This window comes from Lampetra planeri, chromosome 59 (genome assembly GCF_965212315.1).
Source record: "Lampetra planeri chromosome 59, kcLamPlan1.2.h2, whole genome shotgun sequence".
Lineage (NCBI taxonomy): Eukaryota > Metazoa > Chordata > Hyperoartia > Petromyzontiformes > Petromyzontidae > Lampetra > Lampetra planeri.
This window is the reverse complement of record NC_136165.1, coordinates 560,336-693,874: the sequence shown is the minus strand read 5'-3', so window position 1 is coordinate 693,874 and position 133,539 is coordinate 560,336. Positions and strand designations below refer to the sequence as shown.

Genomic DNA, 133,539 nt, shown 5'->3' with positions numbered 1-133,539 from the left:
ACGCCGTCCTTATCAGGACCGCGCAGGCTCGAGCCAGTGGTGTGGTACCAGGGCCAGAGCCAGTGCTGGTCTGGACTCTGGGTACCGGGCCCGACTGACCAGTGTCGGGCCAAGATAGCCTCCCCTAGCCCATTAGTGGAGGGCTCAGAGGCAGGCTAGGGTTAGCTAAAGAGGTGTGTCCTCAGATAGACGGGTGAGGGGGCCGATACCCCCTCAAATGTGTATGTCACAACGTTGGTGTTGAATAAACAAGTGTGCCTCCAACTCCGGTGTGAACGAGTCATAAGCGTTACTACATCTGGCGTCAGAAGTGAAACAAGGTACGAACATGGATACACGCCGGACGACTCGAGTCGGGGGACCAGAGGCAGAAGACACCACTGCAGTCGGAGGACCCGAGACGGCTGAAGATGCCATCGACCAGCCGGGGCTGGGCGCATCCACGCCACAGCAGCTGGAGGAAGGGGAGCCGTCGATGGAGGGGCTGAGGCAGGCGCACGCGAAGCTGGCCGAGCTGCTGTACGCCGCAGCCGCCATGCTCGACACCATCACGCAGCTGGGGGCTGCGGGACCGCCACCAGGCAACGGCAGCCGACGACCACAGCGCCTTCCCGCCATTTCCACGTAGCAACATTTTGAAACTCCCGCCATCGCCGCAGCTGCTGTTGAGGGTGTGGCCGCTCTAAGCATCGCGTCCAACGGCGGGAGTACAGTACCTGCCGCGTCACCACCAACGGGCGGAACGTCACCACGGGTGCGACCGGCGATGCCATCGCTGGTTCGTGCCGACGCTGAGTTGAGTGAGGCGGACGAGGGAGTGCGTTCTTCCTCTGCAGCCGCTGCCTTACATCAGCGGCTACCTCCACTCAAGGAATTTGTGGGCGAGGATGGCGACTGGGGCGGCTTCCAGCGGCGCTTCCTCGCTCACCAGGAGATGGCACAGTGGACAGACGCCGAGGCTCTCCGCGCGCTGCCAGCACTTCTCGACAGCGACGCCCTCGCCACTCTAACATCGGCTCCGAAGGAGAGGCGCTCCACGCTGCGGAAGGCGATGCAGGTGCTGTCGGCGGTATATGGTCCACCATCGGACTGTCGCCAACTCTTTTACGATCGCCAGCGGGGGACGAAGGAGTCGCCCCTGGCGTACCGCACAAGCCTCCTGGCACTGGCGAAGGAGGCCTTTCCACGAATGGACGACGAGGGTGTCGACGCCATGGTGACAGAGAAGATACTTTTGCTGGCGGACGACTTAGACATCGTCATTGTCGCACAGGACGATGCAGAGATGTGCTCCCTCCAAGCGGCCTGTCTTCTCCACGCAAACCTGTCCTCTCAACGACGGAAGGCCAGCAAGGCGGCGAGCGGGCGTGCCGTCGCTGCGGCCACCCTCCCGGCGGAAGAGGTTTGCGCCATCGACCATCGACGGCAGCATGGAGCGGGAGTACGGGAGGACCGGGCCGGTTCAAGCCGTCTACAACATCCATCGTCGTCACCAGCGCTTCCACGCTGTTACAACTGCGGCATCCGGGGCCACGTCGCCTCGGGGTGCCGCTCTCCTGGGCAGCGCAGGACGACACCTCAACGGGACGCCGGCCCTCGTCACAAGCTCCACCATCATAATCCGGCGAGTCGCGGCACCCCTCATGCTTGGCCCACGCACACGCCCGTCACACACTCAAACACCGCAGCGAAGGGGGGGCCAATATCGCGTACCATGGCACCAACACGCACCGCTCTGGGTACTCAGATTGAACCCAGCCAGTGGTCCGTGTTGGCCCATCGGGTTGTAGCCGCGTCGTCAGGGTCGTCGGCCGTTGTGGGTCACATCGATGGGGTCGAGGTGCGCATCCTGGTCGATACAGGAGCATCGGCGACCATTATTTCGGAGTTGATTTATAACATTCTCCCTGCCCAAAGCCGTCCTTTGATGCCTGTTAACGTGCCATTCTTTGCTGCTAACGGGGGTTCACTTGGCATCATCGGACAAATTCGTGCCCAAATTTGTGTCGGGGATATTAAATTGTCTGGGCCGATTTTTGTTTCCTCCTCGCTGGCGGTTCCGTGCCTGCTGGGGACGGACTTCCTGGCCAAAATGCCGATTAGGATATTAATCGACCAGGGATGCATTGAGCTCCCATCGGGCCGACGCATGGCGTTTCTGCCATCCCCCGCTACGAGCCGGACGGCGTTCGCGACGGTGCCGGCGTTCGTAGATAGAACGGTGCGCGTTCCTCCGGGGGCGCAAATGTTGATTCCTTTGAAACTTCGGCGGCCCTTCGCTAAGGGCATTGGGGCTCAAGGGGTTCTGTTGGGACCGTCTAGGGCCGGGGTCAGTGGACCTAATTTACTCCCGGCCCAGACCATAGTGAGAGGGGAAGGAGAACCCTTCATCGCGGTCCTCAATGTGGGCTCGCAGACGGTGGTGGTCCCACAGGGGACCGTGCTTGCTCACGCAACGCCGGTGCCCTGTGAGGAACCCGTCGCGAGTCATGTCGGCGCTGTCCCTGCACCGCGTCCACATTCGGACAGCGAGGAAGGGTGGCTCGAGGCGCTTTGTGCGGGATCGACGGACCTGTCAAATTTAGAGCGTCAACGTCTTAAGACACTACTGAGGGAATTTTCCGACGTTTTCAGTCGGGATAAATACGATTTGGGCTGCACTCATCTGCTGCGTCACCATATTGATACGGGTGACAGCGCGCCAATACGCCAGAATCCTTTTCGGTTGAGTCCCGCCGAAAAGGACCATGTCAAATCGGCTGTTGATGACATGCTAGCCGCCGACATCATTTCTCCCTCCAACAGCCCTTGGGGAGCGCCGATCGTCCTGGTTAAGAAGCAGGACGGTTCGTTGCGGTTTTGCGTTGACTTTCGGCGCCTTAATAAAATTACGGTTGCCGACGCATACCCGCTCCCACGGATGGACGAATCGCTTGACGCCTTGGCGGGAGCGCGATTCTTCTCCACATTGGACTTACTTTCGGGATTCTGGCAGCTTCCTCTGGACGATGATTCAAAGCCTAAAACTGCTTTCCGTACTCCGCACGGCCTGTTTCAATTCAACCGGTTGCCGATGGGCTTACACTCAGCGCCGGCAACTTTCCAGCGGTTGATGGAATTGGTTCTGGCTGGATTGCAATGGGAGTCGTGCCTGATTTATTTGGATGACGTCATTGTCTTTGGCAAAACTTTTGATGAACATCTCCAGAGGTTGCGGGCGGTTTTCCTAAAGATGCGGGCTGCTAATTTGAAATTTAAGCCCCAAAAATGCCATTTGTTACGCGAGTCGGTGCGTTATTTGGGGCACATCGTGGGGCGCTCAGGTATTTCTACCGATCCCGCCAAAACGCAGTGTGTAAGCTCCTGGCCGACTCCCACCTCAGTGGGAGAGGTTAGGAGTTTTATTGGGTTTGCGTCGTATTATAGACGCTTCGTCGCTAATTTTGCGACTATAGCAAAACCCCTACACGCTTTAACATCAAAAGGGGTTCGGTTCTGCTGGGGTCAGGAGGAGGAAGCTGCTTTTTGCTCCCTTCAGGACGCTTTTGCAAACGCTCCTCCCCTGATTTACCCTGATTTTTCAAAACCATTCTTGCTCGACACCGATGCGAGCAACACGGGTATTGGGGGCGTGCTCTCCCAGGTGGTTGACGGCGTGGAACGTGTGGTTGCGTACGGCAGTCGGGTGTTGTCTCCAGCGGAGCAACGATATTGTGTCACCCGTAGGGAACTGTTGGCAATTGTCCATTTCATCCAACAGTATCGCCCATATCTGTACGGTCGGCATTTCACCGTCCGCACAGATCATGCGGCACTGCAGTACGCCCTGAGGGTTCAACAGCCATCGGGACAATTGTCCCGATGGTTGGAGGTCCTCCAGGATTACGATTTCCAAACCACATACCGTAAGGGCGTTCGCCACACCAACGCGGACGCTCTGTCGCGCTTGCCAACCACCTCCGAGTGTGCATGCCTCCTGGGGTCTGGACGTTGCAGACCTCCAGGGGACACGTCGGTTCCTGTCTTGGCGGCCGCCAACGACGACGATACAGTAGTTACTAATTCGATCGAACAACAGGGCAAAGATTCCCTGTTGGGGTTGCCCGTCATTGAATGGGGGCGCCTCCAGATGGAGGATGTCTCCCTCCTCGGGTGGCGACGTCGCGTTGGCGGTGCGGCGGGGGGAAAAAGAGGGCGTTCCGACGCATGGGAAATGTGCCAAGGCCTGCTGATGCATTTGGACGGGAAGTCGCGTCGACATCGGGTGGTGGTCCCTACTGGGTTGCGGAGCAGGGTGGTATGGGCCGCTCATGAGCGCCTCCTACACCTGGGGACCCAAAAGACTCTCGCCTTGCTGCAACTTGATTTTTATTGGCCTGGCATGACGAGGGATGTTGGGGATTTGTTGGGATCATGCCCTCAATGTGCACAACGCAAACCGCCGGCACGGGAGTCTAACCCGCCCTTGCAATCGATCAAAGTGTCCAGGATAAACGAGCTGGTCGCTCTGGACATTTTGGGACCATTCCCCGCCACCCCCAGGGGGAATAGATATTTGTTGACTGGTGTCGAGTATTTTACACGCTGGCCTATGGCCTGGCCTCTGGCCAACCAGTCGGCAGCAGCCATCGTGGAGGCCTTTGTTCAGGGTTATGTCCTGGACAAAGGTGCTCCGGAGAGGCTGCTGACCGACCAGGGCAGAATTTTTTCCGGTAAACTACTCAGACAAGTCTGTGATCTCCTCGGCACAAAGAAAATTCGGACCTCCCCATATCACCCACAAACTGACGGGATGGTCGAACGGTTGCATCGCACCATCACGTCCATGTTATCACAACAAGTTTCGGACTCACAAACGGATTGGGACCTACAAATTCAGGGGGTCTTGGCGGCGTACCGGATGGCACCCCATGCAGCTACGGGGTTTTCTCCCTTTTACCTCATGTACGGCCGAGAACCACACCCGCCTGTTCGTGCCCAGTTGCAGATCCCCGTGCCGCAGGGAAAAACTAATCTGGCTGACCACGTTAAATTTAATCTGGACAAATTGACCGAGGCACGGGATGCTGCAATGCAAAACTCCTTCTGACCTCCATCAGAAGGCGAATGAGCGCCTCAGATTGCGTCGAGCGCACATGCTGCAGTGGAAGCCGGGGGACAAGGCATGGCTGCACTGCCCCCAGGTGCCACTGGCAACCTCCTCTAAACTGGTGCGGCCGTGGCGGGGCCCTGTGGAAGTGGTGAAGGTGTTACGACCGCAGTGCGTGCGCATCAAGTGGGGGAAGCGGCGATGGTTCGTGCACCCCTCTAGGTTAAAACCCTTCGCTGCGGTACGCAATCCCACTTCACACGCGCGTGGCCAAACATGTGGGGGGTCGGCCGACTCGCTGGGTCCGTCTCCGTCGCTCTCACCTAATGCCTTGCCGGCTGTGCCACCTTCAGGTGCATCAGGAGTGACGGGCTCACGCCCGATCACCCCTCCTGCGGATACCGAGGGTCACGCGGAGTCGGATGAATGCTCACCCCAAGACGGACAATTGCCACCTGATGGTCCGCCACGCGCGGGTACCCCATGTGAGGGGCCCGCTGCAAGGACGCGCGCTAAAATGCGCAAACTGTTGTGAGGCCGGAAACTGTGTACATAGCTGTTGTGTTCATTGGGTGTTGTGTGGGTGGTGTGTTCCCCGCTCCTCGGATGTACATATGTTGGCTTCACCGTGTGTTGTGTGTGCGTGGTGGGTTCCCTGCTGATTGTATATAGGCTGTTTTTTTACGGAATTCGTATTTATTCGGGGGGGGTGCGACGGGTTGTTTCTCATCTTGCTGTTGCGTTCTTGTTCTGGTTCCTGTTATTGTTCAAAAATAGTGAGGCACACGCGCGGTCAGGGGGTGAAGGCACCTTTATTGTCAAATTTTTGTATGTTGGCAGCCGGGACGGCTGCATGCTATGCGGGGGGGAGTGATGTAGGGGTGTTAGAGAGAGAGCCCGTCATGCATGGCAGCCTATGGTAAACAAACACAGTAGGCGGGGCTACATGAGTGCACGAGCAGGTGCCCTCTGCGACGTCCGCGCCAGACACCCTGGGGGGTCGATTCGGTCGTTATGATCCCCCGGGGCCCCACCCCTCAGGGAGGGGTTGGGTATAAAAGGGGAATGTATCGAAGGGCTCGGGAGTGATGTTGAGCTAAAGAAGAGAAGACGGAAGACGTCTTAGATAGAGCCCTGGACTCCCGCTGGTACGCCGTCCTTATCAGGACCGCGCAGGCTCGAGCCAGTGGCGTGGTACCAGGGCCAGAGCCAGTGCTGGTCTGGACTCTGGGTACCGGGCCCGACTGACCAGTGTCGGGCCAAGATAGCCTCCCCTAGCCCATTAGTGGAGGGCTCAGAGGCAGGCTAGGGTTAGCTAAAGAGGTGTGTCCTCAGATAGACGGGTGAGGGGGCCGATACCCCCTCAAATGTGTATGTCACAACGTTGGTGTTGAATAAACAAGTGTGCCTCCAACTCCGGTGTGAACGAGTCATAAGCGTTACTACATCTGGCGTCAGAAGTGAAACAAGGTACGAACATGGATACACGCCGGACGACTCGAGTCGGGGGACCAGAGGCAGAAGACACCACTGCAGTCGGAGGGCCCGAGACGGCTGAAGATGCCATCGACCAGCCGGGGCTGGGCGCATCCACGCCACAGCAGCTGGAGGAAGGGGAGCCGTCGATGGAGGGGCTGAGGCAGGCGCACGCGAAGCTGGCCGAGCTGCTGTACGCCGCAGCCGCCATGCTCGACACCATCACGCAGCTGGGGGCTGCGGGACCGCCACCAGGCAACGGCAGCCGACGACCACAGCGCCTTCCCGCCATTTCCACGGAGCAACATTTTGAAACTCCCGCCATCGCCGCAGCTGCTGTTGAGGGTGTGGCCGCTCTAAGCATCGCGTCCAACGGCGGGAGTACAGTACCTGCCGCGTCACCACCAACGGGCGGAACGTCACCACGGGTGCGACCGGCGATGCCATCGCTGGTTCGTGCCGACGCTGAGTTGAGTGAGGCGGACGAGGGAGTGCGTTCTTCCTCTGCAGCCGCTGCCTTACATCAGCGGCTACCTCCACTCAAGGAATTTGTGGGCGAGGATGGCGACTGGGGCGGCTTCCAGCGGCGCTTCCTCGCTCACCAGGAGATGGCACAGTGGACAGACGCCGAGGCTCTCCGCGCGCTGCCAGCACTTCTCGACAGCGACGCCCTCGCCACTCTAACATCGGCTCCGAAGGAGAGGCGCTCCACGCTGCGGAAGGCGATGCAGGTGCTGTCGGCGGTATATGGTCCACCATCGGACTGTCGCCAACTCTTTTACGATCGCCAGCGGGGGACGAAGGAGTCGCCCCTGGCGTACCGCACAAGCCTCCTGGCGGACGACTTAGACATCGTCATTGTCGCACAGGACGATGCAGAGATGTGCTCCCTCCAAGCGGCCCGTCTTCTCCACGCAAACCTGTCCTCTCAACGACGGAAGGCCAGCAAGGCGGCGAGCGGGCGTGCCGTCGCTGCGGCCACCCTCCCGGCGGAAGAGGTTTGCGCCATCGACCATCGACGGCAGCATGGAGCGGGAGTACGGGAGGACCGGGCCGGTTCAAGCCGTCTACAACATCCATCGTCGTCACCAGCGCTTCCACGCTGTTACAACTGCGGCATCCGGGGCCACGTCGCCTCGGGGTGCCGCTCTCCTGGGCAGCGCAGGACGACACCTCAACGGGACGCCGGCCCTCGTCACAAGCTCCACCATCATAATCCGGCGAGTCGCGGCACCCCTCATGCTTGGCCCACGCACACGCCCGTCACACACTCAAACACCGCAGCGAAGGGGGGGCCAATATCGCGTACCATGGCACCAACACGCACCGCTCTGGGTACTCAGATTGAACCCAGCCAGTGGTCCGTGTTGGCCCATCGGGTTGTAGCCGCGTCGTCAGGGTCGTCGGCCGTTGTGGGTCACATCGATGGGGTCGAGGTGCGCATCCTGGTCGATACAGGAGCATCGGCGACCATTATTTCGGAGTTGATTTATAACATTCTCCCTGCCCAAAGCCGTCCTTTGATGCCTGTTAACGTGCCATTCTTTGCTGCTAACGGGGGTTCACTTGGCATCATCGGACAAATTCGTGCCCAAATTTGTGTCGGGGATATTAAATTGTCTGGGCCGATTTTTGTTTCCTCCTCGCTGGCGGTTCCGTGCCTGCTGGGGACAGACTTCCTGGCCAAAATGCCGATTAGGATATTAATCGACCAGGGATGCATTGAGCTCCCATCGGGCCGACGCATGGCGTTTCTGCCATCCCCCGCTACGAGCCGGACGGCGTTCGCGACGGTGCCGGCGTTCGTAGATAGAACGGTGCGCGTTCCTCCGGGGGCGCAAATGTTGATTCCTTTGAAACTTCGGCGGCCCTTCGCTAAGGGCATTGGGGCTCAAGGGGTTCTGTTGGGACCGTCTAGGGCCGGGGTCAGTGGACCTAATTTACTCCCGGCCCAGACCATAGTGAGAGGGGAAGGAGAACCCTTCATCGCGGTCCTCAATGTGGGCTCGCAGACGGTGGTGGTCCCACAGGGGACCGTGCTTGCTCACGCAACGCCGGTGCCCTGTGAGGAACCCGTCGCGAGTCATGTCGGCGCTGTCCCTGCACCGCGTCCACATTCGGACAGCGAGGAAGGGTGGCTCGAGGCGCTTTGTGCGGGATCGACGGACCTGTCAAATTTAGAGCGTCAACGTCTTAAGACACTACTGAGGGAATTTTCCGACGTTTTCAGTCGGGATAAATACGATTTGGGCTGCACTCATCTGCTGCGTCACCATATTGATACGGGTGACAGCGCGCCAATACGCCAGAATCCTTTTCGGTTGAGTCCCGCCGAAAAGGACCATGTCAAATCGGCTGTTGATGACATGCTAGCCGCCGACATCATTTCTCCCTCCAACAGCCCTTGGGGAGCGCCGATCGTCCTGGTTAAGAAGCAGGACGGTTCGTTGCGGTTTTGCGTTGACTTTCGGCGCCTTAATAAAATTACGGTTGCCGACGCATACCCGCTCCCACGGATGGACGAATCGCTTGACGCCTTGGCGGGAGCGCGATTCTTCTCCACATTGGACTTACTTTCGGGATTCTGGCAGCTTCCTCTGGACGATGATTCAAAGCCTAAAACTGCTTTCCGTACTCCGCACGGCCTGTTTCAATTCAACCGGTTGCCGATGGGCTTACACTCAGCGCCGGCAACTTTCCAGCGGTTGATGGAATTGGTTCTGGCTGGATTGCAATGGGAGTCGTGCCTGATTTATTTGGATGACGTCATTGTCTTTGGCAAAACTTTTGATGAACATCTCCAGAGGTTGCGGGCGGTTTTCCTAAAGATGCGGGCTGCTAATTTGAAATTTAAGCCCCAAAAATGCCATTTGTTACGCGAGTCGGTGCGTTATTTGGGGCACATCGTGGGGCGCTCAGGTATTTCTACCGATCCCGCCAAAACGCAGTGTGTAAGCTCCTGGCCGACTCCCACCTCAGTGGGAGAGGTTAGGAGTTTTATTGGGTTTGCGTCGTATTATAGACGCTTCGTCGCTAATTTTGCGACTATAGCAAAACCCCTACACGCTTTAACATCAAAAGGGGTTCGGTTCTGCTGGGGTCAGGAGGAGGAAGCTGCTTTTTGCTCCCTTCAGGACGCTTTTGCAAACGCTCCTCCCCTGATTTACCCTGATTTTTCAAAACCATTCTTGCTCGACACCGATGCGAGCAACACGGGTATTGGGGGCGTGCTCTCCCAGGTGGTTGACGGCGTGGAACGTGTGGTTGCGTACGGCAGTCGGGTGTTGTCTCCAGCGGAGCAACGATATTGTGTCACCCGTAGGGAACTGTTGGCAATTGTCCATTTCATCCAACAGTATCGCCCATATCTGTACGGTCGGCATTTCACCGTCCGCACAGATCATGCGGCACTGCAGTACGCCCTGAGGGTTCAACAGCCATCGGGACAATTGTCCCGATGGTTGGAGGTCCTCCAGGATTACGATTTCCAAACCACATACCGTAAGGGCGTTCGCCACACCAACGCGGACGCTCTGTCGCGCTTGCCAACCACCTCCGAGTGTGTATGCCTCCTGGGGTCTGGACGTTGCAGACCTCCAGGGGACACGTCGGTTCCTGTCTTGGCGGCCGCCAACGACGACGATACAGTAGTTACTAATTCGATCGAACAACAGGGCAAAGATTCCCTGTTGGGGTTGCCCGTCATTGAATGGGGGCGCCTCCAGATGGAGGATGTCTCCCTCCTCGGGTGGCGACGTCGCGTTGGCGGTGCGGCGGGGGGAAAAAGAGGGCGTTCCGACGCATGGGAAATGTGCCAAGGCCTGCTGATGCATTTGGACGGGAAGTCGCGTCGACATCGGGTGGTGGTCCCTACTGGGTTGCGGAGCAGGGTGGTATGGGCCGCTCATGAGCGCCTCCTACACCTGGGGACCCAAAAGACTCTCGCCTTGCTGCAACTTGATTTTTATTGGCCTGGCATGACGAGGGATGTTGGGGATTTGTTGGGATCATGCCCTCAATGTGCACAATGCAAACCGCCGGCACGGGAGTCTAACCCGCCCTTGCAATCGATCAAAGTGTCCAGGATAAACGAGCTGGTCGCTCTGGACATTTTGGGACCATTCCCCGCCACCCCCAGGGGGAATAGATATTTGTTGACTGGTGTCGAGTATTTTACACGCTGGCCTATGGCCTGGCCTCTGGCCAACCAGTCGGCAGCAGCCATCGTGGAGGCCTTTGTTCAGGGTTATGTCCTGGACAAAGGTGCTCCGGAGAGGCTGCTGACCGACCAGGGCAGAATTTTTTCCGGTAAACTACTCAGACAAGTCTGTGATCTCCTCGGCACAAAGAAAATTCGGACCTCCCCATATCACTCACAAACTGACGGGATGGTCGAACGGTTGCATCGCACCATCACGTCCATGTTATCACAACAAGTTTCGGACTCACAAACGGATTGGGACCTACAAATTCAGGGGGTCTTGGCGGCGTACCGGATGGCACCCCATGCAGCTACGGGGTTTTCTCCCTTTTACCTCATGTACGGCCGAGAACCACACCCGCCTGTTCGTGCCCAGTTGCAGATCCCCGTGCCGCAGGGAAAAACTAATCTGGCTGACCACGTTAAATTTAATCTGGACAAATTGACCGAGGCACGGGATGCTGCAATGCAAAACTCCTTCTGACCTCCATCAGAAGGCGAATGAGCGCCTCAGATTGCGTCGAGCGCACATGCTGCAGTGGAAGCCGGGGGACAAGGCATGGCTGCACTGCCCCCAGGTGCCACTGGCAACCTCCTCTAAACTGGTGCGGCCGTGGCGGGGCCCTGTGGAAGTGGTGAAGGTGTTACGACCGCAGTGCGTGCGCATCAAGTGGGGGAAGCGGCGATGGTTCGTGCACCCCTCTAGGTTAAAACCCTTCGCTGCGGTACGCAATCCCACTTCACACGCGCGTGGCCAAACATGTGGGGGGTCGGCCGACTCGCTGGGTCCGTCTCCGTCGCTCTCACCTAATGCCTTGCCGGCTGTGCCACCTTCAGGTGCATCAGGAGTGACGGGCTCACGCCCGATCACCCCTCCTGCGGATACCGAGGGTCACGCGGAGTCGGATGAATGCTCACCCCAAGACGGACAATTGCCACCTGATGGTCCGCCACGCGCGGGTACCCCATGTGAGGGGCCCGCTGCAAGGACGCGCGCTAAAATGCGCAAACTGTTGTGAGGCCGGAAACTGTGTACATAGCTGTTGTGTTCATTGGGTGTTGTGTGGGTGGTGTGTTCCCCGCTCCTCGGATGTACATATGTTGGCTTCACCGTGTGTTGTGTGTGCGTGGTGGGTTCCCTGCTGATTGTATATAGGCTGTTTTTTTACGGAATTCGTATTTATTCGGGGGGGGTGCGACGGGTTGTTTCTCATCTTGCTGTTGCGTTCTTGTTCTGGTTCCTGTTATTGTTCAAAAATAGTGAGGCACACGCGCGGTCAGGGGGTGAAGGCACCTTTATTGTCAAATTTTTGTATGTTGGCAGCCGGGACGGCTGCATGCTATGCGGGGGGGAGTGATGTAGGGGTGTTAGAGAGAGAGCCCGTCATGCATGGCAGCCTATGGTAAACAAACACAGTAGGCGGGGCTACATGAGTGCACGAGCAGGTGCCCTCTGCGACGTCCGCGCCAGACACCCTGGGGGGTCGATTCGGTCGTTATGATCCCCCGGGGCCCCACCCCTCAGGGAGGGGTTGGGTATAAAAGGGGAATGTATCGAAGGGCTCGGGAGTGATGTTGAGCTAAAGAAGAGAAGACGGAAGACGTCTTAGATAGAGCCCTGGACTCCCGCTGGTACGCCGTCCTTATCAGGACCGCGCAGGCTCGAGCCAGTGGCGTGGTACCAGGGCCAGAGCCAGTGCTGGTCTGGACTCTGGGTACCGGGCCCGACTGACCAGTGTCGGGCCAAGATAGCCTCCCCTAGCCCATTAGTGGAGGGCTCAGAGGCAGGCTAGGGTTAGCTAAAGAGGTGTGTCCTCAGATAGACGGGTGAGGGGGCCGATACCCCCTCAAATGTGTATGTCACAACGTTGGTGTTGAATAAACAAGTGTGCCTCCAACTCCGGTGTGAACGAGTCATAAGCGTTACTACACACACACAGCAGCAACGTCGCCCTCTACTGCAAAAATCATCAGGACCTCAATAACATCCCTCGCCATCGTTTGACATCACGCCGCAAGCCCTTTCGGACCCATGCGCTGAACCTTCCACAATGCGAATTCAACCCCCGATGAAGCCCGGAGAGCCAAATGGAGTTCTGAAGAACTCACAAAAAACTCGGCCATGTTGTGAATGGCCCAACGCAGAAGATTCCTGGGTTTGATCTTCCACAAAGCTGCTCATGGTCCACACTAAACCGCATCCACTGCACAAACCATGGCAGCAGGAGATGCAGATACCGACGCACAAATGGGAAATTAAAAACTATCCAGTAGTGGTGGTGCGACTGTGAGTCATCAAGAGCAGCCTGCAGTACAACGTGGAACGGCGCAATTCCCCGATCCACAAATACGAAGGAGGCATCACAGCGATGATGATGATGCACTACTGGCTCCTGATGTGGATTTCTGCGGGTTAACCACGACCTGAATGTGACATTGTAAGTAGCTGGCTCTGCATCTACCATCGGCAGCCGTACGAAAGAAAAAAAACGCCAGAACTTGGCAGGACCCTCCTGAGAAAAGAGTCTTAAGACTCAGCGAGGCTTTTCTGAGTGAAGAAACAACAATAATAACAAATTACCTTTTCTAAATGGCCAAGCCAGTTAACAACACAGCATCGCAAATCAGAATCTTTATTTATACTGGGGGAATCCGATGAGCTGTAATGCTCTTTTTTCACAAATGTCCATTAAGGGCACGGTAAAGAACGTCCCAACAACAAACAGTACAAAAGCATGATAGTTGTGCAAAGAGAGGTAAACAACTCACCCAAGCACATGCAAATGAAACTAATCCATCCACATCCTACCGGACAAAGCCCACTGACAAAATGGCAACATCGCCTCCGTTGTCCCGTGTCGGTGCATACGCTTCACACGCGATCATTCAGCTCGTTGACTTACCCAGGTGGGGAAAAAAACCTCACCGACTCTCAGGGCTCAGTTGTTCAGGAGACTCCGGTCCAAGTTCTGGCAGTACGGGGGGGCGATGTTGCTTCTATGACCCCTAATGACGTATTTACGATTACATGGGGGGGTTGCTATCGGAGAAAACCTCAGGACCCGGAGGAACCCCGTGCAGAACATGGATAGAGAAACAATTGTGGTGCCACAGCGACGGGGCCGCTCTGCCGAGCCAGGGAGCCGCCCGGCTTCCCCCACCGCACTGCCCCCCATCACCCCCCCCACATAAGCACACACCCGCACGCATTCCCCCCCCCCCCCCCCATAGAGCTGGAAGGGAAGGTCACCTGACCGACCGGTTTTTATCCGAGAAACCCTTATCGGGATTAACTCTCACGGTTTCCGGCGATCAGAGAATTGGATGACCTCCCCCGTGCTACGTGGCACCGCGGCGCTGCGGCCGGCCTTAATATGGTGTGGTCGCGGCGTGGGGCATTCGGCCACCGCGGTTGAGGCGCATTTCCCCCCACACACGCGAGTATCGACGGGGCAGGCAGAGGGAATAAGCATTGTGATGGAGGAGCATCATTAGAAAACACGCAGCGCATCTGAACGGCATAATCAGGCACCCCCGCACAGGCAGCGGAGGGACAGCGTAATTACGCTCGGGCACGCAGGCACCATTATTAGGGGAGTTAAAGGATAAGGCTATTAGTATGAATAACCTGGAGAGCGGGGTCACGCGGGCAGCCGTGCACAAATTCCCACGGCGCACCTTTGTAATGGACGCCGCCGCATGAACCTCGATGATGGGGTCCTGCGTGAGAAAGGGATTAATTAGGATTTACGCCGCTCACTGATTAGCGGATCAAAAGCGCCCGGAACCGCCGTGCGCGGGCTCGAGGTGCACGAGCCCATTGTTCAGCGCAGCATCCCTTTGAGGTAGGGAGAATAAATAGGGGGGGCGCAAGGGGGAAGGGGCTCTCTTCTCTCCAGGCCAGCGGACCAGCAGCAGCTCCAGCCAGCGACCCGGACGTCCGTGCGACGTATCGAGGTACGCTGTTAGCGCAGAGAGCAGCGATCCTCTGCGGGCGCCAAACAGTGAGTGGGGAGGTGGAGTAGGATAATAGCCGATAAATAGGGAATAGGTACCGGTTTAGTGGAATAGGCCAGCCTCGTCGACTCACTGATTCAACATTAGTTACCAGGTAATAAATCACTAATAGCGAAGCGTGGTCTCGCGTGATCTTGTCGTGCAGTGTGAGCGTGTGGGTGCGCGTGTGTACGCAGTGATTCTGTAGTGCTGCGGCTCGCCTCGGGGGAGCGCTGCGCAGAGCGGTGCGCGTGTGTTCACTACGTATATGATACAGGTGTGCGATCACAACGTGAGTGCTCCGTGGTGAGTGGGTGCCGCGGGGAGCTGTGTGCGTGAGTGCGCGTACGTTCGCTACGTGTATGATACAGGTGTGCGATCACAACGTGAGTGCTCCGTGGTGAGTGGGGGCCGCACAGGGCTGTAGACGGGCGCACGCTCGCAGCGTGCGAGAGCTGTACGTAGAGGCGTAAAGAGGGGGAGTATGGCGTTTGATTGATGATGCCGTGCGCACGTATGCTTGCGGCGTGGGAGCGCTGCGTGAAGCCGTATGGGTAGGGGCGTCGCGTTCGAAGGCCGGCGAAACCCTAGCGGGTATTAGGGAGGTGGGGTAACATAAACGGGATAGAGGATGATGGCGGGAGAGACCCCGGGGGCCAACGGCCCCCACACAATCTCCACATGCAGAGAAAGGCGCCCGAGTGGCAGAGTTGAAGGGTTCGAGCACTGCGCTACGAACCCGGCGACCCGAGTTCGATTCCCGCTCACGGCCACCAACACAAGTGACGATTATCTGAACTGGTCCTCGGCCTCCCCTAGGTCGACTCAGCCTTATATGAGTACCTGGTGCGGTGCGTAAACATCGCCACTAGAAAGACAAAGGCGGCCGTGCGTGGTGCTGGCCACCCACCCCCTCGTGTGCTGTTCCGGCCTTCATAAATGCTCCCTAACAGCGCTTGCCCCAATAGTATGTTAAGGCTATACGGGTGATCTTTGTATTTGTCAACATGTATGACTTGGGCCTGTGATCGATCTATCCCGCTTCGAAGCACGTGCACTTGAAGGAAGCCTTGAACTGGGGAGGCGCCCAGGGATGGTTGCGTTGTGTGAGTGACTGGAGCTTCAGGATATTGCCGCCCGTCGGAAGAGCACCTGGTGAGAGAGTTGTGATGATCGCTATGGCGATGAGAAGAGACCGTAGCAGCAGGAGCAGCAGCTGAAAACCATGTGGCGTGCGAAGGGGTTGTGGAAGATGTGAGAGCTTGAGGGATGATTTGCAGGAGTTCGCGGCACTGCTGATGAGACCCAGAGAAGGCGAAACCTTTCACGTTATTATTCACATATTTTTGCTGCTGGTTAATAGAATGTGGCAGGAAACCATTTGCTTCAGAAAGCAGCTGTGCTCATGCAGTTGATTGACCTGAATGCTGTTCCACTCTGGCCAGAGATGAAAGGAATTCCTGTCGTGATTATTTCTTTATTTGCCACAGAGGTGGCTGATGGAGACTTCACCATTCCCGCCCCCACCCACCGACCTTAGGCCTACACTTCGAGTCATATGACTTACAAAAAATGTTAGCATTCATCATAAACTAAACTATTTTATTTTACAAGTGTAATGACGCCGATACAGGTTCTTGCTTTACTAAGAGCTTTTATTGTGAACATCAGCACTATTCCGAGGCCCGGGCTTCGGTTCTTGATGCTCGAACTTCGTCTTATCTCCAAGCCGGCTCCCTTCCCCTCGTGCTAGCCAACCTCGTGCTAGCCAACTGCAAATTGCCTCGAGCCCCCTTTCTCGAAGGTCCGCTCACCCCGCTCCCTTCGCCAAACCCCGTCCTCCAACGGTTGTCGCCTGTTACCCCGAGCATCTACCCTCGTTTCCACGCCTTTTACTTTTGAATTTGTCCTCCAATCAGTTTAATTCTCTGACCCTAACCAATCCTCTTTGATGCCCCCCATGCACCAATCAGAGACCTTGACACACTTTGAACGCGAACCATATCAGGTAAGTGCTTTGTTGTTTTCGGTCTTTACATAAGGCAAGGCCCCACTGGGCTGCTCCGTAGCTCTTTGTCAGAAGTGACCCGGCTATCACAAATGATAGCTCGACGAAGTGGCTTGTCATCACGTGGAAATGTAAAGCAGACAAATACTCTAAATACGTAATGTTGATTCTACATGTGTAGAAAAAAACCGGAGGACCCGAAGAAAAATCCACGCGACCACGGAGAGATAGACATACAAACTCCAAATATGCAGGCGTTAGGGTCGGGATCGAACCCCTGACCTCCTGTAGAAAAGGCGAGGTAGTTAACATCTTGCAAACATTGTTCATCATCATTAGCAACAATGAACAATTCACGGCTAACTTCAGTGGCGAGTGATATTCGAACTGGTCCTGCCCTCTCTACTTCACCAACCCGCACTGACCAGACCAGCGCGGGGAAGTATGGTCAAATAACCCCAATGGCCGACACGAAGTCGAGAGGCCTTCATTCATCAGTAGGTTGCACGTGACCGATGATAATGGTGATGAATGTTAATTAAACAACAACTTTGTCGTCAGTGAATGGGTGGATGAGTGGGTGGGTGGATGAGTGAGTGGGTGGGTGGGCAAGTTGGTGGAGAGTGGGCGGGGTAGTGATTGAGTAAACAGTGAGTGGTGTGTGGGTTAGTGATTGCATGGGTGAGTGGGTGAGTGAGTGGTTACGTGGAGTGGGTGGGTTTGTTGGACAGGAGACTATAACGTCTCCTGGCCAAGCTCCATTTGGCGAAGCCAGGAGACTGAACCCTGATCCTTGGGGTTCCTCCAGAGACAGCAAATAACCACTGCGAGTAGCTACGTGGAATGTTCAAGTGCTCATTCTGTCGAGAGGCTACTATTCTTCTGTCGGGAGCTGAATCAGTACTGCCTTAATATAGGGGGTCCAGTGGACTGGTTGTGGCTCCAGTCATCATGAGGGATAGACAATCCTCCACTTGGGGCAGGAAACTACTAAACAACAGGGAGTTACTATTCTTTTGAACAATAATGAAGGGGGCATGGGAGTGAAATCCTTACAACATTATGGATGCACGCCGGGTCCAAGCACAAATATCTGCTGAACTATATAGTGGCAGAAAAGCGGATGCGGGCCCATGTTCTTGACACCAGGACCTACCGTGGAGCTGATCTGCCCAATGATCATCGGTTTATCATCCCTAAGATGCGCCTGCCATTCTTCCACTGTGGTGGTGGGTGTCCATATAAGACCCCATTTAATCCCATAATAGTCTGGTCTCAGCTAGCTAATGAAATTTACAAGCAGAACGTCATCATCGCTTTCAGCTGGGTTTGGCATCCCCACAACTCTTTAATGCTATCTAAATTAAATTGCAAAAACTATCACCATCCTTAAGGGAAAAAAACGGTGATCCAATCTCCAAGAATATGTCTGCATGTTTGCTGAACATTTCTGTGATGTCTTGGGGGAGGATAAAGCACTCAGCCCAGATAACATCATGGGGCAATTATTATTTGGTTCTTTCGGTTAAGTCACGTCTAAAGATAAAATAATAAATTAAATTAAATAATAGAATACGACGTTTCGATTGCAACACAAGCAATCATCATCAGGTATAATGAAATAGCGACATAAAATCTAACCAGAAAACTATAGACAGACATATTAGCAGACAGATATCACCAAGATACATAGAGAGAGCAACACAGGTAACAGAGAGAGGTGGTCGTCTCTGTGGGATGGCCTTAAATAGACAGAGGAGGGCGGACGCAGAGAGAGGGAGGGGGGTTAGAGAAAAAATTAGCATATCAATGAGTGGTCAACAGACGTGGTGCTACAACTACGATGACACGGTAAGCAAGCCTGAAAATCAGGAGAAAGACACACTAAAATTAAATAACCTAGCAAAATATCGAAATGTAATGTAATACAACACAGAGGGTCATTACATATTTTGCTAGGTTATTTAATTTTAGTGTGTCTTTCTCCTGATTTTCAGGCTTGCTTGCCGTGTCATCGTAGTTGTAGCACCACGTCTGTTGACCACTCATTGATATGCTAATTTTTTCTCTAACCCCCCTCCCTCTCTCTGCGTCCGCCCTCCTCTGTCTATTTAAGGCCATCCCACAGAGACGACCACCTCTCTCTGTTACCTGTGTTGCTCTCTCTATGTATCTTGGTGATATCTGTCTGCTAATATGTCTGTCTATAGTTTTCTGGTTAGATTTTATGTCGCTATTTCATTATACCTGATGATGATTGCTTGTGTTGCAATCGAAACGTCGTATTCTATTATTTAATTTATTATTTTATCTTTAGACGTGACTTAACCGAAAGAACCAAATAATAATTCCTGCAGTCACGAAAGTTCTAAAATTAAGATCATGGGGCAAAGTGGAGATGATCTTGCAGGCGCTGCAGTGCCTCAAATATTGGCAGAAGTATAATGAGGTGTCACCTGTTGAGGGAGAGTGGTTATATCTGGTCTTGAGACCAGATACAGCCACTGGGCAGGAATGGCCTCCCAAGCGAACTGCTGAGGGAGAGTGGCGTTTGTGTGCAAACTGCCCTATATGACAACTGTCTAATCTTAACTGTCTGGACCACAGGAGGGGTTCTGCAGGATAGGATGCCCTAGTGGTTTCCCTTTAAAAGGGGGGGGGGAGATCACACTGATTGCAACAATTACTGGGGTATCTCCCTCCTTAGTCTCAAGACTTATTCAACATTGTCTTGCTAGACATGCTGAGGAGAAGCTTGCGGAGCTTAAATTAGGTTTCAGACTGGGCGGTCCTGCAGGAACACTTTTCTCTATCCATATGCTACAGCAGAGGTGTGGGGAATATCAACATGACTTACATCTCTTGCTTTATTCTCTGGTCAAAGCCATCAACAGACCAGCGCTCTGAGTTATTCTTCGTGCTTTTGGAGTCCCTGACTCTCTGCTCACAATCATTAAGGACCTTCATGATGGTGAGCGGGTCAGTAGGGGCCCAGGTGGTGCATCGGCCAGTCATTTCAGTCAGTAAACCCATGACACTTGGGTCTGTTCTGTGACCTCCTGTCGGGGGGCCTTTGGCACTTCACGTGGCCTCAAAGTGCACCTAGCCTGGCACAGGCGCGATGGTGATGCCATCGCCACTTAGGGGTGAATAGCGGGTATTGTTGCGTGCGGGTGGGTGAGTGGATAAGTGGGTGGGTGAGAAAGTGGTGAAAGGGTGAGTGGATAAGTGGGTGGGTGAGTAAGCGCGTGAATGACGGGTTTGCGTCATGGCCCAGAGAGAGAGGGCGGATACAGGGCGCGGTGTCGTGCCTGGAGTGTCTGGTGTGTCCGATATGTCGACTGTGCCTGGTGTAGCTGCTTGTGCCTGGTGTAGCTGCTTGTGCCTGGTGTGTCTGGGGTGCCCGGTTGTGCCTGCTGTGCCTGGTTGTGCCTGGTGTGTCTGGTTGTGTGTAGTGTCTGGTTGTGTGTAGTGTCTGGTGTGTCTGCTGTGTCTGGTTGTGCGTAGTGTGTCTGGTGTGCCTGGTTGTGTGGGCTACACGGGTTTTTTGGTCTTTGGTGTGTGTGGGAGGGATGAGGCGAAGGGGGGAGGTAAAGGGATGGAGAGGAAGAGAGCGAGAGATTGATCATGGTGATGATGATGGTGGTAGTGGTGGTGATAATTTGTCTTGTTGGTTCTTTCGGTAAAGTCACGTAGAAGGGAAGTAAAAGAGAAAGATGTTGTCAAGGCGCTCTTCTTCCCCCCTCCAACCCAGCTTAAATATACGCTCCAAGCTTGGTGGTGTTTCATTCTTCACCTGAGGACGGCTGCTTGCGTTGTGGCCGAAACGTCGTGAGAATTATTTTATTATGTTTTATTTTTATTATTTTATTACTTCCCTTCTACGTGACTTTACCGAAAGAACCAAGACGATGAATCCCTGCAGTCACGAAAGCTTTACATCGTGATAATTTGTGTTACCCTCAGCGGGGTCCCTCTCAAAGAAGCTGTGTCGGCACATTTTTTAAAAGCATCGTTTCTGTTTTGAAGCCGAGATTCGGACGAGGAGAAGCTGGCGGTGACGACCCAGAACGCCACGTGGCCTCAACCATCCACCCACTCCTACCGCCATCACCGCACCCTATCACGACACGACCCATCAACCTAAAACTATTTCATTATTTTAATATTTTACCAGGTAAGGCCCTCTGAAAAATATCTACATAGCTCAGAGGCGACATGGACTCACTTGATAGCTCAACGAAGTGGCTTGTCATTTGGAAATGTATCGCAGGCAAACACGAAATGCCACCACGGAGAGAGAGAGACACCGCAAACTCCAAATATACGGCAGCAGGCGTCAGGATCGGACCCACGACCTCCTGTATATCAGGCGAGATAGTAAACATCTCATAGCCACCGTGATGATGATAGAGAGAGAGACACCGCAAACTCCAAATATACAGCAGCAGGCGTCAGGATCGGGATCGAACCCACGACCTCCTGTATACCAGGCGAGATAGTAAACATCTCATAGCCAGTTTAACACGTAGGATTCATCGACAAATATCATCCATCAGAGTTTTTTGGGGTTAGATCGTGTAAATATATAAATGTGTCGTTAAAACCCGCCACCACCCGACACAGCCAACTAGTAAGGGTTGTCAGCACGTTCTGTTTACGTGACAACTCTTACTAGTTGGCTGTGTCGGGTGGTGGCGGGTTTTAACGACACATTTATAGATTTCGCGATCTGACCAAGGCCGTAGCCATGGAGTCAACATTGGGGAGAACCAAATCTTCCAGGGGGTGTGGGGGTCCCAACCCAGAGAAAAAAAAATCGAAATTTGAAAACTAATTTCGTGCCATTTCCTGCGTAAAATATTTTTAAAAATGCACTAACACATGGGATGGATTTTTTTTTACAATAATGTCTAATAATGTATTGTACTACATTGCTCTGTTTTTTTCTCTTTTTACCTTTTCTTGTTTCATTGTATGTAATGGCAGAGATTAGGGATTAATAAAGTACAACCAAAACCACAATTATACAAACAGAAATCTATTTTATAGTAATATATTGGGGGGGACATTTTGAGCATATTTTAATATTTATATTATAACTAGCTTTAGCTTTACTCCCCGGCTTCGCCCGGGACTTGGATTCACCACATCAGTTACTCGTTTGAGGCTGAGTCGACCTAGGGGAGGCCCAGGACCGGGTAAAATAATCGTCGGGTTCGTAGCGCAATGCTCGAACTGCTTCCCGCAGACCGGGACCCCCCTCACGGCTGGAGACCCCTCTCACGGACCCCTCTCACGGACCCCTCTCAGGGACGGGGACCCCCCTCACAGCTGGAGACCCCTCTCACGGACCCCTCTCAGGGACCCCCCTCACGGACGGGGACCCCCCTCACGCATGGGGACCCCTCTCACGGACCGTTCTCATGGGGACCCCTCTCACGGACCGTTCTCCTCTCAGGGACGGGGACCCCTCTGAGGGACGGGAACCCCCTCTCACGGATCCCTCTGAGGGACCCCTCTCAGGGACGGGGACCCCCTCTCACGGACCCCTCTGAGGGACAGGGACCCCTCTGAGGGATGAGGATCCCTCTCAGAGACCTCTCTCAGGGACCCCTCTCAGGGACCCCTCTCGGGTACCAGGACCCCCCCCCCCTCACGGATGGGAACCCCTCTGAGGGACAGGGACCCCCCTCTGAGGGACGGGGACCCCTCTGAGGGATGAGGATCCCTCTCAGGGACCCCTCTCAGGGACCCCTCTCTGGGACCCCTTCTCAGGGACCCCTCTCAGGGACCCCTCTCGGGTACCAGGACCCCCCCCCCCTCATGGATGGACCCCCCTCTGAGGGACTGGGACACCCCTCTGAGGGACGGGGACCCCCCTCTGAGGGACGGGGACCCCCCTCTGAGGGACGGGGACCCCCCTCTGAGGGACGGGGACCCCCCTCTGAGGGACGGGGACCCTCCTCTGAGGGACGGGGACCCTCCTCTGAGGGACGGGGACCCCCCTCTGAGGGACGGGGACCCCCCTCCGGCCAGCAAGCGGCGTCCGCCGCGGGGTTGTCGCTGCGCGCGCCTCGCCAGCAGGAGGCGCCCTCCTCCTCCCCCAGGGCCGCACCACAACTTTCCCCAACTCCTCGTCAAAGTTCCTCACCAAAGTTCCTCACCGCTCCGTCACGAGCCGGCCTCCCCGTCAAGGTGGCTCCGTCTCCCCCGGGGGACGTCCCCAGCCCCTCGCCTCTCTCTGGCCAGGAGCAGCCGTCTCCCGCGGCCAGAGAGACTCCCTGAAGCCGCCACACCGCGGGTAGGCCGCGAAGCCTACGGTCTCGCCTAGGAGGGCTGCCGGGGACATGCCGCCTCTCCCGGGTTGGCCCGGGTCGGTCTGGCCGTCTAACTTTGTGCAATGTGACTCGTACCGTACAAACTTTGATCAAACTCGAATTGTCCGCGTTCGCAGCAAATAATCACGGCGATGCTCCCTGCGTGGTTTAGATCTTAACGCCTCTTGTTGGGGTTTTAATTCCGATTTGTGTGATGCGGGCTCAGCGGGAAGGAATTAGTTTAAGGAGTTAAAACCGAACTTCACAGCTCCCAACACCGCGGAGACGGAACATCGAAAGCGCGGATCGCGTGGATTGTCACATCGCACGATCGTGAGGGATCGCGGCGGCTAGGGGGGAGACTTCCATCCAGCAGTGGATGAATCGTGACCGGTGGCGATGGCATGAAGAGGCTGTGGTGGTTTCGTGCAGACCCGGGCGGTGTCCTCGCTGCCAGGAGCTCCGACATGGACGAGCAGGAGCTGCAGCTCAAGGTGAGGAGAGGTGAGTGACTGAACGCCTCACCTGGTGAGGCGAGGCCTGTGTCTCTCTCACACGGTGGCAGGGCGATTCGCGCTTAACAACTGGATTTTAAGCTACCACGGAAGGTCCACTGAGCTATGTAGCTCTTTATCAGAAGCGACAAGGCCACAAATGATCAACAAAGTGGGCTTATCATCATGTGGACATTTATAGCAGCACAATACTCGACATGTGGAGGGAAGACCCGGAGAAGAATCCACGCGACCACGGGGAAAGAGACACGCAAACTCCACAAATCCAGCAGCAGGCGTGTCAGGGTCGGGGTTGAAGCCACGACCTCCTCCATACCAGGCGAGGAAGTTAACACCTCGTCAGAGCTCACTAACGTCAATTGCCGAGACTGTTGTGTGGCGGTAACGCAGTGGTCGTGTCGGAGCGGGGGTCGTCAACATGTCAAAGAGGAAGAGACATTTTGTTTGTTTTTGTCTCTGACCAAAATAGTTTTAGAGCGGCATCGCACGCGGAGCCACTTGCACACACAAACACAGCAGGGATATAGCAAGACAACAACAACAACTCACGTTCTGACTTTGTCTCCCCTATTCTTTAACAATGCAGTGTGACTGCTGTACATGTTATTGTCACAAAGACATTTCATAGTGACCGCATTCCCTATCATGTTTAAGGAATTGTTTATTATCTTTACGTTAAATTATGTTTAAGAGTCACAAGGGGGCAGCCAAAGAGCCTCAAGGGGGCAGCCAAAGAGTCGCCAGGGGGCAGCCAAAGAGTCACAAGGGGGCAGCCAAAGAGCCTCAAGGGGGCAGCCAAAGAGTCTCAAGGGGGCAGCCAAAGAGTCTCAAGGGGGCAGCCAAAGAGCCACAAGGGGGCAGCCAAAGAGCCACAAGGGGGCAGCCAAAGAGTCTCAAGGGGGCAGCCAAAGAGTCTCAAGGGGGCAGCCAAAGAGTCTCAAGGGGGCAGCCAAAGAGTCTCAAGGGGGCAGCCAAAGAGTCACAAGGGGCAGCCAAAGAGCCTCAAGGGGGCAGCCAAAGAGCCACAAGGGGGCAGCCAAAGAGCCTCAAGGGGGCAGCCAAAGAGCCTCAAGGGGGCAGCCAAAGAGTCACAAGGGGGCAGCCAAAGAGCCACAAGGGGGCAGCCAAAGAGCCACAAGGGGGCAGCCAAAGAGCCACAAGGGGGCAGCCAAAGAGCCACAAGGGGGCAGCCAAAGAGTCACAAGGGGGCAGCCAAAGAGTCACAAGGGGGCAGCCAAAGAGTCACAAGGGGGCACCCGTCCCCTTATACCTGAACTGCACCGAACCCCTCACTCCCCTAAAGCCTCACCCTAAAAGCTAAAGCAGGAGGTTTCACTTCATGTTCCACGTGCTGTGCATGGATGGCGTGGTGTGAAACTGAGCATCGTTGCTATTGGCGCAAGTTATAGATGCAGCAGGGCGCCACTTTACGTGTAGATGCACCACAAGGAACATCTGTGATGGCACCAAAACCTCGTTTATGATCGATACACCTTTGATGTCCCTCGCGGTGTAGGAATGGTGGACAGGACCTCTCGGTTTGATGGTCAAACCCATATTTGAATTTTCAGTGCTGGAATCTACCCAAATTTAGTGCAGAACCAAATTTAACGTGGTGGTTTTATGTGTGTGCAGCCACACCCAAAACCATCATGTGGTGCCAGTTTAGCGCCTGACATCTGAACCACCTGTCCAACTCCTGTCTTCCCGTGTGACCCTGAGGGTACGTGTTTGTGTGCGTGCGCGACCTCTGTAGTGTAGCGGTTAGCACGCTGCACTCCAAACCCTGCGACCAGAGTTTTGATTCCCACTCACGGCCACCACCACTGACGAATATCTGAACTGGTCCTGGGCCTCCCCTATGTTCACTCGGCCTCAAATGAGTACATGGAGCAGTGTGTAAATATCACCACCGAGGAGCCAAAGGCGGTCGGGCATGGTATTGGACACCCACCCCGAAGTGTACCGTGCCGGCCTTAATAGGTGCTCGCTAACACCACTTGCCCCAACAGTCTGTTAATCTTATACGGGGGATCTTTGTCTTTGTAGTGTCGGAGCGCTGGACGGACAGCATGTGGGTGCTGGCCAACGAGCCCTCCGTGGGGCTGTTCCGCGTGCAGGAGCACATCCTCCGCTCTCTGCCCGAACTGGCCGAGCACAAGGTGCGTGCGCGGGCACCAGGGCCACTGCGATGTGGTGACGCTCCGATACGTCGAAGGGTATCAGAGCAGCGATAATCCCTACATCCGTTTTTCTCGCCATATCGTGGTTATCACGACTCATCTTGTTTTTCTTATACAACAAAACTCGCTGATGATAGTTGGAGAGGAACGACTATCGTCCGGTTAGCGCGTGCGATCTCACCGAGCTGGGCAGTGGCTACATCGCTTGGCGAGCACGGTGGAGGCATCCCCACCGCCGCCGCCCGGCTCGATTAGTGGCAGTCTTCACGGCGACAGACATGCGTCATCATCGTCCATCTCGCACCACAGCCACAGGCCGCGTTGCCGCACAGTAATCCCTCGCCACCCAAGCCGTCCTTGCTGGACGCAGGAGGAGGCCCTGGCCGCTCCGCTACCTCTTTTGAGCAGGGTCCAGTCTCGGCGCCTGGGATCAAACCCGGAGGAGGGTCGTCCACAAGGGATTGGTTCCTTGAGATCCACTCCTCACCCCATAATGACTGCTGCTTTCCGTTTAGTGCAAAGCATTTTCTGGAGTAATTTATGGTATGGCAAGTACATATCACCATCATCTTTGTAGTTCCCTGCATTGTTTAATTATTTTTGTGTAACTGACAGAATGTGCATAATCAGTTGTAAAGTTGTAATATTATAATACTTATGTTACTTTAACTGCGGTTGGAAAACTTATGTATTCTGTAGTCATACGAGATGTGCAGTAATGCACAAAAACCTCATGGCAAATATGACTACAAATGATGGGAAACTAATATCGCTATAATATTCATTTTCATATCGTATCATGAAAAATTATCCCGCAACTCTCACTCTGAAAACCTCTCAGACGAACTTCCTGAACGTGGAGGAGAAGAGCAACGGCATCGTGTACGATGTGGAGTACGCGTGTGGGTAAGCTATTGCTGCCGCCACTACCACCATCACCACCATCACCACCACCACTACGACCGCCGCCACCACCAACGCCGCCACCACCAACGCCGCCACCACCACGACTATCACTGCCAACACCACTACTAGCACCACAACAACACCACGCCCGCCACCAACACCACTACCACTAACACCACCACCACCGCTACCACCACCGCCAACACTGAAAGGTGTGAAGCGGCCTTCATCCAGCCAGTGGATTGACAAAGGGTTTTAAATTATCAGTGTCCAATGAGACCAATAGAGATTTGGGATTCAAAACAACATTAACAGCAAACATTCAAATCTAAGTGCAACAGTCTGTGAAAGGTTACAACCGGGGAGGGGGGGGGCAACCTTTGTATTTATCTTTGTCTCCCTCGCCTCCCCCCCCCCAGCGCCCTGTCCAGCATCGCGAGTAGCAGCTTTTGTTTCTCCAGTGTGGAGGGCCTCCTCCAAAAGGCCATCGACTTGAAGGAGCAGCTCAACTCGACGCAGTTGGCCAGGTGATGATTTACAGACGGAAAAAGACGGCGGAATAATAGCAATACAGGCGGTCTCCGCTTGACAACGGTCCGATTTACGACGATCTACATTCATGCCATTTATATCAGAATGTTTATTTATACTGGAGGAATCCCATGAGCTGTAAAGCTCTTTTTCACAGATGTCCAGTAGATAGGCATGGGGTAAGAACATTACAACAACAAACAATACAAGCACATGATAGTTGTGTAAAGTACAAGAAAGGTAAACATCACCCAAACACATACACATTAAACTAAACCATCCCCATCCCATCAGGCAAAGCCCACCGAGGTATTAACTTATTTTTCAGAGGCGACCTGGCCGCAAATGTTTTCTGACCAAAGTGGCTTATCATTTGGACATTTATAGCAGCAAAATAATGTAAATAATCTCAAAGTATGTTTATAAATGTGGAGGGAAAAACTGGAGGGCCCGGAGAAAAAATCCACGTTACCACGGGGAGAGAGACGCAGTGCAGGCGGGGACCGCCTGCACTCTCTTTAGTTTCATATAGCAGCGACGCCTTTCATGCAAATTGCATCTCACGACAGCTGAAGAGCTGAAAGGCAGCAGCAAGGTGGCGAGGAGCTGGCACTACCAACAGTTGCCCAAGCTCTGCAGTCCTCTATATATTAAGATGTTTTTCAGCCAATTAATGAGTGCTTTATACATTTGTGAGAACCCAGAGAAAAGTCACACAACGGGGGAGGGGGGAGAGACACTTTCTAATGTGACTGCACACGGGAGGGAGTTTCACAACATCGGTGTGATCCACCAGCCCTCGCTGCTAGCCATTAGAGCGCTGGATTACAGGCCGTGTGCAATAGAGGTGACGTATTGAGCAATTCAGACCATCTCCCTGTGTACTCTGAGGAAGGAACATCGCCGATTTTCTATTTTCTTTTAAGGCCACGAAGTGTTATTGGCTAATGTGTTGAGTTTCTGGTTGTACATCTCTATGTTGAACGTCTTTCGCACCGTACGTAGCCAACCGTGCTATTCGAAAGTGTGGGGGAAGGACAACAAACTAAACACAAAAAGATATTTCCAAGAATGAGTTTTCAATCTAGACGATGATTTAAAAGTGCCATAGCTCTCAGTGGCTTCCTAATATTGGAAGGAAGAGCATTCCAATTGTGCACCACTGCCAACACAGCAGCAGCAGCATCACCACCTGATGATCTATTTTAACGTAATTCACGTTGACCGCTAAGAAGAGCGAGTGGGCCTGGGCAGCAGCGCCTAGAGGAGGGAATCGCGCCCCAGAGGACGTCCACTGCGGAGACGGAGTGGTAGATTCGGTTCGTGTGCCAGAACCAGTTGGATCGCTACAGGACTGTGAGAGATGGCAACAACTTGGTGATGGCCATCTCTCGCAGTGGAGTGGTCATGGCTGATGATGGTGTTGATGGATTATTTTATTATTGTGCTGTTTACCCAGGAAATCCTCACAGAGCTGAAACTCTTTTGAATTATTTGCAGCTAATTATTCAGCATTGGGATGTGTGGCCAATACCAATTGCACTGCGTGCTTGTTTTTAGTCTGGGAGGAAACTGGAGAACACGAAGGAAAACCATGCAGATCAGGGGCAGAACTTACAAACTCCAAAGACAAAGATCCACCGAAAAGCCTTAGCAGACTGTTGGGGCAAGTGCTGTTAGCGAGCACCTATGAAGGCCGGCACGGCACACGAGGAGGTGGGTGGCCAACACCACACCAGGCCGCCTTTGTAGAACCTACAAACTCCACAACACACTTGCTTACACTCATTCACTCTCGCTTATACTCATTCACTCTCGTTCTGCAGAACAGGTGGATAACATACAAACCACTTACACACTGAAAGGTGTCTGAATCGGGAATTGAACCCAGGCCCTTCTTGCTGTGTGCCACGAGTGCTGCTACTGCGCTGTTAACCCTGAACGACCAATGGCGCTCGTTGTTGTCGCGTGTCTTGTGTTGTCTTGCAGCCCCCCGCAGCGCAGCTCCGTGCTGCGGCCGGCGTCCGTGAGCGTGAGCAACAGCCCCCCAGATTTCCCCACCGCCCCCCATGAATCGGCGGACGCTGGCGGCGCCACGGCGCCGGTGGAGCCCTGCAGGGACGTGATGGGGGCCCCCTCGGCGTAGCTCACGCCGGCGCTCTGGCTCCACGCTCCGCGCTCCGCGTGGTGGCACGGGCCCTACTTCAACAGGACTTTGAACGGGACTTGCGCCGGGCAGTGGAGCGTAGACGTGGGAGCGTAATGCAGTTCAGCGATGGACTTCCCCGCGCCGTCCTCCACTGAACACGATGCCAACGTGACGGCGGTCGTCGCTATAATTTCAGCGATGCCGGTCCTGGCTCAACGAGTCCCAATTCGGCGTAACTTTGTACCCGTGGCCACAGCACGGGAAAGGGAGTGGAGTCAGGGATGTGAACGCACGGGAAAGAGAAAGGAACGGAAGAGGGAAAAGGATTGCAAAGGAGCGGAGGAACGGGAGCGGAGGAACGGGAGCGGAGAGGTCATTGAAGGGAGAAGCTACATAAGGGCCTCAACGCTGCTGCGCAGGAGCGGCGTCTGTTTTCACAGCGGGCCGGGAGTGGGGGATGGCCACACAAGTCACGTAATGTACGGGAGGCTTAAGCTGATTCCGATAGAGAGATGGGGAGATATATCGAGAGGTGAATAAGAAAAACTAAGCACGTTGCCTGGATTCCGTAGCACTTACAAATGCGCACTCGTCCTCCGGAAGTCTTGATTAGTGATGCCGACGTTAAGTTTTTGAGCCACTCATCAAGATGTCACGGGGAGGCGAGGAACTCACTGCGTGTGTAATGTCAGTGCCTGGATCAGTGATGGTTTTTTGTATCGCGCTGGGCATTGTCACCCCCAAGCTGTGAGCAACTGTTTGATCAATTTAGCCTTTTTTTATTGAGGGCAAGGCACAGATAGCAATACAACTAACATGCAACACGCATCTCAGCCGCACAGAAACAGTGGGGCACGTGCCTTTATAGAGATCCCCGTCATAGATCTCTCCCGAGTCTGTCGATGGAGTTCCTTTGTGGATATATCGTCTCTATGCGAGCCCATGGCTGTCCGTGAGCGGTGGTGCAGCAGTTAGCACACTGCGCTATGAACCTGGCGACCCGAGTTCAATTATATCGCTCACGGCCACAAACACCAGTGACGAATATCTGAACTGTTCCTGGGCCTCCCCTAGGTCGACTCAGCCTCAAAAGAGTACCTGGTGCGATGTTATAAACATTGGCACTGGGGAGACAAAGGCGGTCGGGCTTACCGGCCTTTATGGGTGCTCGCTAACAGCACTTGCCCTAACAGTCTGTTAAGGCTATACGGGGGATCTGTCTGGTGTCCCTGTGTGGATATCGGTCTGTATGTTACACTTCTTTCGTACCGTACATAGCCAACCGTGATAATTGGAGGCGAGTCTATGGTTATCCGTGTGTGTATGAGGTCCCTGTGAGGATATATGGCCTCTATGCAAGTCAATGACTCTTTGTGAGAGTGTGTGGATATATGGTCAGTCTGAATCTCTGTGGGTATATGGGGCTCTGAGACACATTTATACTTTTATGAAGAGAAGAAGAGCCAGGCATAGGCAGAGGAGAATGATAAGCCTGAACTTGATTAGGGGCAAGGAGTCTACAGCATGGAAGGATGGAGGGTCAGAGGGGAATGGGAATTCCAGACGGCCGGAGGCAGCAGAGGAGAAAGGGCGACCCCTAGCGTCTAGGCCGTGGTGTTTTTGTCTAATCAGTCAAAGGCAAGCTGTGCATCGGGGAATGATCAACATTTTTGTTAAATAAACGACTTTGAGTTCCGATCGCAACGCGGACCGCGTTTCTCCGGAGCGCCCACGAGGACTGTCGTTGCCAGTCCGTCTGCGCTGGTGGCTTGCGAGAATTTCACACGGCCGCCGTATACAGCGAAGCACGTACAATATCCCCTCCCCTTGGGCCTCTACACCGTTTTGGTTATTTTGCTATACTTCACGATAGTCAGTGCGAGTTGCTGAATCCATTGATATTGGAGCGCCGGACAGTAATAGGTTTTAGCTGCACTGCCATTATGCTGCCCACCAAATAGAACAGCTCCATAGCCTCCTATTACAACCTGGCATGCAAAGCAGTCGCCCATCCAAGCAGTATCCAGACTCAAATCTGCTTCGCTTGTGAGCACCTGACGGCAATGGGCACATTCATGGCGATTTTGTCTCGGGCTTAATTCAGGACGGTGAAGTGAGTGACGTGGTGATGAGGACCCACACATCTTCACATGCCCAGTGAGCACCAGGAAGCCGCATGCAACGGGCGATGTAAACTTGCACATGGGAACCACTAAATCCCGACAAAATCCATTAATAAATTCATTGATGAATGACACTCCATCAGAACGTTACTCCAATGAGAAGTGACCCGATCCCGTGAGGTTGAGGATTGGAATTTCTGGGCGGTGGTTTGGCACGACAACAGGTAGTCGCCGCTGCCATTCTGGAGGGGGCAGGGCCGGATTATGGTTCTTGACGGCCTTCATAACGTTCTCCAGTTGGTACTGCTGCTTACTACCACCGCAGCTGTCGTTCCGCTTGTGTCACGCGGTACGTCGTCCAGCCGCTGGACAGATGTCGCTACTGCTGACATCAGCTAAGATCAAATAGTGGTGGTGACATCACCACGACGCTTGTCAGGTCACCGGACAAACCCAGGTGCAATGCGTTGACCGTCTGAGATGACTGGCCGATGCACCACCTGTGCCCCCCATGGTGCCAACTTGCTACGTTTTAACTCGTTGTGAGCATCACTCCTCTGCCCTCTGTTGCTGGAGGGCGACTGCCTCCCAAATACCCACAGCGCCCTTCACGAGCCTCCACAGGCCAACCTTGACATCGCTGGTCCCAGTCATTGGCAAGTCCACTCAGCTCCACATCCTCTCGTGCTACATCACTTCAGCTTTTCTCTCGCCCGTGCCATGCCCATTTAGCCCCCTCTATCCAGCCAAACAAAAGTTGTTTGGGCATGCGTGCTTCAGCCATCACAGCCTTGCCTGCCAGAACTCACCGATGTGTTCAGATCTTTCAAGGATTTGTGAGCTCACAAAATTCAGCCTGGTTAAACCCAGGATGGATCGTCGGCAGGCCGTCCTGAATGTTTCTAACCGGCATAGATGTTCCATTAGGGGGGGGTCCACGTTTTGCAAGCATAACACACGCAGTCACAAGCTCCAGCCCCAATGTAATCACCAGGAAGTGCACAATATGCCTTTATTAACAAATTTAATTTAAAATAGCATTTAAAATCCAGTAGACAAAGCCGTTCACATTTTCGGCAGCTCCAAGAATCAGACGCCACTCGCGGAACTGTGCCTGTGTTGCGCAGTTGTCGGAAACCAGGAACGAGGGGAACGCCAGAACGACGGACTTCGGGCGGCGATGGGCACCCACCCAGCAACGCCGGTGTGCGTCACGCACCGCCAGAGCGATGTTGTAGTCAGCATCGTGTATGTGAGTCACACTCTGGTCCACGACTCCCCTGTGGGTATCGTGGCGGTGCAGTCACACATCGAGTCCCTCTTGAGTTAAATGTCGGGAAGGGGACACACAATTCCGCCCCTTCCGATAAATGTCAGGTCATCAGATCCGTGAACTAGTTAAGTCTTGCGAGACTTATGTATAGCCAATTGCCATGCTTGGTCTTCCTCAGTGCACTGCAGTCTCTAGTCACGCTACTCGCGGGTGGACGGAGTTATCATCGCGCTGTCATCGTAGATTAAACAGAAATGCACTTAAGTCGACATGTTTGCTTCACTCATTTTGACGCTAACAAAACGCTCGCCGTACCAACTTCAATCCCGTGCCGTTGCTCAGCCGAACCGGCAACCCGACAACACCGAGGGCAGCGCGAGTGCAAGCAATCGAGGCGCCAGTACTCGCCCACGTCGCCGGGCTGGGCCCTGCTTCAGCCAGGCCCCTAGTGGCGGTAATAGAAAGCCGCGGCTGTGGTGAATGTGGCTGGGCGCGGACCTGGTCAATAATCTGTCAGCACCCAGCCCGGCGACGTAGGCGAGCGCTGGCGACGCAACACGTCTCGGTTGGCAGCAACTACACAGATGAAGCCGGAGTGGTTTAGCGGAAGTACCTACGACACTGCATTTAATTAACCCTCTTGCAGTCTTTATCCTGGGCAATAAGTCCCCAATACGAACTAACCACCACTACAAGTCCAGTGCAGCTTTTAAGACGGCGGTATAGCGACAGCCGGTTTCTTATCATATTCTTCACGTTCGATCACTCGACCAACCTGGGTAACACGAGAATAGTTGGGGATAAAAATGCTTCTCACCTGCGCCCACATTGGCTTGGTGACGTCATCGGCGTCGCTTGTAGGGGATTTTTGGGGGCGGCCACCAATTTTCAAGGGGCTCGGGTGATGGACCACAATTAAAGTGGTTGCTTACCATTTTGAATCGACGAATTGGCTAACTGATAAAGCGTCCCAGCTCCTGCACCCCCCCCCCCCTCCCCGTATATGACGTGCCCACACCTTTCTCAGAGTTGTGTAGATGATCGTGATTCGGTGTCAGCGATTGCGATTCAAGAATTGATTCTTAATCTTCTAACAAATGTTTGTGTCTCAGCAGATGGCTGGCGGGGTCACGTGAACAGATCTCACACGGCGTGCCCGAATCGCAGAAGATAGCAGATCGTTGCACGTGCGACGCGGGGCACGCATCGCGATTTGAGAACAGATTCTCCGCAGCCATGTGGCGCGCATCGCGCTTCTAATAGCCACGCGGTCTGCGCAGAGCAACGGCGTACAATGCACACCGAACTGTAAATAATGTACGCTCTTACTGTCACCATCGCGAGCTGAAGAATTGATCCTAGCCGATGAGTCAAAGGGCAGTCACGTAACGCCGCGCGCAATGAAAATGATAAGACCGTATGCAGGGATTTGGCGACTCCCGTGCAGAAATTCTATACAAACACGCCCTTCCTTACAAAATCTATATGGAACGCTTCATGGTTATTGCTCCGAGCCACACATGTGGTGCATTCAGGGATGGAATTTTACCATTCATTGCAAACGGGTTCAAGGACTTCAAAACAAACCCCACCAGGACAACCACCGACAAAACATTGGTTCATGAAAACCTAAAAAGTTCTAGTTTCTATAATCAGTTTTCTTTACATACAAAACAATTGTATAATTAACAGTCAGCAAATTACAATAGAAATAATTGCAGACAGGGCATCCCGGAAACGCTGCACCAGGACCGCTCACCGGAACTCGGGTCGTGACACTAATTTCGGCAAAATCTGTGGTCGCAGATGGTGCCAAAACATCACGATGGGGGCATTTGTACCGTGCGTTGCACCGGGGGGGACAGGGATGTCGCAGTGGCGGTATGGCTCGGCCCGATTACCCCCCCCCCCCCGCCGTCGCACGCGTTTACCCACAGCCCCGTGCTCCCAGCCCAGTGACAACCCTCTCACCAGGCCCGGTGGCCAGGTTTCCCCGACACACGCCCGTAGCCATGCCAACAAAGTACCGCATAGGGAGGCTGTGGCAGCGTGGGGAGACACCTCTAAGCGATACCATGACATTGCATTTGCCCGCGCGACAGCCCCGGCAGTCCCTATCACGGTGGCGCCGAGGCGCTTGGCGACCAGGATCTGGTTGGCTGAATGGACGGACGGATCAGCCCACGCCTCCGCCCCTACCCGACTGCGCTGGGAATACGAGCACTCTGGCCGAAAGCAGCGAAAGGGTTCGGAGCCTCCAGTCGGCAAACGTGAGCGGGCGGGCAGGAGGGTTTGCCAGCCAGGTTTTACTTTCGCCACCACTGCATGGCTCTCGGGCACCGGTGAGGACACTAGGAGGTGGAGGAGGTGGTACGAGGGGGTCAGGGGTCAAGGTTCGGGATCAGGGCTTGTGGCCGGCTCGGTGGGGCCGTCTCCCTCGGCCGGCGCAGGCTGCTCGGTCTCCATCACCTGCAGCTCCTCGCGGTCGATCATGGTCGGGTCGATGGCGGCGTAGGGCGTCACGTGGAACTGCCGCAGGTGGATCTGGTTGACGCGCGGAGGTCGACCGGCAACAGTCAGTTCAGTTCACGTAGTCGCCAACAGGAAGGTTCTCACATCAAATATCACGATTCACAACTGATTTTTGTGGTAGGCCACGCAATGACATGGTAAGGTTTGTGTCACAAAGACTCGCCACCACCTGACACAGCCAAACAAATTAAGTAGCCATGTGAACAAGGGTTTAACGCGACGCATTACGATCGTTTCAGCTTGCCCACCGGCGAGTTCAAGAACGATTCCTAAAGCCAGATGTAGCAATTGGATACGTCTCAAATGAAACTACGTCAGAATGATGGGTGGTGGAGGGTCTTAACGACACAAATTTGGCTCGATCATTTTATGTGGCCTAACCCAAAGATCGATTATGAATTAGTCAACCAACCTATAGTCAACTACCACGGGCAACACAGTGGATAACAAGAATCGATCAATACACAACTTGCTAATCCACTCTATTAGCATGCAGGCAACCCCCAGCCAATCAGCATAGTTGCACAATCAACGAGCTCGGTTAAATAATACGCGGTCAACGATCACACAGCCAACCAACATGGTGTCAACCGGAAGCACTGGCGGAGCCAGTGGGGGGGGTGGCACATGCCCCCCCAATGATCCGATCGAAATCCCTAATTTCGATCGGATCATTGAGGTTGATTAGTAATAAATCGGCATTTTGCGACCCCCACTGCCACTGTGTAGCATATTATGTGCCAGGGACTCTATGAGATGATAAGACAATAGTCTCAGTCCATAATTGGCAATAAGTAACGGCAAAGCGGTTATTAGCGACTCACAGAATTGTGCGCAGTTGCGTATACAGTACACGACTTCCCTGAAGGCATTCACCTTCAGCGAGCGCGATGCCGATCACACGGTTCGAATTCGACTCTCGATCGATGGCTGTGCCATCGCCGTACACGCGTCGAATAACAAGCAAGGGACAAGTGCTTATTTACAACTCCTATAATTTTCCATTGCTGGAGGGGTTGCCCCCCCCCCCCTACCTGAAGATCCTGGCTTCGCCACTGACCACAAGTCAACCAAAACAGTCAATCACCACAAATTAAAGAAAGGTGGACGTCTCATTTCTATCCAAATTACAAATTGCCACGCGACACCAAAGTAAAACGCCACTTCACGCTGGCGATTGCCGACGTCTTTCACTGTCACCGCGGATGTCAGCACTTTGAATCGCGATTGAATGTAGGGGGGGGGGGGGGAGATGTTCGAAAGCAAAACCCCCGTATGCAACGCGTCCGGAACGTACGCTTAAAATGACTCTCATTCATTTCCACCCTGTCACCGGCGACAAACCACCCGACCCCCGGCACATGACCCGGCCCACCTGGATGTGCAGGATGACCTCGGCACAGCGGCACAAGTAGGGGAAGTTGCCGCCCGTTTTGAGGTGTGCTCGCTTGGCTGTAGGGTACAGCTTGTACATGTCCTCCTTCGCCGAGGAGGTCAGCGCGCTCTCGTCAAATACCTACGGGGGGGGGGGGGGGGGGGGGTCAGGGTTCATCACGTCAATCGAATTGCCAAAGCAAAGGGCTCGTCAAGCCAAGCTGGTGGTGCCGGGTTGCGCCGGCGTGGCTGGCAATTGTGTGGGACCATGGCGGATGCGGCGAGGTAGCCTTTGCCGTTTGAACGGCAGGGCCGCCCCGACGCTGGAGTTCACGTTGTGCACGACGAAATTAGTGGCCCAAATATTCCGTCAATGTAGAGTTTTTATTTGACTTTAGTTCACGATGACCATGATGAGTCGATGAAAAATAATCCCACGTGACGATGACTACTGCCCACCAAAGACAAAAGCGCGATGACGACTGTAACAAAGCAAAACGAACGAGTCTGAACGAAGATACACACCAAGATGATCCATTAGCTTTATTAGAAAGTGGTCGATTCGTACATCGGGTCGGATACTGGCACGCACCCGTGGGTGACCCGCAATATGTGTTGGAACCAAGTGGATTTGCGGCTCGCCGTTTGAAATCGGAGCCAGGTTGAGACGTGAAGATGACACGATGAACGTGACCTAAGCCCCATAACACACAAGCTTGTTCCAACCTGCCTTGCACGTGACTCGTGGGTATCTGATCTGAAGGGGGACTCTATAGACAGCGGTTCAATGAAAGAGACTGGACGGAATGCATGGAGATGTGATATTAGGATTGTGGCAATATCACGTTTTCTGACACAATATTCTTACCCATGTTAGTTTTATAATTTTTTCACGATACATATTAAAATGTTCATGATAGGCAATACGATATGAATGCTTACCATGATACCCACGGGACGTAAATCTTTTTACGAATTTTCCCTGTTTAAGAAAGAAATTGTGTTGAAATCTGCGGCAGTGCACCAGGAGTACTCATGCCTGGCTCCGCTACCAGGGGAGAGTGGCCCAGGCTGATCCTGTTTCCACAGATTATTTTTTTCCTGTTTAAACAAAAGTTTGTTTCACATTTTTTTCATTATCTGCATCTCTATCAATCTGCACCTGACCTGCCCTGGAGCTGCATGCTTCCCGTGCACCAGTGTGGCCAACCAATAACAATAGTCAAGGCCTTCACATTCCGCCTATCACGTGACGCCATGTCTCACGATGACGAGCCGCCGGGACTGGCAGACACCAGGGCAGTCACGTGGGCATTGCCCCGTGGTTGTCATTGGATTTATTTATTTTTACACTTTACACAGTCGTTGAAACACACGGCCACAAAGGAACGAATTGTCAAATGGCAACAATGTCGGAAAGATTGAGGACTCACGTCCATTAGCGTGATGGCCACGTCCTTCAGCTTCTGCGGCTCCACGTATGACTTCTGGCAGTTGAGGGTGAGACGAGAGGCGAGCTCGGCCTGGCTCAGGCTCTCTATCTGCACCGCACGTGTATGCAATATGCGTTTAATTCAACATAACTTCATCTCATACAGCATTCAAACATAATGATCACCATGGCAAAGCGCTTCACAAGGTGACACTCATCCAAGAGGGAGGTCCAGCGTTTAACGACTGAGGTTACAGTAATAATATGAACACCAAAATGCAGCCATCTATAACCTAGTGTGATTTAATCTTTATTTGAAGCTTTCGTGACGGCAGGAATGCATACTCTTTGGTTCTTTCAGTAAAGTCACGTATTTTATTTCTACCTACATGACTTTACCGAAAGAACTAAAGAGTATAGTGTCATTTACACAAGGAAAATAAGCAAATACCTGGAGAGGTTTCCTAAAATAATTTTTGATTTAAGTAATAACAAGCAACCAATCCGTAACATCAACCACACAGACGCAACACGCATACAACATATGCAAATATAATACGTACGTATACGTACCATACAGTCGAGGATGCCACTCAACATCCAAGTTTGTTATTTTCAAGGTCACCCCTCATCCTGACCCTATTCATTCACTTTTAAACTAAAAACACTAAGCTGAGACAATCCTTCGGTTGCTTGACGGAGCTGAACATTGCATCAGAGCCAATGCAGTCAAGAGTAGCGGCACAAGAGCAGAACAGGAGAAAAGGGCATCCTGAGCCACTTGTAAATATGAACGGAGTAGAATGAGATTCCCAGCCGTTGACTTTTATACCAAAGGTAACAACATTGAGAGAAGGGTGAGATCTAGAAAAAGTGAATCCTCCGTTTTCCAAATGAATAGTGAGTGGCACCCTAATACATAAACACCCATACATAAATAACATACGCAACACATATATATACAGAACACATCAACCACACATATACACATCAACTACACATGCAAATCAACCACACACAGACACATTTACTATACATACTCATCAACCACACATATACGCAACACATGGGGCCGTGATGTGGCCTCGTGGTATAAATTTCCATGATGATAAGCCACAACACGTTGAGCTATCATTTGTGGCCAGGTCGCTTCTGAAAAAGAGCTGCATAGCTCAGTGGGCCTTAGCTAGTAAAATACAGCACATTCAGCGCTTGTTGCAGATGTTCTGCGGGTGTAATATCCGTAATGATATTACTTCTAGATTTGAAGCTTTCGTGACTGCAAGGATTCACTCTTAGGTTTTTTCGGTAAAGTCACGTAGGTAAAAAATAATAATAAATAAATAAATTGGTAGAAATTGTAATAGAAATAAAATTAAAAATCACGACGTTTCGGAGGCAACACAAGCTACCTTCATCAGGTGTAAAAAGGCAATAACTGTAGTGAGAGTTATTTGTGATGGGACATTATTACACCTGATGAAGGAAGCTTGTGTTGCCTCTGAAACGTCGTGATTTATTATTTTATTTCTATTATTATTTCGATGATCAATATTATTTAATTATTTTCCCCTACGTGACTTTACCGAAAAAATCTAAGAGAATGATATTACTATCTGCCGCCTGCCTCACACTGGTCATTAGAAAAAAAATGACACCGCGTATTACGGTAAGTCCCCGCATGTATGCCACACTTGCGCTGCCTCACTGTAACGGCGCCTCGATTCACGAAGTCATCTGGGCAGCGTACGTAACGACACGGCGCTACGCCACGACACCACGCCACGGCACCCCGAGCGGGTGCTCCAGCCTCAGCGCTGGTGACGTCGCCGTAGTAACCAACTCCTCAACTACGTCTTCACCAAAATACGGGGAGTGGCCTCGAAATGCAATCTTCTGTATTATAACATTGTTTATTTAAAGTAGTTATACAACTTTTTGGGTTATCTTTAGTTCTTTTATTTTTTTTGGTACTTATTTAGATATTTTAGTTTCCTGTAAATTTCGACCAAAAAAATTACACCCAGGAACATAAACCTAAATTTATACCATTAAGTAAATGGTAGTAAAGATAGGCTTCTGTTTACGTTGTTACAACTTATGTCGCGTTTTCCAGAAACGCCCATCCCCAATGCAAATATAGGACCTGACTCAATTGAAATCTACACAATGGCAATCATTACCCTGACAAAAAATCCTGATACTCAGTGATGCTTTCCTGGGTAAACTAGTGGAATGATAATTGACTCGAAGCAGCCGTTATTGATTTGCTGCACAAAAACAGAGCGGCGAATCGATAAAGTCTCCGTGACACTCGGCAGTGTAACCTTCCTCAATCCTCGGCGAAGTCAGAGTGATTCCTGCTCACTGGAGCTCATCTCGTATTCACAGCCCTATAGAGCCAGTAGTGGAGAATCCACATTCCTATGACGGGGGCAAGGGCATACAAAATGATGTATGTGGTATGGAGGGCCATTGCCCAACAAGTAGCCTATTCTATATTTTCATTTCAGAGCCACTATTAATGACGAGCGTGTTGAGTTTTATCTCCCATCTAAAGGGCAACCACAGTTGACTTGCTCAGAAAAGTGGTACTTTTATTTTATCGACCCTGGGGGGATGATGGGCTGAGTGTCGACTGCCTAGCCTCTCCTCTGTGTCTTGCTCCTTCGTGAGACACATAGCACACCCAAACCAAGGTGAACTCGATTAAAAGGCCGTATTAAACCAAAAGGTTTTAAAGTGGAACTTGACGAGTGGACATCTACTGGACATGTGTGAAAACTATTGGACATGTGTGAAAAAGAGGCTTGATAGCTCATCGGATTCCTCCAGTATAAATAAACATTCTGACTCTGTGGGGCGGACGAGGGCCTGGCCGGGTGCGGAGCGACTGTGAGGAGGCGTGGGGGGCCCACCCTGTCCACCATGAAGTCAATGGCGTCCGCCATCTGGCCGTCCACGCGTCCCGCAGCAAAATTGGACATCACCAGCTTCTTCAGCGCAAACGCCGGCATGAGCCAGAAACTGTGAAGACAGCGCCGGCAAAAACAGAGCAGGGGGATAGGACCACAGTGGTCCGGGCATTAAATAAGTAATATTTAAAAAAAAAAATTTAAACACGCTTTTATGAAATGTACTAGTAATGGCAGAACTCCACGACTCCAGGAAGTGGCCCTGAAGCTTGCCACAACGTAAGGGACCGTGGCCAATAACAGCCAACGTCAGTTGACCATGGACAATTAGACCCATGCCAAAACATAACATATATATTTTTACACATTCTTTTTTATATTTTTTATGATAGAATATAGTTTTGTCTTCAGTATGATGTAAGTATACCAAGTTTGCAGTCGATACCACATTGAGAAGTGGGTTAAGATTGAGTTACAAGATTTGAGGATACAACAACGACAACAACAACAGCCAGAGTGAGTTAAAAGAAAGTGTGTACAAACACCTGTCACAGGTTTCCCCGGCTCGAGCCTAACGGCCACCCCAGTTAATAAGGCGGGTACGTTAGCCAAAAATACTCCGTAGCATCTGTCCGAATCTGGACATTAAAGATCCCTGCTTCACTGCATCGCGCGCTCTCGGATGCACTTCTGCAGCCATCTGGAACGCTCTTCCTTCTGATATTAGGAAGTCACTGGAGCTATGCGCTTTTAAATCTAGATTGAAAACTAATTTCTTTAGAACTGATTTTTGTGTTTAGTTTGTTGTCCTTTCCCCGCACCTCCGATTAGCTCAACATGCATACATCCCGAGACGTTATTTGCAAAAACAGCAGTTGGCCATGTCCTGGCGATATGGTCCAAATATTACAAAATTATAATAATTATCCGCAGATTACTTAGCTGGGAATAATCAGAGCAACATCACCCCCTACTGACAGACTGATGCCCACTTGCCGGCCAGTCTTGGGTACACCTTGTGATAGCGTAGGGATGGTTGCCACCTGGGGTCCTCTTGGCCAGCCTGCCACAGGTGATTGTCCAGCCGAGCAACAGTGTTTGAGATAAGACGCGACGATGCACGACGCTTTAAAATGCTGCGGCATTCTCATCCTAACGAGGTGGGGGGGCACAGACTGCCCGAGTGGGCATCGTCACCGTGGCGATGGTGCTCTCACCTCGTGGAGGTCCAGTGCTGCCGGAAGATGGAGGTGTCGCTGAAGGCGTTGCACAGGATGAGCGAATGCACGCGGGGGGATTTGCTCGTGTGCTCGGTGAACTTCTGAGCCAGGAACCCTCCGAGCGACGCTCCGAATAAGTGCACCTGCAGCAACGTACGGTAAGCACACACATCCCCGCGTGAACCAGAGACCCCCAACCTCTGAGTTACATCGGTCGGACTCACGGGCAATGTCAGTCACGAGTGGCAAAGCGAGCATTTTGACGACAATCTGCTACAGTGTGTTGTAACGCCCAACCAGGATGACCGATGGCGACCGGGGGCGGTGACGCGGCCCAACAGTAGCATGCTCGCCGCTTCTCACAGAGGTTAAAAATTCGAACCCAGCGGCTACCCTGATTGATACTGCGCCCTGTATCAACATTAACAATACTACGCGCCATCTGCATCGCAGTGGACATTCAAGATCGTGTGACTTCATTTGCAAGAGGAGGCCATTGTGTGTTTGGTGTCAGTCCATTTTTCTAAATCTGAAAAAACTGCGCCTACAAATTACTTTGAATCAACACAGCAGCAGCAATCATCGCCACCCTACTGCGAAAACTTGGCAGGACCCTCCTGAAAGGGTCATGAGACTCAGTGAGGCTTTCCTGGGTAAACAAGTGTCATAATAACGGGAAGGTAAGGAGACAAGGTGGTCAGGTGGCAACGCACCTTGTCCAGCTGTAGGCTGTCCAGCAGCTTACGTAAGCCCTCGCAGAACTCTTCCACGTTCCAATAGACCGGGTACTGAAGCTACACAAGACACACAAAACAGCGGTCACACAGTGTCCATAAAGCTCCCGTGCACAGCAGGGATGATTAGTCGAGTAGAGTATGATGATTGTGATGATGGTAAAGTTTATAAGATGATGAGTGGTGATGATGCGACTCGAACTAAGATCACAGTTCAGTAACCCTGCCTGCTGATGATGGCAATGATGATGTGATGATGTGATGATGTGATGATGTGATGCTCACCGATATGATGTGGTATGGTGATAATTCCTTTTTATATGGCGTTGTTCATGCAAAACTGCATCTCACAACGCTGTACAAGACAACAGCAAAACATATCTGGTCTAACACCGTTTTGAGACTAGGCTCAAAAGAAAGCTATCTCTGGTGTGGACCAATCAGTTTCAAAGACAATGCATATGTAGTAGGTTCAATGAGACGTAGACGATGTAGTCGGAGGCACACTTATTTATTATAACGTTACACTCAGCACAGGCCAATGTATACAACACTTGAAGGGGTAACGGCCCTTCACCCGTCTAACAGGGAGACCCCACTAACACTAGCCCGGCTAGCCTGCTCCCAGGTCCTCCACTCGAGAGCTAGGGGAGACTAGCTGATCCAGCTCTGGCCAAGCTGGGATCACGGCACCCTTAGCCACCAGACCGGCTCTTACAAGAGCATCGGCTCTGGGCTCTCGGGGCCACGCCACTGGCTTGCCCTGGTCGGTCCTTAGAAGGACAGCGATCCAGGGGAGTCCCAGGGCCTATCTAGCCGGTCTTCGCTCTTCACTGGTTAAGCTGAATACTGAACCCCGAGCCCACCGGCTCACCGCCTTATATAGCAACTCCCCCACCGAGGGGTGGGGCTGTGGGGGATCACAGCGCCGTTACAGCCCCACAGGCTAAACGATGCGGACGTGGATGTAAGCATCCTTCCGCGTGCGGGCATAACCACCCCTTGTGTGTTTGTTCGCCCTCCCGTAACACCCCTACACATATATTATCAGAGTATGTTTTGTTTTTCATTCTGACCACAAGTATTGTGGTTAATGCAGACATGATTCCTTGTAAAAGGTTTTAGTTTGGTGTTTTAACATCTTTACACCTATTTTGTTGCCAGAAAAAAGGGGAAAACCTATTCTCATATTTTGGTACTGGCAAAGGAGGTCCCATGATGATCACACAAATGTTGCCAAATTCCCTTCTCGTGGGTTTGAAGGAGGTGCAATACCCTGGCGTTGCCAGGAAAATGCAGGACAGCAAATGTGGACTCAGATCTGTCCCATCTGTATTTGGATAGAGTGATGCTCATTAATTGGTGGAAATAATATGAATAATATAGAGGACTGGAGATATTGGGAGGGAAATTCGCACTGGCTCACTATGTGGCTACCTTTCCCGTGGTTCCTCGTCGCGCCACTCAATTCTCTCTCTCTCTTCAAGAGTGAGCGAGCATCGCGTGGCACGTTACAAGGAAAATAAATTATGAATAAATACGTGACGATACGACATGGTGCCCCTGCACCGATGATGGTAATAATGATGACGGTAAGTGATGGTAATTATGATGGTTATGATGATGGTAATAGTGAATGATGATGATGGGGATGAAGATGTGACGACGCTCACCGAGATCACGCGGTAGCCCTGGCCGCTGAGCGCCTGCATCTGCTGGAAGTAGACGTCGGCCGTGCCGCTCACCGGCGGCAGCATGACGATGGGGCAGCGCACGTGCCGCGGGCCGGCCTCGTACAGCGACCACACCTTCGTGTCGTCCTCGTCCACTATCACCTGCACACCAAAGTCAAAGAACCCCCTTATAGCCTGTAACAAACCGTTAGGGCAAGTTCTGTTAGTGAACAGCACCTATGAAAGTCGTCTGGGCACACGAAGGGAGTGGGTGGCCAGCACCACACCCAGCCGCCTCTGTCTCTCCCTAGTCGCGATGTTTACACACCCCACCAGGTACTCGTTTGAGGCCGAGTCAACCTAGGGGAGGCCCAGGACAGGTTCAGATAATCGTCACTGGTGTTGGCCGTGAGCGGGAATCGAACTTGGGTCGCCGGGTTTGTAGCGCAGCGCACGTACCACTACACTACCGCTCCCCACTTGCACACCACGCCACGAAGCACACGCTGCAAGACCACCATAGGGCAGCCGCACGGTGACCACACCGGCATGCCAACCACGCATTCAACCGCAAGAGGTGCTCCGATGATGATATGTTAACTCCCTCGCCTGGTATGCAGGAGCTTGCAGATTCGATCCCGACCCTGATGCCTGCTGTATATTTGGAGTTTGCATGTTCTCCCCGTGGTCACGTGGATATTTCTCTGGGCCCCCTGGTTTTTCCCTCCACATTTAGAAACATGCATTTAGGGTATTTGGCTGCCATTCAAAAAGCACATGTGATAAGTTACTTCACGGAGCTATCATTTGTGGCCAGGTCGCTTCTGAAAAAGAGCTATATAGCAGCTCAGTGGCCTTACCAGGTAAAATAAATAGTTAACTTTAGTATAGTAGTAACTATACCCCAAGCACAAGGCAAAGTGCATCCCAACCACGCGGTAACCACATGGTAAACTACAAGTTAACCACACGTGCCACAATCACGCTCGCAGGTGATGAGCGAGTGGTAAGTGGAGACAATTGGCACTCATCAGTGGCACCCATGACCTTTGTGGTTATGTGAGGGATGACAATGGTGATGATTACCGTTCGTGGATGAAGGAATTTCAATCAATGAATCATCGCCCGGCAGTTACACGGATTCACAAGACTCGGTGTGACTGCACGCGGTGTCAAACTCGTGACCCTTCAACGCCAAGGCCGCATTGCAGCCCCCCCCCCCCGCCTGCTCAGCATTCCGCGTGGTGGCACATGACTGATACAACTCTCACTCTCTAAATCTCTCACCCTTCTCTCTCCCGTGTCTCATTCCCCCTTCTCTCTCTCAATTATTTTCTCTCTCACTTTCTCTTTCCCTCCCGCTCTACTTCCTCTTTTTAAACTTGTTGAGTTGCTCTCTGCACAGTAGTGCACGCTCTCCGCTAATTGAGCATGCCCTGGCGTCCTCGACAGAAACTCAATACTCAACTCATAATTCAGGAAAACCTTATTTCTTATTCAGGACTGACTAGAACTCTCACATTCCTTTGACACTTCTTTGCTTAACCTAGGACTGTACACACTGTGCGCTCAGAACCACATGAAAGACAAGACGTGGCTCGGTGTGTTGTACTTAGAAACAGTGTTGAGCCATCTCGAGTGGGGCTAAGATGCTTGCAGTGATTAATAAATGTTGTTTGCGGGCCATTTCCAAGTAGTAGGCATCATATGGCCATAGGCCATGTGAAATAAAGTCCGGATCTTCCTCACCCTGCTAGTGGCCATGACCAGGGGTCAGCAACCTGCGGCTTGGGAGCCGCACGCGGCTCTTTCAGGACTGTTCCGTGACGTTATTTATTAAGGACCACCGTCTCGTGTTCACACGCATTACGGCTCTTGAAATAGTTTTGTACCGAATAAAAAAAAAACGGCTCTTCTTATTTTGGTTGCCGACTCCTGGCCATGACCCTCTGCGTCAATTTCTGGTCCCACCCTATCTAAGCAAAACTGTAGCGCTACCCATTTACTTAAATGGCTACACTCGGTGAATTGTGAATATCAACCGAGTCCTCGCAGTCACCTCTTACACTGAACAAACGGGGGTCCCTTACATGCTCCCCTCTTTGTTAGACGGATCCCCCCCACCCAACCTGTTTCAGATATTCAAGTAGTCGGATGTTTCACCGACGATTTATTTGAATACTGAAGGTAAAAGGCACAGCCCTGCAATTGTCTTGCTCATGCCTCCACTGGCAAAAGGGCCTCTGCTAGAGGGAGCGCTAAACAGCACGTCTAGATGTAATTTTGGCCTACTCTTTCCAAGCTGGGCAGAGGTCTCGGAAGCGGTGGCAGTACCGACACAAATCAACTTTGATGAAGCCATTTACGCTGTATGGTAGGGGGTGCGAGGGAGTGAGAGGTGATTTCAGAGACTTGGCCATTGATTCAACTTCTTTCATACGGCGGAGGTAGATGCAGAGCAACAACTACAATTTTGCATTCAGGCGGTCGAGCCACCAGACAACCGCGTCAGGGATCTTCCAACTTACCGTTGTTTCAACCGCGGTATCGGGAGGTCAATGGTCAATCCTACTGAACACAAACCGTGAATGTGAACCCACCCGCTTGAGTGACACGGAGCTCCGGAACCAGTTGTACTCGGGCGAGTGCTTGATTGTACCCATGGCTCGGCGCTCTTTCCTTGCCCAGCTGTGGAATGGCACGAGGGTGATACAATAAAATCGCTTGTGTCAACACAGCAGCAAACATAGCGCCCAGCGCAGCACGCACACACACGTAGCTTCCATAATGCATCGGTCAGGGCAGAGTGCAATCACACACACACACACAGTGGGTCCTTCTCTAGAGCTGCCGCGTTCTCAGGCCCCGTGGGCCTGAGATGTTCCCTGTAACCAAGATAAAATTGGCGCTTCCAGTTGTTTTTACTTAGAGAAGCGGTGTCAGCAATTTTTCACTGCGAGATAAATTTTGCTACGAGGCTATGATTGGTTGGGGCCAGGAGGGGTCGACACTCTACCGGTTGCGTTAAAATAATTTGTCATGCTGCGTTGGCGTTAGTGCACAAACTGAACACATCTGTCAATAACACTGACCTGAAGAAGAATACGATCTATAATATACTTTTTGGGCATTGGCTCTTCTTCATAGCAGAGTGATATAGGGGATGAGAAAGACTGAGTGTTTTCATAACGCAAGTTGGACATAACGCGATTGATGCATTAGGGAACACTTTTTATGCGGATGTGAATTGGATCTAACGCGATCGAGTGGGCAGAACTACGTTGCGCGAGTAGGAATAAGCGGTTGTACGGCTACCTTGGTGTAGCATCACACAAGGCGTTAGGATGCTGGTGGACACTTCTAGATGCTACTCACGCCGCTCAGTCTATGCTCAGCCTACGTACGCATCTCACATGTTATCGCGGACTGTGCTTTACCCTATATTTTATATTATTTATTACAACGCGATTATTCCATAATGCGGTGTTCTTCAAGAACACAACTAGTACCACGGCGTTATAGCAGAACAGACTGTATAACAATTAAGCCCAAAGCAATCTGTGCAAAAACCACCAAAATTTGTGAATCAATGTTCAGCATGGGTTTTTGTGCAAGACTTGCCTTCCCATAAAATGTAAGGGAAAAAAAAGTTTTTTAACTTATTCTTTATTTTATTGAATATTTTTTTCTCTTATGGTATTCATTGTGCACGTTTGCATTTCATTCCTTGCACGGTTGCAATCCACTTTGCTCAGTCTGTGTTAGCCACTGAGGTCATGACGGGTTTCATATGCCCCCTGTACCATTCCCCGTTCTGCTGTAATATGGACTGGTGCCTACCTTGTTGAGGGTGATGTTGACACATAAAATATCGATCAATTAATTTCAATTGGGAGACCTCTACTTTTGTAACCTGGCGACTGGGTTCCTCAGGTGGCGGGCCTGGTGCAGTCGCACTACCTGCACACTCACTCGCTACCCCACTGCTTCTTCCTTGTGTCCACGGTGAGGAGAGGTACTGGCTGGGGATCAGGATTGGGATCGCCAGGACCCAGCCTGTTGTGGGGATCAAAGTTGAGCTCCGGAGCCAGAGAGGCTTGCGTTTAAAGCTGTGGCATTGATCCACAACATTCACAATGAAGCGGAACTCCATTCTGTCTCTACAACCTCTAAGGCTTTCAATAGCAATATTATTATCACAAGCAGCATATTAAACAAGCAAACTCTGGACTGGTTTCAGCCTTCTGTGTCTCATCATCAAATGCGGCTGGGTTCTGATGTTATTGGCAAGAGCACTCCGAGAAATAAAACGGTACACAAACTCACTAAGCATTGCCATTATGGATAAAATCGTATAGAGTGCAGTAGATTCATTTATATATGTATCTCCACATAATTAAAGCATGTTTCGCCCATCACTCTATTGGCTTTCCAGACCAACAACATTGACCAACAAAATGCAGATCCACTGTTGAGTTTGCAAAACATTACGACAAATATAACTTAGTCCTTTGTCCAACCACTGCTGCATAATTCCCCACGCCGAACAATTTACAAGTTTTGAGAGTGAGTGATCCAGCCAGCGACGAGCAGCTCACAGCAAGAGCCCTCTTGGAAGAAGGGCAAAGAGCACGAAAGTTGAGCAACGACAAGGCGAAGCCCTGAAGGAAGGGTGGGAGAGGCAACACTGAATGCCAGCGCGAAACTGGCAGCTGCCCGCCAAAGGAGAGAGAACGGAGCAATGAAAGAGCCTGAGGCAGCGCAGCCCTGAAGGAGGGCGGGAGAGGCACCAGCGGGTGCCAGTGTGAAGCTGGCCGCTGCATGCAAAGGCCAAGAGCATGGAGAGAGCAAGGAGAGAGCACGGAGCAGGGGAATGAGCCTGACCAGCCGCCCGTGAAGAATAGGAGAGCGCCGGCGAGAGCGCCGTGGGTTCGACCCACACACACACCGACAAGCCCCAGCTGGTAACCAAGACAAGAGTGAGGAACGGCGACCAGCGGACGAGCTGCGAGCACTATCTGACGACGGAATCATTGCGCACCGCCGACGGCGAGCATCGCGCCAACTCAACCAGCAGTGGAGAGAGCTGCAACGCCAAGAGGAAGAGTGTTGGCGCAGGCAAAAGCACCGTGTGTTTAATACACACACACATATACCGTCCTAGCGGCCCTGCTGGGAACCCGAGGTATTTTCAGCACAAGGAACGCCGTATCGCGTAAGCCGCCAAGTCAACAAGTGGCAAAGAAGACACACAACACGCATATCGGGACTAATAAGATTGTTCTAAAAAGTTATCTTTGTGTTTCAAGAAGGTCTGCCATTCCAAGGTGGTGTGTTAAATATCAGCTGATCGTGAAAAGCATTGCTGCACGTTGAGTTACATGAATACGATTGTTTAGAAGTATTTTAGTCATTCGTTTTCGTTAATTGCATAATCTTATCAATGAATTGAGGTCAACTTTTGCTTTTGGGACATGTTTCTTTATTACTGTTCGTATGAATATTGTCACATTCATTTTTAAGGAATTTTTCCCATCGCCGTGTATGCTCGCTTTACTCTGAGGAATTAACCGATTGTTCTGTTACCCAGTTAACAAATGTAACCATTGAGGGTTATTTGTACGGATAAATGAGTAGGACATCTCGAGGAGAACTGTGTTGACAATTCCGAGCATAAGTGTTTGCTTGTTAGAATGTTTTAGAGATTAAAGTTGCTAAACAGAGAAGAGTCTGAGTGGTGCCTTCCTAAGTTCATGCATAATAATCTTAATTATAAGAACTGTATCCTGTGGAGAGATCTGAATTTTGAGACCTGACAAAAACACCAAAACATAGTCAGTAAAAGTTAAAGCGAGAATCATTGTATTATCCTGATTGATAATGCAACCCTAGACAATGATGCAGAGCCTCAATTATCATAATTACATACATTAGCATAATCACATACACTTGCATAGCTTGATACAATTACACCTTCCTAAATAACATCAAATAATTTGCATAATTACATAATTTGACATAATTTCGGAAAATTACACTTTTTTATTTCAATTGAATTTTTTATAATTTTACAAGACCCAATAGAGTGGTACCTCGGTATACGTTGTTAATTCGTTCCAGAAGGTAGGACTTATACCGAAAATGACGGAAACCAAACTAAGTTTTCCCATAAGAAATAAAAAGAAAGGAAATAATCCGTTCCAGAGTATAAGAAATTATATTTTATATGGCATATTATACATTAATGGGGTTGTATAAAATAATTTACACTACTTATTACTAAAATGCATACATAAATTAAAATAAATGCATAAATAAATTTAAATAAATTGAAATTCGCAAAAGAATTAACGTTAAAATGACAAAAAAAACTCGTGAAAATTCCCAGAGAGTTATAGCAAGGGTTGTGCACTGAACGAGATCTACTTGACAGGCAGACTGAGGAGCGGCGCTTTGTTTTCAGTCGTGAACGGGGTATACGCGGGTACGCGGTGACTCATCCCGACCCATACAAGTTCTAGCAAGTGCGTCGTATCCCAAGACATTTTTTTCTCGTCAAAACACGACGTATACTAAATTCAACGTATTCCAAAGCAGTCGTATACCGAGGTACCACTGTATATACAACACCCTCACGCACAAGCGCTGTGCAGGTTTGGGCTTCTGATGAGATCTGACGAGATTTTGGGCACATTCCCAAGTGATTCGGCCATTTGTAAACACGCTTTGGTGTTCACGATTTCTTTACCTGACCATTACAACCAAGTCAAACGTGGTATAGTTTATAAAAAAAAATACTCCCCAGTTATACTGTACTTAGGAATAGTGGGGTTTGTTTTTATGATGTTCTGTTATCTCAGCTGACACCAAAGAGTGAAACATCTATGTTCCGTTGTAAAAAATACCTTTAGGATCGTATACTGTCCTAGATATATTAAGTAGATGCGTTCCTGGAGCTTAGTATATTAAAACGTATATCTAATAATTTATACAATCGTACCATTTCATACGATAAACACTTCATAACTTACCATTAATATTGGAAACAAAGAAAATGTCTACTTAAACTATATTTTATACTAAACACTTATAATAAACTGACGTAAATAAAAGGTGTACTGAATCTATATTTATGTTAATTGTATTATTATTTATATAGTACTGTATATCGATACATGTATTATGTATGCATTTCAGTGTATATATTTTCCTTATTTTGTTTAGCTTTCTGTAAATTAATGGCAATACAGAAACTTCGCTTTTCGCATATACGCCTATCGAGGGACTATTACTCTATGCCTTGATCGAGCAGTGGAGTTTATTTTTTTAACACTTGTACAAGTTTATTTGCCCCCAACTATGCTGCAGTAAAAGGTGTCGCGTTGTGCGACTGCGGTTCAAGCGCCACGCAAAATCATCAACGCTGTTTACTGCAATAACATTTATACACATCTCGCAATTGCTCAAGGGCCCTTGGTATATCTGCTCCAACCTGTTCTCCCTTGCCTTGCGCAGTCAACATCAATGCCATGGGGTGAGAATGAGCAACGCCTCACAACACAGCCACCCTCAACGACTGCATTAAGCCGCGCTCGAGAGGCGAGACGCCGAGGCAGACTAGGCCGGAGCCACGGCCTCGCCTAGAACCGCTGCGGGACACGAGCCCACTTCCCGCCCGCTAGCCTTGGCAACCCATCGGGAGCCGCGCCCGACGCTCGCGAAACTCTTGGAGAGTTTGGAAGTTTGTGGCCAGACTTGGTCTCGCCGGCCACGCGGCGCGATGGACTCACGCGTGTGGCCGCCCTCCCTCCCTCGAAGACGCCGGGGGACGAAGCGCGGCTCGCTGAAGCGACGGCCCCAGAGGCCGGGAGGAGGAGAAACTTTCCTCGCGAGCTGCCCCCAACACGGAACACGGCGGGCGGGCGGGCGGGTGACGTCACCGTGGAGGCACGTGACGCGCCAGCGGCCTCTGCCGGAATGAGAAGACGGTGCTTGGAGAGTGAGGGGTGTAAAATAACCACGGACACCTCTTCTTCTGCTTCTGGAAGAATCTTCCGGAAGATGAATCGGGTCTCGTGAGTGGGACCCCCCCCGGGGTCAGATTATTTATTTATTTATACCGCAGGAGGAGGAATCCGATGAGCTATAAAGCTCTTTTTCACACACGTCCAGTAGGGTACGGGGTCAGAACGTTAACAAACGATACAAAAACACGATAGGAGTGCAAAGTATAGGAAAGGTAAATTTAGACTTATAACTTTCGTGACTGCAGGAATTCATATTCTTGTTTTTTTCGGTAAAGTGACGTAGATAGAAAACTAAAAATCTATATTAAAAGCAAAAAACCAACGACGTTTTGATCGCAACACAAGCGGTCCTCTTCAGGTGGAAGAAGACCGCTTTTGTGGAAAGAAGACCGCTTGTGTTGCGATCGAAACGTCGTGGGGTTTGGTGGGGGCTGACGTCCCCCTCCCCCCTCCTCCGCCCCTCCACCCTCCTCCGCCCCTCCCCCCTCCTCCGCCCCTCCCCCCTCCTCCGCCCCTCCCCCCTCCTCCGCCCCTTCTCGCCGGGCTGAGCCGATCGCGTGACCGACCTCCCCGCACGAGCGCCCTCTCTGAGGGACACGGCTCGTGGCTGGCTCCCCACCGCCCGGAGTTACCCCACACACTCCCACGTACACCACCACCACTCATGCGGAGGTGGCTGCGTGCACGCGCGTGGGGCCGGCTTTAATCCGCTGTGCAGACACAGCACACGGGCACAGGCAGCGGGCAAAACGACGGCCGTATTGATGACAATTTACACGCGCCCCACCGTTGATGCGATCGTCGCTACGTAAACACACGCTAGCGTCAGCGATCGTTTATGATTGAATACACGCGCGCTTCACACGCCCACACGTACTCGCACCACACATACGCTCTCCCCACACACAGAAATCACGCTGTGTCGGTGCTCTGTGATAAAGTTTATTAATGACGCGTCTATAGCAAGCCCTGGGCGGTCCGGAGTAAATACCCAACGAGCAGGGCCTAGCCTATCCCTATTCAATCCCTGAGTGTACTCTCCCCCTACTTCTCACCTCACAGACGTACTCACGGGGTCATACGGACGTGATGGGAGTCGGAGGGACGAGGTCTCTGCCTGGGGTCGAGTTGTAGCAGCGCTCGTCAGCGTCGCTCGGACGCTGCGAGCGGCTGGGAGTCAGCCTGGGTAGCTCAACCGCTCGAGGAGGACTGACTACATTTTTTATCTTCCCTCCCTTTGTCCCCTACGAATCCAAAAATCCAGGGTCATGTGGTGTTACCCTGCACGGCCAATCGGGCGCCTACCTTTCGATTTTAAACCGATGCCCCGCCCTTACCTGGAACGATATCCTCCGGTGCGCCTTCACCCATTGTTTACGCACCCGCCCTCCCCACCCCCGCCCCAACCGGTTTGGTCGGCGTGGCCGTCCCATGGAATACACAACTTCAGTCGGTCCAGGAATTTCCCTCCCATGTCACTGGGTGTTTGCCCCCGAGACCCTATCTCCCTGTGCTGTGAGTGTTCTCATTGCGGTTTGCTCGGTGAGCTTCGTCGTGCTCATACAATGCTAAGCTAATTCACGTGGGCCGCAATGCAATTCGGCCTGGGGGGGGGGGGTCGGCCAATCTCCTGGCACTGGGAAACCTTTGGACATCCTCGCTAGGAGTCCCTCGAGTAAAAACCCATGGTACCAGGTGACTCCCTACGAGACACTACGTGGGTGCGTGTGTGTGTTTAGTGGGGGTGTGCGTGCATTCGTGTGGAGGGGTGCAAGGGGATAGCAGCGCCGGCAGAGTTGCTCCGTTGTTGTGGCACCACAGTTTTTGTTTTAATTTTGATTTGTTGTTTTTTTATCTACGTGACTTTACCGAAAGAAGCAAGAATATGTAGCGCAAGGGTAAACAAATCACTTCAAAATATATACCAATAAAACTAAACAATGTTTTGTTATCTTTCCAAGTAAAGCCCACTGAGGTATTAACTTACTTTTCAGAAGCAACCTGGCTATCACAAATGACAGGAGGACGGTGGCGGTCGCTGCCTCCAGTCGGCCCGGCTGTTCGTGAATTCTAAAACACCGTGGTCGTCAAGGAAAATACATGTGTAGAGTAATAGCGCTAGCTACTGACAGAAAGTGGTACTGACAGCGTATGGCAGTACACACGTCAGCAGGTGACAGTATACACGGGGGGAAAGAGAACTAAGGGAAAAGCTCAGGAAGGGGTCCATCTGGAAGCCCCAAGAACCTGCTAGTAGGTTCCAGGAGGGGGGCGTGGCCAGGGCAGAGCAAGGCCACGCCGGGAGCACAAGAGGGAGTATAAGAGGGAGCCCTGAGTGGGAGCTCGGGCTGTTGCTGAAAGTGGAGTTGAGCGTCGCACTCTCCATCACGGGGGGACGACCTGTCATCCCTGAAGGTATACAGGTGTAGTGACATAAGAAGGGAGGGGCTGCTGGGGGCTCTGGGACCCTGGGCGGGCCAGGCGCTTAAGCCTCTTGGCGCCGGGCGCTGGGTTCCCAGGCGGGTCAGACGCTTAAGCCTCTTGGCGCCAGGCATTGGGTTCCCAGGCGCTTAAGCCCCTTGGCGCCGCCAAAGGGGGGGCTGTGTGTGCTCTGTGGGATATCTGGGGGCGCACACGGCCCCACCCCTCGTTGGGGACTAGGCATAAAAGGGGAGCTCCCTGGACGATCAGGGGCAGTTGTAGCTCAAGACCCAAGACCCAAGACCCGCCATGTGAGGACCCTGGGATGCTGTGAGAGCCAGTGGTGGGACTCTGGAACTCCCGACTCTACGACCTTGTGAGCGCGAGTTCCAGAGCGTAGCCAGAGTAGAGTATCTAGGCTGTGTACCTAGGCTGTGTACCTAGGTGGTAACAGAGTATCAGGACTGTTGGTGTGTTGGACTGTTGGAGTGCTGTTGCATTGTAATAAAGAAGTTACCTCTACAAGTGTCTCCGGAACCCGTTACACAGGCACACCTTTACTTGAAGCTGCTTGTGCAGGGGATCCTGCAGATCTGGAGGGGCCTGCACCGCAGGAGCCAGAGTGGGCCTGCATTTCATTCGTCTGGGACCCACGCGGGAGGGAAGTCAAGGGACGGCAGCCAGAGCGGGAGTTGCAAGAGAGGGACCCCCTTCCAGCACGGAGGTCTGCGACCGCCTGTTTCAAGTGCAGTCAGCCGGGCCACAGCGCCAGGGGATACCGGAACAGCGCCGGATCTTCCACCTCGCCTTCAACGTCCTCCACCCTGCCGACATCCGCTTCCTCCGCCTGACAGGCATGTCGCGACACATCAGACACTTGGCCGCAACCATCACCTAACGCATTTCGGCTGTTGCGCATGTCGGATTCACACGTCGCCATCCTTCATCTTGTTTTTGGCGTACAGGCGGCGGACTACGGGGACGGATGGGTAGTCATGTTGTGTAGAGTAGTGGAGTAGATTGACGCACCGTGTTGTGGCGGCTGTGGCGGGTTCGTCTGCGGTGGTTGGGTTTATCCAGGGGATTGAGGTAAGGGTTCTGGTCAATACGGAAGCGTCCTCAGATAGATGACTCTTTGGATGCGTTGTCGGGTGCGCGGTTATTTTCAGCGCTCGATTTGTTGTCAGGGTTCTGGCAGCTGCCCCTGGATGAGGAATTTAGGCCTAAGACCGCATTCCGAACACCCCAAGGGTTATTCCATTTTAACTGCCTCCCCATGGGGCTGCATTTGGCTTCATCCACGTTTCAAAAGCTGATCGAATTGGTCTTGGCAGTTCTCCAATGGGACTCGTGCCTCATTTACCTGGACGCCGTCAATGTGTTCGGACATATGTTCGAGGAGCATTTGCGCCGATTGCGGTCGGTGTTTGTTAAAGTGTGGGCAGCCAATCTCAAATTCAAACCGCAAAAGTGCCATCTTTTGCAAACATCTAGCCATGTGTTGTTCCCAACAGAATAGCGCTCCTGTGTGACACGCAGGGACCTGTTGGCCATGGTTCATTTTGTCCAACAGTATAGGCCATGGCTTCATAGACGGAACTTTGTTGTGTGCACGGGCCACGTGGCCCTCCAATACTCCCTGCATATTGATCAGCCTTCTGGCCAGCTGTCTCGCTGGCTGGAAACACTGCAGGAATAGTCGTTCACTGTTATCTACAGGAAGGGTGTGTGGCACTGCAACGCAGATGCGCTGTTCCGCCTGACACCGAGTGACCAGTGTGCGTGTTCTATGGGTGCGGGCCGGTGTAAGCCATCTGCGGCTGGATCGCCTCAAGTTATGGCGGTGTCCGGCGACGCAGCACCAGCCGCGTTGGCTGCGCCTAGTGATGGCACGCTGGGTCTCACGCATGCTGAGTAGGGACGGCTTCAGACGTAGGACGTCTCATTGTTAAATTTGCGGTGCCGTGTTGAGACAAGAGGCAGTAAAACTGTCCCAGCAGGGGTCTCCCTATGTCACAGTCAACTGATGTGGACGGCCCCACCTAGTCCGAGTCCCCGACGGGAACCGGGGCTACAACCTCGGGCACCGACGTGGCTGCGGGCTTACAACGCAGGGAGCCGTGACCACAGGCGCACATAATGGGAGCTGGCAACAGGGGCAACGCATCGGCATTAGTGTGTCTCAGCCCTTTGTGTTGCACCACTCGATATGAATATACCTGCAGTCGTTCAAGCCACCGAGCCATCTGATCAATCGACTGGTCAATACGAAGCGAATACTGTAATGCCGCATGATCCGTCTAAACAGTAAACTCGTGGCCATACAGATAGGGGAAAAACTGTTGCACAAAGTGGGCAATGGCGAACAGCTCGCAACGGGTAACGCAATATTGCTGTTCAGCCGGTGAAAATACGTGACTCCCTGAGGCTAACATGTCCTCTCTACTCTCCTGAACCTGGGAAAGAACAGCCCCAACCCCCACATCGCTAGCATCCGTATCCAACACAAAGGGAAGCAAAACCTCGGGGTAAGCTAGGGGCAGCACTTCTAGGACTCATCCTATAGGCGTTCTGCCTTATGGGTAGCTCATAACCTGTATCGATGTCGTGTTCCATCAGCGTAGTGCGGCCTACATTGTAGGGATCCTTGCTGAACACAAGGGTCCCTACTCCCCTGACAGATCGGTGTTCTGTGCCAGGATCTCGTTTACCCAAGACACATCTTCTGTGCCAACCGATAGTACACCCAAATCCATGTTATTAACACCCTGCACATCGGAACATGAAACCGTAGGACTGACATGTGCAAATAACGTCCCATCCTTTACCATTGTGGGGGTGTCCACCGTGTTAAGAACTTGTAAAAACAGCGGCTGATTGCTCCACACAAGCGTGTTCGCTGCTGCCAAACAATGGCGACTGGCCACCGATGGCACCATGGACACTTCAAGCAGTGGATCTGACCGGGAAGTGATGAGCAGAGTGCGATATTGCAAAGGCACCAAGACCTGAGCACCCGGCAGGATTGAGACCGTGGTGTGCACAGGTGCCTGAACCCACAGAACTTGCTTTCCCCCTCCGTCCAGACGAAAAAAGTACAACCGCCTCTCCGATGGAGTTTCTACACAGTCTTCCTTCGTCAGGATGCGCAGGGGGATGCGGCTCAGAAAATGCCTGCCCAGCAAACAGGGAACCATGAGCATACTGGAGACCAGTACCGGTCCCCGTGTCTTCAGCACTTCGATGCAGACTGGCACTACCACTTGCCCAATAATCCCCATACTTCCCCTATTCGCATGTATGTCCCTTTGGTAACAAGTCAAAGATGTACAGGGATGTGATGGTGGCTGATGCACCCATGTAGACCAACACACGTGTAGACGTGTTACGGGAGGACAAACAAATACACAAGGGGTGGTTACGCCCGCACGCGTAAGGGTGCCTACTTCCACGTCCGCATCGGTTAGCCCTGTGGGGCTGTAACGGCGCTGTGATCCCCCACGGCCCCACCCCTCGGTGGGGGAGTTGCTATATAAGGCGGTGAGCCGGTGGGCTCGGGGTTCAGTATTCAGCTTAACCAGTGAAGAGCGAAGACCGGCTAGATAGGCCCTGGGACTCCCCTGGATCGCTGTCCTTCTAAGGACCGACCAGGGCAAGCCAGCGGCGCGGCCCTGAGAGCCCAGAGCCGATGCTCTTGTAAGAGCCGGTCTGGTTGGCTAAGGGTGCCGAGATCCTAGCTTGGCCAGAGCTGGATCAGCTAGCCTCCCCTAGCTCTCGAGTGGAGGACCTGGGAGCAGGCTAGCCGGGCTAGTGTTAGTAGGGTCTCCCTGTTAGACGGGTGAAGGGGCCGTTACCCCTTCAAGTGTTGTATACATTGGCCTGTGTTGAGTGTAAAGTTATAATAAATAAGTGTGCCTCCGACTACGTCGTCTACGTCTCCTTGAACTCACTACACACGCAAGCTAACCCCTGCGACCGAACCTACCAAGATCGATTTCCCAGCCATGTCCGCCACTACCCTTCTGTTACTGCTTCAAGCAGCTGATACATCCTCCGATCTCTGGATGATGGTCTGCTGCGAGTCTGCTCCACCGGGTTGGTGGACGAAGATGCCCTTGTCGGTGGGACAGCTGCCTCGGACCCTGTCGATGAGCTGGGGGACGAATCCCGACTCGGCGGGTCCGTCTCTGAGCACTGCTTGTCCCCGGCACCGAGTATCTACTGCTTGGGTCTCCTCTCGTGGGAACTTGCATCGGCTCAGTCAAAATATTCCACCATTGCCACCAAATAAAAAGAAGACTTGGACAGGTGTACTTGAACTGTTTTATTCTCTTGTCACCGTTTGTACACCACAGCAGCACTCATCATCAAACTAACCTCGTTCCCACGTTTTCCAGTCCCTTTTAAACCCCTTCTCCACCAATCACCTTTCTCAAATGTCCCGCTCTTTTCCAATCTGCTCTCCGGATCAATCCGATCAGCGTGTCAACCACTCACCCACTGGATTGCGTGTCGTGCACGTCAGTGCTCACACCCTGATCTCTATAAACCGCCCGAGCATGCTGTGAGTGACCCCTGACCTCCAACCCTTCACTGGTGCATCCCCTGTGTGCGTGATTGGTGTGTGTGGCGTGTGTGATGTCGAGTGTAGAAGGCATGGGTGTTGTTTTGTGTGGTGCGAGTGTGTGAGAATGGGTGAGCCATTCTCTACACTGTCATTACTGCCATTCATAAAATCTTGGATGCGGCAGAATTCTTATGAGCTGCACGGTGACAAGACCAAAATCCACCTTGTTGGCACTCCCCATCAGCTGAGAATAATTGTATTATTCTGCCTGGTGATCAAAGGCCAGAACGTCTGCCCGACACGTGAGATTAGACATCCCAGGGTGCTGTTTGAGCAGTCTCTCTTCTTTGAGGTCACACGTGTTAATATAAAACTATTAAAACATTCTTTTATTTTACCAGGTAAGGCCCAATGAGCGAGGTAGATTTGTTTCAGAAGCGACCTATCACAAATGATAGCGCAATGAAGTTGCTTATCACGTGCAAATGTATAGCAACCAAATACTCTAAACGCATGTTCATAAATGTGGAGGGAAAAACCGGAGGACCCGGAGAAAAATCCACATGACCAAGGGGAGAGAGAGAGACATGCAAACTCCAAATATACAGCAGGCGTCACGGTTGGGATCGTAAATAGGCTGTTGTGGGGATACAATGGATGTTCACGCAGTGCGTGAACATACTTGTCATCACTGTGTACTCTTTATAACTGAATGCCACATTCTGCCATAACATTTCCACTGCTGAATTTACCGTTACGCAATGAATGGGAAATATAAAATCAAATCAAAATTCGAATATAAAATGGTATATAATACCGCATTTTGCCAAAGAGGATATTCACATTTACAAACCCACAGCCAACCAACAACTGCTCATGAATCCCATCTATAAGTTATGTGGGCTCTCGCGTTCACTTATCTTTTGGAGTCTCATTATTCGCACTTTGTGTATTTTATATAAACATCTCACTCTGAAAGATCTGGTTCATGGTATTCCATTTGGCGTTTCCTGAAGTAACATTTTCCCGAATCTAACATTCAACTTTGCTGGTTGCTTGACCAATCACAGTTTCTAATGTCTTAGTGCCTTCGGATTAAGTTGTTGGATTTCAAAGAGAACTCCATTACATTTGCTCTACATGCTGCACAACGGGTTGCAATTTGTTTGTACCATCATCATACGGTTACTGCCCACAGCACAGCAAAATGAAATTCTTACATTCAGATTGTTTAAAACAAGAAAGCAAAAATTGTGAAGCCACACCAGGATGACGCTTAGACATGTTATATTATTAAGGTAGCATATTTAAATGGTTATACTCTCAAAGCATATGTGACGTTACATGAATCAAAACAGAATTTGTGATCGTAATTATTGGCACCAATATGAAAATTAAAGAAATTCGTAGCCTGTTCATTTTTTAATTTCCGACAATGTGGGGGGGGGGTAGTGCCAGCACCACGCCCGACCATCTCCCCAGCGAAAATGTTTTTAAACCCCGCAACAGGCACTCATTTAAGGCAGAGTCCACCAAACAAAAGACAAAGATTCCCTGTATAGCCTTACAAGACTGTTGGGGCAAATGCTGTTAGCAGGCATCTATGAAAGCCGGCACGGCACACGAGGTGGGTGGGCCAGCACCACGCTTGGCCGCCTTTGTCTCACTAGCGGCAATTTTTACACACCACATCAGGTACTCATTTGAGTCTGAGTTGCCATAGGGGAGGCCCAGGACCAGTTCAGATAATCGTCACTGGTGTTGGTCTTAGCGGGAATCAAACTCGAGTTGCCGGGTATGTAGTGCGGAGAGTTAACCGCTACACTAACGCTCCCCTTTATCTTACTGCACAGACAGAGATATATGCACGTCGTAAGTGGGATCGCAGGCAAGATGAAGGATTTTTTTTTATTAACGAGAAATAAGAACAGGGAGCACGGTACAGGAGGAAGTGGACTTTATTTGTCATATAGGCTTTGAGTAGAGAAACCGGCACAGATGTAAATATAGCAGAGGAGAATTTCTCAACCCAGCACTTGAATTGGGAAACTGAGTGAATGTAGTGGACAGCTTGAGCCAGTTCATATGAATGTATTGTCGGTACACCGGTTGTGCGCAGTGCAAAAAAACAGACATTTTATGCAAAAAAATATTTTCCCGCGATTCGCAAACCCCGTTCAAAAAATATTGCGGGCGTGGCGGTGATGCGTCAAAATCAGTTCTCGTGATGTCGAAGCAGTTGGAAGACGAATGTTATGAGCGGCTAAACACGAAGCTTCACAGTCTGTTGTCGAATAGCACCCAGCCTGGGGACGATTGGCTCCATATGCCAAAAGGTGGCGAAATGGACACGTGATGTGTCGCCCAGAACCTTCTAGTAGGATCTAGAAGGGGGCGTGACCGAGGGCGGAGCCAGGCCACGCTCAGGGGCATAAAAGGGAGGTCCCGGGAGCCGATCGAGGCTGTCTTCTGGAATTAACCTGTCATGCGACGTCTCTTTGGTCTTCGATCCTCGGTCTTCAGTCCTCGCTTTTTACGCTCGGCATCGTGGGTTAGGCAGTGTGTTACTGACTGACCCGGTTATGTAGTTACCCCGTTGTGGTCTAGTTAACCAGTGTACGTTTATGTAGTTACCCTGTTGGGGTCGATAAATAAACGTATTGCCTCCAAGTTCAAGTGTATCGGTCACCAGTTACCATTAAATAACGCTTACGCTTTTTTTGGAGGCTACTTTTCTTAATTTCTCCATTCTCTTGTCCATCACACTCATCTTGAAACAGGAGGATTTCTCCACAACTCTGGCTGTCGCCTAAGGCTGGTTGTAATTACCGGCGAAACGTTGTGCATGTTATGGGTTACTCTCCAACACACTAGTGTGCCGAACTAGTAACGAATTGGCATGTTTAGTTTTGGGTATAAACCTTACTAATTGGGTGTCGGGTGGTAATGGGTTGAACGACATTCATATTTACGGGATCTAACCCGAAAAACCTCTCATGGATTTTGGTCGCGAAAACCTACGACATGTTAAACTCTCATCTCTCTCTCGCTCCCTGCATCACAGCTCTTTTGTGCCGGTCACTTACACAGGACTCGTGGGATTCCCCCATGCAGCGAAGACAATGTACTGCACTAAACTGTATCCACCGTGCGTACGGTGACACCACGGTTAGTTGTGGTTTATCTACACCGTACGATTGTGGAACCGAGAGCTCGCCACTGTCGGTTGTGACAAGGCACAGGCCATGAGTGACAATGCCCGGAGGAGCAACGACAGCAGCAGTGATTCACTCGGCTACCCCAGAAGAACATCGACCACTGACTTCTCACACCTCACCGTAGAACTGTGATCAACTGTTTGAACCATTGTGCGCAAGTTGTGTACCCTGGTTCTTCGGGAATGACTTATACAAATCGTCCTTTGCACTCAAATGATACAAAAAAACGAATGTATTTTTCTTCTGACAATCTACGGTTTTATTACAAAAATCAACGTTACAAAAACGCGCGTACGCCACTGCTTACAATTCGAGAGAATAAAAAAAGAAACCACAGAAGTGTCTCGCGAAAACGCGTCACACGTGTCTTTCACGCGACTGCACGAATCAAAATGGCCCACGAGCAAGGGGAAGGTTGTTGTTTGGTATCACTTGGAGTGGAATCTTGCAACCAGCGTGCACCATGGGCAATGTCGACCATGGGAAGTGTCCAACGTGGGCCTTGACGCCATGACCAGAAGGCTTAACGTACACGTGTCTGTTTCATACACACACACTTCCCGTTCACTCATATTCCGTATGTGTTTGATGTAAAAAAGGCTTAACGCTCGTTCTTTGATTTACAGCCAAGCCAGTGACCGAAATGCCACATTACTATGGCGGGGGGGGGGGGTGATTGTATTCATAAGATAAACCAGTTTTGACTGCCTCCGTAAAGTCGTATTGGTTTTATTGATCCCGGAGGGATGATGGACCAAGTCAACCCCGAAATAGGAATTGAGCTCAAAACCTTCCAATTGCGAGCCGATTGCTCTGCCGCAGGGCCACCCGTCCGGTGAGACAAACGGATGAACTGTGGCAAACAGAAACATCTGCGTGAGGCTTTCAGAATACGTAAAGTTTTTGGAGAAACCTGTCTGGTAAAGCGGGTTTATTGTAATCTTAAACCTTCAGGCACTGCGTCTGCAACAGTGGCTTTGGAAGCACAGCCATAACATATTTGATCACCAACAACAATACTTACATTGTGACTGAAAAGCAGCACTATATATAGTAATTAAACAATATCGTCTCTCTGTGTGGAAGGCAGAACGTTGAGACTTACAGCATTGCATAAAGAATGCTATTGCTTAGTAATGCCCTTGCTTGGATCTCAGAAAACCTCATTGAGCCTCGGACACTGCTTTTCACGAGGGTCCTGCTTGCTACACGAGAACGTTTGGCCAATTTCAAAACCAATAGGTTTTGAAAAACGCCAAAGTTTCATATCTTAACAAGCAAAGAGGTAGGGATCCTGTCTATGGCTAAAAGACTGCATCATCAGCAGCATCAGCGGCCCCTGCTGGATGAATGCCTCACCAAGTCACCACCACCACTACTCACGATTCTGGAATGAAAGTCAACCTAGCATCTGAACATGAGTTAATTTCATTGCTCCAGCTCCTTAGTGGCCATGCTCTCGGAGGCATTCTATTCCTTAGCTAAAAGGAGTCAATGTTAAAGTTCTAAAATAATATCTCATTCACGAATTAATTCAGCCCATCATCTCTGCATGACTGATAAAATATGTACCACTTTGGGTTTTATCAAGTGGTACTAATTTTGTTGATTAGTACGGTTGATTACATACGGTGCAAAAGAAGTTCAATATATAAAAAACGTGTTGGCTGTTCCATAAAAATATGGAATTACCACCCCTGGGAATGGCTGTCACCCTATGCTCGTTATATAGAGTTTAAAAATTAAAAACACAGTTTGCTATTAATAGCAGAAAAAGTAACAAAACCACTCCGGCTGAGTTTGATTTTTGTATAAAAAGTGCCAATAATGCAAATATCTTGCAGTAAAAATATAATAACGATGATACAGCGCTAGAAGAGGTGAACAATGGCTTCCCATCGGTGATGAGAAACACTATGAACGCGAACAGCGAGACAAAACAAAACTATGCATGGGAAATTAAAGTGACTTTACTCATACTTCCCATCTGCAATTTAAGATTCATCGGAAAGGTAAATTAGGTATATAATTAAATGTATACCTAGGGTGTGCACATACACATCAGCAACATCTCACCAATGTAACATCTACAGCATCTCTTTGGAACAAAAACTTTCAGTGTTCTGTACAAATTTCTACAACAGTCCATGGACTGAAAAAAATGGCGGCCATTATTGCGTAGAACGCGTGCAACCAGCCAATCACGTGCCAGCATGTCGTCACGTGAGGTCTGACGACCAATCACAACGCGAGGCTGTGCAGCGCCAAGCTATAAGACTTCTGACATTACATCTGGAGCAAGGCTGGAAAACCTATTCCTTATCCAGGACCAAATAGGACTTTCAAATAGCTTTGGTGGGCAACCACACAGGTGTTTCACTTATGTCACCGCAGGAGGACCTTGCAGCGACAAAGGTGGCCCGAGTGCGGTGAAATTAAAAGCAGTGTGCTGTTATAAGCTCAAAATATTGCCCTCTAGTACCCGACTAGTGTGATTAAGATGCTTGCAGCAAAGGATAAATAATGCCGTTGCAAATTGGCAGGCCTTACGGTGGCGGGCCACGTGAAATGAAGTCACGGGCCACATTCAGACCGGAAGCTGTCGATTCGGCACTCCTGCATTACCAACCTCTTGATCCACGGCTAACTAACTTGACGTTTCAATTTGATTCAGAATCCTCTCCCTGCCCCCCCCACCCCCCACTGCACCGTAACTAACTTGCGGTGGGACCAGAGGTTAGCGCACCGCGCTATGAACCCTGCCAGCATAACATCCATTCCCGGCTAGCGATCAACATCATAGCGATGAGTAACATTTGACCAATTATGCTCCACCGCCCACTCCCCATATCCCCGGCATCTGCCATCCCCACCTGCGCTTACCAGCATGGTAAAGCGTGATCAGATATCTTTCTCCCGATGAAAATACAGCCTTGAAAGAAAGTCATCGGTCGACTGATTTCAGCAATCATGAAAGTGGCAGTGTAGATGTGGGTAGGCCCGTTCCCAGCAGCAGACTGACAAAGGGCCGCAACTTTGTACGAATAATTTCATGGTTTTATTCAGAGGCTGAAAGCACAGTCTGTCGATCATGTCTTTCATTTGTGGTATTCAGTTGTTCCCCAGTCGAGACCAGCAGTGAGCTTTGCCCCTATCGCTCGTATAAACATATTGCAGTCATCTCTACAGGAACGCAGTTGCCTGTAGACATGGTTTATGATAGACTTGAGCTATGCACTTTTAAATGAAGATTGAAAACTAATTTCTTTAAAACTGCTTTTTTGTGTCTAGTTTGTTGTCCATTCCCCCGCACCTCCGATTAGCAGTTGGCTACATACGCGGCGAAAGAAGTTCAACATACATACAGTACATACTGCCCATAGACTAACACTACACAGACTGAAACCATCAACTCGCTACACTTGAGAAGCCCGTTTAATCACAGGCGGACGAAACCCGCATTAGAAATCTGGCTCTCAGTGATGCCGCCTCCACACTCTGACCTCTGACGAGCCACCCAGTGACCTCTTCGTTTGGGCGACAGCTCACCCAGGTCTCAATGGAGCCGCCACTGGCAAGGCAAGCAGCCACCCTTCAATGACATCGAGTCCACCTTGAACAGGGGACCCGAAACACCATGGAAGGATATCTCCGGAAATGGGTGGCTCAAACCCCCCACAATTCCATCTCAATAACAGCAACGTAAAAGTGTCCCTTTATGTGTCCCTTCACGGCAACGCCATGCAACCCGACCCCACTCCGACCTGTCTGTGCAGGAGTGATGCTGGACAGCATGCCAAGCCTTCCCCGACCACCTGAAGAAGGAAGCCAGATAATGGCAATTACAAGTTGTGGAGCATCAGCTATCGGTGGTCCAGACATCGGCGATGGTCCTAGAGTACTCCCGGAGCCGAGTTATGTGCAGCACCGGTGTGAACCAGGAGTAGTCACAAGCAGCTTGTGAAATGGTAGTTGTTGCTCTGCATCTATAGGAGCTATGCAAAAGAAGACTTGTTGTCCCAACTGAGCACTGCGATGCAGTGCCTCACTGGAACACCATCAAGTCGACCCCGACACCCTGGCTGCCCATGTTGACGCACACTGCTCCTCACAGCACCCATTCGCCACGACGCTGCAATGGTCCGGGAAGCCGAGCAAATCGTGGGAAAAAGTGAGTCTCCCCATCCACTACGGGGGTCTCAAAAATGTCCCTCACCGGCACCACCACGCTTGACGTCATGGCGAACGCTTTTGGACCCAAGCAATTATCTTTCAACGATGCAACTTCAACCCCTGACGATTCTTGGAATCGCAAACTCCTCGTGAAATACTCGACGCAAAAGATATCTGGCTTCGATCTTCCATACATCTTATGGGCATAACGCTAAACCGCATCCACACAAACCATGGCAGCAGCCAATACGAATGCTTGATGCACAAATGGAAAAGTAAACACTCTCCGATGTGCGACTGCGTTCACCCAGAACAAACAATGGAACATACGACTCAATGCCTGATTCACAAATATGAAGATGTCATCACAGCGATAAACCACTCCGCCTCTCCTGATGCAATGATTTGGCTCAACCACCTCAATGTAAAGTTACAGCTCTAGATTAACAAAAATGTTTTTTTCATTTAACCAGGTAAAGCCCACTGAGCTATATAGGTCTTGTTCAGAAGTGACCTGGCCACAAATTATCGCTAAAAGAAGTGGCTTATCATGTAGAAATGTATAGCAGCCAAATACTCTTAACGCAAGTTTATAAATGTGGAGGGAAAATCGGAGGACCTGGAGAAAAATCCACGTGACCACGGGGAGAACATGAAAACTCAACATATACCGGCGTCAGGGTCGGGATCGAATCCACAAACTCCTGGAAACCAGGCAAGGAAGCTAACATCTCGCTACTGCGGCACCAACATCAGCCGTACGAAGAGAATGAAAATCTCTTCATCATCAAATTAAAGCATGACTAACATTTGGTATTCACGGTAGTCTTACAGTGCACGACTATCACACAGTCGCTGTCATTCACAGACAGGTATAGTCTGCCATCGTGTCCCAGTTGGGGGTCATGTTGATATGCATTTACATCAAATTGAGTCATTTGTGGCGTCAATTTGTTAATTTTGGCAAATTTGTACTACGACGCCAGCACACATGACCTACTCTTTGTCAAATAACATCACAGGAACTTGAGCGTCCGCTGTCGGGCAGGCAGCGTGTATCAATGGTGAATACTCCCCAGCAGTATTAACCAGGGCAATAGCTGGTTCTCGAACTGTGAACTTCTGCAAAAAGCAGCAAAAGCTATACCACTCAGGCCATTCAACCTACATTGCTTGAAATGGCCACTCACCGCATTGTTCCCGCTGCGAGGCAGCGTTAAATGATTGCTCGAAAGGCGATAAAAAGTCTACGCAAGTTACAGCAGTGAAATAACTTGAGCAGCTGATATGAATTCTACTTGTTAATATGAATTATAAATGTGAGGAGATGAACGACTGTGGACGGTCCCAGACGAGCCATCTCCAAGAAGAATGAGAAGTTTGATGAACAATAATAAACAATAATAATAAATGAGGTGAAGAGCCCCCCCCCCCCCCCCCTTTCAGAAGAGGAGGAAGGAAACAAGAGAGCATCAGCGTGGTGACAACGTAGCGATACAGCATCGAACAGAAAGATCGTTTACAAGAGAACGCGTGAGGCGCTGATTGGGCATGGAGAAGCCCTCGTGTGCCTCATAGAAAAAAAAAAACTCGCTCACCACCTCGCTCACCTGCCCAGTCGCGCATCAATCTTGCCATTTGCTTGCCCATTCTGGGGCCAAATAGGACTTTCAAAAAGCTTTAATGCAGGTAACCACACGTGACCATACGCACACCTCAGCCGCAGCCGTCACCGCAAGAGGCCTCGCGCCTTGTTTGTTTGCTCATGATCCCGCTCTCTCAGCAACCCTTCCAGTTTACTGGGCCATCTTCCCTTCAAAGTGCCCACCCAATCACTCGCTCGCCCCGCCAGCCCTTTACTCGCCCAGTTACCAGAGTAATAATCAATTTAAAAAAATAACTTTTAGAAAAATAAATGAACAAAAACGAGTAAACAAGCGTGTAAGGACAGCTGAAATGGCAACTGTGCCAAATTTGTCCTAAAAGAGCAGAAACAATAGCATACAACGTTTCGATTGCAACACAAGCAATCATCAGGTACAAATAAAGAGAAAACAAGTCTAGTAAACTCGGAAATATAATGCAATACAACACAGAGTCGGCTAACATAACAGTCAACACCCTACCTGGTTGATTAGGTTCTTCCAGAGATTGCTAAATTTGAGAGAGAGACAAAACACAGACACGGAGACACATAGACAGACACATAAGCAGAGAGATAACACAGAGTCACACAGAGAGAGACACACACATAGGCACACAGAGAAACAACGCCTCTGTGTCAAGGCCTTAAATAAATAGAGAGGGGGGTAAAGAGAGAGATGGGTTAGAGAAATCAGCATGTCAATGAGAGATTTGGAGCTTTTGTGACTGCAGGGAATAAGAGCAACAACAGGAGGACACACAGGAGAGAGAGAGAAAACACACTTAATCAAATAAACTTAGTAAAATTTGGAAATGTAATGCAATGCAACACAGAGTGTCGGTCAACACACAATTAACGCATAGCCTGGTTGATTACATTCTTCCAAAGATTGCTAAATCAGAAGTTAAGTGTGACATTTTGAGAGAGAGACAAGAGACAGAGACACAAAGACCGACACACAAGCAGAGAGAGACAACACAGAGACACACACACACAGAGAGAGAGAAACCAAACTGCAGGAAATACTAGAGAGACAACAAGAGACATACAAAGACTTTGTCGAAAGAACCAAAGAGTCATTCCTCCAGTCACGAAAGCTCCACATCAAGTTTGAACCACCTCTATGGGGAGGTTTTAAGTTTGTTTTCTCTCTCTATCTCTGTGTGTCTCTGTGTTGTCTCTCTCTGCTTGTGTGTCTGTCTTTGTGTCTCCGTGTCTGTGTCTTGTCTCTCTCTCAAATTTAGCAATCTTTGGAAGAACGTAATCAACCAGGTAGGGTGTTGACTGTTATGTTAGCTGACTCTGTGTTGTATCGCATTATATTTCTAAGTTCACTAGGTTTGTTTTCTCTTTCATTTGTACCTGATGATGATTGCTTGTGCTGCAATCGAAACATCGTATGCTATTAATTTATTTTTTCTTTCCACGTGACTTTACCGAAAGAACCAAAGAGTAATTCCTGCAGTCACGAAAGCTCCAAATCAAGTTTGAGCAGAAACAAATGAACACGGATGCGAGCCAATGAATGGATGAATGCAATTAACAAACAGGTGAAAAGTAGAGCGAATGAGTGAACAGGCGACTGAAAGAGGGAACAAATCGGGCGAGCCGGGCAGACGGCAGGCAGGCGGGCGATTGAGAGGGCGGGCGATTGAGAGGGCGGGCGATTGAGAGGGCGGGCGAGGGTCCAGCTCACGCAAAGTGTTTCTTGCTGAGGGAGGAGAGCTCGCGCTGAAGGTCGGAAAAGCGAGGCCGCTGCTTGGGCTCGTACTGCCAGCAGCGCAGCATGAGTTGGTGAACCTCCCGTGGGCATTTCTCTGGGGCCTCCAGCCGGTAGCCTGGAAACAAGAGACAAAGATCCCCACCCCTCATGTAACCTTCAACATTGCTGGGGCAATTATTCTTTGGTTCTTTCGGTTAAGTCACGTCGAGTACCAATTAAGGTCTGCACTGCACATTGAGAGGTGGGGTGGGGGGTGTAGCAGGCCCCCATGCCCTTCCACCTTTGATTCTCGTCCAGGCTTGTAAGGCAAAACGGGGTATTTTTTGCTTTTGTCTATTAAGTACACATCTGTTTGCCCAATTCAGTTCGAATATGTGCATCCTTCTAGCCTTGAAGGGGTGCTCGCTAACAACACTTTCCGAAACATCTTGTGTACGTCACGTGGAGGCATCGTTGCAAATTTATGTGCATAAGCGTGGGCTCGGCACGCAAGCGGTGTTGCAGAGGTTAGCACACTGCCCAACCAACTTGGCAACCCGCGAGTTCGATCGCCACTCGTGGTCAAAATCAGCAACAAATATACAAACTGATCCTGGGCCTACCCCTAGTTTTACTCGGTCTTATACGAGTACCTGGTGGGGGGCATGTAAATATCGGCACAGGGGAGACGAAGGCGGCCACGCCACCTCGTGCGATGCCCTGAAACGTTTCTCGCTCACTGCACTTGTGCCAGCAGTCCGTTTAAGGCTACACGGAGTGTGTGGTGTGTGTGTGGTGTGCCCGGCACTCACCACGCTCCACCTGCTCGCGAGCCTCTTGGTTAGTCATGCCGGGGTAGGGCATGCTGCCCAGGCTGAACGTCTCCCACAGCAGCACGCCGAAACTCCACACGTCGCTACACGTGGAGAATGTGCCTGCACAGTGGTGGGTGGGGACACAGCGGTGAAACACCCGCCGGGTGGCAGTGCTGCTTGTGGACCCGTAACCCAGCGATGCGGGAAGGCGGCGAGGGTAGGTGGATCACACACATTCGTTAAACTCCTTCCCCTTACCCATATGCGTTGAGGTCGCTATCTCTTAGCTTGCCAGGGGTGCTGCAGTACAGCAAGTGGGTTAATTTCCATTTCAAGCAGTGACGTGCGGTGAGGTCAATGGCTGGGGAGGCACTGGCTCGTGTCAGAGCCAGATTCACACACTGAGGGGGGCGTGTCCTCAACGAGGGGGCGTGTCCTCACTAAGGGGGGCGTGTTAGACACGTCCCCTTCAGTGAGGCAGATGTGATAGCGGCCTCCCCTGAAGTTTTTTCATTGCAGTTTCATGATGAGACCAGCGAGCCTAAATATCTTTATACACATACGTGAAATAAGTTACCTGGAGTATGGAAGGCGAGGACATGACATGAAGGGGTCTACAAACATTACATTGGTGACATACTGAGATAGTAACAGGCACGCGCTTATTGCCCGCGCTCCATCCAGTTACTGAGGGGTTGCGCAATCATAGGGGAGGCTGAGCTCGTCGCTGCCTCACCTCTCGTCTCTTCCTGTATTTGTAGCGGAGCTCCGCAAATTTGGCGATTTTGACTATAAAAATGATTGGAATCGTTCAGAAATGACATTTATAACACAGATCAGTGGAAAAATCTTAATATTTATTTTATTTGATTATTCTTTTTTTTTACTTTTTCTAACATCTATTTTCATTAGAGTATGACAGGTGAGGCTCTGCCACCCCTGCTTCCCCTGACCGCACGTCCCTGATTTCAAGGGGATTGAGTTACTCCCCTCTCTTCTTGGTTCTTTCGGTAAAGTCACGTAGAAGGGAAGTAAGACGGCTGCTTGCGTTGTAGCCGAAACGTCGTGAGAATTATTTTATTTTATTATGTTTTATTTGTATTATTTTATTACTTCCTTTCTACATGACTTTACCGAAAGAACCAAGAAGATGAATCCCTGCAGTCACGAAAGCTTTAAATCGAAAAATACTCCCCTCTCGTTTGTATGTATGTGTAATGACCGAAAAATTACCCCAAGCCAATATGCAGCCACAATATGCAGCATAATGGCTGCATATCATGGCTTACGTATTAAACAGCCTAATGGCTATTTGAAAATATAAAATAAACAAAGGTCTGCGATTGGAAGAAAGAGGCCTCCATGGTGATTGGTCGGAACGCAGACTCTTCTAGGGATTGGAGGAATAAGGGTTGAGCGAGAAAACGGAAAAAGAGAAAGGATCCGTTTAGAGGGCAAGGGCAGGGATTGGCTAAAGGTAAAAAACAAGACAAGAAGGTTCGAGACAGGGGGCTAAGGAATATAAAATGGGAGAGCACGAGGAGTGGAGACTTTCGGAGGAAGATACAAGTTGGAAGACAAGCACGAAGCCTAGGGTGCTCCTTTATTACGGAAGTATTCAAATAAAAGTGGCTCATTTTACTACTTCGCCATCAGTCATTACATATGTATGTTAAACTTATTTCACATTGCACGTAGCCAACTGTGCTAACCGGAGGTGTGGGGGAAGGACAAGAAAATAAATATAAAAAGCGGTTCTAAAGAAATGCGTTTTCAATCAAGATTTAAAGACGCATGGCTCCAGTGGCTTCCTAATATCGGAAGAGCGTTTCAGACGGCCGCGGAAACGTGCATCTAAAAGCGGTCGATGACTTTCACCAGGTGCTGTGGTTTCTTCCCACATGTATAAATACTCATTCATGGAGTTGGCCAAACATCTCAACATAAAACCACAGAAATTGGCCAATTGTTGGTGCCGGTTCTAGCTGCCTTCCCAAGCACCTGTTTGTGGTTTTGGCCCATCTTTGTGTTTCCCTCTCTCTGCTACCTGCCCAATCCCCTCCGTCAGCTCATTCTCTCTCTCTGCTCCGTCAGTTCATTCCCTCTCTCTGCTGGCTGCCCAATCCAGATGTTCTTCCTCTCCCTTGTGGTGGTGGAGGAGCACCGTGCTTCAGTGACATGGAGATCTATGCAGGGTCACCAAAGGTCAACGACAATAAGCCAACGATAAACTGCACGCATTGAGTAACAGAAGGGGAAACCACCTGAACTACTTCTCCCAATGTCAAAAAATGTATTTAAAATCTTTCCAACAAATATTTAAAAAGATAATATTCATTATCTTTTTAAATATATATTTTATATATTAATTATTCTTTAGGACAGCCTTCCTTGGTTGCTGTTCTGAGTGAGAGGCTGTTTACCAGCAATCCTGCTCATTTACCCAGGATGGACTCACCAAGTCTCAAGATCCTTTTATCAGGAAGCTCCTTGCCAAGGTTTTGCAGTCGCAGTAGCAGTGCTTACGTTAACCCCAACTGAGGAATCTGCAGGTGATGCTTCAGCATCGGGATGTGTTTGGCCAATATCACTTTTGTTTTCGTAACGAGAGGATACCGGAGAATCAGGAGAAACCGACGCAGTAACAGGGGCAGAACATACCAACTCCACGCAGAGAGGTGACCGAGTCAGGAATTGAAACCCAGGAGCCCTTGCTGTGAGACACAAGCGTTGTCACACCGTCACCCCCGGTGGTGGCAGTTGTGCCGAGCACTTGACAACGATGAACCCGCAAAATGTTTCCGTTGTTCCCCCACCCCCCACGTCCCCCGCCCCCCCTCCCCCAAAGGGTACCGAAGTTGAGGGCCTCGGGTGCCGTCCACTTGATGGGGACCTGCCGTAGGCTCCCGGAGGCCGAGTAGACCCCGTCCTCCTCCTCGCGCGACATGCCGAAGTCGCTGATCTTCAGTGACATCGCATCGCCCACCAGGCAGTTCCGCGCCGCCAGGTCACTGCACGCACATGGGGGCACGCACATAGAGACACGGGCATCTCCTCCCACCCTCCACACCACTGCGTGGTCATGTATGTATGTATGTTGAACTTCTTTCACACCATACGTAGCCAACCGTGCTAATTGGAGGTGCGGTGCTGAGTCTATGGGCAGTGTTGAGTCTATGGGCAGTGTTGAGTCTATGAACAGTGTTGAGTCTATGGGCAGTGCTGAGTCTATGGGCAGTGTTGAGTCTATGGGCAGTGTTGAGTCTATGAACAGTGTTGAGTCTATGGGCAGTGCTGAGTCTATGGGCAGTGTTGAGTCTATGGACAGTTCTGAGGCTATGGGCAGTGTTGAGTCTATGGGCAATGATGAGTCTATGGGCAGTGTTGAGTCTATAGGCAGTGTTGAGTCTATGGGTAGTGCTGAGTCTATGGGACAGTGCTGAGTCTATGGGCAGTGCTGAGTCTGTGGGCAGTGTTGAGTCTATGGGGCAGTGTTGAGTCGATGGGCAGTGCTGAGTCTATGGGGCAGTGTTGAGTCTATGGGCAGTGTTGAGTCTATGGGGCAGTGCTGAGTCTATGGGCAATGCGGAGTCTATGGGCAGTGTTGAGTCTATGGGCAGTGCTGAGTCTATGGGCAGTGTTGAGTCTATGAGCAGTGTTGAGTCTATGAGTAGTGTTGAGTCTATGGGCAGTGCTGAGTCTATGGGCAGTGTTGAGTCTATGAGCAGTGTTGAGTCTATGAGCAGTGTTGAGTCTATGGGCAGTGCTGAGTCTATGGGCAGTGTTGAGTCTATGAGCAGTATGTATGTTGAACTTATTTCACACCGTACGTAGACAACCGCGCTAATCGATCTGTGGAAGGACAACAAATTAAGTACAAAAAGCGGGGAACGGTGTCCCGACCTGGGGTCTGGGAGTCCGCGCGCTCGTACACCAGAGTCTGTTCTGGGTGGTTGTGCTGGGCGCTGGCGTCTCTTTCGTGAGGCAACGTTGATTTTACGTTTATTACGCAGAGTAACAAACGTACGTCAGAAAAATCCTTCCGTCCTTCCGCACACGGTGACCCACAGCCTTCCCCCTCCACTTGACGGCGATGGCAGGCGGACTCATATTCAACTGTAGAGTCGTAATTTCTGAAGTGTCATTAAAAAGTGTAAATATAAAATTGTGCTTAGTTTGATTAAGCGTGAACTAAATGTCTTAGGTGTTTACTTACGTGTCAATGTAATACAAGTTATATTTGCCAATTAGTTAGTTATAGGAAGGCCTCGCTTTTAGAAATGACCCCATAGAACGACAATTCGCTATCGCGCTCTTTGTCCTGGGGAACCAAGTGAGAGCACGGAACCTCTTGGGCAGGCACTGAGCGCTCAGAGCCACGCGGCAGCACTCGCGAGTTTATAAACAACACACCCCCGCCACCCACCGACATTTTAACTCCCTCCGCCTTGGTCTCTCCCGACGTTTTTTTGGGGTGTTTTTTTATGAGCACTTTAGAGCCGTAATGTATGGGAAAAGGCCTGCAAGCGTTAGTGCTGGAAATGTGACCAAAGAGTAAAAAGAGAATCATCAGAATCTTTATTTATACTGGATAAATCCAATGAGCTATGAAGCTCTTTGTCACAGATGTCCAGTAGGGGCAGGTCAGAAAGTTACAACAACAAATACAAAAAATGATAGGAGTGCAATGTATAGGAAAGGTAAGGAAATCACTAAAAATAAATACATACAATGCAAGTGATGAGGCCGGTTGAGGCAGTGAGCATCAGTTGGATGCACTCGTGAGTAAAGTACACAATAATTACTGATCTTATAATAAATAAACATTATGTTTATTCGTAAAGTAATGTTTACCATCTGTATGATATATCATTCGCGCTATTACCAATACCCCCAATGAAGCTCTCATATACTGCTCGCACGTCAGAAATAACACTGTCGGGAACGCAACCCCATATATACAATGGTATAATGATCCCTTTGAGCGCCGATTCGATTAGTGCTCACTTCTCCAAGAAGGAGTCTTGTGCGTTAAATGAGATCGAAGTGTATTTGGGGTGCTGTGCACGCTGGCAGGGGTACGCTTGATAGGTCTGGTAAAGGGAACACAACAAGCAGAAGGTTGGCAACCACAGTTCTAGACCGGAATCTGAGAGAGTCTCAAGACAACTGACCGACAGACCTATTGTTAGGTCTATGGTTTACGACGGTCCAATTTACAACAATCCACAATTACGACATTCACAATGCTACCATGGATCGATTTACAATGCATAAACTTGATTTACGATGCAGAAACTTGATTTACGACGCAGAAACTTGATTTACGACGCAGAAAATTGATTGAGGAAGCATCTTCCGTCATGACGCCGAATGCATTTGGGCAGTCTGTGACTTGGAGTGGAGGTGTCCATGCTTACCCAAATGACAACCCCAGGGTTAAAAACGCGGCAGTCAAAGCAGCACTGAAGGACCAACACAAAGCATGAAAAATCCAGAGACCCCACTGAAATCAGGAGGGCCAAATACGCAGTCCGAAAAGCCATCAAGGCGGGCAAGAGATAACACAGAGACAAGTTGGAGGCCCCACACTGTGACTACAACTCTCGGAGCCTGTGGCGTGGATTACAGTCCATCATGTTATTCTTTTACAATCTACGTGACTTTACCGAAAGAACCATAGAATACAAAGGGATAAGAAGCTGCAAGGCGATCAACAACGCCTCCCTCCCCGACCAGCTCAACACCTTCTACGGACGGTTCGCGGCAAGCACAGCAACCACTGCCACCGCCACCTCCACAGTCCCCACCCCCGCCTCCCCCTACGTCCCCCACCTCCGCCTACCCCCCATCACACCGACCACAGCTGTCCTGCAGGCGTCCTTAGGCTCAACAGAGGCGAGGTGGCACAGATCCTCCGGCAGGTTGGCACACACAAGGCAGCCGGCCCAGACGGGATACCGGGACGTGTCCTCAGGGCACGTGCACCCCAGCTGGCCCCTGTGTTAATAGACATCTTCAACCTTTCCCTCGCCCAGGCTGTCGTTCCAAAATGCCTCAAGACGTCTACTATCATTCCGGTCCCCAAAAAGGCCAAAATTACGTGACTTAATATCCACAGACCCACGGACGACGCTATTGCAATTACATTGCATAAGGCACTGTCCCACGTGGAGGTGAAGGAGGGTAACTATGTGAGAATGCTGTTTATCGATGACAGCTCAGCATACAATACCAGTGCCCTCCATCCTAATCTCCAAACTGGAGGCATTGGGTGTGAACACCACCCTCTGCAGTTGGGTGCTGGACTTTCCAACGGGAAGACCTCAGGCGGTAAAGATTGGCAATAACATCTCATCTTACCTCACCGTCAACATAGGTGCCCCCCAAGGATGTGTGCTTAGCCCCCTCCTGTACTCCATCTACACTATCGACTGTACAGCCAGGTACAGCTCCAACACCATCATCAAGTTCGCCGACGACACGACAGTGGTGAGCCCGATCACCAACAACGACACCACGGCTTACGTGGATGAGGTGACGGCACTCTCGACGTGGTGTCAAGAGAACAACCTTGAGTCCAATGTCGACAAAACCAAGGAGCTGATTCTGGACTTTAGGAAGAGGGGTAAGGACGTGCCACTAACCATCAACGGGGCCTCAGTGGAGCGGGTCACCAGCTTCAGGTTCCTCGGAGTTCACATCTCAGAGGACCTGAAATGGCCCCGGCATGTGGATACACTCGTGAAAAAGTCCCAGCAGCCCCTTGATAACCTCAGAAGGCTGAGGATATTTGGCATATCCGCACCCGTTCTCAGGAACTTTTACAGGTGCACCATTGAGAGCATCTTGACTGGCTGCATCACCACCTGGTACGGTAACTGCACCGAACGGGACCGGCAGAGGCTTCAGAGGGTGATGTGGTCCGCCCATCGGATCACAGGTGGCGTGCTGCCCACCCTGAGAGACCGATACACCAAGAGGTGCATCGCGAAGGCCCAAAACATCATCGCCGATATTCCAGCCACCCGGGCCATGGCCTTTTCATCAGGAAACAATCCAAGAGGAAGTCCAGGATTGCGGCTACCACCAACCGCCTCAGGGACAGCTTCTATCCCCAGGCCATCCGGATGCTCAACTGAGCAGAGCCTCGCGCAATATCTGCCCAAGCCCCACCAACCCTGATTTTGCTCCCCACTACCCCCATTCACACCCCCTCTCCCCCCACCGACTACACGAGACATTAACCAAACAAGAACATTTTGCATAACAAGATCATTTATAAAGCTCACCTGCAGGGGACCCTATTTCTGCTATGCACATGTCACTTTTATCATCTGCACATCGATTATACTTAGTTTTTAATAATTTTATTTAAAATTTTAAATATTGTTGCTGCTGTTTACATAGTTGTTGTTAATTTCCACAAGCTGAGAGCGACACGGGAACAAAGAATCTCACTGCCATGTACCTCATGCATGCATGGGTAATGTGATCAATAAAGCTGACTGGTGTTTTATATTCTCCAGTGTTTGTGTATTTTTTCACCTCTCTAATCCTGTTAAATATGGCCGATGAAAGGAAAACACATTGGCAAGTGATGTTTCCACTGTTTCTACTGTCTATGGGAAAACAGGGTCCCGGTTTACGACAATCCGATTTACGATGGGGTTCCTAGGTTTCCCATTGTGTCATGAAAGTGGCGAGCGCCTTTAGTGTGTGATGAGGCACACAAAAACGGGCGGATCTCAGGAATGCTGTTTACAGGGCCGCTACGATTTCACACATTCGGGAAAATGGTTTTGTGCAGTGTCAAGCGAATCGTCGAATCTAGTTTCTGAATTTGGTTGTGAGAATTGTGGGGTGGGACGTTGGGTAGGAGGAATTATGAGGGGGGGAGGGGGGCCGTACCGATGTATGCAGTTCTTCCCCTCCAGGTATGTCATGCCAGCTGCCGCCTGCTCCATCATCTTCACGAGCTGCTGCTGTGTGAGGACACGTGAAGTGTCCTTCCGCAGGAATGACAGGAAGTCACCACCTGCTCACGCAAAGAGACAAAGGACAAATATCCTCTATGTATAGCCTTTTCCGGACTGTTTGGGGCAAGTGCCGTTCGCAAACGCCGATGAAGGCCAGCACAGCACATTCTGGAGTGGTGTAGCCTGCAGTATGCTCAGCCGCCTTAGTTTACACACCGCACCGTGGACTCTTTTAAGGTTTAGTCAACCGAGGAGAGGGGCAAGGACTGGCTCAGATATTAGTCATCGATGCGAGCTGGAATTGAACTCCGGTCGCCAGGTTCGTTGTGCGATGCGCTAACGACTGCGCCACCGCTCCCCCACGCACACCCCTCATATAGCCTTTTCAGTCTGCTGGGGTAAGTCTTCTTCTTTAGTATAGCCGCTGATGTAGATACCCAGCAACAAATTACAATTTCACATTCATCTGGTCAAGCCAGACAACCGTGTCAGGAGCCAGCGGAGTGTATCATCGCTGTGATGTCTCCTTCGTATTTGTGGATCGGGCACTGCGTCGTTATACGTTGTACGGTCTTTTCTGGATGACCACCGGTCGCATACTGGAGAGTTATACATTTTTAATTTGTGCATCAGGTGTCCGCATTTGCTGCCATGGTTTGCGCAGTGGGCGTGGTTTAGGGTGGACCATGAACTTCGTGGCAGATCAACCCAGGGATCTTCTGCGTTGGGTCTTTCACAGCCAAGTCAATGTTTGTTTGTGAGAGCTGGAATAAGTGCTGCTAGGCCAGTATGGTGCACTGGCGGTGGAATTAACAAAAGTGAATAAGTGATTGAGCGTATGAACAAGAGTGAATGAATGGGATAGAGTGAGCACAATAATAAAAGTGAGCGAATTAACTCGAGTGAATGAGTTGCGCAACTGAGTGAGGAGCGAATGAGGGGGGGGAACCTTGCACAAGCTCCATGACGATGTAGACGGGGTGTTTCTGCGTGCACACTCCGATGAGGCGGACGATGTTGGGGTGGTCGTACTGCTTGAGAATCCTGCGACGCAAAACGACAAGCGACATCAACCAACGTGCCGCCTGCCCAGGGGATGTGGCGCCCACTGAAGGTGCCCCCGGTGGCTAGGAGATGTTAACTACCTCGCCTGGTATGCAGGAGGTCGTGGGTTTGATCCCGACCCTGACGTCTGCTATATAATTGGAGTTCTCCAACGTAGTCACGTAGATTTTTCTCTTGGTCTTCTCCGGTTTTCCCCTCCACATTTAGAATCAACATGCGTTGAGTATTTCACCGCTATACATTTTCAAATGAGGATAAGCCACTTAGTGGAGCTATCATTTGTAGCCAGGTCCCTTCTGAAAAAGAGCTAAATAGCTCAGTGGGCCTTACCTGCTAAAAGAAAAATTGTTAAGTTCAGTTTATAGTTTATAATGGTCGACGCTGCCGAGATCCTGGGTGCAATCTCTGGGTTCCCGCTGTTCGTGGTTAAACCTGCTTCTGAGCGGAGACCAAAACCCATGGTGGCCCTCTCACGTCACACCAATTGAAATTTGTAGTTTTATCAAGCGGGAGCGGAATAAGGAGCGATAAACAGCTTGGCTTATAAGCCCCTTTAGCCGCATGTAGGTGACTTTTTTTCTCTTCGGCTTTTTCTGTGCTTCCCCCTCCTCTGTTTTTCCCTTCCCCCCCCCCCCACTAACACTGACTTACCCTTAGCATGCTGGCTGTTATTCTTCTCCTCCCCCTCCCTGTTTCCCCTCCCCATTTAAATCTTCATCTTTCCCACTTGCGCGAGACCCCCCCTTGGCTGGGGCAGTGGGGGCCCCTATTCCCCTTCCTTCTCCTGTCACGTGCTTCCGTCGAGCCGGAATGGATGCCCGCTGATACATACATAAACTAATTTCTTGAGAACTGCTTCTTGTTTTTCGTTTGTTGTCCTTCCCCCGCACCTCTGGTTGGCTACGTAAGGTGCGAAAGCAGTTCAACATACATACATTTTGTATCCTGTTGTTGGAACTTTACATTGTGGTATGTCGGGCTCTAATGTCGTTGTAATAAGGTGAAAAAAACTGAACAAATCGATCTGTAGTTTTATTGACGTGAGATAAACACTCCCGCACACTTGGACCACGAGATCCAAATCAACTTGGGCTGCACGCACAGCGAGACAGGCTCATGGGCAACCAACGAGATTGACGATGGGTCAGCAAAGGCCGTGCGCATCTCAGTCTGGCCGCAGACTCAATATGTTACACTGGGCGCGCGTCGGGGCCGCCCCCGTTGGGTGCCCCCCGTGGCTACGCTGGACGCACTTCAGTCCAGCACCAACATACGTGCAACCCCCTCGCTGCCAGTGGGCGTCGAGGTCGCCAACCTCCCGGCTTGCCAGGGTCTCATGGCAGCACAGCGAGTTAATTAATAATAATAAAATGTATGTACGGGGTTAAGTGTTACTCCCTCCCTCGCATGCGTGGGTTGTCTCCTGGTACTCTGCCGTGGTGGCGAAATATTATCTGTCCCGCCTGGCATGCAGGAGGTCATGGGTTCAATCCTGAAACCGACGCCTGTTTATTTAGGATTTGCATGTTCTGCCCGTGGTCGTGTGGCCTCCAGTTTTCCCCTCAACATTTAGACTCAACATTACAAGAGTATTTGGTGCAACAAAATTTCCACATTATGATGATAAGTCACTTAGTTGGGCTATCATTTGTGGCCAGGTCATTTCTGAAAAAGAGCTATATAGCTCAGTGAGCCTTACCTGGTAAAAAAAGAATAGTTTAGTTTAGTTTACTCCGGCCTACTACCACGTGTACAAAACACTTACATGGTATAAGAGTTGGCCAAACACAACAATGTAGGGCCACAGAGTTTTGGCAATTATTGGCACCGGTTCCGGCTGCATTCTCGATTGTCTACGGTTTACTGCGCACCTCTGGATTGAATGAAACCAACATGCGGCGTAACGCATTGGCACAATGCTACGAGTGGCAAAAACACACACACGAGGCGTTACGAGCGAGCAATGCCTCTCATGTGGGTGCGCTCCCACCACCCACCGGGCTTCCATGAGAAACTTGTGTTTCATGTCCGTGGGCAGGTTGTCCCGGCATGTCTTCACGGCAACGCTCACGTTCTCCGGCTTGAGCAGGCCCTTGTAAACCTCCCCGAAGTTTCCCTGACACAGACGGAGGAACGACAGCGCTGGGGGGCGTCAGCCGTTGGTGCCCTTCCTGTTGAAGGCGCTCGATGCAAGAGCACGAGACAGTGGTACCTGCGACGTGAAACCATGGCTATCCACGGTGTCGCTTGTTCTGCAATGGAGGCCACACGGCAACTCGATAGCCACGATTACGAACACAGAGCTCACCTATTCCCTATCGCCCATTCTCTTCCTCCTTCCCTCCCCTCGCTCATCCACTCCTTCTCTTCTCTCCCCTACCCTTTCATAACACCTCTATCGCTGTCACTCATTCCTTAGCCCATGCACGCCCCTGGTATCTGAATCATTCAATTATGTTACCATTTTTTTTACTATGTTACGCAGTGCGATGTTCATGTGTGTGACTGCGGTGCGATGTTCACGCGTAAGACTGCTATCACATAGCCATAGGCATGATTCAAACTTAGCTCGGTGGGTTAATCACGCGGTACACTCATCACTGCGCCAGCTATCTTCAACACCATCCCCATCACCCCTCCTCCAACACGAACACAGACGTACAGACACAAACGCATAGACACACACACAACACCGATCCACTCACCCGTCCAAGCTTCTCCTGGAGGACAATGTCGTCATGATTTAAAATCCATTTGTCCTGCAAAGAAGTCAAAGTAACACATACATAAATATATATCATATTTATATGGCGTCCTTCACACACACACACACATTGCATCTCAACACGCTGTAGAATTTGTCAGAGGCACGGAGAAACCACAGGCGAGTAGCAAAGTAGCCATAACCAGCACAAACAATTGCCTAAGCTCTGTAGTCCTATATTAAGAGGATTTTCCCCCATTCCAATCCCCATACAGATGGAAATTAACCCGGCTTGCTGTACTGGCACGATACCACTGGCAATCCAGGACATGGCGACCTCGATGCCTACTAACGTGAGAATGACCCACAAATGCTCCGTCTCCACAGTGCTGCATTACAGGCCGCATACAGCAGTAACCACCTAGGTTTGAATCCGGGTTTCTCACGCTCTTGAGTAGTGAGCTGAGGCTGTCGGCAGGCTTACCAACTGGCGGTGGACAGTCAAGTCAATTAATTTTTGGTTAACACGCAATGCCTTTCTGGCACAAATCTGCCCATCCAAAGCGCACAGCCTGATGTCCAATTAATACCCATAGTACAATAGGCTCTGCCACGTACAAATTAGCACAATACGTAACGAAACAAATACAGTCCTATATCGGTAGGACCTCTTCGTTCATCAAAAACTCTGAACATCTCGTAAATGTAATTAAAGATATTAAGCTTAATCCTAATGATATTCTCGTAAGTTTTGATGTGACCTCTCTGTTCACGAGGGTTCCGGTCAACGAGTCCATTAAATTACTCGACACTCTGGTAACGAACAAAGGTTTAGCCAAATATATCCCAAGACTAGCTGAACACTGTCTAAAGAACAGCTACTTCTTGTGGCAAGGTGACTTCTATAAACAAAAGGAAGGAGCAGCAATGGGCTCTCCTTTGTCTCCTGTGATAGCGAATTTGTACATGGAAGATTTTGAAACAAACGCAAAATAGCTTCAAGCACACTAAAACCATCTGCTTGGTTTAGATATGTGGAAGACACATTGGTGGTCTGGCCACACGGCAAAGATACACTGAACGCATTTCTACATCATCTCAACTTGCAAAACCCATCCATCCAGTTCACCATGGAAGTGAAAGCTGACAGAACTCTACCATTTCTGGATATTCTGCTCGGAAGGGGTCGAAATGGTAAAATAACACACGGTGTTTACTGAAAGAAAACGCATACTGATGGCTATCTGAATGCAGAGTCACACCATCACCCCGCACATAAATCTGCAATTATCAAGACGCTCATTCATCGAGCTAAGAAAGTGTCAGATGGTGACAGTCTGAGAAGTGAAATTCAACATGTTAAAGAAGCGCTGCAAATGAACGGTTACAATGATGTACAAATCAACAGGGAATTGAATATTCATATTCTTAGGTTTTTTCGGTAAGTGTTTTACCTACGTGACTTTACCGAAAAAACCTAAGAATATGAATCGTTGCAGTCACGAAAGCTTCAAATCTAGGGAATTGAATACCAAAACCAAATCAAATAACAAGAGCATTGAAACTGCCCAAGTAGTTAAAACGATCAAAATACTGTACATTGCGGGAGTAACTGATAAACTAGCCAGATGTTTGGAAAAACAAAACATCAGTCAGATTTAGCACGGTACGTAAGATCCAGAATTTAATATCTGGTAAACAAGACGAATGATCAGCATAAGACTAAAAGAACATCAGAGAAATATTAAATTCTCCCAAATGCAACTATCAGCAGTAGCAGAACACGCGTGCCAACAAGGACACTCAAATGATTTTGATAATGTTGAAGTTTTGAGCAAAACTAGCTACTACTGGCCAAGACTAATTAGAGAATCTATCGAAATTGAAAGAAATCAAAATAACTTTAACCCTTCGGATAGCTACCGTCTAAGTGCTGCGTGGAAGCGAATCATAAAATCATATATTATTTAAATGCATGCCTACAAAGGGCAGCGTACTTCAATCGGGATTACCGTTGGTAGGGTTATTTTAATAAACACAATAGACAGGAAGGACAAGTTCAAAGGGCTCGCATAAGGCACATGCATAGTGTACGTTGACTCAGTAATCCCCCCCCCCACATTGTGCAAGAGCGCAGAAGGGTGGTCAACACATCTACGCCTCTACATAAGGAACGAAACAGGTGGACTTCTCCACAAATCTGGCTGTCGCCTGATGAAGCTAGTTGTAATTACTGGTGAAACGTCGTACTCAGTTTGTAAATGTTGTGGCTTGACTCTCCAACACACCGATGTGCTGTTCTAGTGACGAATTGGCCACGTTCTGTTTACGTGACAACCCTTACTAGTTGGCTGTGTCCGGTGGTGCCGGGTTTAACGACACATTTATATATTTACACGATCTAACCCAAAAACCTCTTATGGATGACAATGGAGATAACGATGATGCTGGTGATCAGGATAATGATGGTGACAACAAAGAAGACAACCAGTGTAATGTTTGTATAATGACAATGACGACGATGATGACGACGATGACGCTTTGCCGTACCTTGCCGACGGGCCGCACGAGCACGACACGGGACTTCTTTGTGACCACCTGCTTTGAGGAAACGTGGTGCTCGATGAGCTGCACGATGGAAGCGTAGCCGTCGCCCTCAAACTTGAACAGGTTCTGCGCCGAGACAACACCACAAGCACACGCGCAAGAGGAAGCCGTTGGGCAAACCGAATTGGTCGCACGTTGACACAAACCCCGTTGTCCACAGTAGAAGAAGGACTCAAGTGACAACCTGCTCGGCAAATTTACAGCGACGTGCGACTCATCGTCGCGTGACACGTCTGCGAACTCGCAATTGGTAGTTACGATCCTGATGTGGGTAGGGCTTGGAGTTAACCAGCAAGAGGGCTGGGGACAGGGGGGTGCTCTGCTGTAAAGGGAGTCTACCTATGGCCTTGATTGTGCGACTGCTCGCTCAGATGTGGGCAAAGTAATTTGGGGGGACGAGTAGGCGACGTGACTTCCGAGAGCAATTTGGATGTGAAACTGATCGCTCAGGAACGGACGTGCGTCTAGGACGTTGTTCTAAGAGGTGGTCCGGTGGCTCAGAGGTCAGAGAAGTCGAGCCGGCACCGCTGGGACCCTGGGTTTGAGTCCGGGTTCCTACCAAATGTGATTTAAAGTGTAGTAGGTTGATGGTCTCAGCCCAGTCACCAATGACGAGAAGAAGAAAAACATCACATAAAATTAGTTTTTGCATTTAAATTGACATTTCAGAATTTTAAATATCCGTTTGACTCTCGGTGACAAGGCGGATGGGAAATTGCTATTGTGTGTGGAACAGAGGTCACAGTAATATCCTCTTCCAATTTGTAAATGGCGAGAAAAGCCCATCGTAACAGAATAGGAGTGCAGTTTGGACAACAACGCGTCTCCAACAAGATGCACAAAGGTGTATAATGCTCAAAGCCTTTGTGCATTGTGCAAAAACCATCAGCAGTTCATGAAGAAGTGCATTGTGGTCCTCGTCCGAGGTCACCATGAAACTAAATTTGAGTAAAAGCGACCGACTGACAGCAGCAGTGATGCAGAGATAACCAAATGTGGACCACTGTCATCCTTATTAGGACTCATCAGCCACCAATACTCACTGGTGCTGTTATTATTATATATCAGAGCTATATAGTTCAGTGGACATTACCTCGTAAAATGAAAAAAAAAAATGTATTACACTGGTTTAAGCAGGAACGTATCACCGAGTCTCAAGACTCTCTCTTTCAGGAGGGTCCTGCCAAGTTTTCACAGTAAGCCGGGGGGGGGGGGAGGGGCGGGATGGTGCTTACGTGCAATCCTGAGGCATTGGGATGTTTTGCCAGCAGCGGTCAACATTGCTCTCGGCTCCAAAGCCCACGCACCTCCGCCCCCAAACTCACGTCGGTATTCTGTATGATGAAGTGGCGGCACTGGCCCCCCGCCATGGCGGAGAGCACGTACTCGCCCGGCTTGCCGTGGCTCTCGCGCACCAGGAAGTCCCCCTCGGAGCTCACCAGCCGCTGGGCCTCCTGCCGCGGGATGGCACCGTGGAACCACTCCTGCGCATCCAGCGGGCGCGTCGGCACCGCCTGCGGGGTTACAGGCACAGCCCCCTGCAATCAACTCGCTCGCTCATTGCCTCGTGCCACCGCTGGTTTTTCGGCCTTCCCTTCCACACCGGTTAAAGGCGGGAGTACCCACGCTTTACTCTACCGTACGCGACCTGCCCAATCATAAGACATAAGACCCATTAACCACTGCCTGGTGGGACAGAGGCCGGGGGATTTAAGAAACGTGCACAAACGTTTCAACTGCTATGCTCTTTGGTTCTTTCAGTAAAGTCACGTAGGAAAATAATAATAGATCAACTGCTGTGCCGGGAGTTGAAGCCATCGGCCTCGGCATTGCAGGTCCTCCTCCACCCGCTCACTCCTCCCCCTTCTTGTCCCTCCTCCGACTGTCAATCTACTGCTAGATGAGGGCAACCCCATGCACTAAAAACTATTTTTATTTTACCAGGTAAGGCCAACTGAGCTGCTATATAGCTCTTGTTCCAGAAGTAACGTGGCCATCACAAATGATAGCTCAACGAAGTGGCTTCTCATCACCTGGAAATGTATTGCAGCCAAACAATCTAAATGCGCGATGTTGATTCTAAATATGGATGGAAGAACCCGAGCACCTGCAGAAATGTCCACGCTACCATACGAAGATAGACTTGCAAACCTCAAATACACAGGCGTCAGGGTCAAGATCGAACCCACGACCTCTTGCATACCAGGCAAGGTAGTTAACATTTCGTGACCATGGAACCATATTTAATATCCTTCCCTCCTTTTAATTTTTACTCCTCTCATGCCCAATTTCATCCCCCGACTCTGCTCTGCCCATCTTGTTCACTCCACTGCTGGATGAAGGCCTTCCCCACGCCGTATCGGTCGTAAGGGTTATCTGACAACACATTCATTACGTCAATATGGACTGAAGGGGAGTGGGAGATGGGGGGGGACTCAGGACCCGTTCAGATATCACTCGCAACTAATGTTAGCTGTGGCCGGGAATCATAGAACTATGGGGCGACACGTTCACAGAGCCGCGTGCCAACCACTGCCTTACTTGGTTCCAATTAAAGTTGCGTGACGTACGCATCACAACAAGAGTCGCGTTCAGAGAAGCGATAGAGACTTTTAATGGAGTGCTGTGACGAGCCAATTACGAACGAAACAGTCATCGGTTACCTTGTTTGTGGGCGACGGCTGCAGGGAGGAGGAGGAGATAGAGAGAGAAGCGGCCATCAATTGAGGCATTGCAGAACAAAGCACAGCCACAGACACCACTCGAGAATTTGCTGCGTCAGTTTGTTTCGTTGTGAGAGCTTTAAATCCCTTTGGCCAGGGTGATGAAGAGTGTGTTACCATGTCAAAAGAATTCCACGCGTTCAGTTTATGACCAGGTTTCCCTGTAGCTCCGGGTAAATAACAGCATTGGGCGATGTAAAGTTTTGCTGCCCTGCACGAGCTTGCATTTAGTGTAAAAAAATTCGGCTTGACTTGATTTATATAATTTGTATTACTTATTTATAGAATTTTCGTGACTTTCTTGCCTTTTCTCTATTTTTCACTCTGATTGTTTGTTTTCTATTGTTTGTTGTTGCTGTAACTTGCCGACCCACCCCTACTGGCCATCTGTGGAAAAAAGAGCTTCATAGCTCATCGGATTTATCCAGTCGAATTAAAGATTCTGAAAATAACCAGATATCTTACACGTGGTGTGGGTCATGCGTAAGTCGATCGTAACCGATAATAGATAACATAATTAATAACACAAACCATAATTAATTAAATCTTGACTTAAAAGCTTTCGTGACTGCAAGAATTCATATTTGCCAAGACAAAGGTACTCTGCAAACCCACTGGCTATCAGCAAAGATTCGTTGATAAAGCCATCCAGATATATAAACACAGACACAATTTCAACCGAGAAGATGGGTACAAACTGAGCAATGAAGGACGTTAATCACCAGTTTAGGTCATAACTGGCTGTGATGTTCCTATCCTACCTACCTATGTTAGCAGTTATTTTGGACTCCCCGAGTTACATTCACTAACACAGCCAACCTTTAGGTGTGTTAGTAAATGGCGGCTTGCCACTGCGTCGTCCGGGCCCTAGCCGAGCTTGGCCACCCGCCGAGCTTACATTTACATTTACAAGCAAGTTTCTCTCTCCTACTCACTCTCTCCTACTCGCTTCTACATTAACATTAGCTGCTCCGCCCATCTCTAAACCTTTATAAACAGCCTGTCTCAGCAGATTTCCCTCTTTTTCACCTGAAGACGATTGCTTGCGTTGCGGTCGAAACGTCGTGATTTATATTTTTTGTTATTTTTTCTATCTACATAGCTTTACTGAAATACCCAAAGAACATAGTTAATTAATAACGCTTACTTCATTAACATTTACGTACGTAAATATATTTTACATCAATAACATCAACATGTCAGTGCACGCGTCTGTATAATTGTGTGTATGTGTTTACATGTGTGTACGTGTAAATGTACGTATGTGTGTGGGTGTGTGAGTGGGCGTATGTGCACGTATTTTGGGAGCGGTAGCATCGTGGTGAGCGTGCTGTGCTTCGAACCCGGCGACCTGAGTTTGATTCCTGCTCATGGCTAACAGCGGTGACGAATATATGAACTGGTCCTGGGCATACCCTAGCTCCACTCAGCCTCAAATAAGTACCTGGTGCAGTTTCTAAACATTACCACTAGGGAGACAAAGGCGGTCAGGCGTGGTGCTGGCCACCCAGCCCCATGCGTACCGTTCCGCCAGTCATAGGTGCTCGCAAATAGCACTTGCTCCAAAAGTCTTTTATGACTATACGTGGGATCGTTGTCTTGTGTGCGTGTATGATTGCGCACGCTTGTGTGAGTGAATGTGTGGAATGGTGACCGTGAGCGTGAATTTTACTCTGGCAAACGGGGTTTAATACCCACTCACGGCCAACATCGGTGATGCATATATGAACCGGTCCTTGGCCTCTGCTAGGTCGACTTAGCCTTAAATGAGCAGCTAGTGCTGCGGTGTATGAACATAGAGTACTGTGGGGAGACAAAAGTAGACAGGCATGGTGTTGGCCACCCACTCACTTGTGTACCGTGCCGACCTTTATCGCTGCTTACTAACTGCAACAGTCTGGTAAAGGCTTTAGAGCGACTTTTCATGTCTTTTGTGCATAGTGTACACCTGTACCGTTGGCTTTGAGAACTTAAATATCCCCGTGATGGACTGCTTGAGATCCAGGGTCATCGCCTTCATCCCATCCTAAACCGACACCAACAACAACAACAACAGCAGCAGCATGGGTGACAGCACAGCTGCAGTGACGCTACAGGCACGATGCTTGGGAGACCCTACGCGCGAGCCACCGTGACGTTCATGCTCGGCCGCACGGCACATGCCCACGCGTGCTCACTGCACGGCCACCGGATCGCCATGTTCAGTAAAGAGCGGCCGTACGGGGGGGTGGGTGGCATGGCCAATATTCACGGGTTCAAGCTCTAACGGCCGACCCCAGTTAATGCTGCGAGTGTGTTAACAAGTACGGACCATCCCGCTTCACATCGGAAGTTAAGGCTCTTGTAATGTTTTTGGAAGAACAGAGCAATCATCAACGATTACAGGCGCCTTTGTGTTAGCACTGCGCCACAACAATGCCGCAAATAGCCAAATGTGCCAGCACGTGGAGCAACAGCTCGGTTACCAAAGCGGCTTCCGTCATGTGGAACGAAATGCCAAGGCGTTCCGTGGCCCGTATGAAATTGATAATGTACAATACAGGTATCCCTCGATTGACGAAAGGGATGCAGTCTTCAAAAAAACCCATTCGTAAAACGAAATGTCGAAATCTCGATAAGAAGCTTTCGTGACTGCAGGAATCCATACTCTTTGGTTCTTTCGGTAAAGTCACGTGGGTATAAAATAAAATAAATCACGACGTTTCGGGCGCAACACAAGCGTCCGTCATCAGGTGGGAAAGCATAGTCTGCTGCTGAGGCAGACTGTTGTAAAAGGTTTGCAATGGGTGTAGCCACTTCCGTGCCCTCGTCGAGGAGGCAGCTCTCCTATCTTACAGTTACATGCTAATTTCTCACATTAACATCACTAGCCCCGACCACTTCTTTATAACCCTTGGGCTACACCCATTGCAAACCTTTTAAAACAGTCTGCCTCAGCAGCAGACCATGCTTTCCCACCTGATGTTGCGTCCTAAACGTCGTGAATTATTTTATTCCTACGTGACTTTACCGAAATAACCAAAGAGTATGAAATGTTGTAAATCGGAATGGCTTTTCCTATTAATTTAACATAAAAGTATACACATACATCACTTTTCACAGTATAAAAATAATAATAAAGAACGTAAATATTAAACCAATTTAATAATAATTTCCAAAAAATAACCTTTTCAGGGAACTCACCAAAAGATCTGCTACATGTTAGAATCACTGCCAAGGTGATGTGGAGGCGTTACTGTTGCACTGTAGGGATACTGCGATGCTGTCGCGGATGGGTTCTTGTTTGATGATCTTGTGCCGTGTTCCGGAGTGAAATTTGTCAATTGCGTAAATACGAAATTTTGGAAAACCGAGGGTTAACCTGTACGTATAACGAGCAGTGCCGTGAACGCCAAAAACGTTGGGACACCGAGCCGAACGCACGGCGGTCCAACCCAACAAACACACACCGGGGGAGCAACCCTCGGCCACAACCCACGACAAACCCACCCAACCCGGCACTGACCACGTGCAGCGAGTTCTGCGAGTGCGACGGCGACGGGAGCGTTCCTGCCCTGCCCGCGTCTTCCTGGCACGACAGGCCAATGACGGGGGGCGGCTCGGCATCGCCCAGCCACTCCAGCTTGTCCTGGATGGCGTCGCGCTGGCCCAGCACGCGCGCCTCCTCGCCCTCCAACTGCAGCACGCCCTGGCGGCATTCCTGCAGCGCTGCTTTCTTGCACAGCAGCCGCACACTGCAGTGGGGTGGCAAAGAAGGCAGCGCGCGTCCACGCACGTCCGTGAGCCAGTTGGTTAGATTCCAGCGTCAAATAAATGATGCCTTTTTACTATATTTAAAACTATATTTATTTTATTTTACCAGGTAAGGCCCAGTGAGCTACATAGCTCTTTTTCAGAAGTGACCTGGCTATCACAAATAATAGCTCAATGAAGTTGCTTATTATCGCGTCGAAATTTATAGCAGCCAAATACTCTAAAGGCATGCTTCTAAATGTGGAGGGAAAAAACCGGAGGACCTGGAGAAAAATCCACATAACCATGGGGGGAACATGCAAACTCCAAATATACAGGGGTCATGTGCCAGGATCGAACCCACAACCTCCTGTATGCCAGGTGAGGTAGTTAACATCTCTGGGCACCATCTCTCAGACACATTACACTCCCTGGCTGCTGCTGCTGTTCCGTTATTTTTAACCAACGGCCCTTTTCCCTTTAAGCCATGTGACGTGTTCTGCCCACTTTTACATCTGGTGGTAGGCAGAAACGACTCATATGATAATAGGTTTTACCCTACTCATACTCTATGGTTCTTTCGGTAAAGTCACGTAGGTATACAAAATATAATAAATTAAATCACGACGTTTCGGGCGCAACACAAGTGTCCGTCATCAGGTGGGACAACCACAGCAAGAAAACAATTGCTGAAGTGGGCAAAAGGGCTGCTGTAACAAGAGGCTATATAGGTAAGAGAAGGGGGGAGGAGCCAGGGAGGAGAGATAAGAGGTGGGGGTGTGGGGTAGGGGGAGTGGAGTGCTGAAGCTAAGACACATACACGGCAAAATGCCGGGGTGGGGAGGGGAAGTGAGCGGGGCTGGGAGTGGGAGGCTGAAGAAACTGGAAATGCGGATATGAAGACAAACCATACAGCAGTTAAGGTTTTACCTGGTTAATAACACCCTTCCAATTATTGCTCAATTTGTATCCATCTTCCCAGTTATGTCTATGTTTATATATCTCGATGGCTTCATGAACAAACCTTTGATAGTAGCCCGAAGGTTTGCAGAGTACCTTGGTCTCGGAAAAAACAATATCATGAGAGCCCTCAGCATTATAGCAATGGTCAGCCACGGCAGAGGTATTGGCTCTGCCGTGTTTCAGATCTGACTTGTGCTCGCGAACACGGTCCGAGAAATGTAGTTTCGTTTCCCCAATGTAATACCCACCACATGTGTAACTTAGTTTGTAGACTCCAGGATATTGCATGTCAGGAATGACATCCTTCACAGATGGGATTGGATCACGGATTTTGTGTACTGTACTGAAACTGACCTGGATCTTGTGTTTGTATCATGAGACCTCCCTTTCCAGTATCTAAATGTCAGAATAGCTTATACCCTTTCTGGAAATAAAACAGGTGTTAAGATGTTAAAACACCAAACAGAAACTTTTTGCAAGAAATCATGTCTGCATTAACCACATATACATGATTCATTGCAAAAGGTATCCGTTTTAACATCTTAGCACCTGTTTTATTGCCAGAAAGGGTAAAAGCTATTCTGATATTTTGATACTGGTGTAATAAAAGACTTGACCACGATGTCTGGCTCAGTGTCCTTTATTTGGTTCGATCTCTGTTTCCCATACGGCTGTCCTTTATTTGTTCAGTTCCCACGGTGCCGACTCCGCTGTCGCTCCCGTCACCGCTAACAGCCCCGCTGTTGGTCTCCGTCGCTCCCGTAGCTCCCGTAGCAGCTCCGCTGCTGTTACTCTCACGCAGCCCCTCCGGCTGTGCTCGCTGCGGCTCCTCTCCCTGGGTCACTCCCGTAGACTCTGACAGCCTCGTGGCTGTCTCTCTCTCTGTCGCTCCCGTAGCTCCTGGCAGCCTCACCGCTGCCTCTCTCACACAGCCTTCCTGGCTGTACTCGCTGCAGCTTCACTCCCTCCAGTAGCCCACTACTGTATCCGGGGTTGGCCCCCGCTGGCCGACGGTGCCACCCCTCTCTGGTTCGCCCGCGTGGCCTCACCCTTTTCCAGTCTCAACCCAACTCCCTTCTCCTTCCGGTTTTACCGCTTAAGGACCCGAACCTTCCTCCCACGTCACATGACTCCACCTCCCCGTGACGTCACATCCGGAAGGTCGCTTACGCCCGCATTACACCACCCTCCCCCGTAGAGAAAAACCCAGCCGACCTCGGCTGAACAATACCAAACCGTAATGCGGCGAACCGACCTTCCCCACGAAAGGACACTAAGCATGCAATATAACAGCAAGAACAACAACACAAAGTAACATCAACGAACGTACGAGAAGCATGCAATAAATACAACAGTAAGAACAAGAACAACAACACAACATACAATCAACGAAACGTAAGCGATTTAGAACGTGTGCGGGTCGCCGGCCCGTCCCGGACGGTCGGCGGCCCACCCGCAGAACGGGAACATGATGGAATTTGAGGAGTGACAGGGGGTAGTCCTCCTGTTGCTGTTGAAAGTCCACCAACGTCCCGTGTCCCTGAAGGATTAGTCTCGGGCGTGTCCCGCGAATGTGCCTGCAGCGGGGTCGGAAGGGCTGCAGGGCTCCAAGGTCCCGCAGACCTGGCAGGCGCCCTCCGAGCAAGGCCCCTCGTCCCCCGCGGTGTCACGGCCGGCCTGTTTGGAACAGGTACGACAGGCGCTCTAGCAAGATCAATGGACGCAGGCAGGGGAGAGTCGGCAGCAACAGACCCCGGCAAGGCAACATTGGGAGATGACGCATCATGTAGGGGAGCAACATATGGTTTCAAGCGCGACGTATGAACAAACCAGCGGCGAGAACCAATCTGAACGCGCGCTGACTGTGGATTGGGAACCTCGATGAGGCGGACGGGACCATGCCAAGGTTTGTGCAATTTAGGAGAGGTTCCCGGCCGTACCTGCGGACAATGGAGCCAGGCCAGGTCCCCAACCTTCCAGGGGCACTCCCCCTTGGAACGTCGAGCATACCGCTCGTTCCGGGCCTGGGCTTTGGCCGTAGCCACGCGGGCATTCTCCCGCGCCTCCGTGACGCGGCGAACCGTGTCCTGAATGTATTCAGGGAGTGGTTTACGAGGTCCCTTCACCCCGGTTCCCAATTGCACATCCACCGGCGGCACGTTTTCCCGACCATACATAAGGTAAAACGGCGAATAACCTGTAGCCGCATGAGGCGTCATCCTGTACGCCGAAAGCACTCCGGGGATGTGCAGATCCCAATCTGATTGTTGTTCACTCACAGTATGGCAAAGCATGGCAGACAATGTCCTGTTCAGCCGTTCAACCATACCATCCGTCTGCGGATGGTATGGGGATGTCCGTACTTTCTTAGTCCCAAGGCCCGCGCACACTTCCGCCAATAATTTAGAAGAGAAATTTCGGCCCTGGTCCGTGAGGAGTCTCTCAGGCGCCCCCTTGTCCATAATGTACCCAAACAAAAAGGCGTCGGTAATGGCCGCGGCCGACTGGTCGGGCAACGGCCAGGCCATCGGCCAACGGGAGAGGTACTCAACCCCAACCAGCAAATATTTATTACCCCTCGCCGATGGTGGGAAAGGTCCCAATATGTCCAGTGCCACCAATTCATTAACTCGAGACACCTGAATTGACTGGATAGGCGGCACGTAAGGATGTTTAGGCGGCTTACGTCGGGCGCAATCAGGGCACGCGCGCACGTGCCCTACGACATCTGTCGCCATGCCGTGCCAAAAATAATGACGTTGCAACGTCAACAAGGTCTTCTACACCCCTAAATGTAAGAGTGTGTCACAATGGAGAGTTCTAATCAACTCGAATCGCAAGGACGTTGGTACCACCAGACGCCAGCGTTCCTGGAACCCTTCCCGCCACATAAGCAGACCATCTCGGAGAGCGGTTTGCGGCCCCACAGCCGTACTCGGACTCCCATTGTCCCCCGCAGACCGCTTCCGCAAGGACAACAACGACTCATCCATCATCTGTTCCCGAATCCACACAGACCGCGGCAGATTCAAAACCCCGTCAGTCGGTCCCGGTTCCATCGGAGTATCCGACTTCTCGACGGCCAACGCAAGCGGCTGAGGGGGGGTTAGAATCGGCGAACACCTATGCGTCCCCGACGCACATTTACAAGGGGCGCGCCGCGGTAATCTGGAAAGTGCGTCAGCGTTCGCATGGCGCACCCCCTTCCAATGGTGAATTTGGAAGGAAAATTCCTGTAGCGTGTCCAACCAACGCGCCAACTGTCCGGATGGCTGGTCCATTTTAAGTGCATATTGCAAGGCCGCATGATCCGTACGCACAATAAAAGAACGACCGTAAAGGTACGGTCGAAATTGCCGTAGGAAAAAAACAACCGCCAGAAGTTCTCTGCGAGTGACACAGTAGCGGGTTTCCGCGGGAGACAAGACTCGGCTACCATACGCCACGACGCGCTCTACACCCCCTTTAGACTGTGATAATACCGCCCCAATACCTGTGTCACTCGCGTCCGTATCAAGAATGAATGGGTGATCGAAATCGGGATAATCCAATGTTGGGGCCGTAGCCAATAGATCACGCAGACTCCGAAAGGCCGCCTCTTCCGGCTGTCCCCAAACAAACTTCCGTCCTTTACCCGTAAGGAGATGCAAGGGCCTCGCAATAGTCGCAAAATTCGGCACAAATCTTCGATAATACGAGGCAAATCCCAAAAACCGACGAACATCCCCCACGGTGGCCGGAGTCGGCCAATCCCGGACGCACGCCGTCTTTTCCGGATCCGTGGACACTCCCTCAGCACTCACAATGTGCCCCAAATAACGGACGGACCGTTGCAGTAGGTGGCATTTCTTTGGTTTGAATTTCAAATTCGCAGAGCGCATCCTCGTGAACACTGTCTCCAGTCGCGTTAAATGTTCCTCAAATGTGTGGCTGAAGACAATAATATCGTCCAAATATATAAGACACGTCTCCCACTGCAACCCCGTCAAAACGAGCTCCATCAATCTTTGAAATGTAGCAGGGGCCGCATTCAATCCCATCGGAAGGCAGTTGAATTGAAATAACCCTTGCGGCGTACGGAATGCGGTTTTCTCCCGTGAGGACTCGTCAAGGGGAAGCTGCCAAAATCCCGAAGAGAGGTCCAGTGTAGAAAAGAACTTAGCCCCCGACAATGCGTCAAGGGAGTCGTCCATACGCGGCAGGGGGTACGCATCTGCCACCGATATCTTATTCAATTTCCGGAAATCAACACAAAATCGCAATTTGCCATCCTTTTTCTTAACCAAGACTACAGGAGCGCCCCATGGGCTGTTAGATGGTGATATAATGTCCGCAGCCAACATGTCTTCCACTGCCCCCCGAACGTGTTCTCGCTCAGCAGGACTCATCCGATGCGAATTTAATCGAATAGGGGCAGCGTTGCCCGTATCAATATGATGGTAAAGCAACGAGGTGCGGCCCAAATCCAAATCATCGGAGCTGAACACATCCGAATACGTCAACAACAATTTACGAATCGCACCACGTTGCTCCATGGACAGGGAAGAATTTTCGTCACATAAGTCAGCAATCCATCGATTATCCGAACCCCTTGGCTCGGAAACACCAGCAACCACTCCCCGGCTATGCAGACAATCGTGAGTCGCAAATGCCGTAGTGGCATGTGCCACAACCGTACCAGCCGGAACACGGACGTTTTCCACCCCCGCATTAAGCACCTGTAAAAACGGTAATTGATCCGGCCGCACGATGGTCTGTGCCCCAACTAACGCCAACCCGGTTGTTATCGTGGCGGACGGTGATAACAAGACCCCAACTGCTCCTAGCCGATCAGGCAGGGGCTTCCGATACCGCAAGGGAATAAGCATCTGTGAACCAGGTGGGATGTCCACAGATGCGACGGACAGCGCCTGCACTTGTACGGCCGAAGCAGGTCGCCCCCAGGGCGACGGCAGAAACGAGATTTGACGGCCACCCGGCAATTCAATACAATTCTCATTAATTTTGATCAAAATGGGCATCTTAGCCAAAAAATCGGTGCCTAATAAACAAGGAACCGCCAAAGATCTTGAGACTAACACAACGCCCGAGGCCGACACATCCCCAATAGATATTTTAGCATCCACCTGGCCCACGATACCCATGCTACCCCCGTTCGCAGCGACGCACGACCCGCAAACCGGACGCACGGCCCCCGGTGGGATGCCCAACAGATGGAAAATGACATCCGATATAATAGTCGCAGACGCTCCGGAGTCGACCAAAATGCGCACGTCCACCCCTTGTATAGACCCCGGTACAGTGGACGAACCCGTAGCGGCCGCGACGACTCTCCGTGCCAATTTGCGCCACTGCGTCACCGAGCGACAAGGCCCCGTCGATGGCCTTTCTTTAACAACAACATTAGGATCGCACAACGAAGGTGATGGGTGAGGTGCAAAGCCTTGCCGGGTGTCTGGTGCGTGCCGACTTGCCTGTTTCGGAGGTTCTTTGGTCGGCTTGTCTGGTAACGAGGCCTCCTGCTGCGGCGGACCCGGAAAGCGGGCCCAGCAGTCCTTGGCGTAGTGGCCCCTACGGCCGCAGCGGAAGCAGTCGACCTCGTTGCGCCGAAGCGCAGGCCTTGCATCCCGACGGCCCCGTACCGGTAGCGTAGCGCGCGGCCCTGGCCCGCCGCGTCCCGACCATGGAGCAGAGGCGGCCGTCAGCTCCTGAGGGCCCCGCTCATCCGGCACGTAGACCGCCTTCGTAGGGTCCCAACCCAGAGCGCCACCCTCTGCGACGGGCCCCCCCGTCCACGCCGCCACTTGCTTCCACCGACGGAGATTAAACTGCGCATCCAGACACTTAGCTGCCGCCCGAGAAGTGAGCTTCTCATGCCCACACACAGGCATGGGGATCCCCAGATCACGAGACAGCTCAAGCATTTTACCTAAGATGAGAGGCTCGAGCAGGTCCGGTGGCGTCTCTGGATATGCCGCCATGGCCAGCTCCAGCACCGCACCCCTGAATGCCACGGGCGATTCTTCGGGTGCTCGTTGTCGTTGAGCAAATCGCCGATGCGCATCGTCAGGTGGCTCGTAGGCGTCGGCCATTTCTTCAAAAACTCCACGTAAAGTCTTCTTCTTTTCGGCCGTTATGGAACGGAATAAATCGAACTGATTCGTCATCCAGTAGAGTCGGCAACACTTCCAAGGCCTCAGCATCGGTCCATCTTGCTGAACGTACCGCCGCCAAGAATCTGCAGGCGAAAGCGCTCCAATCGCCCCCGATGGAGAATTCCTTAACTGTGGTAAGGTGGCGACTCCGACTCCTCTTCACGCCGTCCTCCAACGATGTTTCCTCTGGTGGCAAATTCAAAATGGCGTCGGCCCGCGGCGTGGCCAAGATGGCGGTTTGGCGCCGCGGAGCGCGCAAGATGGCGGCTTCTTGCCGCGTGGCTAATGGCGGCGGCAGGGCAGACAACGTGGCGGCCCGTGGACCACCTTCTGCTTCCTCCGTCGTCCTTGGCGTGACGAGATGACACAGTTGCGCCAGGACGTCCTTGAGTGCCTCCAGTTGCTCCGCCATCTGTTGCCATCGTGGATCAGCGTCCGATGATGTTGACGGCCCCGCCATTGCGCCGACATCTTCAACTCCAGTCCCCGTGCTCGCTTCAGCAGGGCTCTCCTCCACCACCCCAGCAGAATCCATGGTTGGAGGGAGGTCGTCGTCGTCGGACGAAGAAGCCGATGCTGGCGCCGGAGTAATTTTCTTTCTTACTTGCTTCGACATGCCGTTTCACTTCTGACACCAGTGTAATAAAAGACTTGACCACGATGTCTGGCTCAGTGTCCTTTATTTGGTTCGATCTCTGTTTCCCACACGGCTGTCCTTTATTTGTTCAGTTCCCACGGTGCCGACTCCGCTGTCGCTCCCGTCACCGCCAACAGCCCCGCTGTTGGTCTCCGTCGCTCCCGTAGCTCCCGTAGCAGCTCCGCTGCTGTTACTCTCACGCAGCCCCTCCGGCTGTGCTCGCTGCGGCTCCTCTCCCTGGGTCACTCCCGTAGACTCTGACAGCCTCGTGGCTGTCTCTCTCTCTATCGCTCCCGGTAGCTCCTGGCAGCCTCACCGCTGCCTCTCTCACACAGCCTTCCTGGCTGTACTTGCTGCAGCTTCACTCCCTCCAGTAGCCCACTACTGTCTCCGGGGTTGGCCCCCGCTGGCCGACGGTGCCACCCCTCTCTGGTTCGCCCGCGTGGCCTCACCCTTTTCCAGTCTCAACCCAACTCCCTTCTCCTTCCGGTTTTACCGCTTAAGGACCCGAACCTTCCTCCCACGTCACATGACTCCACCTCCCCGTGACGTCACATCCGGAAGGTCGCTTACGCCCGCATTACACCGGCAAGGAAGGTCTCATGATACAAACAACTCAATCTATTCCAGGGGTCGGCAACATTTCAAAGAAGAAGAGACATTTTTTTGTTTTTTGTCTTTGACCAAAATAGTTTGAGAGCCGCAACACACGCAGAGCTACTTGTATACACAAACACAGATATAGCAGGCATACACAGCAGATAACAATAACACACATTCCGACTTAAATAAACAAAATAGGTGATGGAATAAACTGCGTCAATTTAGTTTATTCCTCCAAGTTATTCTTTAACGGATACAGTTTGAATGTTGTACATTATTGTTGTCACCAAGACATTCCATAGCAACCCCATTCCCTGCCATATTTAATCAATTATAATCTTTGCATTAAATTATGTTTAAGACTTATATTTTTTTTTAAATGGCTGCCCAGAAGGAGGCAGCCAAAGGGCCGCAAGGGGGAAGCCAAAGAGCGGCATGCGGCTCCCGGAGCCGCAGGTTTGCCGACCTCTGATCTATCCAGTCAATCGGACAACGGGGTGGGGGGGGGGCTGTAGGTCTGCTCTCTCACTCGGTGCGGTAGTTGAGCTGCGTGGCTCCCAGAAGCTTGTTGATCTCATGCTCCAGCTCGGCGATTTGCTCCGTGCGCTGAGCCTTTGTCTTGCCGAGCTGCTCCACTTCCTCCGACAGCTGTGTGAGCCTGAAACATGCAGCAGCAGCAGCATCATCAGCCACCATCTATCCACTGAAGGCTTCCCCCCAAACTGTCACCATCTCTCACTGTCTTGGAATGTGAAGGCAAAAAAAAGGCAATTACTAATACCGAGATTACCTTTGATATGAGCACGAGTCTCAAAATCAGTGAATATGTTAAACGATTCACATGGAAAGGCGCATGCTCGGAATTGCACTGAGAGACGAAAGAGGATCACGTGGACCAGAGAACAATACACACACAGACACTAATTAGACAAATACAATCACAACCACCGACATGACTACTATCATGAGCCAAGAATGTCTCTTTGGTTCTTTCGGTAAAGTCACGTAGAAAGAAATAAAATTAAATAATAATAGAATACGCCGTTTCAATTGCAACACAAGCAACCATTATCAGGTGCAAATTAATGAGAAAACAAACATAGTTAACATGGAAATATAATGCAATAGAACCCAGAGTCGGCCAACAAAACAGTCAACACTCCACCTGGTTGATTACGTTCTTCCAAAGATTGCTAAACTTGAGAGAGAGACAAAACATAGACATGGAGACACACGGACAGACACACAAGCAGAGAGAAACTCACACAGAGACAAACAGGGAGAGACACACACATAGGCACACAGAAAGACAACGTCTGTGTCGAGGCCTTAAATAGAGAGAGAGTGAGGGGGTTGGGGCAGAGGGGGAGTTGTGTGGAATTGCTGCCCATAGCGGCCGGAGGAGAGAATGGACCCATAAACAAGCACGGTAGAAAGCAAATTTAGTAAAATGAGGAAGTGTAATGCAATGCAACACAGAGTTGGTTAGCACACAGTTAACACATAGCCTGGTTGATTACGTTCTACCAAAGATTGCTAAATTAGAAGTTAAGTGTGAAACAAACAAGTACGGCAAACGCTCCCCGTAAACGTGGTTTAAACTAGATTTGAAGCGTAGAGTAATTCCTGCCGTCACGAAAGCTTCGAACCAAGAATGTCTGTTTGTGTGTAACGCGCGTGACGTCACTCCACATGCCGCACCCTCCCTGTAATTAATATTCATGAGCGGGTGGATTATTACACTCGCGCAGAAGAAGGTCGAGCGGGAATAATTTTTTTCACAAATTCGCTTTAAGTTTGACATTTCTTTATTGAAAGTGAATCTAATAAATAATTCTACGCAGCAACAAAGTGGATTTGGTGTCTTTATTTATTTCTTCAGCACTTGAGACAAAAGGTAAGTCTAATTTATGCTTCTACATTATAGTAAAATATACATTTCTCTGTGATTTTGCATATATTGCTTAAAATTCCAATTTATTTCAACCCCAGCGACCGAAAGCAGAAGAGAATAAAGTATCAGAGCAGTGAATTTGAACAAATTGAAGGTCAGTTATATACAGTGCTACAGTGAAATGCAATGAAGTGTTTAATGACGTACTTTTGTGCAAGATTCACTGCCATTAAATTTACACAAGACACAATTATACTCTGCTAAAAAAAATTGCAAATATTACAGCTTCCGTCCTAGGACGGGCAAGAAGTTAGTCAACATATAACAATTAAATAGACACACAAATATTGATATTAAATCATTAACAGACAGTAAAATGAAACAATTAACAGAGAGAAATATAGCCAATAACCTAAAACAACTAAATACACATACATAGACATTGAAATGACCACAATTAACAAACACAAAAATACAAATAGAATCATGACATAGACAGACAGCCATCCTATCAATTACCAATTAAACACAGATACACACACACACGTACCCGCACACTGAGTAAAACATACACAAAACACACAACTACTCTCTCTTAGTTAATTGGCTGAGCAGAGTACTCCCCAGGTGGAGTGATTAATCCTGAGCCTCATGCGTCCCCGGTTCCAACAGAAAGCTAAACAAGCGACTGTGGAATTTCCACATTTCCGACACCGAGTCCATCCATATTGGCCAACTGCTATTCGCCACTAAGTGGCGGGGGTGACACCACAGTGCTTGTGCCAGGCTATGTGCACTTTAAGCCCACGTGAAGTGTCGAATGCCCGCTGGTAGAGGAGGTCACGGGACAAGACTCAGGTGCCATCGGCAGACTAACCGAGATGATTGGTCGACGCATCACCTGTGCCCCCTACTGCGTCGACTTGCTGTGTTTTAGCCGCCCAGCCCACACAAACACACACACCAGCCATGATCAATCCACTGCTGGATAAAGGACGCACAGTAATTTTTGTTGATTCTTAGCGCCGCAAAAGTCGAGCAAGCTGGAAAGCAAGTGCCGGGGAATAAAAAAGATTGAGAAGCGCCACTTTCCAACACCAAAGCAATGCTGATGGAGAAGTGGACCAGTGAGTTAAGAAATTACCAAACTTTTAAGAACGGATTACAACATCGCAAACAGCAGGGTCATTAATGAGGAAATTGATAATCACAGCAGATATTAACTATAATCTAAACTACCTTCATTTTACCAGGTAAGGCCCACTGAGCTATATAGCTCTTGCGATTTGGCCACAAATGATACCTCAACGATGTGGCTTATCATGTGGAAATTGATAGCAGCTAAATACTCCAAATGCATGTTTCTAAATGTGGAGGGGAAAAACCAGAGGACCTGGAGAAAATTCCACGTGACCACGGGGAGAAAGACGCACACATTTCAAATATATAGGCATCAGGGTCGGGTTCAAACCCATGACATCCTGTATACCAGGCGAGGTAGTTAACATCTAACCACCGCAGCGCCCTTGCTGATGGAGAAGTGGACCAGTGACTTAAGAAATTACCAAACTTGATGATGACAGCCCCCATTCTGCCCTCGACCGAGGTCCTGCTGAGCAGTTGCGGGGCGGCAACTCACGCGACATTAATCCTGATTGACAATGAATGGCGACACCGCTTGGCGGACAAAGAGTGGAACTGCATCCGTTTCCTACACACAGAGGGTGAGAGCGAGGAGCGAGCGAGCAGGCGGACAAGCCGTGTCCCACCTGTGCTGCAGGTCTTCAAGCGTGAGCTCGTTGAGCACGATCTGGTTGGGCTCCAGGCCCTCAGGTCCCTCTTCCGTGATGCTCACGTCAAACTCCACACCAGCCAGGTGCAGCGGTTGGGAGCTGAGTTGACATGATGCGGAAGGTGCGGAAGGGGATGAGACGGGGAGCAAGGGAAAGATCATCAGGCATCTGACGACGTGTCTATTGTTAGCACAATGAGTAAAATAGCGCATACGATTAGAATCCAATAAAATATTCTAAATGGTCCTTTAAAAGTGTGACCGGGCTGAGACCATCAAGGGTGCTACGGTGGCGAGATGTTAACTACCTCGCCTGGTATGTAGGAGGTCGTGGGTTCGATCCCAACCCTGACATCTGTATATTAGGGGTTTGCATGTTCTCTCTCGTCGTGGACTCGTGGATTTATCTCCGGGTCCTTCGATTTCTTCCTCCACATTTTGAAACATGCGTTTAGAGTATTTGGCTGGATTAAATTTCCACATGAAAACCCACTTCGTTGAGCTATGATTGGTGGCCAGGTCGCTTCTGAAAAAGAGCTATGTTGCTCAGTGGACCTTACCTTGAAAAAGAAAAATAGTTTATAGTTCAGCTAACTTCCTTATAGTATAGTTAACTTGATAAAAACGAGTTTTCATCACATGTGGCTGACACCTAGATTCAAACCCAGTGCCAGCTAGGCACTCTGACCACTGAACACCCGGCCACCTACAATACCTGGAAGAGCTAGCTAAAATAAAACATTCGATATCACTGAAAATCGCCAAACATCCCAATGCTGAAAAATTATCTAAAAATTACATGGTTGGGGATGCACGTAGCAGCATCAACCAAGCCCTCTTTAAAAAGTCATGAGACTCGGTGCAGCTTTTATGGGCTAACAAACATAATGATAAGAATAATAAGCATCTTATGGTTCTTCTCAGTAGCAGCTTTTTATGATGAAATATGAGCATTTCTAAGTGCTGTATCTCAAGGTACAGCCCAAGACTTTAAGATCGTACAGCAGGGGTCTTCAACTGGCGGTGCCGTGTGGGCCCCCCATATTGGCCATGTACGTATGTATGTTGAAATTCTTTTGCATCATACACAGCCAACCACGCTAATTGGAGGTGTAGTGTTGAGTCGAAAGGTAGTGTTAGCCTATGGAGAGTATGTATGTGTGTGGAACTTCTTTTGCACTGTACGTAGCTAACCACGCTAAACAGAGGTGTCCCTGGAATGAGCCTAGGAGATATGGTTTATAGACAGATATGGCTCGCCGAGATCAAAACAGATAAAAGAGGAATTAACGAGAGAGAGAAGAGACGCAGATGATTCAGGTGAAAGAGTGACAAACGAGACTGAGTAGGGGAGAGAAGGGCATCCGCCCAAGCAGCCATCGTGCAGTGGCAGTGGCGATTGTGGCAAGGCCTCACCTGTGCTGCTGGATGAAGCTGTCGTACTCCGTGCCGGGGTCTATGAGGGCCACCGCCTCGGCCATGCTCTGCTGCATCCTCACCACCTCGTCGCGCACCAGGCTCGTCATTTGCAGGTAGTCGAGTAGACACTCCTTGCTGCCAGTATCAAAACAAAGACAAAAATCCCCCCCGTTGAGCCTTAACAGACTGTTGGGGCCAGTGCTGTTAGCGATCACCTGTTAGTGACCACCTATGAAGGCTGACAAGATAAACTATAAAACTAAACTATGTTTATGTAGTGTATAGAGCACCGAGTTGCACACACTATAGTTGGAGGCAACACGTTAATTTACACAGCTCTAACCACTTCGGGTTCTTTAGCTAGGTGTGGCTATCTGTTCACTATGTGCGTTACTGTAGCGAACGGGCCAGCCAGCACACACACGCTGTCCAAACCACGATCTTAAGCTACACCTTCCGACGAACGAGGAGCGAAGAGCGAGGACAAAGAGACGCGGGATCCCGGGCTGATCCCCACAGCGAACCCCGACCCCTGTCGCGGCTCCCCCTTTATTTCCCTCGCCCCGCCCTCGGCCACGCCCCCTGCTGGATCAAGTAAGGAGCTCCCAGTCACGTGTCGCCTCCATTACCTGGCGCTCAGCAGCACATGTAAAATACTGGCTGGCGCTAACCATAGAGTGACAACATTTAATGTCACTACACTTATATTACCAGGTAAGGCGAGATGAGCTATGTAACTCTTTTTCAGAAACGACCTGGCTATCACAAATGATAGCTCAACGAAGTGGATTATTGTCATGTGGGAAATTTAAAGCAGCCAAATACTCTAAACGCACGTTGATTCTAAATGTGGAGGTAAAACTGGAGGACCCGGAGGAAAATCCACGCAACCATGGAGAGAATATGCAAACTCCAAATATACAGCAGGCATCAGGGTCAGGATCGAAACACAACCTCCTGTATACCAGGCTAAGTAGTCAACATCTTGCCTCCGTGGCGCCATATATGGTCTTTCTGTCCTCGTATTTCCTTCGTAAAAACATTGCTTGACCGCGTCAAAATTATTACATCTGCCGATGTAGAGGCTGTTAATGCTCGCAGCGCCTTTTGGTTAGTCATCGAACAAGGACGGTCACTGCGCACTTTCAAATGTGCTTCTACAGCCGCCTGGAACGATATTCCTTCCAATATTAGGAAGCCATATTTATTCAGAAGCCACTGGTACAATGCACTTTTAAATCTATATTGAAAAATAATTTCATTAAAACTGCTTTGTGTTTAGTTTGTCGTCGTCCTCTGCGTCTCCAATTAGCATGGTTGGCTACGTACGGTGCGAAAGTACAACAAAACACACATACATTGGCTCCCTGCTTCTGTAGTCGAGTGGAAGTTAAGATCTTGCTGCTCGTATTCATCAGGGTCTTGAGAGGGCCGCCTCCACTTTACATCCAGGAGCAAGGAGTTAATCTCATGCCTCTTGGCAAAGGTTGGCAAGATCTGCCAATGGTGCCCTTCGATGGATAACTCAACCTCATTACTTATGTCCTCGGGGTAATTGGGAGTTTACCGAGGTGGCCCCCCTCACTTGTGGAACTCCCTGCTGGTGCCCCCCCCCCACCCAGATGTCAAACTCCCGACTGGTGCCCCCCCAACCAGATGTGGAACTCCCGACTGGTGCCCCCCCTCCATCCAGATGGTGCCCCCCCACCCAGATGTGAAAATCCCTACTGGTGCCCTCCCCCCTCTCATTGGCTTTGTTCCTATCTGACTGAGTGTGCCAACCCAGTTGTCTTCATTGTCTTCGTCCTTTTCAAGCACAGCACCTCAAGATGTCGCGAAAGGTGCTTATAACAAGCGCAAATTATCAGTGTTAGCCACAGGACAAAGCGCCGTTAATGTATTTTTATCGACCGCGAAGGGATTGATCTCCGCAAGCGCGCGCGTACGCTGCACGTACAGCACCGTGACAGCGTCCTCCTGCAGGTGCTGCAGGGAGTCGAGCAGTTGCGGCAGGGTGCTGCTGCAATAGGCCTCGCGATGCAGCTGGGCTCCGCGCACGCACAGCACGTAGGCGTTGTGCAGCGAGTGCAGCTTCAGCGTTGCCTTTACCAACTTATCGCGCACCTTCTCCGCCTCCTTGGCACCTACAGCAGGACAGAATGTGGGCGGGTGAGCGGGCGAGGCCGTTGGATGGGCCGGTGGGTGGACCCGTGGGCCGGTGGGCGGGCTGAGGGGGTACTTAACCGGGAGCTGTGAGGTGGCCATGGGGCGGCTCAGAGGTCAGAGATGCCGAGACGGCACCACTGACATTCTGGGTTCTAATCCGAGTTTCAGGCGCCGCACGCAAATAAACCCGGGGTTCTCAGTGCGTAGCGAGCTGATGGTGTCGGGGGGGGGGGGGAGCGCAATAATGGATATATTTTGCACGGCAAGTGAGCGGTGACGTCACATTTGTGATGTCACCCGCATGCGGCAGCGTCACGCAGTGTGCCTGCTGACGTCACGCATCCCCCCCCCACCCTCCGCGTAGGCCGTGTATTAATCCAAGACCAAGTCCTGGGCGAAGCCGGGTAGTAAAGCGAGTGAAAAATAAAAGGTGATTGAGAATGAAGAGGCTCGGGAATTGAACAGGATTACAAAAGGAGCCAATAATATTAAGGGCTCAACAATCTCCTCGATGAACTGGTGATGACATGAAACTAAAACACAAACTTAAAAGATTACGGCATTAATCACAGCACATTTTACATGTGAGCACAAAAAAAATAATAGCGAACTTAATTTTAGAACTTTCGTGACTGCAGGAATTATTATTTGGTTCTTTCGGTTAAGTCACGTCTAAAGATAAAATAATAAATTAAATTAAATAATAGAATACGACGTTTCGATTGCAACACAAGCAATCATCATCAGGTATAATGAAATAGCGACATAAAATCTAACCAGAAAACGACATAAAATCTAACCAGAAAACTATAGACAGACATATTAGCAGACAGATATCACCAAGATACATAGCCACCCCACAGAGACGATCACACCTCTCTGTTACCTGTGTTGCTCTCGCTATGTATCTTGGTGATATCTGTCTGCTAATGTCTGTCTATAGTTTTCTGGTTAGATTTTATGTCGCTATTTCATTATACCTGATGATGATTGCTTGTGTTGCAATCGAAACGTCGTATTCTATTATTTAATTTAATTTATTATTTTATCTTTAGACATGACTTAACCGAAAGAACCAAAAAATAATAGCGTTCACCAACCTCCTTTGGTGACCGCCTCGCCGTACTTGCGCTTGATGGCCGAGGCGTCCTTACACGCCTGCCTGTATTGTCCCTTCACCTTCTCCATGTCAGTCACCGTCACCTGTGGGGACAGACAACAACAGACCGGTCTCTCAATGGGGTCTCGAGCTATTACGCTCTCTCACAAGTCTCTGATAGGATCTCAAGACAATAAACTGACAGGCTGGCACTGAAGAGGTCTCTCAATGGGTCCCTGATTGGGCATCTGACCGAGTCTCTGGTGGAATTCTCAGACTGTCGCACCTTGTTGAGGTTTAGGCGTAGCTGCTGGTACGACTCCATATAGCTCTTCTTGAGCTGCTGCTTGTCTCGGATGAGCGTCGCAATTTTGCTGAGCGGCCCGGTCGTCAACTCCTCCGACTGCCGGCGCATCGCCTTGCCCAGCGCTTCCGTCTGCTGCACCACGCTCGCCCACGACTTAGATTGCGTGTGAGTGTGTTTGTAGAAGTCGTGCAAGGGGGAGGAATGTTTCAAAAAGAGTCATCATCATAACCATCGTAATAACAACATTGGCTTCAGCCTGCATATATAAGACAGTCTAGGTGCAACGATTTCCTTCACAAAAGTAAAATTAAAAAAGTAACCTCTCTTGTGAATACTCTTTGGTTCTTTCAGTAAGTAACCCCTCTTGTGAATGTCAAAACATTCACCTCCGATAGCGCGGTTGGATAAGTACGGTGCGAAAGAATTCAACATACATATAAAACTCAGAGCGAGTTCCTGGTCAAATGAGAACTGAGGTGGTGCTCATCCCCTGTTTAGAGCCCTGTAGGGCCAGTGGTCGAAATTCCACATTCCTATATTGGGGGAAGAGTCCATAAGACAACCACTGTTGACTTCCCCTACAATGTGGCACTCAGTGAAATTGCCTCGTCTCCCTGGTGACCTGCTTTATCCCGGTGACCTCCTGACCCTGGTGGCCACCTATCACCTGGTGGCAATGCGGGGTGGCAACGCGGCTGACCTTGGTGACCTGGCTGACGTGGCTGAGGTCAGGGCGCTCTGTCTGGGCGCACAGGTGCTGCAGCTGGGCCGCGTAGTCACGGTCGATCTTGGCGCGCGTCGCCACATGCTTGCGCACGGCCTCCAGCAGCCGCATCTCGCACTCCTGCTGTGCGACCAGCGCATCGTGCGACTGCTGCATGTACAGCCCGAAGCCCATCGTTGCTGCTCCCATGACAGGGCGATAAATCGACCAAACAACATCGCCAACGTTTTTTTTTTTACCACGTCACATAACTGCTGCCTAGATAATATCGTTAGATTATTATCATTTTCAAAAATTCGGTTCAAATACAAATTTTGTGTGGTTTTTTTGCATGCAGTCTTTGGTGATCAAGCTAAGACGGTCAACTCGATGCCTTTGAGAACCAGATTTAAAGAGAGCCAGCTCAGCGCTCCAAGTCCAAAGACACCAAGCCACCTCGCAAACACAGACTTGCAAAATTACTCCAGAGTAAAAAACTGCTTCAATACCCCTTCGAAGGACGCGGTTTGTCCACACCAGGTAGAGCACTCTCCCACACCTATATATTGAATGCATTGGGGGATACTTACATCTATATATATATAAAGGGAAATTTGTGAATGTGTGTCTGTTCGAAATGTTTAGCATACTTCCCAACATGCAACAAATTTTGGGGGGGGGCGCAATAATGCATATAATATATTGCACGGCAAGTGAGTGGTGACGTCACATCTGTGATGTCACCCGCATGCATTACGCAGTGTGCCTGGTGACGTCACGCACCCCCCCCCACCCCAACCCTCCACGTAGGCCGTGTGTATCCCGCACAAATGCGCGGCATCGCTGTCTCGATTTTTTAAGTCAACGCGACTATTTTCAGCTCGCTCTTAAATATAAAGCAGAAAATACATCTGTTTGTGTGAAGCAGAAAAAACTCTCGAACGCCGAGCTCTGACGTGCTGAAATTTGCACAGCTTTTGCTGTCTGGAATTTCTGAGGGAACGCGACAATTTTCACCTCGCCACCTCATTCCCTTCCCGAGTTGCCTAAATCGACTTGACGTATAAGTGGGTTAAGGTTGATTTTTCCTTCAGTGAAAAACATCCGATTTAGTTAAATTGATTTGTTTCAGATTTTTTCTTTCTTGCAAGCATCAATTTTTTTTCAGTGTTTTTCAGTGAAATATAAAGGAATATGAAATTAATCCTAGACAAGTTTCCAAGTCCCGTGCGAAGCCGGTTAGTAAATCTAGTCACAATAAATCACATTTTGTTAACTACTTTAACACATGGATCAGCAGCATGAACACACAGTCACAATCTGAGCATAAAAAAGTGCACTCACTGGTAACATTTATCATCCTGTTACAATCTCACTCCTAATTCTCCGTTTGCCTTTGTGGTGTGCGGAGACCAAGTGGAAGGTGGTCGACTCAAGTAACAATTGGTGACAATGTCACGCACGCAGTCATGCCCGAACAGGTGTGTATGGACGTATTTGGCAGTACACTGGTGCAGCGTAACACACCGGTCCTCAAAAAACAGTTTAAAATTCGACCAAGTCTAGGGTCAAATATGCCTTTGGAAAATTGACCAAAAAGTCCTCAGGCTAGGTGCTATTCGGCAACAGACTGTGAAGCTTCGTGTTCAGCTGCTCATAACATCCGTCTTCCGACTGCTTCGACATCACGAGAACTGATTTTGACGCATCACCGCCACCCCTGCAGGACTTTCTGACCAGGGTTATGACCTCCTTGCTCTGGTGGTGCCGCGCAAAAAAAATTGCGAATTTGTTTTTGCACCGCACACCACCGGTGTAACGCCAATATTTCTAGATTTTAAGTTTTCGTGACTGCAAGGATTCATACTCTTTGGTTTTTTGGTAAAGTCACGTAGGTAAAAAATAAATAAATGAAAAACAACTAAATTAAATCACGACGTTTCGGAGGCACCACAAGCCTCTGTCTTCAGGTGGAACCGTTACAGCCAAAATCACTGTAGTAAGTGAAGAGAGTTAATAGAGAAACGCAACTATATAGGCTAAGAGGGGGGGAGGAGCCAAGGTAGGGGGGGGGTGCTAAGCTGAGTTAAGCCGATTGATAACATCTATTCATTATGCAGTAGAGGGGGGGTATTGGGGTACCGTGAACAAAGGGGCGGAAGTTGAATTGACTAATAGGAACGCTAAGTTAAGCTGATAGATAACATCTAGTTAATAGGAACGCTATTAAGAAATGAAACAGCCAAATTAAATCACCAATACACGACACTACTATACTCTACACTACACTATACAATACACTACTATAGACTGCTATACATTACACTTTTATATACTCCACAATACACTACACTACTAAACTCTACACAATACACTATACACTACGATACTATAGACTACTATACACTACACTATTAAACATTACAACATACACTGCTATACACTACTATACACTACACAGAGTAACATCCAAATCTCTGACAATCTAAAAACGGTACTAGCTAAAGGGCTGAATTTCGCAGTTACCCCTAAACATATCCCAGTAGAGTATATAATCTCCCATGTCGATGTAGCCCTCAAAGGCTTAGGACACATCCAAATGGACATTGCGAGAGCTGAAATAGCCACTATCCTCAAGAATGCTAAGAAACCCGTTAGCAACATCAGCAAAAACGAACGCTCTGAACTCGCAAATTTGAAAAAGAGGGATGACATAGACATGACAGTCATCCCTCTCGACCGACAAGGGCAATGCCACTGTCATCATGGATAAAATATCATACAACTAAATCTAGGACCTACTCAATGATGGCAGCTACTCCAAAATCAATAGAGATCCGACCAATAGCTAACTACAAAAACCAACAAGATCATCACCAGTTCGACTTCCCTAATCGAACCAATCAAACGGCTCTCCCTGAAACCCTCGGCTGCGAGACCTCCCAGATTATATGGGCTTTCCAAGATCCATAAAGAAGGTACCTCACTAAGGCCCATCGTGTCCACGATCAACTCACCTACCAACAAACTGGCCCGTTTTCTGTCGGATACTCTGCTTCCCTTCACTGGCAAGACCACCTCAGCAATACTTAACTCAAATCACTTGGTCTCTCTAGTCAAGGACATTGTACTGTCTCCTGATGATGTCCTCGTCAGCTTTGATGTGGTCTCTATTCACCAAGGTTCCGGTGCCTGACACCATAACAATAATTGAAGACTTAGTCCAACATGGACTGAACCCTGATGTCCCTGCGCTGGTTAGACACTGCCTCACCAACACGTACTTCACCAGGAATGGTACCTTCTACAAACAAAATGAGGGCACCCCTATGGGTTCCCCCTTGTCACCAGTGATAGCCAATGTTTTCATGGAGAAATTTGAAACAGACGCCATCCAGACATCCACTCTGCGTCCTTCCTTGTGGAAGAGATACGTGGATGATACTTTCGTCATTTGGCCACATGGCCTCCCAGCATTGAACCAATTTCTAGACCACATCAACTCCATACACCCATCCATCAAATTCACCATGGAAGTGGAGAAGGATGGCAAGCTACCATTCCTGGATGTTCTGCTTGAAAGGGAGCCCAATGGCTCTTTGGGACATTCTGTCTACAGGAAGGCCACCCACACAGATTCCTACCTGAAGCCTGATTCCCACCACCATCCGGCACAAAATAATTCACTCATCACAACACTATACCATAGGGTCCACTGCATCTCTGACCAACACCACCTGGCCAGTGAATTGAAACATGTACATCTGGCCCTCATGATGAATGGATACTCGGATCGTGCTATCCACCAAGCTGTTTCTCCCACCGTGGAGAAACAACCCCCTGAGACTCCGATCAAAACCATTACGTTGCCAAACATAGCAGGCGTTACCAAAAAGATTTCCAAAATTCTAGACAAACACAAGATCCAGGTCCGATTCAGTACAGTACACAAGATCCGTGATCTGATCCCATCCGTAAAGGATGTCATTCCTGACTTACAGTACCCTGGTGTCTACAAACTGAGTTGCATCTGTGGTGATTGTTATATCGGGGAAACGAAACAACATATTTCGGACCGCATTTGCGAGCACAAGTCGGATTTAAAACACGGCAGGACGAATTCTTCGGCCGTAGCTGACCACTGTTATAATACTGCTGGTTCTCATGACATTGTGTTCTCTGATACCAAGGTACTCTGCAAGCCTCCTGGATACTACCAAAGATTTGTCCATGAAGCCATCCAGATATACAAACATAGACATAACTTCAACCGAGAGGACGGATTCAAATTGAGCAATGATTGGAAGGATGTAATTAACCAAGTTAAACTTTAGCTGCTTTATAGTTTACTTTCATATCCATATTTCCATTCATTTACTCCCAGCTTTATACACTACCATCACTCAGAAATGTTATGTACAGTGTTTCAATAGTGCCCCAATACTCACCCTCCTTCCCCCCATAGCATTATGCCCAGGAGCCCAGGAGCCTCTATAGTATCTGCATCCCAATGCTCGGTCCGACCTGGCTGCTTCACTACTGTTACACTTCCCCTGATCGTATCTGTTAATCAGCTAATCCCCCCCCCCCCTGACTCCTTGACTCCTCCCCCTTTGTTTACCCCATATATTCATGTGTCTCTAAACAGCTCTCTTTATTCACTACACTAATTTTGCTGCAGCATGTTCCACCTTTACCCTTTGGTTGTAGTGTATAGTAGTGTATTGTATAGTAACGTATAGTGTAGTGGATAGTGTAGTGTGTTTTGTATAGTAGTGTACAGTATAGTGTATTCTGTGGTGTATAGTAGTTTAGTGTATGGTGGTATATTGTGTAGTGTATACCAGTGTATAGTGTAGTGTATAGTAGTGTATTGTATATTAGTGTAGTGTATAGTGTATTCTATAGTATTTTGTGTAGTGCATTGTGGAGTGTATACCAGTGCATAGTGTAGTGTATTATAGTATAGTGGATAGGAGTCTATAGTAATGTTTCAGGTATAGTTGTGTATTGTGTAGTCTTCAGTATTGCGTAGCAAAGTTTATAATAGTGTATTGCGTAGTTTATAGCAGTGTATAGTGTAGTGTACAATAGTATCGCGTAGAATAGTGTAGTGTATAGAAGTGTAGAGCACAGTGTATGGTGTACTGATTAATAGTGTAGTGTATAGTAGTCTATAGTATCGTAGTATATATTGTAGAGTATAGTAGTGTATTGTATTGTGGAGTGTTTAATAGTGTAATGTATAGCAGTCGATAGTAGTGTAGTGTATTGTATAGTGTAGTGTAGAGTATAGTAGTGTCATGTATTAGTGATTTAAATTAGCTGTTTCATTTCTTAATAGCTTTCCTATTAACTAGATGTTATCTATCAGCTTAACTTAGCGTTCCTATTAGTCAATTCAACTTCCGCCCCTTTGTTCACGGTACCCCAATACCCCCCCCCCTCTCCTGCATAATGAATAGATGTTATCAATCGGCTCCTCCGACCCTATATAGTCGCGTTTCTCTATTAGCTCTCTTCACTTACTACAGTGATTTGGGCTGTAACGGTTCCACCTGAAGACGGAGGCTTGTGTTGCCTCCGAAACGTCGTGATTTAATTTAGTTGTTTTACATTTATTAATTTTTTACCTATGTGACTTTACCGAAAACACCAAAGAGTATAACGCCAATATGTTCATATGAACTGGCCCGAGCTGTCCACTACATTCACTCCGTTTCCCAATTCAAGTCCTGGGTTGAGACATTCTTCTCCTCCTTGTGCCGATGTCTCAACGCAAAGCCCAGATGACAAATGAAGCCCATTTCCTCCTGTACCCTGCTTCCTTGTTTCAGTTCTCCTCTATAAAAAAAAAAGCCTTCCTCTTGGCTGCGATCCCCCTCACGACGCGCATGTCCCTCTGTCTGTGCAGGAAGATAAAGGCGAGCAGTAGTGTAGCGGTTAACGATCCGCACTACATACCCAGTAACCCGAGTTCAAGTTCCGCTCTCGACTAACACCAGTGACAATTATCTGAATTGGTCCTGGGCCTCCCCTAGGTCGACTCAGCCTCAAATGAGTACTTAGTACGATGAGTAAACATCACCACCAGGGAGACAAAGGCGGTCGGGTGTGGTGCTGGCCACCGACCCTCTCATGTGCTGTTCCGGCCTTCATAGGTGCTCGCTAACAGCACTTGCCCCAACAGCCTGTTAAGGCGATACCAGGGATATTTTTTATTGCAGTACGATATTGCATTGCACTGTATGGTGGTCAGTGTGGGTGAGTATAGACGTGGGAGCATATAAGTAGAGTATAAGAATGGTGTTTGCTGCACTGCCCCTCTGCTGCCCACCACGTAACGCCGCAGCCACCTGTAACTCCTGTCTGTGCCAGGTGGTCACCTATAGAATCACTAGATCCACGTCCCTCTTACAAATGAGAATGGTTAAACAAAATTAAATAAACAAAACTGTTTGTGGTCAACCACACTCAGCTTGCGAGATCCGACAAGATCAGGCCCATTCCTAGCTAAAACATATATATAGTAACTAGTATTGTTACAGTAAAATTCCATTGCAAATTACTCAATTTGGATAGCACATAGCAACAACACTTGGCAGGACCATCTTGAAAAACAGTTGTGAGACTCCATGAGGCTTTTCTGGGTAAGCAAGTGGAATAATTATAATAAATAATAATCCTGGGTGATTTGGTCATATGCTCTAAATAAATAACCCCGTGAATAATTTAGAAAACCGAGGTGATGTCTCTTAGCTTGTCTACGCAAGTGGGACATGCGGGAGTCGGCAGCAATTCTGAACATTCAAAGAGTGATTTCGCAACGACTGATCAATCACGATGTGCACGGCTCTCACTCGGTGTCAATGCTCCCAGACAGCTGGAATACATCTGTGAACTGCATCCATCTGTGTGGAGCTGAGCGTTATCCCCTCTTACACGGGTGTTTCTCCACACTCCAATTTCATCCCAGGTACCAATCTCTCAGGAAGAGAAATTGGCAAACATCTCAATGTAGCATGACACCTCCGTAACAGGTTTTAAGACTGGAAGAGGCTATCCTGGATAAACCGTGGGCATCATTATTGTCTAAACGACGTTTTGAAAATGATGAAGTCTTAAAAATATCACCATACACCTCGGCCGGATTTTAGTATGCCGCGCATATATCCTTACACGCACACACATCCTATCATCAAGACAAATACACGAGCATCGCCGAGAAGGAACTGGAAAACATTGTAAATGACAGTACTTTATCAACACCAAAAGGAAGATCAGTTTGAACAATCTGGCTTGTGCATTGTCTATGTGCGTGTGTCGCAATCACACATACTTTTAGTCGGCACCAAATGCCTTCAAGGGCGCAGAATAAATTCTTGAGCGGACACACGGCAGTCAGCGGTGTAGCCGGTGTTAACCTTTTGTCGTCTTCACACCTTCCGCCTGCGAGAGAGAGGAAACGTTATTGGGGCGGTGACACAGCCCAGCTGTAGCACGAACGCCACTTGTTATAGAAGTTTGCGGTTCAAATATGGTCGGCCTCCCTGGCTATTGCTATGAGGTGTATTAACCGTACAATATTGTGCTCCATCGACTTAGCAGTGGATAATACAGATACCGTGATGGCATTCGAAGGAAAAGGGCCATTGTGTGCTCGCTTCATGGTCCACATATAAACCTTATGGCGGGACCCTGGGGTCCCATAAGCCCCAGGGCTCTCTCTGAAACATTATATTATAATGTAATAAAAACTTTGCTCTTTTTCACTAATGGGTTTGAAGGATGGTGGCAAGTGTTGTCTTGTTAAACTATGCCTTTAAAACTGAAATTACTTACCTGCAGTACCTCTATTTAAATACACTATCGAAAAGAAACTTTCCATCCCTGTCAATCATCGTGTTTCTCAGTGTGGATTTGTGAACTTTGTAAACATTACATGAAAAAGTACGCGTTTTCAATGCGCTGTTCATACTGTAACAAGCGTTTATACCAATGTTACTCTACAGAGTAGTGGGTCGCCGCTCCTCGTATCCGCATTGATGAGCGGTATGTGGGGACTATGGCTTAAGCGCAAAAAAACCCATCTGCACAGATGCATACGGACAAGAGAAGTATTATCAAACAGGAGGAATTAACAGTGCAATGCATCTCATCTGTTAAATATTTGCAGAGAATAATATTGTCATCGATTGATCCTGGCTGCAGACATTGGTAGGTCACAAATAATAATAAAGATAAGAGAGCAGTTTAACTGTATTATGCAGACCGTGATGACAAATAAAGGACTTAAGTCGTGTCGGCAGTTGTAGCAGCTTTGGATAGGACTTAAGATCCTGCCCATACCCGAGCATGGAGAGCATTCGCTTGTTCGGCTCTTCTGCGCATTCGTCCTCGCTGCGCTTGGAGGACATGACAACAGAATGCACCGCGCCAGGTGGGTCGCGGCGTTTATGTGCACGGTGGGACGGAGTCGGCAAAAAAGTTATTAATTAATTACGATTTTGCCTTCCGTTTATTTGGGACCCCGGGGTCCCACCATAAGGTTCATTCGCCAAATAAAAAAAAAATACCTGCAAATTACTCACTTGGGATTATACATAGTAGCGTCATCCCCTACTGTGAAACTACTGCAGACATATGTCTGAAGCAATCTTGCGCAATAACAATGACGCAAATATGAAAATGTACAAATTATGTGTATTTATAACGGCAGTGCCATTACCAGCTACATATGCGAGACGTCGTAAATGTAAAACTAAAAACTATGTTCATTTTACCAGATAAGACCCACTGAGCTATATAGCTCTTTTTCATAAGTGACCTGGCCACAAATGATAGCTCAAAGATGTGGTTTATCATGTGGAAAATTTATGCCGGCCAAATACTCAAAACGCTAATTTCTAAATGTGGAGCGAAACACCAGAGGAACCGGAGAAAATCAACACGACCACAGGGAGAGAACATGCAAACTCCAGTTACACAGGAGTCAGAGTCAGGATCAAACCCACGATCTCCTGCATACTAGGCGAGGTAGTTAACATCTCGCCACCGAGATCAACGAAGACACAGAAACATAAAATGAAGTTATACCACTGCGTAGTTTTTGCGGTTGCCGTAAAACTCTCAGGTTATGAATTTTCGGGTTGTAGCGGGTGCTGTTCCGCACGATATCTGACGTTTCGCTCCACGTACTCAGGGGCTTCTTCTTTATGAATTGAATTTGGTTCTGAAGTTACTGGGACAACTCGAAAACACATCAGAGATCTAGCTGCACAAAGACAACTGCTAATACATATGCAGCGGTAGCAGTTGTCCTCTGTTTACCCAGGAAAGCCTTTCGGAAGTCTTCAAACTTTTCAGGAAGGTCATCATGCCGAACAACATGCGAGATAACGCAAAATCACACCGGCGAGCTAGACTTTCAGATATCAGTCTGAGCAAGTGCTTTGGCGAGCACCTATGAAGGCCACAATCACACACACACATAAAGATCCCATATCTGGCTATTCAGACGGTGAAACAAGTGCTGTCAGTGAGCAGAGCACACGAAGGAGGTGATAAGTCAGCAGCACGCATTGACATTTTTGTTTCTCCAGTGATGGTTGTTCATACACCGTGCCAGTTACTCATTCGCACCGACCTAGGGGAGGCCTATTTCTAAAATCACTCGCCACTGATGTTATCCATGGCCAGGAATCAAAGCCAAGTCGCTGGGTTAGTGCTGAGTAGCACAGGGCACTAACCACTACGCCACCACTTCCCACATGTGCACACAAAACAAAACCAAGATCCCCCTTATTGCTCCTAAAATACTTTTGGTGCAAGTTCTATTTGCGAGTATCCATTAAGGCTGGCATGGCACACAAGAGGGTGGGTAGCTGGTACTACGCCCGGCCACCTTTGCCTCCCCAATGCCGATGTTTACACACTGTATGATATACTCATTTAGGGCTGAATCAACCTAGAGGAGGCCAAGAACCGGTTCAGATATCCATCACTGATGTTGGCTATAAGCGGGAATAGAATGCGGGTTGTAGTGCAGTGGGATAATCACTACCGCTCTGCAAAATACACACCTACGTGTACACATGCACAAGCACAAGCGTGTAAGTGCACACAATCACTCAAGCGAGTCATTTTTACCGTCTGTGTTCCTCAATGGTAAGGCTACATATTTCAAGTGTAATAATCCAGCCTGGGCATACTTTTCGCTATTAGTGTGGCTTCTCGTGGAAGAATTAATTTAATGTATGACTTTGTATCGACGACTTGCATGGGCAAGCACACTCGCGTAAAATTAGGGCTGGAACAATTTGAACCCTTGGTGATCCTATGCATTGCATCACATGGATCAACAATAGTGAATACCATTTTCCCCCATTAGAGTCAAACGTTGCATTCTATCGCGCCTAGCCATTACGCACTGGACAAACAAAGCGCCTTCTGCCTTAAACAGGGGGGGGGGGTGGATGGAGAATGTGGAGAATGTTTGACTGTGACTTAGAAGGGAATGTACCTTAAATGTATACAGGACTTTGTGTGAATAGGTCAGATTCGCGATCATCCATAGAAAACGACAGCACTGTCATGCGCACTGTGTAACATTACACCGTGCGCATAATACTGCCCAGGGTGTGGGCGATTAATTGGTCAGGCCGGAAATGTGCCAGCTAGATGAACGGCATGGTAAGGGAATATTAGCGACCACCATTTGTCAATTCACTGCTGGATGCCATGAGGGTCGTGGGGGCTGTGTGACCATATTTCACCACGCTGATCAGTGCAGATTGGTTCAGGTGGGGATCATAGATGTTGGTTAATAGTACTTTAGATTAGCACAGTTGGCTATGTACGGTACGAAATAAATTCAACATACATACATGTAGTTTAATTTCCCTCTGCTGACAACATAGCCCAGCAGCAGCCTTGAGCACCGTCATACTGGGGTAGTCGCCTATCCATAGCCCTATCCAGGCTCAAGTCTCCTTAGCTTCCGAGATGGGACCAGATCAGGCACATTCCAGGTGATTTGCTCATAGGCCTGCAGAATATATATTGAATCGTTAATGACAAAATTGGTGAGGCGTGGTGGTTTGCTTTGCACAGTAGTGACTGGTTTTGAAAATAATTTGCAAACTATCTCTTTTGCAACTCACATAATGTGGGTTTGGCATTACAATCCAGCCTTGAGATTCATACCAGACTTAGGTATGGCAACGAATTTACTGGGCTCAGTTTCAAGTGACACTTTCCAATTCGCGTTTTTGTTCCAATAAGTGTTGTTCCAGCATCATTAAACCATGGTCAATCCACTGCTGGATGAAGGCCTTCCCAAGCTACTGCCACCTCTCATGATACCTGTGATGCAACAAGCCACCCCAGCGCCTGCACACGTGAGCCGATCTCATCGCTCCATCTCCCCATGTCAGTGACATGACCTGTCAAAACCCATTCGCTTCACTTCGTTTAGCCAACAATATGGAATCAACGCTTCGACCATCACTTAAAGCGTAGCTTTACTCACTCCTGAGTGGTCAGCAAACCCTATCCCATTCTAGTTTAGCTTCATGCAATGTGTACCTCACATTTAAATTCTCACATATATCTCTCGCATTTCTCCACCTCAGATATGCGGGGCAGCATGTAAATTCCTTTTTACGGAGATGGTGAATGAGCCCATAATGCATTGCCAAGTGGATTGTGCCTTGTCTTCACAAGAACGAATCTTCCCACAATGCAACATTTTTTTTATTGAGTCATCATACTTTTTTGACTATTTAGGGGTCTGTTACCCAATAACCACCGTAAGTTAACTATTAATATGCCTATTTAAAAGCTGATCGTCTGAAAACATTTTAAACATGTAATTATCAGCCCCCACGGTGTAAATTGCAGTCTTAATCGCTATACCTACCATCTCTTGACTAGTCAATTTTATGTGACTAGCGGGAAATACCCGGCGTTGCCCGGGCGAAAAAGCCCGACACACACATCGACCTACACACACTTACAGACATTGACCCACACACACAAAGACATCGACTTACACACACACATATGGACTCACACACACAGACATCGACTTTAGATACAAACACACATGGACTGACACACACACATGCACCTACACACAAAGAAATGGACTTACACAATCACCTAGAGCTACACACACACAGACACATCGACTCGCACACATCGACGCAGACACGCACATTAACTCACACGCACACATGTAGTTAGACACATAAATATAAAAAAATGTACTAACTTAATTTCCAAATTTTAGTTGTCTACGCACACACAGACTACGCACACACGTTGATTAACACACACATCGAAGGACACATACACATATCGACTCACACTCGAACGGACTCACACACGGACTTACATGCACAGCGACTTACACACACACATATCGACTTACAAAGACACAGCGACTCGCACACATGGACTTACACACATACAGGTACAGTTATCGACACGATCGGTTTACGACATTTCGCGTTAATGCAATTTACAAATTAGACACTTTTGATTCACAAAATCGAATTTCCGCGTTAACGGAATGTCATTACGGCACACGCGTCATGATATCAATATATCTAGTTTTTAAAACTCATCTCTTTTGAACTGCTTTTTGCGTTTAGTTTGCTGTGCTTCCCCGGCACCTCCAATTACGGTTGGCTATGTACGGTGCGAAAAAGTGCAATACACATACATACTGCCCAAAGACGAACAACTACCAGACTCAACACTGCACCTACGATTAGCACGGTCGGCTACGTACGGTGCGAAAAAAGTTCACCACACAGTACAAACTGGGAGAACCCGGGAGGCTGCGTCATCCATCAACGTCAGCGTCGCGGTGTCACGAGAGCTCCACATGACATTGGCAGTCATTACAACATGTAGCGGATCTTTGGGCGAGTTCCCTCAAAATATTTAATTATTTTTGTTTAAAATGCATTAATGATTCAATAGTTGTAATGTTTATTTTCGTTATTATATTTGTATTGTGAAAAGAGATATAGGTGTGTATATTGTTATTAGTAAGAGTTGGAAGGACGATCCGAACACACATGCCTACATTGTGAGTATAAATGAATAAGATTAACGCTATTTGCGTGACTAGCGCGGTGTGTGTTTTGTTGCGTGACCAACACATCCCCTTCGTGAAGCCCACCGAGATCGGGGCGTTAACGAGTCGACGACCGCCGATCTGTCTGCGTGGTGCCCGTAGGCGGCCCAGATTGCGTGTTGACTACCTATCTGCATGGACTTAGTGTTTGTTATCCACTCATCAGCAGCCTAGGATCTTGTCCGATCCCCACTTACATCGCAAACAGCGTTGGCGCACTTCTACTGTGCTGTGTGTGTCGCCACGGCTGTCTCCCCGCACTGTCCAGCGTGCAGTGTGGTCAAGCGACTCCCTACGAACTCGCACGAGACCCCCCTTCATCCAGCAGTGCGTCGACAAGAAGGTTTGCTCTTACACGGTAACACCGATAACGACGAACACGCCAAACATTACAAATAAAAGCCACTCACCACCTCCCAGGCCGCGCAGGCTTCTTCGGGCGAATTCCCCCGATCCGCACGGAACCGATCGCTGTCGTTTTCGAGCGACCACGGACCGACCCGCGAGTAGCCCCGGGCGCGGGCACGGCGGCGTTTAAACGCCGAGGTTCGGTGCCAGGCTTCGAACGCGAATCCACCCCACAGCGAACCCGCGGCGGCAGCAGCGGCAGCAGCAGCGGCAGCGGCGGCGTCCGCGCGGTGCGGAGGCAACAGAGCGGCCCGTACCCCGCCGCCGCGGCATAGCCGGCGAGGCCACGACACCCACCCCACCACCACTGCACCCGCAGCACGCGCTAGGAGGGGTTGTTTCGGCTGCAGAGGGAGGTAAGGACAGAGAGAGAGAGGAGAGGCGTTGAGACGCTACGACGAGACTTGGAACATCGCGGCAGCGAAGCGGCGTTGGCGCGGCGAGACGGGGGCGAGATGGTGACACTTGCCCAGAGGAACCGGATCCGGGAACCGGCGGAACAGCTGTTGAGCAGGGAACCGGATCCCCTCAAAAAAAACTTCGAGTGGGGGGGACACCGCGATGACGTCATTATCTCAACAACGTCGCGAAAACGTCATCATATCAAGATCGTGGCGTCATTGTCTCGACATCGACGCGCTGACGTCATCGAGAAATGACGTCACAAACAATGACGAGCGTTTGATTTCATCGCCGCTTGGAGACGTCACGGGTACATCCCAAGCCCAGAATCGGTGACTTAATACTACAGGAGGAATCCGATGAGCTAAAAGCTCTTTTTACACAGATGTCCAGTAGTGTGCACGGGGTCAGAAGGTTACAACAAGAACAAACAATACAAACACTTTTGGAGTGCAAAGTATTGGAAAGGTGAGCAAATCAATAAAACGAATAAAATTAAACTATATTTATCATAACCAGATTTAAAGTTTCCGTGACTGCAAGGATTCACTCTTTGGTTATTTCGGTAAAGTCACGTAGGTAAAAAATATAAATGAAAAAACAACTAAATTAAATCACGACGTTTCGATAGCCTCCGTCTTCAGGTGGAACCGTTACAGCCAAATTCACTGTGATAAGTGAAGAGAGCTAATAGAGAAACGCGACCAATTTAGGGTAAGAGGGGGGGGGGGGGCAAGGTACGGGGAGGGGGGTGCTGTTGAGGGGTCGAGAGGGGGCAAGTGCTACGCTGAGTTAAGCCAATTGATAACACATTCCTCCTGCGGAGGGAGCTGGTAGGAACGTTGGGTTGCTCGGTCAATGGCCTGCAGGGTCAACGGCGGCGTGGTGTATTCCGCAAATATGCCCGACTGTGAGGGCGGGCACAAGTCTGCGGGAGTATTAACATCTCCAGTGTTTAACAGTACTCTCTTCATTGTTCAGCCAGCACTGGAATAAACATGGGCATTTTCGTTCTTTTCTATCATGTGTATCAACAGGTGCTTGTACACACACATGTCCACGTACACTTGCACCACACTCTCTTTTGGCCTCCCCTCCCCCTCTCTGTCCAATGCGTTGGCGTGTGCAGCAGTAGTTGCTTGCGCACAACCACGTCCACGCCGTCGACGTGTACCACGTCGTTCATTCTTTTGGCCCCGCCCCCCCTCCCGATGCGTTCTACGTGGCACGTCGTGCCGTCTTTGAGCCCCGCCCCCCTCCCTCCCGATACGTTCCATTCATTGGCTACCACATTCTGATGAGCTCCGCCCCCCTCTCACGTAGAATGGAAATAATAAAATAATAAAAATAAAACATATTAAAATAATTCTCACGACGTTTCGGCCACAACGCAAGCAGCCGTCCTCAGGTGAAGAACAGGACGGCTGCTTGCGTTGTGGCCGAAACGTCGTGAAAATTATTTTATTATGTTTTATTTTTATTATTTCCATTCTACGTGACTTTACCGAAAGAACAAAGAAGATGAATCCCTGCAGTCACGAAAGCTTTAAATCGAAATTTGACCCAAAGGTTGTTTTTGATCGTTATATAAATGTTCTAGACTTGTTCTAGACTTTAAGCTTGGCTTTAAATTGTTCGTTTGTGATATATGCAATTAGAGGCGTTTTAGCACTGTGCATTGTAAAGGGATGACGCACTGTAATTACTTACTGTCATTGTAATTCTCTAACTCTAATACTGTTTAGTCTATAACCATGCCCATGTACCCAGAGTATGACTACTTGCAATGCTATTGAGAATAGAACACATGTAAAGGAGTAAGCTGTACAATGGTGATATACAGTACGTATACTGTACACATACAGTACATATAATGGGTGTAAGATACCGATATAGGTGGATGGTATAGATATACATACAGCTTAGGATTAAAGGAATATTCGAATAGTGATGTGCAAATGTGATTGTCAAAGACAAAGATGGTTTATCAGTAGTAGAATTGGGTTTAAGAGAAAACTGTTAATGAATAACCGCACGTGTAAACCAGCGACATGGTTAATGGCGACTCGGGAGCAATGCTGGTTGTAACACACGTGCTGTTGCATTTTACAGGTAAAGGACCCAAAGGTTGTTTTTGATCGTTATATAAATGTTCTAGACTTGTTCTAGACTTGTTCTGGACTTTAAGCGTGGCTTTGAATTGTTCGTTTGTGATATACAGTGAGGGAAAAAAGTATTTGATCCCCTGCTGATTTTGTACGTTTGCCCACTGACAAAGAAATGATCAGTCTATAATTTTAATGGTAGGTTTATTTGAATAGTGAGAGACAGAATAACAACAACAAAATCCAGAAAAACGCATGTCAAACATGTTATAAATTGATTTGCATTTTAATGAGGGAAATAAGTATTTGACCCCCTCTCAATCACAAAGATTTCTGGCTCTCAGGTGTCTTTTATACAGGTAACGAGCTGAGACAAACACACCAGGGGTGGTTATGGCCGCACGCGGAAGGATGCTTACATCCACGTCCGCATCGTTTAGCCTGTGGGGCTGTAACGGCGCTGTGATCCCCCACGGCCCCACCCCTCGGTGGGGGAGTTGCTATATAAGGCGGTGAGCCGGTGGGCTCGGGGTTCAGTGTTTAGCTTTAACCAGCGAAGAAAGAAGACCGGCTAGATAGGCCCTGGGACTCCCCTGGATCGCCGTCCTCCTAAGGACCGACCAGGGCAAGCCAGTGGCGTGGCTCCGAGAGCCAAGAAACGATGTTCTTATAAGAGCCGGTCTGGGGACTCAGGGTGCCGTAATCCCAGCTTGACCAGAGCCGGGTCAGCTAGCCTCCCCTAGCTCTGTAGTGGAGGACCTGGGAGTAGGCTAGCCGGGACAGAGATTGTGGGATCTCCCTGTTAGGCGGGTGAAGGGGCCGATACCCCTTCGAGTGTCGTATACCTTGGCTTGTATATAGTGGAACGTTTAATAAATAAGTGTGCCTCCGACTACGTCGTCCAAGTCTCTTTGAACCTACTACAAATGGTTGAGTGAGTGGCTGAATGAGTGGTTGATGGAGCGATTGGTTCATTGAGAGAGCGGGTGGTTGAGTGAGCGAGTGAGTGGTTCAGTGAGTGAGTGGTTGAGTGAATTAGTGAGTGGTTGAATGAGTATTTGAATGAGTGAGTGTTTGAACCAATGAGTGAGTGTTTGAGCGCAGGAGTGTGTGGTTGATTGAGTGGTTGATTTAATGACTGAGTGAGTGATTGATTGAGTGGTTGAGTGAATGAATGGTTGAGTGAATGGTTGAGTGAGCGAGTGGTTGAGTGAGTGAGTAGTTGAGTGAGTGGTTTAAGTTAGTGGTTGAGTAAGTGAGTGGCTGTATGATTGGCTGAGTGAGTGAGTGAGTGAGCGAGTGGATGAGTGAGTGGCTCGCGCGCACCTTGCGTGCGTTGTCCAGAGTGCCGCGCCCGCAGCTGCTCCAGCGACTACGCCATCTTGCCCAGCCCCTCCTGGCGAGCACGCAGCATGCCCTGGAGCTCCCATCACATGGTGCTGGCAATCTGAGACACCCGCCTGTAGCACACACACAGAAGAAGAGATACGGGAATGGATTAGGGCGACCCGGGTGACGAGAAGTTCACTACTTCGCCCGGTATACAGGAGGTTGTAGGTTAGATCCAAACCCTGACGCTTACATATTCAATTCTGCTCGTCCAGGCGGGGAGAATCCAATCACATTTATTCGATGCGATGTTTCTCATGGGATATAATAAGCGACAAAATTTGGACCCCAAACCGAGAGGATTCTGGGATGTTTGTGTTTTTTTGGCAATAACTCTGGAAGGAAACGTCGCAGACCTATCAAGGTGGGACTCGTCCAGCGACATAATGGTTGAGTGACTGGTTGAATGAATTCGGGAATGGTTGAATGAGTGAGTGGTTCAGTCAGTTAGTGGTTGAGGGAGTGAGTGGCTGAGTGAGCGACTGGTTGAGTGATTGAGATAGTGACTGAGCGGCTGAGCGGTTAAGTTAGTGAGTCGTTGAGTGAGTGTGGCTGATTGAGTGAATGGTTGAGTGAGTTAAAGAGTGATGGTTGAGTGGTTGAGTAAGTGATTAAGTGAGTGAGTGGTTGAGTGAGTAAGTAGCTTCGTGAGTAAGTAGCTTCGTGAGTGCGCGGCTGAGTGGTTGAGTGTGTGGCTGAGTGAGTGGCTAAATGAGTGAGTGGCTGAGTGAAAGGGTGAGTGGCTGAGTGAAGGAGTGAGCGGCTGAGGGAGTGAGAAAGTAATTGGTTGAGTGGTTGAGTAAGTCATTAAGCGAGTGAGTGGTTGCTCTAATGATTGGTTAAGTGAATGGTTAAGTGAGTGGTTAAGTGAATGGTTAAGTGAGTCCCCAAGCCGAGAGTATTCTGGTGAGTCGTTGAGTGAGTGGTTTGGTGAGGGGTTGAGTGAAAGGTTGAGTGAGGGGTTGAGTGAGCAAGCGAGTGGTTGAGTGAGTGAATGGTTGAGTGAGCGAGCGGTTGAATGAGCGAGTGGTTTAGTGAGCGAGTGGTTGAGTGACTGAGTGAGTGAGTGGCTGAGTGAGTGGCTGAGTGAGTGAATATCTGAGTGAGTGAGCGGCTGAGTAGTTGAGTGAGTCGTTGAGTGAGTGTGTGGCTGAGTGAGTTTGTGGCTGAGTGAGTGAATGGCTGAATGAATCACAGCTATGATAAAAATGGACATCAGCATATAAGTGGTCTTGTATTCACTCAGTAAATGAAGTTTAATATAAAATTGTACACTCACAGGATCGAGATGAAGATGACATTGCACATCGGAGTAAACCGAGTCGCGGCTATGATGAAATTTTGCATTAGCATAACATTGATTTACTAGCATACAAAATGACTTTTTGCAGAGCGATTTAATACAAAGGTCTGATAGACTACATGAATTTATTTTTTTATAAAAAGTACATACAAACCAGGCTTGCTGCTGTATCGACTGAGTGGAATCAATACAATTAGTATCAATTCACAATCAACAAAGACCATATATGGGAAAATCTCTGATCGGTGATTTTGATTGCATCGTATTGCAGCGCCCCTTTGATGATGTTATAAAGCACTTGCCCCAACAGTCTGTTAAAGGCTACACGTGGATCTTTGTGTGCGAGTAGCTCACAGATCCTTGAGAGATCTGAACACTGTCCGATCATCAGCGAGCTCCTCCGGCAGGCGAGGCTGCGTTGGCGGTTGTCTGTGCATTAAGAGGTGTTAACTATCCCACGCAGAGAAGTCTGTTTACAGGACATAAGAGGTTCTTCACGTACCGTGCCCCGTGTCACCTGAATGTTAAATGGGGCTCCGGTAATTCAGTGTCCACCGCCGAATCATTTTTCACCATCACCACGCGTCCATTAAGGCCAATGTGACGAGGCCATAGATAGACAACGCGTTATAACGGGGTGGGGGGGGGGGAGCAAGAAAAACGTCGTACTACGTGACATCACAACACCCTGCACACAGCCATAGTGGCTGATTAGGGTGCGCATCATTTACGAATATGTGGTTTAAGTGGTTGAACGTAGATTTTGGTGTAAATTGATCACGATGCTTTGCGTAGCCTGCATTTAAAATTTCATGCGTGGGTGCGTGAGCAGATATGAGTGGGTGAGTGCGTGAGTAAGCCGGTAAGTGAGTATGTGGGTGGATGGAGGGAGCTGGGCGGGCACGGCATGGGCTGGAGTGGAGGTGGACTGATGCGGTACGGGAGGATGTGGAGCTGAGTGGGCTTTGTCGACGACTGGTACTGGTGGTGTCGAGATCGGCCTCTGCAGGGAGGCTCGTGAAGGATGCTTCTACTTGGCAGTTGGCGACAATCGCCCTCCAACAACAACGGAGGAGTGACATTCACAACAACGAGCGGAACACCGGATGATAAATATGCAGCAATTTGGCACAGCTGCCAGTCATCTCAGTCGGCCAACCCATGGCACCTGGGTCTGTTCCAGGACCTCCGGTCAGCGAGCCTTCGACACTTCACGTGGCTTCAAAGTGCACCTGGCCTGGCACAGGCGCTGTGGTGACGTCACTGTCACTTATTGGCGAATGGTGACGATTGATAATGCAGCGGTGGTTGTGAGAAATGCCATTTTGGGGGGGGGGGGGGGGGGGGGTGCCAACCCTGACCAGCTGTGAACCACCTCACGTTGCCCGCAGCCACCAGTGGCCACGGGGAGTTCTGGATGGGTGCGAGGGGCTGGTAACCCCCCTCCACCTTCAACTAAATCACCACACATTCACGTGCTAGCCCTTGGGTCTCTCTGTGAGTCGATGGATCTCTGTGTGGTGAGTCTATGGGTCTCTGTGATAGTCCGTGGGTCTCTGTGAGGTGAGTCTATGTGTCTCTGTGTGGTGAGTTTATGTGTCTCTGCTTTGTGAGTCTATAGGGCTCTGTGTGAGTCTGTTTGAGTTGGTGGTTCTCCGTGTGATGAGTCTATGCGTTTTTGTATAACTCTATGGGTCTCTGTGGGGTGAGTCTATGGGTCTCTGTGGGGTGAGTATATGGGTCTCTGTGGTGAGTCTATGGGGCTCTGTGGTGAGTCTATGGGGCTCTGTGGTGAGTCCGTGTCTTTGTGTGGTGAGTCTATAGACCTCTGTGCGAGTCTGTGGGTGTGTTTGAGTCTGTGGTTCTGTGTGATGAGTCTATGCGCTTTTGTGTAGATCTATGGGTCTCTGTGTGGTAATTATATGGGTATGTGTGGCGAGTCTGTGGGTCTCTGTGCGAGTATGGGTACGATTAGGTCTATGGGTATCTGTCTGGTGAGTCTATGTGTCTCTCTGTGGTGAGTCTATGTCTCTGTTTGGTGAGTCTATAGGGCTCTGTGCGAGTCTGTGGATCTGTTTGAGTCTGTGATTCTCTGTCTGATGAGTATATGGGTCTTTGTTGTGAGTCTATGGTTCTCTGTGCAAGTCTGAGGGTCTGTGCGTAGTGAGTGTATAGGTCTATGTGTGATGACTCTATGGGTCTCTATGTGATGGATATCTGTGGTGCACATATCCTGGCACAAGCGCCGTGGTGTAGTCACGACCACTTAGTGGAAAAAGCTCCTCCCACTACTCCTGCTTGTTGTTGTGCTCGGGAAGGAGATAAAACTAGACTAAAATCTCAACGATTTTAATTTTACCAGGTAAGGTCCACTGAGATAAACATCTCTTTTATTATGCACTTTAATTTAATTCACTCTGTCTGTTGTTGTCGTTGTCGTATCCTCAAATCTTGCAACTCAATTTTAACCCACTTCCCAATGTGGTATCGACTGACAACTTGGTATACTTATGTCATACTGATGCATAAACTACATTCTATAAAAAAGTATTTTTAAACATTCATTTTTATATGTTATGTTTCGGCTTGGGTCTAATTGTCCACGCTCAACTGACGTTGGCTGTAAATCACCACGATCCCTTACGTTATGGCAAGCCTCGGGGCCACTTCCTGGAGTCGTGGTACATTTCATTTAATTAAAGCGTGTTTTAAAAAAAAGTTATTTTAAATATTACTCATTCAGAAGCGACTTGGCACCAATGATAGCTCAACTTAGTGGCTCATCATCACGTGTAATTTATAGCAGCCAAACAATTTCGATTTAAAGCTTTCGTGACTGCAGGGATTCATCTTCTTGGTTCTTTCAGTAAAGTCACGTAAATAGAAAACCAAAAAATAAAAAAATTAGTAATGAAAATAAAAGAAATAAGAAATTGCTTTTATTATTTTCAATTAATCTTATTTTGTATATTTTTTTATTTAAAAAAAATAGATTTTTTTTTTCTATTTACGTAACTTTACCAAAAGAACCAAGCATATGAATTCCTGCAGTCACGAAAGTTTAAAGTCAAAACTTTAAACGAATGTTTCTTAATGTGGAGAGAAAAACCGGAGGACCCGGAGAAAAATTCACGCGACCACGGGGAGAGACAGAGACACGCAAACTCCAAATATACAGCAGGCATCAGGGTCGGGATCGAACCTACAAACTCCTGTATACCAGGCGAGGTAGTTAGGGGGGAAAGCAGAGACAGCGAGAGGGAAGATAATTAGTCAAACTCACACTCAGTATTACTCACCAACCATGATACACTCACCATCACACTCACCATGATACTCACCATCATACTCACGCATTCACCATCATACTCACCATCATACTCTCGCATTCACCATCATACTCACACACAATCCCACACACATCAACAGTCGCCATTCACCACTACGTGGCGGTGACGTCACCACAATAACCCAGGTGCCATGGATTGACGGCTGTGCCAGGCTAAGTGCAGGAGGAGGTCACGGGCCAGACTCAGGTGCCATGGGCCGACTGCTCTGCCTGGCTCGGTACAAGAGGAGGGCTAGACCCTGGTGCTATGGGTTAACTCGTGTGCCACCACCTGCACAACCACCACAGTAACAACCACACAACTATAATCACAACAATAACCACGACCAACAACTGCAACCACAACTATAATGTAACCACAACTATCAGCCACGCGGCCATCTGGGAGTGCCTCTCAGCAGCAGCAGCAGCAGGGACGAGCTCTGCTTGAAGCTGCGCCGTGAACTCCGCAGAACGTGACGGCTGTGGGCCAGGCGCCTCCTCTGTCTCCTCCCACCGCCGCCGCCACTGCTGATGTGGACACACCGCGCGAGGTTCTCACCTTCAGGCTGAGTCGACGTAGAGGAGGCCCAGCGAGCCGCCGCTTCAGAAGCTTTCGCTCGCCCCTGACGGTGGCCGTGAGCGGGAATCAAAATCTGCCGCTCGCCACCCACAATCCACAGCGCGCGCCGCCTCCACTCGTCCCCGGCCCCAGCGGAAGTAGCAGCGGGGGGAGGGGGGTGGGGCATGGGGGGTGAGGGGGAGGGGCATGGGGGTGAGGGGGTGGGTCATGAGGGGGGAGGGGCATGGGGGGTTCGCGAGGGGGGGAGGGGACATGGAAGATGGTCGCGAGGGGAGGCAGGGGGGGCATGGGGGGAGGAGCTCATGGCTGTGACATCACGGGGGGGGCGTGGTTACCTTGTACCGCCCCCGCGTCTCGCGCCACTGGCAATTTGGCCGTTAGAGATGTCTATGTAGTTTATACTTTAGTTGTTTACGTGGTGGTTTCGTTACTGCAGCTACATACTATTAACATTCCTTCCCTTTATTAATGCTACCCCTATCCCCTCCCTTTGATGCTGCTAATCCTGCATAATGCACGGGCATAATATGACTTTGAAACCCCCCGCCCACCTCCTACGCATTTCACAAGTAGTACTAATCACATATCTGCATTTTCCATAAATATGCTAAATTCCTCTTGATATGCAAATTATTTTGTCAAGGCGCCCTTCCCCCCTTTCAACCCAGCTTAAATATACGCTCCAAGCGTGGTGGTCTTTCATTCAGACGCTGTCTCCCCGACAGACCTGGCCTTCACCTGAGGACGGCTGCTTGCGTTGTGGCCGAAACGTCGTAAGAATAATTTTATTGTTTTATTTTTATTATTTTATTATTTCCCTTCTACGTGACTTTACCGAAAGAACCAAGAAGATGAATCCCTGCAATCACGAAAGCTTTAAATCGAGATGTAGAGGTGTTACGTACCGGGGTGTAGCAAGCCATTACGTTGCGGTGTCTATATCACGGTCTGTGCGTGGGGTGTCTACATCAACGTCCGCATACAGCCCCGCCCCTCGGGGGCAGTTGGCTATATAAGGCGGTGCGCGAGAGAGCTCGAGGCAGTCGTTGGAGCAGAAGAGCCGTTGAAGATTGAAAACCAGCTCGCAAGCCCTGGGACTTCCCTGAGT

At 49.8% G+C, this 133,539-nt stretch overlaps 3 protein-coding genes across 6 annotated transcripts; 1 reads left to right on the top strand and 2 right to left on the bottom strand.

Annotated features, from left to right (window-relative positions):
* Nucleotides 1–22,856: 22,856 nt before the first annotated feature.
* On the top strand, nt 22,857–29,688 carry LOC144736195 (BLOC-1-related complex subunit 8-like). Of its 3 annotated transcripts, XM_078618784.1 has the most exons (6): nt 22,857–23,074; nt 23,523–23,594; nt 25,655–25,767; nt 26,630–26,694; nt 27,114–27,221; nt 29,215–29,688. In XM_078618784.1, exons 2-6 carry the CDS (start codon nt 23,558–23,560, stop codon nt 29,369–29,371), a joined length of 480 nt encoding a protein of 159 aa, XP_078474910.1. In that variant the 5' UTR covers nt 22,857–23,074; nt 23,523–23,557; the 3' UTR covers nt 29,372–29,688. The 3 variants fall into 3 exon arrangements, with proteins under 3 accessions (XP_078474910.1, XP_078474908.1, XP_078474909.1); XM_078618782.1 differs by lacking the exon at nt 22,857–23,074 and having other exon boundaries at nt 23,326–23,584; XM_078618783.1 differs by lacking the exon at nt 22,857–23,074 and having other exon boundaries at nt 23,459–23,594.
* Nucleotides 29,689–34,238: 4,550 nt separating this feature from the next.
* Nucleotides 34,239–52,565, bottom strand: LOC144736194 (maspardin-like). Its single transcript, XM_078618781.1, has 9 exons — nt 52,441–52,565; nt 47,251–47,338; nt 44,651–44,812; nt 42,957–43,037; nt 42,241–42,386; nt 41,027–41,135; nt 38,110–38,217; nt 36,678–36,818; nt 34,239–35,314 (listed from the first exon to the last, which is right to left on the bottom strand). Exons 2-9 carry the CDS (start codon nt 47,311–47,313, stop codon nt 35,159–35,161), a joined length of 966 nt encoding a protein of 321 aa, XP_078474907.1. The 5' UTR covers nt 47,314–47,338; nt 52,441–52,565; the 3' UTR covers nt 34,239–35,158.
* A 10,551-nt stretch (nt 52,566–63,116) lies between these two features.
* LOC144736188 (tyrosine-protein kinase Fer-like) lies at nt 63,117–123,819 on the bottom strand. 2 transcript variants are annotated; one of them, XM_078618776.1, is made up of 21 exons: nt 123,324–123,819; nt 117,106–117,215; nt 109,764–109,966; nt 109,043–109,216; nt 108,758–108,860; nt 107,449–107,635; nt 105,489–105,626; nt 104,050–104,172; nt 100,916–101,044; nt 91,802–92,030; nt 90,251–90,322; nt 88,237–88,254; nt 86,899–87,087; nt 85,517–85,639; nt 82,968–83,021; nt 82,260–82,378; nt 80,147–80,241; nt 79,130–79,256; nt 74,072–74,229; nt 71,216–71,338; nt 63,117–70,539 (listed from the first exon to the last, which is right to left on the bottom strand). In XM_078618776.1, exons 3-21 carry the CDS (start codon nt 109,959–109,961, stop codon nt 70,394–70,396), a joined length of 2,505 nt encoding a protein of 834 aa, XP_078474902.1. In that variant the 5' UTR covers nt 109,962–109,966; nt 117,106–117,215; nt 123,324–123,819; the 3' UTR covers nt 63,117–70,393. The 2 variants fall into 2 exon arrangements, with proteins under 2 accessions (XP_078474902.1, XP_078474903.1); XM_078618777.1 differs by lacking the exon at nt 88,237–88,254.
* Nucleotides 123,820–133,539: the final 9,720 nt, after the last annotated feature.

Excerpts from the sequence above, each read along its gene's own strand:
- LOC144736195 (XM_078618782.1), top strand. The coding sequence starts at position 23,470 with ATGAATCGTGACCGGTGGCGATGGCATGAAGAGGCTGTGGTGGTTTCG. Across the intron at positions 23,585-25,654 it reads AGCAGGAGCTGCAGCTCAAG|TGTCGGAGCGCTGGACGGAC; the intron begins GTGAGGAGAGGT and ends TTGTCTTTGTAG. Across the intron at positions 25,768-26,629 it reads CCGAACTGGCCGAGCACAAG|ACGAACTTCCTGAACGTGGA; the intron begins GTGCGTGCGCGG and ends AAAACCTCTCAG.
- LOC144736194 (XM_078618781.1), bottom strand. The coding sequence starts at position 47,313 with ATGGGTACAATCAAGCACTCGCCCGAGTACAACTGGTTCCGGAGCTCC. Across the intron at positions 43,038-44,650 it reads AGGGCTACCGCGTGATCTCG|CTTCAGTACCCGGTCTATTG; the intron begins GTGAGCGTCGTC and ends TGTCTTGTGTAG. Across the intron at positions 41,136-42,240 it reads CAGCACTGGACCTCCACGAG|TTTCTGGCTCATGCCGGCGT; the intron begins GTGAGAGCACCA and ends CTGTCTTCACAG.
- LOC144736188 (XM_078618776.1), bottom strand. The coding sequence starts at position 109,961 with ATGGGCTTCGGGCTGTACATGCAGCAGTCGCACGATGCGCTGGTCGCA. Across the intron at positions 83,022-85,516 it reads TCGTGCGGCCCGTCGGCAAG|GACAAATGGATTTTAAATCA; the intron begins GTACGGCAAAGC and ends ACTTCTTTGCAG. Across the intron at positions 82,379-82,967 it reads TCCAGGAGAAGCTTGGACGG|GGAAACTTCGGGGAGGTTTA; the intron begins GTGAGTGGATCG and ends CGTCTGTGTCAG.